This window comes from Hyperoodon ampullatus (assembly GCF_949752795.1).
Source record: "Hyperoodon ampullatus genome assembly, chromosome: 4".
Lineage (NCBI taxonomy): Eukaryota > Metazoa > Chordata > Mammalia > Artiodactyla > Ziphiidae > Hyperoodon > Hyperoodon ampullatus.
In genome coordinates this window covers 175,761,284-175,903,724 of record NC_136917.1, presented here as the reverse complement: position 1 = coordinate 175,903,724, position 142,441 = coordinate 175,761,284, and the positions used below count along the sequence as shown (strand labels likewise).

At 51.2% G+C, this 142,441-nt stretch overlaps 2 protein-coding genes across 2 annotated transcripts; one reads left to right on the top strand and one right to left on the bottom strand.

Annotated features, from left to right (window-relative positions):
- Positions 1 to 40,730: 40,730 nt before the first annotated feature.
- CEP72 (centrosomal protein 72) lies at positions 40,731 to 73,120 on the top strand (the record flags this gene model as incomplete). The annotated part of the gene is given in 20 exon segments (XM_079701630.1): positions 40,731 to 40,809; positions 45,291 to 45,418; positions 46,291 to 46,483; positions 49,161 to 49,269; positions 56,684 to 56,729; positions 56,732 to 56,864; positions 58,267 to 58,425; positions 59,108 to 59,196; positions 59,489 to 59,555; positions 59,653 to 59,807; positions 60,206 to 60,459; positions 60,676 to 60,826; positions 61,486 to 61,573; positions 62,160 to 62,260; positions 62,480 to 62,606; positions 63,762 to 63,823; positions 63,825 to 63,959; positions 70,398 to 70,524; positions 71,704 to 71,815; positions 72,967 to 73,120. Coding segments are annotated over 20 exon segments (2,469 nt in total).
- A 9,565-nt stretch (positions 73,121 to 82,685) lies between these two features.
- Positions 82,686 to 102,719, bottom strand: TPPP (tubulin polymerization promoting protein; the record flags this gene model as incomplete). The annotated part of the gene is made up of 4 exons (XM_079702256.1): positions 102,648 to 102,719; positions 89,455 to 89,775; positions 83,018 to 83,171; positions 82,686 to 82,880 (listed from the first exon to the last, which is right to left on the bottom strand). Exons 2-4 carry the CDS (start codon positions 89,769 to 89,771, stop codon positions 82,686 to 82,688), a joined length of 666 nt encoding a protein of 221 aa, XP_079558382.1. The 5' UTR covers positions 89,772 to 89,775; positions 102,648 to 102,719.
- Positions 102,720 to 142,441: the final 39,722 nt, after the last annotated feature.

The following is a 142,441-nucleotide window of genomic DNA, read 5'->3' as shown; positions in this document are numbered from 1 at the left end:
AGGGTGGTCGCAATTCGAGTTAGCGTCCTGACTCGGTGGTATAGGGGAATGAAGAGACATCTCGTTTGCAATTTACTCTCAAATGGTCAGGAAAAATTTCTACAAATAAAGTTTATATAAAAATACACATAGGGCTTCCCTGGTGGCGCAGTGGTTGAGAGTCCGCCTGCCGATGCAGGGGACACGGGTTCGTGCCCCGGTCTGGGAAGATCCCACATGCCGCAGAGCGGCTAGGCCCGTGAGCCATGGCCACTGAGCCTGTGCTCCGGAGCCTGTGCTCCGCAAGGGGAGAGGCCACAACAGTGAGAGGCCCGCCTACCGCAAAAATAAATAAATAAATAAATAAATAAAAATACACATTTATTGATAACTTCTGTTTCAGTTACAATGTAGAAAGTCACATGAGACTGTCTAGACTCACCTAACAATCATACAAGCTGGTTAAGCTATAAATTTATAGTTTTAAAAACCCATTAAAAGGCTGAGGATACAAGGAAACCTAAAAGAATTAAGCCCCAGGAAGTGGGGAGCCCCTCGTGGTAATGCAGGCGGGGAGGAGGCTTCCACTTTAGTCAGGGACAGTGGACTTACAGGACCCATATGCCGGTGGGAATGACAGAAAAATAGTCAAAAATCTAAAACTCTTGTAAATGGAACCCCAACCCGGGAGAGGAGAGGCAATGGGACAGAAGCAATACTTGAAAAGTTCGGCGCCAAAAATTTCCCCAAATTGATCAGCAACGTCAAGCCCACATTCACGAATCTCAGTGACACCCAAGCAGAACACATTCGTAAAGACCCACACAGCTCGGTACGTCACAGCCAGCTCCTGCAAACCAACGTCAAGAGAGCATCTAAAAGCAACCAAAGGAAAAAGACGTCACCCTCAGGGATCAGCAGTTAGCATGTTAGCTCTCATAGCAGTAGAAACAGTGCAGTCAGAAGACGGTGAAACACATCACCCCTGAGCTGAGCAAAAAAACCAAAACAAACAACCATAAGCAAAGGAATAATCCCTGCATGCCTGGGATTTCATGCAAAGCAAAAATATCCTTCAAACATGGAGGGTAAATAAAAATGTCAGGCCTTGGAATGAATTTGCTGTTAACAAAACTCATGTGATGAAATAATGAAGTTTTTCAGGCTGGGAGAAAAAGGCCCCAGATTGGAAACAGAGAAGAGCGAGGAGGAATAGCCATACGAGAAGGGTAATCATGCAGGTAAACACAGGTGTGATGCCCTCATGAAACATCTGTGTGACACCAAGACAAACGGTGAGGAGGCCAGATGGGCAGGAACGTCTGGTGCTCTTGACTTGTCCAGACACCACTTGCAGCAGTAACACAAAGGTTACAGTCTCCAGGAGGAGCCTTAAGGAGCCAGAGCTACAAAGGAACATGTGAACAAATGAAAAGGCATAGAGTTCTTGGACTGAAAGGTTTGATACCATGAAGAGGAAGATTGTAGGTGAGTAAATCCATAGACTTAATGTGAGCCCAATAAAAATATCGAAAGAATACTTTTAACTATACTGACTCTTTTTAAAGTGTAAATAAACAAAGTAAAGGATTTTCTTTTTTTTTAAATCCCTCCCCCTGCTTACCCTTTGGTAACCGTAAATTTGTTTTCTATGTAAGTCTGCTTCTGTTTTGTAAATAATTTCATTTGTATCATTTTTTTAGGTTCCATGTATAAGTGATATCATACCATATTTCTCTTTCTCTGACTTACTTCACTCAGTATGACAATCTCTAAGTCCATCCATGTTGCTGCAAATGGCATCGTTTCGTTCTTTTTTATGGCTGAGTAGTATTCCATTTTGTATATGTGCCACATCTTCTTTATCTGTTCCTCTGTGGATGGACATTTAGGTTGCTTCCATGTCCTGACTGTTGTAAATAATGCTGCTATCAACACTGGGGTGCATGTATCTTTTCTAATTATGGTTTTCTCTGGCTATATGCCCAGGAGTGGGATTGCAAGGTCATATGGTAGCTCTGTTTTCACTTTTTTTTTTTTTACAATCTAAACACTTTATCAACAGCGGGTCACCCTCATGGGCCAAGCGGTCACGAGATGTCCAGGACCCAGTCCCAAGTTCAGCACAGCCTCTGAGCCTCTTGCTGTGACTCCAGTGGGGCTGAGCACGTCGCCCTTGCACACGGGGCCTTTCGCGTCTCGGATGATGGAGGGCTCGTGTAGCCCATGAATTCTATGCGCACCTGCGTGCACTGTTCCTGTGAACCGGTCCCGCCCAGCACCTTGGTGACCCTGGCAAGCTTGATGGGCTGCACACGGCTTGTGCCTGTGATGGCAGCATGGCGGCGGTTGGGCGGAGAGCCTGTTTTTACTTATTAAAAGAACCTCCATGTTGTTCTCCACAGTGGCTGCACCCACTTCCATTCCCGCCAACAGTGTAGGAGGGTTCCCTTTTCTCCACACCCTCTCCAGCATTTATTGTTAGTAGACTTTTTTTTTAATGCTTTAAAAAATTTTTTAAATTTAATTTAATTTACTTTTTAATACAGTAGGTTCTTATTAGTTATCTATTTTATACATATTAGTGTGTATATATCAATCCTAATCTCCCAATTCATCCCACCACCACCAGCCACTTTCCCCCCTTGGTGTCCATATGTTTGTTCTATTTGTAGACTTTTTGATGATGGCCATTCTGACGAGTGTGAGGTGATACCTCATTGTAGTTTTGATTTGTATTTCTCTAATAATTAGTGATGTTGAGCATCTTTTCGTGTGCCTGTTGGCCATCTGTATATCTTCTTTGGAGAAATGTCTATTTAGGTCTTTGGCCCATTGTTCTATTGGGCTGTTTGTTTTTTTGTTGTCGAATTGTATGAACTGTTTGTATATTTGGAAATTAAGCCCTTGCCGGTCACATTGTTTGCAAATATTTTCTCCCATTCTGTAGTTTGTTTTTATGTTTTGTTTATGGTTTCCTTTGCTGTGCAAAAGCTTGTAAGTTTGATTAGGTCCCATTTGTTTATTTTTGCTTTTTTTTTTTTTTTTTTTTTTGCCTTGGGAGACTGATCTAAGAAAGTACTGGTGTGATTTATGTCAGAGAATGCTTTGTCTATGTTCTCTTCTAGGAGTTTTATGGTGTCATGTCTTATGTTTAAGTCTCTAAGCCATTTTAAGTTTATTTTTGTGTGTGGCGTGAGGATGTGTTCTAATTTCATTGATTTACATGCAGCTGTCCAACTTTCCCAACACCACTTGCTGAAGAGACTGTCTTTTTTCGTTGTAGATTCTTGCCTCTGTTGTCAAAGATTAATTGACCATAGGTGTGTGAGTTTATTTCTGGGTTCTCTATTTTGTTCCATTGATCCATATGTCTGTTTTTGAGCCAATACCACACTGTTTTGATTACTGTAGCTTTGTAGTAGTGTCTGAAGTCTGGTAGGGTTATGCCTCCTGCTTTGTTCTTTTTCCTCAAGATTGCTTTGGCAATTCTGAGTATTTTATGGTTCCTTATAAATTTTAGGATTTTTTGTTCTAGTTCTGTGAAAAATGTCATGTGTGATTTGATAAGGATCACATTAAATCTGTAGATTGATTGGATAGTGTGAATAAAGGATTTTCTGGCTAAATAGATAATAGCCAGGAAAATTCTGGGAAGGGAACAGCCATGAGGTGGAGCTAGCTCTATCATATTATGACGTGTTAAAAACCTTGGATAATCAAGACAAGTTCTAAGCCATGAATAGATCAATCTGTGGAGGAGTGAAAATCTGGCAGAAGATGCCCAAACGTGGAGAAAAAGAATGTTGCAGCATGGACAGCTCTGGAAGCATAGGGGCCAAGCCAGTGACCGATTGCTTCTGGGGTGAAAACTAGGTGTCTAGGGAACCCACTCGTCACATAAACCCCCCCTTTTTTTTTTTGCAGTACGCGGGCCGCTCACTGTTGTGGCCTCTCCCGTTGTGGAGCACAGGCTCCGGATGCACAGGCTCAGAGGCCATGGCTCACGGGCCTAGCCGCTCTGCGGCATGTGGGATCTTCCCAGACTGGGGCACAAACCAGTGTCCCCTGCATCGGCAGGCGGATTCTCAACCACTGCGCCACCAGGGAAGCCCACATAAACCCCTTTTGTCCCCTTTGAATTTCCTACCGTATACATGTGTTTTCTGTTTAAATAAATAAATAAAACATGATTTCAAAAATTAACGTAAGTGCCAGTTGCCCCTCTCTCTGTGTGTGAGCTGGCCTGAGAGGCATGGAGAGGGAGCTGGCCCAGCTCTCTGGGGTGCCACTGACCAGCAGAGCTGGCCAGGGGCTCCCCGTCCCTCACCCGATTCCACGACCCCCCCAGCCACACGTGTTAAGAGGAGACGGTTCACGGGACACAGTAGGTGCGTCCGGCTGGCTCTTCAGTGCGATCCTCCACAAATTTCATCACACTGCACTTTCCTCTGAACTGAGCAGGTTGCCCTAACAAACGTGAGTCACTATTTTGTTACATAACTTCTTTCTTTTTTTTTTTTTCTTTTTCTTTATTTTTGGCCACATCACGCGGCATGTGGGATCTTAGCTCCCTGACCAGGGATCGAACCAGCACCCTGCAGTGGAAGCGTGGAGTCCTAACCACTGGACTGCCAGGAGGTCCCAATTATTTTGTGACAAAATTTCTTTTCTGTTTGCTTTTTGTTTTTTGTAAAACAGCTTTACTGGGGTATAATTCACGTACCATGTAATTAATCTGTTTAGAGTATGTGTTTCAAAGGCTTGTGGTGTATTCCCGGTTGTGCATCCACCACCGAGATCAATTTTAGAACCTTCTTAATCCCCCAAAGACACCCTGCTCCTCTAGTCATCACCATGCAGCCCCCTCCCCCCAGCCCCTGGAACCACCCATCTACTTCCTGTCTCTATGGTTTTGCCCATTTGGGGCATTTCATGAAAAGAAATCATAGCTACGTGGCCTTGTGCCTGGTTCTCTCACCTAGCACAATGTCTCTGGGTTCACCCAAGCTGTAGTGGGGGTCAGTGCTTCATTTATTTTTATTGCCAAATAATATTCCATTGTGTGGATGGACACATTTTATGTATCCACTTACCAGTCTATGGTCATTTGGGTTGCTTCCATGCTTTGGCTATTGTAAGAAATATTGGCCTGAATATCCATGTACAAGTTTTTATGTGAATAGATGATTTCATTTTTCGTGGGTATATACTTAGGAGAGGGTATTACACTATCTGTTGGTTACCTCTATTCCTCCAAACTAGACTTATGCTCCTCAACCACTTTTTCTCTCAAATTTTTGATTGTGGTAAAATACATATAACATAAAATTTACCATTTTAACCAGTTTTAAGTGTACAGTTCACTGGTGTGAAGTACACCCTGTGTTGTGCCACCATCAGCACCATCCATCTCTGTAACTCTTCATCCTGTAAAACTGAAACTCTGTCTCCATAAACAACACTCCCCTCCCCCTCCCCCAGCCCCTCGTCCCACCACCCTACTTTCCGTCTCTATGATTTTGACCTCTCTCAGTATCTGGTATCGTGAAATCAAACAGCATTTGTCCTTCTGGGACTGGCTTACTTCACGGAGCACAGTGTCCTCAAGGTTGTCGTGTTGTAGCAGGTGTCAGAATGCCCTTCCTTTTTAAGGCTGTATAAGGTTCCATTGTGTGTTGTTTTGGTCTCAGCCTGCTGATAGTGACACCACATCTGGGAATGCCTGGGGTGCTCACCTGAACCGTACTACCTGCCTGGAGCCCCACAGACATTTCCCAGAGATGGTGTTGTGGCTGGACCGGCCCCTGGGGTTCTCAGTGTGACTGCAGTACGCCCTCCACGACAACCATCAGGGAAATTTGAAAAGACAGGTCTATTACTCACAGGTCCTGGAGGGGTGCTCTGGGTGCAGCGAGGTCACAGGTCATGGGGAGAGAGAGTGGAACACTTAATATGATCCTGAATTCAGTCTACTAGTGTTTTGTGGAGGATTTTGTATCAGTGTTCATAAGGGACATTGGTCTGTAGTTTTCTTATTGTCTAGGGTCTTTGTCTGGCTTTGTTATCAGGCAATGCTGGTCTTATAGCATAGTAAGGACATGTCCCCTCCTCTTCAGTTTTTTAGAAAAGTGTGAGAAGGATTGGCCTTAGTACTTTAAATATTTGGTAGAATTCACTGGGGTTGCAGTTGTGTCCAGGGCTTTTCTTTGTCAAGAGATTTTTGATTTATGGATTCAATCTCCTTCTTAGTATTAGTTCTATTCAGATTTTCTGTTTCTTTGTGGTTTAGGTTTTGTGTTTCTAGGAAACTGCACTTCTTCTGGGTTATCCAGTTTGCTGGTGTACAGTTGTTCATGGTACTCTTACAATCCTTTTTATTTCTGTAGAATTGGTAGTAATGTCCCCACTTTAATTTCTGATTTTAGTATTTGAGTCTTCTTTTTTTCCTTAGTTAATCTAGCTAATATTTGTCAATTATCTTTGCTTTTGTCGATTTTTGTTTTGTTTTTCTATTCGATAATCTGTTTACCTCTGTTCTAATCTTTATTATTTCCTTCCTCTGGTAGCTTTGGGTTTAACTTGCTTTTTTACTAGTCCCTTAAATTGTAAAGTTAGGTTGTTGATTTGAAACCTTTCTTCTTCTTCTTCTTCTTCTTCTTCTTTTTTTTTACCATGAGGCACAGCTTGGAGGATCTCAGTTCCCCAACCAGGGATCGAACCCATGCTCCCTGCAGTGGAAGTGCAGAGTCCTAACCATTGGACCGCCAGGGAAGTCCTTCTTTCTTCTTTTTTAACATAAGTGTTTATAGCTGTACTTCCCCCTTAGCACCGTGTCAACTAAAAAAAATATTCATAACTTAAAAGGTGAGAGTTATGTTTTACTGAGAGGACATACTGAAGCCCGGGATGCAGAATCTCAAGTAACCCTAAGAAAACTGCTCCAAGGAGGCAAAGCGGGGAGCCAGGATATATAGGAATTTTGCAAGGACAAAAATTGGACAGGTAGTAGGAACAAAAGATTACTGTTAATAAAAGAAGACTAGGGACTTCCCTGGTGGTCCAGTGGTTAAGGCTCCTCACTTCCACTGCAGGGGATGCAGGTTCGATCCCTGGTGGGGAACTAAGATCCCACATGCTGCACAATATCTTGAGTTAAGGAATTTAGCACTTTTCTGTGTATGGGAAGATGCAAGAGTCTGGGCTCACTGAGGTCATTCCTTTGATCTGCACCTCAGCTATCTGGGGCCAGTATCCTGTGTTTTCACAGGGCTTACCCTTGGGAGTGGCTGCAGTCTGATGGCTGCTAGGTGGCAGGCATTCTTTGTTTCCTTCCTGAGTTCCCTCAGGGCTCACCCGCTCATGTTGCATGGCTGCAGTCACTGATGACTGTGATATCCTTTGTTTACTGATATGGCAGGAAATATTCCATTTTTCAACCACTTTGCATCCTGTAAGTTCTGGTATGTTGTGTTTTCATTTTCACTCATCTCTAAGTATTTTCTAATTGCTCTTGAAATTTCTTCTTTAACCCTTTGATTAAGAGTGTGCTGCTTAATTTCCACAAATTAGTGATTTTTTCATCAGTTACAGATTTCTAACTTTATCCACTGTACTCAGAGAAGATACTTTTTATGATCTATTGAGATTTAATTCATGGCCTAACCTATAGTCTGTCCTGGAAAATGTCCCATGTGCACTTAAGAAGACTATGTGTGCTGTTGTGTTGGGTGAAGTGCTCTGTATATGTCTGTTAGATCTAGTTAGTTTGTTGTGAGATTCAAGTCCCATTTCCCTACTGATCTTCTGCCTGGTTGTTGTGTTCATTATTGTGAGTGGCATATTGAAGTCTCCAGCCATCATTGTAGAACCGTCTGTTTTTCCAGTTCTGTCAATTTTTGCTTCATATATTTTGATGGTCTGTCATTAGGTGTGTAAAAGTTTGTATTTGTATCTTCTAACTGGGTTGAACCTCTTATTAATATAAAATTCCTTCTCTGTCACTTATAACCTTTTTGATTTCAAGTCTGTTTTGTCTGTTGTTAGTACACCCACCCCTGCTCTCTTTTGGCTACGGTTTACATGGAATAACTTTTCCCCTCCTTTCACATTTAATCTATTTCTGTCTTTGGATCCAAAGTGAGTCTTTTGTAGGCAGAATATCATTGAATCATGAGTTTTTATCCATTCTGCTCATCTCTGCTTTTTGATTGGAGAGTTTAATCCATTTACATTTAAAGTAATTAGTGATAAGGAGGGACTTACTGTGTCATTATGCTATTTGTTTTCTATATGCCTTATAGACTTTAGTCCATCATTTCCTGTCTTCTTTTGTGTTTAGTTGATTTTTTGTAGTGTAACTTTTACATTTCTTTCTCATTTCCTTGTGTGTATATTCTATAGCTATGAAGGAGGGAAAGTACTGGCCCTTTAAATCCCCTGGAAGTCCCTCCAGTCAGAGAGAGGGGGGCTGCCACACTGGCACCCCCTCTGTCTGCAACCCTGTGATCAGGAACAGGAGGTGGCGATGAGCACAGGTCCCTGATGTCTGGGGTCAGGGTCCTTCTCCCACATGCTCTGCATGCAATGTGTGGCTTCTTCAGGAGGCTGGGGGACGGGCCAGTGAGATGTCGTCCAGGTGGGGGACAGAGTCCTGGGGTTTCCTCCTCCACCATCTCCAAGAATCCTCTCTCAACCATTAAAAGAAACATTTCCTCCTGCCACATCATTTCCTTCATCCTGGAGGCTTGTGGTATTAACCATTCCCAGGTGAGCAGTTGTCCCAGTTTGATTGGGACATGGTGACCAGAAATATTAGGTTGGCTGTACGTTAGATCTGGGTTTGGGGTCTTATGAACAGGTAGGCATGCCCCTAACAAATGGATCCCTTTGCATGCGGCATTGGACAAGGGACAGCAAAGCCTGGGGTCTGTGGGCTTGCAGGGCTGGGAACTGGGAGACCTCCATGACGTGGCCTTGTGGGTCCAGGGAGGCACTTCTCTCCTTGGCTCTGAGGCTCCTCCAATAGCACCCTCACCACATATACCTCAAGGGGAAACAAGAAGAGACCCACGGTTGAGTGTCCCAAATGAAGAAAGAGAGCTCTGTCACAAGGTTCCTAAGGAGGATGCTGAGAGTGGCCGGAGCACCTCCTCCTTCTGGGACAGACGCCCAGGTGTTCCCACCAAGCCTGGCTCCAGACCGTGGGACTCGTCTGTGCCGATCCCCAGCACCACCTCACTCAGGACCTTGACATCTCGCCTTTGGTAGTGTCAGGAGGATGGGCTCGACATCGTCTTGGAAGAAAGGAAGGGACCGTGAGAACTTTGTTGTCTCTCTCAGTGTCTTGTCTTACTGAAAGGACTCAAAAATAGATCTAATGTAAGTTGGAATGTCATCCGAAACTGTCATGTCCTAAAATGTGCGATCTGTGTATAAGTCTTAGAGTTTCCCAGAAATAAGCACCAAGTATACACTTCCTCAGGTAGGAGTGGGATGAAAAAAGAGAAGGGAAAGACATTGGTAAATCCTATTAGTAAATGTAAACAGTAGCAATTATTTTAGAAAGAAAACTTTGCAGTGAATAAAAACTATGTGGGGAGCTAAGCTTCGTAAATGGCAGGGTAGCTTGATCAGAGTAACTCTCCCACAGATAATAACTATGCACTCTGGAAAAAATATGAAACACTAGTCGAAGACACTGGAGGGCGACTTAGACACAGACAATCCTTGGAAAAAGGCACTGCAACAGGTGAGATTCACACGTGTACAGCTTTCGGCTAAGGACACACTTGGCCATGTGGTGTGGGGCTGCTGTAACCCAAGAGAAAGCTGCAGCCTTGCTGGATGGAAGAGCCAGATCCCGGAAAATGAAGGCTAAAATCACAAAAAGGAGGGAGCTCAAATCTGTGTGCAAATTCCTTCCAAATCCACAGCTGGCCCCTGACTGCTTTTGCGGGGAAGCTGCCAAGGGTCCCATGAAGAAAGGCAACAGCTGGAAGAACTGAGCAGGGGTGCTGCCACTCACGGAAGGGGGACAGAGCTGCTGTTTGAGTTCAGTCAGGCAAGTGACCCGCTAGGACAACAGTGAACACTCATCGGATGAAGATCACAGAATTCAGAGTTGTTACAACACACTGGCACAATGACAGGTGTACAACAGTTTACAACAAAAGTTACTAGACATGCAAAGAAATGGGAAATGTGAACTGTCACTACAAGAAGAAGCAGTCAATAGAAACCTACCTGGTAGGCAGGTAATGACAAATGGTGAGATTAGAAGATAAGAACTTTAATACGTTCAGGGAATTCAAGGAAAATATAATCATAATGAATAAACAGGGAGTCACAGCAGAGAAATGGAAGTGATTTTTTAAAAGAACCAAATGGAAATTCTGGAACTTAATAGTACTATAGATCATACGCTGGGTCATAAAATAAGTCTCAATTATTTCCAATATGTGAAATCTTAGAGAGTATATTCTCTGACCACAATGGAGTTAAATTAGAAATCAATAATGATTGTACACAAATATTTGTAAATTAAAGAACACACTTTAAAATAATTCATGGGTCAAAGAAATCACCAGGGAAATTAGAAAATATTTGAGACTGAGTGATAATGAGTATATAACATATCAAATCTGTAAAATGAGCGAAAGATGAGCTTAAAGAGAAAATTATAACTTTAAATGCTCACATTAGAGAAAAAAATTTTTTTCAAAGAAAGAGCTAAGAATTCACCTTAGGAAGTTCAAAAAAGATGAGTAAATTAAATCCAGATCAGGAATACAAGAGAGAATATCACTACAAATTCTACGGATTTTAATAGAACAATATCGGAACATTATGAACAATATTATACCGATACATTTGACAATTTATATAATACACAAATTCTGTTAAAAACACAACTTACCGAGATTGACAGCAAGTGAGACAAACAATCAGAACTGCCCTATTTCCTGGGCAAGAACTTTAATGAACTGAATACTATTACAGACAGCACCTTATTTATTCAAGAAATGGAATTTGTTATCAAAAACCTTTTCACAATGAAAACCCCTGGGCCGGATGGCTTCAAATGAATTCTATGAAATAGCTAATGAAGGTATAATGGCAGTATTCCATAGACTATTCCCAAACCAGGGAGATGAGGACGCTTCCCGACCTGACTCATGAGACTAGCTAAACTGTAATGTCCAGACCAGGTAAAGACAGTATAAGATATGACAGTTACAGATGAACAGCTTCATGAAAAGAGACGCTAAAAATGTAAACAAAATACTGGCCAATGAATCCAGCAATATATGAAAAAGATTACACATCATGACAAAGTAAGGTTTTTCCAGGAACAAATGTGAGACTAGGTTAGTATTTGAAAATCAAATCAATGGAATTCTTCATATTGAAAAAATAAAGGAGAAACCCATATAAACATCATAATAGGAGCAGAAAGGGCATTTACGAAAATTCAAAAACCATACAAGATAAAAGCTCTCAGCAAGCAAAGGCATCAGCGTAAAACCTACAACTAACATCGTACTTAGTGGCAAAATATTGAATGCTTCTCTGAGACCAGGGACAAGGAAAGGAAGCCTGCTCTAACCATGTCTATTTCACACTTTACTGCAGGTCTTAGAGCAGTAAAGCAAGAAAGAAATAGAAGGAATAAAGATTGGCGAGGAAAAAGTAAAACTACCTCTAACTATTCATTGATGATGCAACTATTAACATGGAAAATGTTAAGGAATCTTCACAACAATTACGAGAATTAATAAGAGTTTAGCTGTGTCTCAGAATTCAAGGTCAGTTATGTATCTATATAGTAGCCAATAACTTGAAAACAAAAATATTGACTTATTCAGTTTTTAATAACATCAAAACTCTAAAATACTTAGGACTAAATTTAACAAAAGGTATACAGGGCGTCTCGATCAGAGGCATGGGAAATCGCCTTCACAGATTGGAACATTCATTATTGATGAGCTGTCAGTTCTACCCAAGTTGACTGTAGGCTCCAGGCGATCCCAGCTGTAAGTGCAGAGGGTCTGACGAATCTCAGTTGGAGGAAGGGCAGAGATGGGCTGGGTGGGAGGGAACCTGATTCAAAAAGCAGCCCTTCGGTAGCAATGGCTCCGGTGCCCCTGGTGGCTCAGCCTTGGACGCAGGGAGCAGCTGCATCCTCACACTTAGGTAAGGAAACTGAGGCAGAGAGAGGCTGCTAGATCCGGCCAGAATCACACAGCTGGACAGAGGCTGAGCTGGGACTCAAGCTCTTATCCCTCGTGCTCAGCTGTCGTCCACCGTCACACTTTTATTTCCTTATCGCCATCTCGTTCCTCAGTGGAATTCAGGAGCCCTAAAATGTTATCAGCACTTGTAGACAACTGTCTGGGGATATCTGTCCGAATTCTCAGGGTCGAGAAAGACGGGCTGACCCTGGCCTGTGCCCTTGCCCTAAAGCACTGGGGTCGGGGGAGTTGGAGGGGGTATCTGAGAGGTGGGCTCCCTGAGGGCCAGGGTCTGGGGCACTCGTCGCCTCTCTCTGAGGACGTGGGTTTTGGGGACGTCCTGGTGCTGGCTGTGGTGAGGACGTGTGACCCGCGGCCTCTGAGGCTGTCCTCCCTCAGACTCCTCACTGGATGGCTGCGGTGTGTGCGCAGCCCAGCGGGAGCGTTCGCTTCCTTTCGCGGGATGAGGACCTTGGAGGAGGGCCCAGGGCCGCTGAGAGGGCCAGCCAGCCGGGGCTTCTCTGCCGGGCATGAGAGCAACACAGAGGTGATGGGGTACGTGGGCAAACACCGCATCCTTTGGTCCTAATCCTTAAATTTGTGGCAGATTCCTCCTCTGATAAGCTCTGCCTTGTTTTGAAGTTCGCCCGGTCTCTGTATATGTGTGTTTTAAAGATTTCTTTACATCTGCTTTGCCCTACTAGGGCGTTCACGTGACACCAAGCATAAGGTGTTCCCTTCTCTGCTCTTAATGCTTCAATTTCTGCTGATACTTAATATTTCCAATTCCTGAGCCTTCACATGGATATTATGCTCCTGTTGGCTACAGAATTAAAAGGCAGGAAGAGAATAAACAAAGCAGTGCCATTTTCATGGCAAGCTCCAGGGGCCCTCACACTCAGGGTTCCTGATGGGGTGGCTGCCCTGTGCCCCGGCCACCCGGGCAGGCGTGGAAGGTGTCACACCTGCAGGTCTTTTGAAACCACACTGAAGGAGCTGGGTGGAGGGTAGTTGGGTGGGGTCCGAGGAAAACCAAATGTGCACCATTTATAACTACTTTTAAAGCAGATTTACAACCTAAAGTCACGGTGTGAATTAGTGACGTGTGTTTCCTCTTGGAATGGCATGCCTGTTTTTAAGGTGGTTTCTCACGTTGTGGACAGAACTCATTTTGACCTTTTGTTGTTGAAGCCACAGATGGACTCGTAGGACAGAACTCTGCTGTCTTCACCTTGTACAGAAAGCAAGCTGCGCCACTCGTCAGCACATCTCCGGCAGATGCTCCAGAGAAGCTGTGATGACCTCCTGCTCCAACTCTGGGGCAGCCTCAGTTCCTTCAGGCATGGCTGGATCCAGGTGTTTAAGTGATAAGTTCGCAGATCTGCCCCAGTGCATCTCTTAGCCATTCTCCTCTCTGTTCTTGTGTTCTCACGATGCAGTGTTCTCACCGAGAGGTGTGCTCTCCCAAGTAGTGGCAAATCGATCCCAGCTGCAAAATGTGGTACAAACACTGCCTCTTTCCTAAGAGTCAGCAGGCCTTGATTCAGACTCTCACTCAGAAAGCTTGAGGTGGGCGCCCACCCTGGTGCCCTTGGAAACATGTGGACAGAGAGGGGCAGAGGCAGCTCCAGAGGAAAATCAAGGTTTGGACGTCAGAGAAGGGAAGCCGATGCTGCAGCGGCAGAGGGTGCATGTGTCCGGCGATGGGCGAGGCTGGGGTGAGGAGAGGTGTGCTCCAGTGTGGGACAGGGACAGGGCGGCGCCTTCCGAGGCAGGAAGGGGTGGGGCGGGTCCGCAGTATGAAGTGGGAGAGGAGGGGCGCCTGGCCGGGAGGGGCCGGGGCCTCCTCTGCGGGCAGGCGATGGGAACCCTTGCGGGCTTCACACAGGGTGTGGCCACCCTACATGTCAGGGAGGTCGCTCTGGCTGCGGGGTTTGTAACGCCAGGGCTGGTCCAGGGAGTGGCACCCATGAGCCCTTGATGGCTGGATGGTTAGACAGAAGGATGGGTGGGTGGTGGACAGACGAGGGGGTGGACAAGAGAAGTCCAGAGGCTCAAGGGCAAGGGTGTGGGCTTTGGGGACAAACAGCTTTGGGCTTGAATCCTGGCTCTGCCCCTATCTAGCTGTGAGCCCTCGGCAGGCCCGAACGCCGTCTCGGCTCCCTCATCTGTAAAATGGGGATAGTCGGGCCACACGGGGTCCCCACGCGGGGGGCGAGGGCGGGGGCACCGTGGTTCCGTGACTGAGCGGGACCCGCTGGGGCTGGCTCGCTCAGACGCCCCGGAACGGCGTCGACCAACTCCCAATTCAAATCCGTCCTGCAGAGCTCCGAGCGCTCTCCTCAGGAAAACAACAGGTGGGGAATAGCGGTCTGTGTACCATGCGGCCTTTTGCCTAAAGTGGGGGAGGGTGATGAATGACGTGCTGATACATTTGCTTACATTTGCATAAACTAACTTTGGAAGGACACACCGGAAAGTGACAGGCAGACTGCTTGCTGAACACCTGTTTAGCCTTCTGGGTGAGAGCCCAGGTCCGGCGCCTCGGCCTCCAGGGGACAGGATGGCTGCAAAGTGGGGCAGCGGTGTAGGCGTGGAGTCAGGCCCCGCGAGGGGCCCCGTAACACTGGCAGGGCTGCTTCTCTCCAGGGCCCACAGCCCGAGACGCTCCGTTTCACGTGCGCCTCCAAATGTCCTCCCTTGGTGCCTTTTCTGCCCTGGGGGCCCTGCTGGTGCCTGTGTCCCCTCAGCAGCTCTCAGGTGTCCCAGGGCCCTTCCAGTCCCCCCACCCCTGCCTCAGCCCATCCTCTCGCCAGGTGGAGAGCCCCGCCAGCTTCACACGACGGGCAGCTCACGCCTCATACGGGCGGACCTCGCTTTATTGCAATCCATTTCAGTGCACTTCACAGACACTGCGTTTTTTACAGATTGAAGGTTTGTGACAACCCTCTATGGAACAAGCCTATCAGCATCATTTTTCCAGTAGCATTTGCTCACTTACTGTCTCTGTTACTTTTTGGTAATTCTCAAAATATTTTAAATCCTTCACCAGCAAAAAGATTATGAGTCACTGAAGGCTCAGAAGATGGTTAGTATGTTTTAGCAACAAACTGCTTTTAGTTAAGGCATATACATTCTTTTTTTAGACATAAAGCTATTGCACACTTAACAGACTACAGTACGATGTGAACATAACTTTCACATGCACTTTCATATGAGAAACCAAAAAGTTTGTGTGACTTTCTTTATTGTGGAGCTGGCTTTAGTGTTTGGTCTGGAACCAAACCCACAGTACCTCCGAGGTTGCCTGTGTTATGAAAGAAGTGGAAGCGTTATCTCACAGCTGTCAGACTGCTTTTGACCTCACGTAACCCCCGCACTGTGGAAAGCGAGGTTAAACGTTATATGAATGTTATATGTTCAGGTAATTCGCCCAAATCAGGTTGGGTGTGCATCAAGTTCAAAGCTTGCTGTTAGGTGTTTCCCACTACCTTCTAATGCCTCCTAATTGTAACCATTGTTTTTGTCAACTTTGAGAAATTATTTCTTTCTTATAGAAGTAATAACCCAAACATTCTTCAGACATACCATCAAACAGAAAATCTGTCACAGATACCACACTGTATTTCCTAGGATGTGAAGATAAAGAGATAACAAAGACAGATTTTCCTGCACCTGCTTAATCATTGAGGTGGTGGACGTGTTTAAACCCCACCTGCATGTCCAGATGCAGGACATTCTGCATCAGTTGAGGGCTCCTGATTACAGATTCAAGGGCTTGAAAAAAAGCAGGATCACTGCATATGGCACAGGGGATGTGAGTTGGATCCAAGAAATAACTGAGCTGTTGAGATAGCAGTGTGCTTCAGGACAGGTTTTCAGTGCAGCAGGTGGCATTGGGATGAAAAAACATGGCATTTTATAATTTATTTTTGGATATTTTCTATTTTCTTAAATTCACTGAGACTTGTTTTCTGGCCTAGCATGTGATCTACACTGGAGAATGCTTCATGCGCAGTTGAAAAGAATGTGTATTCTGCTGCTTTTGGATGGACTGTTCTGTAAAAATCAGTTAGGTCTATCTGATCTAATGTGTCATTTAAGGTCAGTGTTTCCTTATTGATTTTCTGTCTGAGTGATATGTCCATTGATGTAAGTGGAGTGTTAAAGTTCCCTACTATTATTATGCTACTGTCAATTTCTCCCTTTATGTCTGCTAATGTTTGCTTTATGTATTTAGGTGGTCCTACATTGGGTGCATATACAATTACAATTGTTACATCTTCTTCTTAGATTGATCCCTTGATCATTATGTAGTGTCCTTCTTTGTCTCTGGTAACAGTCTTTGTTTTAAAGTCTATTTTGTCTGATATGAGAATTGCTACTCCAGCTTTCTTTTGATTTCCATTTGCATGGAATATCTTTTTTCTATCTCCTCACTTTCAGTCTGTGTGTGTCTTTAGCTCTGAAGTGAGTCTCTTGTAGACAGCATATATACGGGCCTTGTTTTTATATCCATTCAGCTACTCCATGTCTTTTGATTGGAGCATTTAGTCTATTGACATTTAAAATAATTATTGATAGGTATGTACTTATTGCCATTTTGTTCATTGTTTTGGGGGCTGTTTTTGTAGGTCTTTTTTGTTCCTTTCATTTTCTTTTTTTCTCTTCCTTTGTGATGGATGACTAGCTTTAGCGTTATGTTTGGATTCCTTTCTCTTTTTTCTGTATATATTATAGATTTTTGGTTTGTGGTTATCCTTAGGTTTTTATATAGCAATCTGTATATATACGTGATTATTTTAAGTTGATGATCTCTCAAGTTCAAATGCATTTTAACAACCCTACAATTTTCTGCCCCCTTCATGATTACTGTTTTGACATTGTATTTTGCATCTTTTTGTTTTGTGGTATCCCTTAACTACTTATTGTGGATATAGATGATTTTACTACTTTTGTCTTTTAACCTTCCTACTAGCTGTATATGTGGTTGATTTACTACCTTTACTGTATATTTGCCTTTACCAATGAGATTTTTCCTTTCATAATTTTCATGTTTCTAGTTGTGGCCTTTTCTTTTTCACTTAGAGATGTCTCTTTAACATTTCTTGTAAAGCTGGTTTGGTGGTGCTGAATTCTTTTAGCTTTTACTTATCTGTAAAACTTTTGATCTCTGCATCAAATCTGAATGAAAGACTTGCCAGGTAGAGTATTCTTAGTTGTAGGTTTTTCCCTTTCATCACTTTAAATACGTCATGTCACTCCTTTCTGGCCTGCAGAGTTTCTGCATATAATTTATTTCCTTGTATATACTTTGTTAATTTTCCCTTGCTGCTTTTAATAGTCTCTCTTTACCTTTAACTTTTGTCATTTTTATTACTATGTGTCTTGGTGTGTTCCTCTTTGGATTAATCCTGTATGGGGCTCTCTGCACAGGAATGGACTAGGATATCTGTTTCCGTTCCCAGATTGAGGAAGTTTTCAGTGATGATGTCTTCAGATATGTTCTCTGGCCCTTTCTCTCTTTCTTCTCCTTCCAGGACCTCTATAATGAGAATATTAGTGTGCTTAATGGTGTCCCAGGGGACTCTTAAAGTGTCCTCATTTCTTTTCATTCTTCTTTCTGTTCAACTTCAGTGATTTCCACTACTCTGTCTTCCAGTTCACTGATCTGTTCCTCTGTATTATTTAGTCTACTCTTGATTCCTTCTAGTGTATTTTTCATTTCAGTTATTGTATTCTACATCTCTGTTTGGTTGTTCTTTATATTTTCTAACTTTCTGTTAAAAACTTTTAACTTCTCACTCTGTGCATCCATTCTTCTCCCAAGTTATTTAATCACCTTTATGATCATTGCCTTGATCTATTTCTTGGATAGATTGCTTATCTCCCCTTCACTTAGTTCTTCTTCTGGGGTTCTATCTTGTTCCTTCCTTTGGAACATGTTCCTCTGTCACCTCATTTTGACTAATTTGCTGTTTTTGTTTCTATGTATCTGGTAGGTTGCTTATGTTTCCTGACTTTGGAGAAGTGGCCTTTTGTAGGAGATGTCCTAAGTGTCCCAGCAGTACACTCCCCTCTGGTCACCAGACCTATATCCTCTAGGGATGCCTCCAAGTGGCTGCATGGGTCCTGTTGTGATAGGATGACTATGTGGGTGGTTTGTAGGCTTGGTTAGCCCCCAGTCTGGTTGGTTGCCAGGCTCTGCCTTGTGCAGAGGCTGCTGGCCACTGATTGCCGGACCAGGTCACAAGGTGCAGGACTAGTGCTGCCCACTGGTGGGCAGAGCTGGATTCTGGGAGGGGTGGTTGCAGGCCCAGGGTTCCCAGATCTAGTGTCAGCCTAAGTTCTTGACATGGCTGGCTTCAGGGTCCAGGGTGTCCCAAAGCTGGTCCTGGCCCACTGGTGAGTGGGGCTGGATCCCAGGGTGGCTTGCTGTGAGGTCCAAGGTATCTCAGAGCTGGTGTTGGCCTGCTGGTGGGCGGAGCTGGGCCCTGGGTTCTCTAGCTGCAGGGCCCTGGGTGTCCTGGCATTGGTTTGTTGGCCCACTGGTGGACAGGGTTGGGGTCCCAGGGGTCTCAGGGCTGCTGTTGGGCTGCTAGTGGATGAGGCTGGTCCTGGAGCTAGTGCCAGTCCACTGATGAGCCTATCTGGGTCCCAGGGCCTCTGGCTGTATAGCCCAGGGGTCCCAGAGCATGTTGGCTCATTGGTGAGGGGGGACAGTTCCTGACACAGCTGGCTGCAGGGTCCAGGGTGTCCTGAAGCTTGTGTTAGCCTGCTGGTGGGCAGCGCTGGGGCCCAGTTGGTCCCAGGGTTGGTGCTGGCCTGCTGGTGGGTGGGCTGTGTCCTGCCATAGAAGGCTGCAGGGCTGCAGGTGTCCTGGGGCTGGGGCCTGTCCACTGGTGGGTGGAGCTGGGTCCTGGGGTCTCTGGCTGCAGGGCCTGGGTTTCCCAGGCCTAGTACCTGTGCACTGGTGTGTGGGCAGGTCCTGGGCCCTCTGGTGGGCAGGGCTGTGTCCAGCGGTGGCTGTAGGCTCAGGGGGTCTCAAGGCAGCCTGTCTGCTGGTGGGTGGGGCTCTGTCCACACCCAGTTAGTTGCTTGGCCTGAGGGATCCCAGTACTGGTGCCTACAGGCTGGTGGGCGGGGCGGGCTGGGTCCTGAGGCTAATGAGCTAGAGGATTCCACAATGGAGTTTGTCAGCAGCAGAGTCCATGTGGTAGAAGGAGCCCCCCAAATGGCTGCCTCCAGTGTCTGCATCCCCAGGGCAAGTGCCAGTGGCCTCCTGCCTATCCGGGAGGCTCTCCAAGTTCAGCAGGTGGGTCTGACCCAGGATCCTTTCAAATTCTGGCTTCTTCCCTGGGCCCTGTGAGATTTTGTGTGCTCTAAGAGTGAAGTCCCTATATCCCCCAGCCCTCTGGGTCTCCAGAAAGTTCTGGGGCTCATCTTCCCAGCGCAGAACACCCCGGCTGGGGAGCCCGAGGTGGGGCTCAGACCCCTTGCTCCTTTGGGAGAACCTCTGCCATGTAATTATTCTCCTGTTTGTGGGTCACCCACCTGGGGAGGGTGGCGTGCCTGTACCACATCCACACCCTTCCTACACATCCCCCATGGCTCCTCCTTTATACCTTTAGCTGTAGAAGATCTTTTCTGGTGGACTCTTGTCTTTCTTAACAACAGTTGCTCTGTAAATGGCGGGAATCTTGGCATGCTGGCTGGAGGCAAACGCACGGTCTTCCGGCCCCACCACCTTGACCCCACCTGGCTGTCTTCTATTTTAAAAGCTCACTTGCCCCCCCTCCCAACACACACGTGAGTGCAAGCACGCATCTGTGTGTATGAACACTCTTGTCCTGCTTATGAGTCTGTTCCCATCTGGGACAGACCTGCTCTGACACCTTTTTTTTGGTCACCCTCAGCTTGCTTTCTGGAGGTGACCTCAGGTTTCCCGGAGCTGCTTTGGCAAGTGCACAGGGAACAGGTGAGAAGGGGGTGACTTCCAAGGGGAGCCAGGGTGCCCGGCCTCAGCCACCCCCTTGGAGTGGGTGCCATCCCACAGGCATGAACTGGAGGTGTGCCCACCACCTTGCGTGGGGCTCACTAACCTTCATGGGACCCCGATTTTAGTATGTGTGCTTCAGTGTCGCTTTTGGAAAGAAGGTGCAAATTGAAGCAAAATGAGAAACACACGGAACAGCTCACACACACTTGCTGTGCCTGCGCTGACTCAGCTGCTCCCTGCAAAGCTCTACCGGTACAAACAGGCCACGCGAGACAGGCCACGCGAGACAGGCCACGCGAGACAGGCCACTGCGTGCGACACGGGGCGGCCGGGGCTACGTACTGCCATGACCAGATGCTGCCCTCCTGGCTGGTGCTGCCTGATCTGACCAGCCTGACCTCCCAGCCCCAAAGCCTTGAACCCTGCAACTCACCCTGGATGGCAACTGGGGGTTGGAACGTTCCCGGGGTAACCTGAGGTTCCAATGGCCTTGATGTCCTGTGACCGCCTGGAGTAAAGGCTGAAAGAAAAGGCCAGAGTTAAGATGCTGCAGAGCAGAGACTGTCTTCGTCCCATCAGGGCCTGTCCATCCTCCTCTGTCTTTATGTTTTTCCACCCAGGGAAACACTTCAAGTTTCTTTCTCTAATCTGGTTAACTAGGTGTCAGGAAAAAAATGGGCACAGAATCGTTTCTATGGCAACCATTCCATGCAGTGGTTATTCTGTTTTCCCCTGGAATGTGTGGTCTCAGGCCCTGGGGTGAGAACCCCGATCAGCGAGGTGGCCCTGAGAGAAGTTAGCAAGCTTCTCCGTCACAGGGCTTCTTGGATGTGCAACTTGCATCATCCCAGGAGGGACCCCATGCGCAGCCTCAGAGCCCTCCCCACCTGTCTCGGTGTCTTGAAGGTTCCCCATTGTCATCCCTGTCATTCTTGTGGACAAAGAGTGGGAAACATTACCACTGCTCTGTGACCTATTAACTTTAGAAATGCTATGAAACGTTTGTGGATATTAGATTCTTAAATAATGGTGAGGTTTTCCGTCTATATCCCTGGAATAAAAATGATTGAGACAGCATCCCGTGCCCATCCTCCTTGGGGGGAGGTGCCGGGGCTCATCTCTCGACAACACCCGTGGGAGCAGCTGCAGACCCAGAGCCCTTCCAGGTCGGAAGGCGGAGGCCTGCATTGTTCTGGGTCCACAAGTCAACACGCCACGGGTGTGGAGGCCACCTTGCTGTTCATGGCTTGGAAGGTTCTCACCTTCGGAGAGGTGTGCCACCTGGTCCTGCGCCTTCAGGAAGCATCTCCAGAACCAGGACTGAGCCCTGATCCAGGCACTTTGACAGCTACTCCTTAGGACACTGTGATCTATATTCTTGTTTTGCAGTCATGCCACTGCTTTGCTAAGTCATAAATAATGTGATTGGGAATACATTGTTTTTTCTCTGAAGAAAGACAACTCCCAAGTCACCACTCATACTTGAGGGGGAACACTGTCAAGAGTTCAAACCCCTGAGCTCCACGGCTCCACCCAAACCATCTGTGGAGAAGAGTGTCAGTTACCTGTCCCATAACTAATTGCCCCCAGACTTAAGCAGCTGGAAGCAACAAACACTGTGATCCCCCGGCTCCTGGGTGAGGACTTAGGCGTTGGCTGGCTGCCCTGCCTCGTGGGCTCTCAGCGGGGGCTTCGGCCTCACCTGGAGGCTCACTGGGGGGCTGGTGGATCGGCCCCCCAGCTCCCGCACACAGTTTGGCAGGAGGCTCCAGCTCTGCCCTGGAGGCTGTGGGGCACCACCCAGAGCCGAGACCCCAGGGGGGGCGTTCAGGTAGGAACATGGGCTTCCGCAGCCCGGCTCACAGTGACGCCCCTTCACACCTGCTGTTTCCTAGGCCACACGGCCCACCCGGTGTGTGAGGGAGGTGACTGCGCAAGGTGAGAAGCTTGGGCGGGGGAATCGCGGGCCGCCGAGGGGGCTGCCACAGCACAGCGAGCACATTTAAGTGCATTTCCTTTATTTTAAGTTAACTTTTATCGGCTGCCTGGTGTGTCTCTAATGTTGTGCTAAGTTTTAGAGCAAAAGATCATACATCTGGCAAGACCTTAACAGTTACACTGTTTAATTTTCGTCTTTTTCTGCAGAAGGAACCCACCTTGCAGAGAGAGGCAGAAACTTGCCCCAGATACAAAGACATAATTATCTGGTGATAGAAATAACTCCCATTTCTGTTTCACTCCACACAATTTCTAAGAAAAAAGCACAAACTTTGCTTTTAAGAAGAATCTAGAAAAATTTCTTGGGAAGATAAATGCTTTTTTAATGAGTGAATGAAGAATCATAGACCTAGTATTTTCCATAAACTATAGAGGAAGTTATTGGTCCACAGTGAAAGTAAGAGGAAAGCAGTGGGGATCTTAGCCCATGAGGGCAAAATTTGGAGCAATCAAGAAGGAGGCCGAGTCAGGGTATGAGAGGTGAATAAAGGAGAAAAGGTAGCCAGAGGATCGGAGGAAGGACCACCTCCCGTCAGAGTCTCTTGTCCCCAGAAGGAAAGTATTAGGTATAATTAGATGTGTTCCCTTCACATCCTGAAAGAATAATTTTCTTATTAAGAATATTCACTTTTAGTGATGGGTTATAATGAAATTTCACTTTATATTTGAAAACATACATTACCTTTTTAGTCAGTGATAACTAGTCACAAACCTCGTGTGTCAGTGAGTGAGGGCCCGGTCCAGAAACAGTGACCACAACAACATCTGAACGCAGAGAATTGAATATAAAGCATTGTTAACTGGGTATGAAGTTTACCAGGTAACTGAAAGGTATCTTGTAGAAAGAAGCTGCCAGAAGCAGCTACTATGTCCGTGGGTGAGGGAACAAAGGGAAAAGATTGGAATTGTTAAAATCTTAAAGCTCAGACTTTTGAGGAGGGGCACCTGCTGCCAGGGCTGGCATCTCGGGGCTCAGAGGAGAGGCCCTGTGTCAGGTAGGTTTTAGTGTTTTCCATGTAGACATGAAATTGATCCAGCACTATTTATTGAAAAGATCATGTTTTCCTGACTGCTTTGCAACACCTTTGTTGTTCTCCCAGGAGTTTTGTTTTCTTTTATCTTTAGTATAAAAATATTTTTATTTAACTTCATTCTTGAATAACTTTTTTACCGAATACAGTATTCTAGGTTGGGAGTTATTTTTTTCTTTCTTACAGCATTAAAGACATTATTTCATTGCCCTAGGCTTTCGTTCTTTTTGCCGAGAAGTTAGATGTCTATCAAAGAGCTGCTCCTTTTTTTTTTGCGGTACGGGGGCCTCTCACTGCTGTGGCCTCTCCCGTTGCGGAGCACAGGTTCCGGACACGCAGGCTCAGCGGCCATGGCTTACGGGCCCAGCCACTCCGCGGCATGCGGGATCCTCCCAGACCGGGGCACGAACCCACGTCCCCTGCATCGGCAGGCGGACTCTCAACCACTGTGCCACCAGGGAAGCCCCAAAGTGCTGCTCCTTTTAAAGTAAGCTTACTTTGTCCTCCAGCTGCTTTTATGATTTTCCTCTTTATTTTCTGCAGCTTTACTATAATGTGCCTAAGCTGTGGATTTTAAAAAAATGTTATTCATTAATTTATTTTAAAATTTCTTTTGGCCGTGCCATGTGGCTTGTGGGATCTTAGTTCCCTGACCAGGGATCGAACCTGGGCCCTCTGCAGTGGAAATGCGGAGTCCTAAATACTGGACCACCAGGGAATTCCTGGATTTGTTTTTAATTCATTTTGTTTGGAGTTCTTTGGAATTCCTGAATTTGTAGATTAGTGTCTTCACCTACTTTTGGAAATATCTCAGCTGTTATCTCTTTCCATGTTGATTCTGATCTGTTCCTTCCCTCTTTTCTTGTATAGCTCTAACTATACATATCTTAGACCGTCTCACTGTGACTTACCCTCTCTTCTTTGTATTCCCCCTCTTGGTCTCACCTGACTTCACTCTGGATTATTTCTTCTGAACTATCTTCCAAGTTACTGAATCTCTCTTTCATTGTTGCTAATCTTCTGTTAAACTTATTTTTTGTGTGCTCTTAATTTTTAGTTATTTTAGTAAAGTTCTAGAATTTCTATTTGGTTCTTATTCAAATCTGCTGTCATTTTTTGATAGTTTCCAGTTCTCTGTTGAAATTTTCAATCTTATATCTGTCTCCTTGAATATAGTAAGCACCACTATCTAAAGGCTTTGCATGATCATTCCAATACCTGGGACCTCTGTGGGGGGTTGATTTCTTACTGTGAGTTGTTTCTGCTTGTTTGTGCTCATTTCAGATGATCTCTTCATGTACTTGCTTAATGTTTATTGTGTGCAGGCACCTTGTCTGAAATTTGCAGAAGTTTTCTTGCTCTAGTGAAGATTTTTGTTTGCTCTTTCACAGAGCCTGGAGCCACCAACAATGCGGGATCACTTTGATTCAGTATCAAGGAGAGATTTCCTAGGCCACACAGATGACTCAGAGCTGGGCTGTTTTCTTCAGACCACCTTCCTCCTCAAGAGCTGCCATGCAGGTTCTTAATCCAAGCATAGCTTGTACACCAGAGCCTTCATTCCCTGGTGCCAACATTTGCTCCCTGGTCCCAGAGGGCTTTCAAAAGGATGGCTGTGACTATTAGCCACTCTTTCTGGACTTGGCATGGCCCCAGAAGTCATGCCCTCAAATTGCAGGATCACCTACCCAGATTTATTTTCTCTCAGCTATCAGCTTGTCACCTTTGCACTGTCACGTTAGCCTCCAATGCCTTCAGGCAAATAGGTTGTATTTTGTCTATCTTCTCCAGTTGTCCTTAGCAGCAGGGTTGGTTTAAGTTAACTAGTCTTCCACTCCTGGAAGTTGAATTCCCTTGGTTGATTTTTTCCAGGGCAATTTTTAAAGGACGTTGTGCATTTCCCAACTCTTCTGCCTGCACTGGGTATGTGGTCAAAGGTGCAGCTGGCCTGTTGCCATTGTATGTTCTTCCTTGTGAGGTGTCCTAGACCTGTTCCTTGTGACCTTAGGAACGTGGCTTTGCTGGGTTCCCGTGACAGAGAACACTGTCCTCATTAATGTACCGTCTATGTCACAGGGTCTGGCTGCATTCCTGCAGCCCCTCATCAGAGGCAGCAGACATCACGGGCAGAACACTCATCCATCCAATTCGGTCCAGTGCTCAGGAAACTCTCTGGCTCCTTGGAGGTGAGTGCCTGCTGACAGGAGAGCCACCCTCCCCAAGGCAGCAATGAGGCCCTGCCAAACAGCAACACAGCCCATACGGGAAACTTTCTCTTCGTTACCAAGCAGTGGGGCCCTGCATCTTTGGCCGGAGCAGACCTGGGGGACTTGAGGGAGGAGAGGCTGCACACACAGAAAAGATGCGTGTGAGTTTCCCAAGCCTGCCGTGACTTATCACCACAAACCCGGTGGCTCGAGCAACAGAAGTCTGTTTTCTCACAGGCTGGAGGCCAGAGTCTACCCCCAAGGCTCCGGGGGAGGACCCTTCCTGCCTCTTTCAGTCCCAGTGGTGCCAGCGTCCGTGGTGCTCCTGGGCTTGTGGCAGCATCACTCTGATCACGGCCTCTGTCTTCACCTGGTTGTCCTCCTTCTGTGCGTGTCTGGTCCAAGTTTCCCTTTTCTCATCAGGCTACCCTAATGCAGTAGGACCTCATCTTGACTAATTTACACCTGCAAAGACCCCACTTCCAGATAAGGTCACCTTCACGGAGCCAGGGCTCAGGATCTGAACACGTTTTTGTGGGACACGTCAACCCACAATAGTGCGCTTCCTCTTCTGCTTAAACCTGGGATGGTTCTCCTACCTGGACCTGGTGTCCTTGGACCTGACACTGTGCTTTCCTCAAATTTCCACAGGATGAATTGATGGCTCGTATTGATCAGAGTGGGCAACTGATGTTCAATCATCTGTTACACGTTTGCTGTACCCCTAGACCGGGAGCTCTGTCTCCCCCCCGCCCCGTGACAGGTGTTCCATGAAGTGTTTGCTGGGAAAATAGTGTTTATTTAAATTAATTAAGTTAGTGCTGGGAGGCACTCAGAGAGAAATGACACACTCCCCATAGGGGAACATTAATTCCAATGGTTGGCGTTTCTCATCAGACATCATGGAGACCAGAAGATGTTGAAGAACATGTTTAAAGTGCCAAACCCTAGACATAGAAAACAAACTTATGGTTACCAAAGGGGAAGGGGGGGATAAATTAGGAGTTTGGGATGAACAGATGCACACGACTACACATAAAATAGATAAACAACAAGGACCTACTGTAGAGCACAGGGAACTATACTCAATATCTTGTAATAATCTATAAGGGAAAATCATCTGAAAAAGAATATGTGTGTGTGTGTGGGTGTGTGTGGTGTGTGTGTCACTGAATCACTTTGCTGTACACCTGAAACTATCACAACATTGTAAATCAGCTATACGTCAAAAAAAAACTTTATTTACCAAAAAAAGCCAAACCTGAAAGGTCATCAAGTCAGAGTTGTGTGTCCCACAAAAGCATCATCAAAATGAGGGAAATGAAGACATTCTCTGGTGAAGGAGCACCAAGACAGCCTGTGGCCAGCACACCTGCTTTGACAGGCATACCAAGGAATCCTTCAGGCAGAGGGCATGTCCCCAGAGGGAAACTCGAGCTAAAGGAAGGAAAGATGGAAGGGAGGGAGAGCGGGCAGGCGAAGCGGCAGATCCTGGGCAAGCTCAGCAGTTGGTTTCTCCTCGTCACTCCTGTGGACGTTCCTAGCCCTGAAGTCAATTTGTCTAACGCTGATAGGGCCATTGGAGGATTTTTATTTAATCGATGTTTGTCTGATATACCTTCTTCCATTCCTGTATTTATAACCTACCTACACCATTATATTTTAAACTGTAGACAGCTTGTAGATGTGTCTTTAAAATATGTATTATGGTTGAAAGCAGCAATTATAACATGAAGTGGTAGAATTTCGGTTAGGGTTAGGGTTAGGGTTAGGGGTTAGGGGTTAGGGTTAGGGTTAGGGGTTAGGGGTTAGGGTTAGGGGCTAGGGGTCAGGGTTAGGGTTAAGGTTAGGGTTGGGGTTAGGGTTAGGATTAGGGGCTAGGGGTTAGGGTTAGGGTTAGGGTTAAGGTTAGGGTTAAGGATTAAGTGGATATGGGTATAATACACGTGACAACCACAACATAAATTGTAGAGAGGTGATAAGCTTTTCACACCCCACTTTAAATGGTAAAATGTTAATTCTGTTAGATTTATAAGTAGAGCAAGAAGTTAATGTGGATACAGTAACCCTTAGAGTTACCCCTGAAGAAACTACACAAATAGATTTAGTTAAACCAGCAGGTAAATTACAATGAAATATTAAAAATAATTCCAATAATCCAAAAGAAGACAGGAAACGGGGAAGAAGAAGAGGAGACAAATAGGGATCATGTAATAGAATGGTGACTCTAAATTCAAACGTGTCAACGATGAAAATAAAGGCAAATGTTCTAAGAATCCAATGAAGACAGAAACTGTCAGCCTGGATAAAAGCAACAAGACCTCTCTACACGCTGTCTATAGAAACCTGCTGCTGATATAAAGATACAGAGACTCTGAAAGTAAAAGAATAGAAAAAGACACCAAGCAAACACCAATTTTAAAAAATGAAGTTACAAAAAAACCTTAGAATAAAGAAATTACTGGAAATAAAGAGGAATATTATGTAATGACAGAACAATCAAGTCACCAAGACATAATAATCCTAAATGCATGTGCATCTGACAGCAGAGCTTCAAAATACAAGACCTTATAGCCTTGAAAGGGAATAGATGATCCCATCATTGTAGCTGGACACCCCACCCTCCCGTCTCAGCCAGCCTGCTGCTGTCATAGCGCCATGGCCTGAGAAGCTTGAACTACATTTATCTTCCCACACCCTGGAGGCCGGGGGTCCAGGATCAAGGTGCTGCAAGGGCTGGTTACAGTGAGAGTTCTCTCCTTGGCTTATAGACAGCCACCTTCTTGCTGTGTCCCCACATGACCTTCCTCTGTGCTTGTGTGGAGAGAGACAGAGAGACAGAGACAGAGAGACAGAGAGAGAGATACCTGCTGTCTTTCTCTTCTGTCCTGTGGGCTTAGGGCCCCATCTTTATGACCTCGTTTAACTTGAATTACTTCTTAGAGATCCTCTCTCCAAATACAGTCACGTTGGAGGTTAGGGCTTCAAAGTACAAATTTTGGGGAAATACAATTCAGTCTGTAACAACTCCTCTCTCAGTAATTGACAAAAAAGTTGGCAGAAAATTAGCAAGGATATAGAAGAACTGACCAAGACCATGAACCAACTGGATCTAATTGACATTTATAGACGACTACGTCAAACAACATCAAAATACACATTCTTTTTAAGCACCAATGGAACATTCACCAAGATAGACATATCTTGGGTCATAAAACACACCTTAATAAACTTAAAATGAAGAAAAAATCCACAATAGAATTAAACTAGAAATCAATAACAGAAAAACATCTGGAAAATTCCCCAAATATGTGGAAAGTAAAAAACACACTTCTGGATAATCCATGTGTCAAGGAGGATATCTTAGCAAAATTGGAAATTATTTGAACTGAGTGAAAATAAAGATGGAACGTATCAAAACTGAAGAGTGTTTAGAGGGAAATTCATAGAATTAACTGCTTATAGTAGAAGAATTTAACTAGAAAGAATAAAGAAATATTTAAAACAGAAAAAAATTAGAAATGAACAATGTAAGCTTCCACCTTAAGAAATTAGAAAATGAAGACCAAGTTAAACTGAAAGCAAGCAGAAGGAAAGAAATAATAAAGATAAGAGGAATCAATGAAATTAAAAACACAAAGACAATAAAGAAAAAAAAATCAATGAAACTAAAAGCTGGTTCTTTGAAAAGATCAATAAAACTGACAAACCTTTTACCAGACGGATGAGAGAGGGAGAGAGGAGACATAAATTAAGTGAAAGAGGAGGTGCCCTGTCGACTCCACAGACCTTAAAGGATCGTAGGGACCATCATGAACTGCTCCAGCACATACACTCGACAACTTAGATGCAGTGGACCAATTATTTGAAACACAAACTACCAAAACTCATCCAAGAAGAACTAAATAGCCCAAACAATCCTTTTTGTATTAAAGTAATTGAATTCATAGTGAAAAAACCAAAAATGAAAATTCCAGATACAGACAGTTCCTTTAGTGAATTTTATGAATATTTAAAGAAGAAATACAACCAACCCTATACAATCTCCTCCAGAAGATAGAAGAAAAAAAAAAAAACCACTTCCCATCTGATGTTCTGAGGCCAGCATCATCCTGATAGCAAAATCAAGTAAATGACAATAGAAAAGTAAAACTGCATGGAAATATACCTCATAAACCTAGATGCAAAAATACTCAACAATATATTAGCAAATCGAACTAAACAACATGTAAAAATGATAATGCATTGTGACCAAGTGGGATGTAAGATTGGATAAACACTTGAAATTCAACCAGTACGATCTACCATGTTAACAGACAAAGAAGAAAAACTACATGATCATTTCAAATTATGCAGAAGAAAAGACAAAATTTAAGATCCATCCATAACAAAAACTCTCAGCAAACTGGGACTAGAAGAGAGCTTCCTTAATGGACACCTAACATCACACTTGACGGCAAGAAAACTGAATACTTTCTCCCCAAAATGTGGATTAAGGAAAGGACGGCTTCTCTCACCACTCCTTTCAACATCATACTAGACTTCCTAGTGCAAAAGAAGATAAAGGCATAAAGACTTACAGATTGGAAAGGAAGGAATAAACCATATCTATTTGTAGGTGTTATAATTGTTTATATAAAAAATCAACGAATTTACAAAACAAAACACCTAGGGCTAACAAATTCGGCAATGTCACAGGATACAAGCTCAACACACAAAAATCAATCACATTTTTATACCCTAACAACAGACACATGGAGACCAAAATTTACACCTCAGTGCCATTCATAATTGTTCCAAAGAAAATAAAATACGCATACACTTAATAAAGCATGACAGGGTCCGTATGATGAAAATTACAATATGCTGATGAAAGAAATCAAAGAAGACATAATGTGTTCATGGACTGGAAGATTCAACATAGTAAAAAGGTAAGCTCTCCCCCAATTGATCTATGTGTTTAATGCAATTCCAATGGAAATATCAGCAAGATTTTTCTAGATAAAGAGAAGCATGTTCTAAAGTTTATATGGAAAGGCAAAGGACTAGATTAGCCAAATCAGTCTTGAAAAAGAAGAGCAAGGTTGGAGGATTTATGTTACCTGATTTAAGACTCACCGTAAAGGTGCTGTGACAAAGACAGTGTGGTACTGGCAAAAAGATAAACACGGATCAATGTGAAAAAACAGAGGGTCCAGAAATAGACCCACACAAATATGGTCAATTGATTTTTATAATGGATGCAAAGGTAATTCAACAGAGAAAGGGTTGTCTTTTCAACAAATGATGTTGAAACAATTGGGCATCCATATGCAAAAAAGTGAACATTTATATACACATCTATGTTGATCTATAAAAATTAACTCAAATGGATCATACATCTAAATGCAAAATGTAAAGCTATAAAACTTTTAGAAGGAAACATAGGAGAAAATGTTTTTGACTTCGGGTTAGAATATGAATTCATAGATCTAACACCAAAAGCACAAATTATAAAAGAGAAAAATGGATAAATTAGACTTCATGAAAACCAAAACCTTTGCTTTGCAAAATGCACTGTTAAGAGAATGAAAAGACAAGCTACAGACTAAAAGAAAATGTTTGTGAGGCACTTATCTGACAAAGCACTTGTATCTAGACTGTATAAAGAACTCTCAGACAAACCAGTTAATAAAGGCAAAAGATTTGAACAGACGTTTCACCGATGAACTGTAGATGGCAATGAAGAACATAAAAAGATGTTCAACATTGTTAGTCACGGGGGAAGTGCAAATTAAGACCACAGTGTGATACTATTCTGCATTTATTAGTACAGCACAAAAGGAAAGAGAGAAGAAAGGAAGAAAAACAAAACACATGACAGGATCAAGTGCTGGTGAGGATTCAGAGCAACTGGAACGTCCCTCCGTTGCCGGCGGGAGAGTATGTGGTATAGCCACTCCAGAAAATGGCATTTTAAAACGGTTTCTTTTAAAGTTCAACATTATTTTACCATATGGTTCAGCTCTCTATCCCTAGACATTTACCCTGGAGAAATGAAAACCTGTTTCATAGAAGAATCTATACCTGACTCTTTATAGTAGCTTTTTATCCGTAATCACCAAAAACTGGAAACAACTTCGTATCTCTCAGCAGGCGAATGGACATCCACGGATGGAATACCACTCAGCAATTAAAAGGAAAAAACTATTGATACATATGACAACTTGGGTGACTCCAAAGACATCCTGCTGGGTGAAGACACCAGTCTCAAGAGGTAAATTTATATGACCTTCTGCAAAAGACACAACTTTAGAGATGGGGAAACGGAAAGGAGTTTGGGGTAGAGGAGGGGTTTGACTACAAAAGGGAAGCCCAAAGGAAGTTTTTGGGGTGCTGGAGCTGTGTCGTGTCCTCATCAAGGTGCCATTATAGAAAAAAGTAGACTTTATGGTGTGCAAGTAAGTTAATTCATTAACCATATTAAAATGAAAAGGAAAGAGTATTAAGTTTCACAAGTTTAAGAAATACTGTGGGGACTTCCCTGGTGGCGCAGTGGTTAAGAATCCGCCTGCCAGTGCAGGGGGCACGGGTTCGAGCCCTGGTCCGGGAAGATCCCACATGCCTCAGAGCAACTAAGCCCGTGTGCCACAACTACTGAGCCTGCGCTCTAGAGCCTGCGAGCCACAACTACTGAATCCCGTGTGCCTAGAGCCTCTGTGCTCTGCAACAAGAGAAGCCACCACAATGAGAAGCCCACGCACCGCAACGAAGACCCAACGCAGCCAAAGAAAAATAAATAAAATAAATAAATTTATTTAAAAAAAGAAATACTGTCAATATTGGCACTAACTGTTCAGCCTACATTTCCAAATCCTTATTCTGGATCCTGCTTTTAATTCATTGGTTTAAGTTCTGCGTTCAGATTCTGGATTCCCAGTTCTGCGCCTAGAATCTTGAATCTAAAACCAGAATCCAAATTCTAAATCTTAATTCTGATTTGGATCACCAGCCTGATATGGGTACCCCCCACACCCCGGTCTTTTTGGTTGTCTGAGGCCAGTTCTCCAGTACAGAGACCAGCGAACCTACTCACGGGTGGCATCAAGCCCAGTGCCTATTTTTATGAGACCCCCAGTAAGAATGGGTTTTTAAAAAAAAATAATATATATTTTTTAAATCCCACATTTGTTTATTTATTTATTTTTGGCTGCGTTGGGTCTTCGCTTCTGTGCGAGGGCTTTCTCTAGTTGTGGCAAGTGGGGGCCACTCTTCATCGCCGTGCGTGGGCCTCTCACTATCGCGGCCTCTCCTGTTGCGGAGCACAGGCTCCAGACGCGCAGGCTCAGTAGTTGTGGCACACGGGCCCAGTTGCTCCGCGGCATGTGGGATCCTCCCAGACCAGGGCTTGAACCCGTGTCTCCTGCACTAGCAGGCAGACGCTCAACCACTGCGCCACCAGGGAAGCCCAAGAATGGTTTTTATATTTTAAATGGTCACGTAAGAACCCACACAATAGGCTCAATTTGCCTCTTGGTCCACAGAGTCCAAAATATTTACCATCTACCCCTGTAGGAGAAGGGTTGCTGACCACGGCTACAGCGGACTCCTCAGGATGGGTTCCTGACACAAACAGCGTCCCGAGGGCTGGGGGTCACGTTGCTAGTCTTCGGCCCTTCTGTTAACACTTGAGGTCAGTCTGGCTGGATTTAAGTCCCGGCCTCTATTCTCTTTCCTTGATTATCTGGCAGAAAGATGACACTGATTTTCTTTCCTTTACCAGTGACTTGGTCCTTTTGTCTTTATGACCAAGTAATTTCCCTTCTTCTGCAAAGTTCACTTCTGCAAAGTTCACTAGTTCTGTTGATGGGTGCCTCAGGGCTGGTCACTCTGGGCTGCTTTTCCGGTGCTCGACAAACTCTTTCAATACATGTTTTCAAGTGACTTTTCTTCTTCCTGGAAGTTTTCTTTGTGCTATTGGCTCTCGTCTGTGGCCTCAATTCCTTCCTCAGGGGTGTGTGTCCCTGGGTCTCTGCTCATTTTCTCTGCAGTTCCTTCCTCTTCAATCCTTTCCTCCTCTTCCTTCAGTTTTTAGTTTAAAAAACATTCTTCATTTCTTTCATTTCTCTTAAGGCAATATCCGTTGTGATTTTTCACAGTTGTGTTGCTTCTGGTTTAGTCTTCTTTAAATTTTAAAAATATTTTAAATTCTTTCCTGAGTTTGGTCATCTGTTTTCAAATATTCACTTTCTCCAATCACTTTACTTCTAAGTTGTCCTAATTCTAAATTATGTTGTTCTTTCATGGTTTCTATCACTTTGTTTCTTTCTTTTTAAAAAAAAAATTATTTATTTTTGGCTGCGTTGGGTCTTTGTTGCTGCATGCAGGCTTTCTCTAGTTGCCGCGAGCGAAGGCTACTCTTTGTTGCAGTGCGCGGGCTTCTCATTGCGGTGGCTTCTCTTGTTGTGGAGCATGGGCTCTAGGCATGTGGGCTTCAGTAGTTGTGGCTCGCGGGTTCTAGAGCGCAGGCTCAGTAGTTGTGGCGCACGGGCTTAGTTGCTCCGAGGCATGTGGGATCTTCCCGGACCAGGGCCCGAACCCATGTCCCCTGCATTGGCAGGCGGATTCTTAACTACTGTGCCACCAGAAAAGCCCTATCATTTTGCTTCTCTTTAGCTCCTTTTGAATGTTAGGTTATGGTCTTCATCTGCTTTCTACTATGTCCTTCTGATGTGTTAGCTGAATTTAATGACACACAACTTTTCGTGTGGGTTAGAAATTATCCCATAAACCAGTTCCATGTTCACTTCAAGAATTAGAAAATGAACCACTTAAAGAATCCAGTTAATATTCACCAAAAATAATAAATCAACTTATCAATGTGTAAACAACAAAATCGAAAACTACTAAAAATTGAAAGATATCTGTTTACATATTTCAACTATTTGTCTATTCTGCTTCTTTGGATTCCTACTCGCAATTTAATTATTTATTCTTCCAATACCTATAGATATTTCTACTCAAGGGTATGAAACCAACCCTTTGACTACTTAAATAACTGATCTGACGTTTATTTTAAAAAACTAAATGAAATACGTTTTTGCGTAACACCTGCCATTTGGCTTTGTACCCTGTGGGTCTGTCCAAACATGGATAAAGACCAAAGGCACCAGGAGGTTAAGTGGGGCAGTGGAGGGTCAATGAGGGTCAGCAGAAAAGTCACTCGGGCGAGGAGAAGCAAATGGTAGAAGGGGGAACAAGTACTGATTTGGCTTTTTGGCTTCGACAGGGGCTGGCGCCGGCGGTGCAGTGCAGCCCTGGGGCGGACGAGATTCCCCCGCCTGTGCCGGCCACGGCGACCTCGCCCGGCTCTTCTCTCCCCCACACCTTCCCGCGGGGCCCACGGTGTGGACAGCTAACCTCAGCTTGTCAGCTCTTGGCTCAAACGCCCACAGTGAACGTCGGGACCTGCCCAGCGCCGCATCCCGTCCTGCCCCCTCAGTGGTTTCCGGGGCACTTTTCATCCTTCTGGCGGTTTCTCTGCAGGGCGTGTCATGCTGTGCACCCCGCTTGGGGCTCCGAGCAGAGGGTGTGTCAGCAAAATAAAAGCCCATTTCTAACCCTCTGCGAAATTGGTGAGGATTCAGGTGTGTATCTGCGGGGTGTGGCTGGACCCCACTCGCGGGCCAGGCGGAGGTGCCTCCCAGGGACTTTAAAGGTCCGGGAGGACAGGGGCTGCAAACAGGTGAGTCAACCCCTTGTTTACTCCCTGAAAAATCAACTGGGTCCAGAGTAAAACTATTTATTTAATGAGCCAAAATATGTGGCGAATTGGTTTTTGAAAGGATATTGCTTCCTGCTTCTTTAGACGGAAAAGAGGCCTTTGAACGAAATCGGCAACAGAGGCTGAGTTCTGATAATGGTTATTTGAGGTTAAATAGTACAGAAAACAGCACATAATCCACAGGAGACAGTCAGCCTTTTACCTGGGGTCCCGAGGAAGGTGCACACTTCAGGTGATACGATTCCAGCAGGGGACCCAGCCCCAGGAAGTGTGCTCCTGTGCCCGTCTGCAGCAGGCCAGTGATAAAGTGACCTTCCCCTCCATTCCGGTGTTCCAGGGTCCAGGGTCTCTTGGGAGCTGGTCTCCCTCCGTGTGAGGAGCTGAGGTCGGGAAACAAGCACGTGGAAGCGATGCCCCTCACCCCGTGGTGGTCGCTGGCCCAGAAAACGCCCCATCAAGACTCCATGGCTGACAAAGCCCCCTCTCGCCGGCAGGCAGAGCGGGCACAGGGCCTGCCTCGGGCCTCCCGGTTCCTCCAGGAGCCCCTGAGATGTGAGAGGACTCAGGACCCTGTGGAGCCTCTTCTCAGCGGCTCACGTGCAGGCTCGCCATGACCACGCAGACAGGCACCTGTGTCACAGGGCCACTCTCCCTCCGCAGGGTCTTGGGGAGGGTCCTTCCTGCCTCTTCCAGGTGCTGGGGTTCCAGGTGTCCCTGGGCTCGTGGCCTCGTCATGCCAACCTCTGCCTCGTGGGATCCGGAGCATGTGTAGCGTCTGTGTCTTCTTTTCCGTCTCCTGTGATTGCATTAGGGCCCATCCAGATAATCCAGGATAAAATCCTCCCAAGATCCTTAACTTAATCTCATCTTTTGCCATATAAGGTAACAGTCAGAGGTCCCAAGGGTTTTGCATGGATTCTTTGGGTGAAGGGGGCATTTTTCAGTTTCACAACAATTTTCCCAAAATAGCCTTTTCAAGTACACACTATCCAGTAAACCGTAAGCTTCCTGAAGGCAAAGATTTCCTTCCACTTTTGTTTTTCTGATACTACCTGGGTTTAGTCTGCGCTCTGGGGGTCGCATCCCTGACTATTTATTTCAACTGTTGATCATTACAAATGACAAAGGGCAGGAGGGTGGCTTCAGATTTCTCACTCACTTTGTAGTTGGGAAACCAGTTAGTTAAGTTTCAAGTTTTGTTTGTACTTCGCCCTGATCTGCTCCATCATCTACACGAAGCACCTGGACCCCCACTCGGAGCCACACTTGGACCCCTGGGCAGAGGGAGTGATGGGTCCGCCCCGTCCGGCTCCTCCTCTCTGACTGAGCCTGGGGCCACGTGGGGGCCTCTCACTCCCCACTCTTCTGCTGGAAACACACGGCTCCACGCCCCCTCCCCTTCTTCCTCTGGGACCATGCCTTGTCTCCCCCGAGTGGAAAGGGAGTCTTCCTTTGGCACAGTCGCCTCTACACTTCTGCCTTATATCCCATGTCCTATGAATATTCTTGACTTGTCCAGTCTATGTCACACACTTTTCATCTGCTACCTCAGCAGACCCCAGGACCAGGTGGGAATGCATTCAGCTGCAGCAATGGTCACACTCACTAGTCTCTTCTCACTAAGCCAGGAGGCTGGAGGTTCAAGGACTGGCACTGGTTTGGAGCCCATGTTGGGCACCTCTGCGATGCCAGTTTCTTACCCCCTCATTGTCCCAAGATGGCTGCTGCAGCTCCAGCCATCACAACTGTGTCAAGGCAAGAAGAAGGGGGTCCTGGCATGTGTCACCTACACTTATCTCTTTTCCAAGAATATCAAAACTTTACCCCAAAATGCCACTGTAGCCTCACGCTTACTTCTTATCAGCCAGAAGTGGCCAACCGTAGCTGTAAGAGATGTAAGAGGTTCTCCATTGGAACTAGACAAGGTTGAAGAGGGCTGCGAACCACCCATCCCCTCGAAAGCCCTGTTAATCTTCTTCTAGAGATGAGAAGACTCGGTTCGGAGAGCAGCTTGCCCTGGACACAAGAGCCAGGGAGCCTGCCCACGGCCCCTCAGAGTGAGCACGGGTGGGCTGGCCCCCTCACGACAGGCCCCTCCTCCAGCTGCACTGTTGAACCTGAGCGCCTGGGTCTCAGCCCCACTTGCTGCCCTCCACGCTGCCCACCATAAAGCGGATGTAACCAATGACCCACAGAAGCATGGCAGAGCCTGGCCTCTTGCCGTGTGCTTGCCAGCCTCTGCCAGGTGAGGACTCTGAGTCCAACAGGAACCGGTGTAGCGGTAGCAGGCAGGGCGGTATTGGGATCTACAGGGTCAGTGCAGGCGAGCTCTCGGGAAGCAGTTAGGGTGGCTGAAATAGGCCGGCGGGGAAGGACCAGGGTGGGGAGCAGGCCTCCGAGGCCGGGTTACCCTGGCCATAATCTGCCTGGTCCAAAGGGCCCCTGAGCCCTGCACTCACTAGAGCCTCAGAGGTGGGGAGAAGGCCGCAGGTCCCCAGACCTGACGGAGGTGGCCTCGTCCTCAGGAGGGCTGGGGACCCTGGGATCATGGCTGAGGTGTGCCCCTCATCCCTGTATCTCCCCCTGTCGGTGAGCAGTTGTACGAGGGGCGGGGGCAGCGTGTGTGCACAGGGGCAGCTCCCATCTGGAAGGTGCTAGGTGCACCCAGCACCACCTGTGCTGCTTCTCCGGGGTAGGCGCCTGAGGGGCTGTCCAGGTGGAGCCGGGGCCTGCCTGTGAGTGGCTGCTGCTCGCCCCATGCTGCTGCAGCGCAGAAAGTCAGGCCCGGTTGTCCTGCCTCCCTACTTTCAGAATGAGTGGGAAGTTTCAATTTTCCTGAGAATTCTCAGGTTTCTAGGGTCAACAATTGCAGGGAGAGCTGGCCCCTCCTTCCTCCTCCTGGCTGAAGCCCCGCTGGGCATGGACGCGGCTCACGAGCTCTGGGGATGGCCCAGGCCAGCAGGACGGGAGACCTTTCGGGCTATGGGCTCTGCAGGCAGGGCATGGAAACAGGAGTCTTCGCTGGACGTAGCTGGGAAGGATCGTGCCTCTTGGGAAGTGAGCTGTGTGGCCGAGTGTCCAGGACAGAGGTTTGGCTGCCAGCCAGCCAGCCCACCTTGGGGACTCCAGCCGGGTGTCCTTACATCAGGTCCGCCCCAGCTGGGTTTTACTTGCATCTTAACTGATAGCTCAGCTAGATACAAGTGTTTACACTCGCAGGTGAACACAAACCCCGTCCTCTGTGTTCAGATGAGCTAGTCACGATGGTAGGATGCTTACATGAGCCCCCGCCCACTCTTGACCCTGTTTACCTTCCAACAGCCGCAGGAAGGTCCTCACACTCCGTCTCACGTCACACTTTGGATAGAGGTTAGTCGGTAAAATGATGCATTGACAAGTCGCACATGTCGGTACTGATCTTGTGTAGAAAAACAGCCGGGAAAAGGCTCTTTTGTTCAACATTTATGAACGAATAAGCATCAGAACCAGTGAGCAGCTGTCCTTGATCAGATGCTTCTCACTTGGTCCAGGGTGGAGGCTGAGGCCAAAGAGCACTGGCTTCTGGGCAGTGCCTTGCGTGTGACCAGGGTGGGTTCCTGCCATCTGGCCGGGGAATGGTCGTCCGAGTTGGAGCTCGATTGTCAGAGGTTTGTGAGGATGTGTGAGTGTAAGGGTGTGTGAGAGTGGGAACGGGGGTGTGTGTGAGTTCAGTGGTGTCTGGAGCCATGGTCGTGTGGGTCTGTCTTCAGGCTCCCAGAGGCTCCCTGCCTCCCGTTTGGAGGGCCTGGTGCAGAAGCAACCCAGGGCTGGGCTCGGGTCTGACACTGATTCTCAGTCCGGTCGCACCCAGCTGGCTGATGTTTCCTCGTGGGTGAAGTGACCGTGCTGGCATTCACCCCAGGGTGCAGAGGTGGTGACATGAGAGCTCACACAGTTCCTGGAGTGCGTGGCCAGCGCCACAGCTGCTCTGGTTCTGGGGCCTGGACAGCTCCACTCTCTGGGGGAAGGTGGGAGATTGCCCCTTCTCTTCCTGCCCCCGCCCCCTCCCAGCCGAGGCCAATCAGAGTAGGGAACGTCCAAGATGCTCTAGGCCGCCAGCTGCCCAGCTGTCCGCGGGACCGCCGTGGGCCTGTCCTTAGGTCTCCGTCTCTGTCACCAGCCTTCTCCCTGGGATGGACTGACCAACTCTGGCTCAAGGCTGAGGGGCCTGGAAGCCTCCCTGGAATGTTCTAGAAAGCTGTAGAGGCCTTGAGACTGGGCTGCCTGGCCTGAAGTGACCGCAGCAGGAGGAAGCAGCGGTGTTTGGCGTGTGGGCTGTGCCCTGGCTGACAAGCCGCTTTTCTCGTGGCGGGGGGGGGGCGGACAGCGACAGAAGCCTTTTGTTTGCTTCCGTTTACTTCTGAGAACCTGGATATTTGCTTAGTTTCTAGCCTCCTGGCTGCACCAGCTCCACTCAGGGGACACCTGGTCGGTGACCACATGCTGGCCCTCGGGTGCGCCCGAGTCCCTCCACGGTCTTGTAGGAAGTGAGATGATGGCAATATATCGCCTGGAACTGTGGGCAGTCACTTGGCAATCCAGACTCAAAATATCGCTGAGTGTTTGCCGGCCTCCGTAAATGGCACAGCCCCACAGGCCTGGTGCAGCAGGCTTGAAGCCCCGCCCCCCGCTCAGGAGAGACTCAGGCACCCTGATGCCCCCGCCCGCCAGCCCCTGCGCACACCCCGTACGTCTCCCCTACACCCTCTGCCATACTTCCCTTGTCTACACCACTGCCCCTCACCCCTGACCCTACAAGCCCACCTACACCCCCCTATGCCACCACCCAGGCTGTGACATGCCAGGGGATGTTGCCAACAGGCCAGTCAAATCTGGGGTGAGAGGCAGTAGGGGCACCCTCTGGGGTGACCCGGGAGGGAGGGGGCACCCCCAGGGTTCGAGCTGGCTGGGGCAGATCCAGACCGTAGGGAAGTCTTCCCTAAAGGTGCTCCACAAAGGGCCCAGGGAGCCGGACACGCCGTGAACCCCTCGGTCAGCTGATGAGTCTCAAGGCCAGACCCCAGACTTCATCACCTAGAAATTGAGGATGCGGGCAGAGCAGGACCCGCTGCCGCCGAGTCACCTGACCGTGGCGGGAGAGCACTGCGACCCCACGTGAGGAGCCCTCGCGCAGAACCTGGGGCGCCCGCAGCCCAGGACGCAGGCGAATCTGGGGGTGGGGAGGGTCCCCAGGTGGGGCAGGTGCCCAGGTGAGGCGAGGTCTCCAAGGGCGGCGAGTCCCCAGGTAAGCCCTGGGGCGGACACCGACTTCCCCTAACGCTTCCTCCCGGCAGCTTCGTCCACTTCCTCACACCCCGCACCCCGCACCCCGCAGAGGTCCTTGGCCCCTCCCCGCCCCCTCGGCCTCGATCCGCCCCCCCGACCCCCGCCCCCGCGGTCCCATCCTGGATCCTGGCCCCGCGCCTCGGCCGTCGGCAGCCACAGCGCGCAGGCGCGGACAGGTGCGCGCCGTTTGAAAGAATGGCGCCGGCGGGGCGGCTGGTTCTGTGTGAAGAGAAGATCCGGGGAAAGACCGGGCTGGCGCCTCACCGCGGCCTGGGTGCGCGGCGGGCGGCGGACGGGTGGGCGGCGCTGGCCGGGGGCGCGAGCCTCCCGCCGAGGTGTCGGCGGACCGGTCGGGCCAGAGGTGCCGAAACGCGACCGCGGTTCCCGAACGGTCGCAGGCCTGGCGGGGCGACGGTGAGGGGTGGGCTGCGGGGCAGGCCGGGAGCGGGTGGGGAGCCCGGAGCAGCGGTGGGGCGTGAGGGGGCAGGCCTGGGGGGGCCCGAAGTGGGGGAGGGTGGGGGAGGGGCTGGGGTTCCGAGCCGAGTCCCCGGAGAGGTGGGGGCCAAGCTCTTCTGAGCCGCGTTTGCTGAGCCCTTGCGCCAGTGCTTTTCGCCTTGACTGATAAGGTCACTTGGGCTTTCTTTCCCCGTTAATAAGGTGCGTTAGGCTGATTTTCTGAAAAAGCTTGGAGCGCCTTCGTGTCTGGAGGAGGAGCGTGCCCTCCTTTTGTAGGACTCCAGGGTGTCCCGGACCCTGCTCTTCCTGTGCTGGGCATCTGTGGGCCCATGTCCTGAGGGATACGGGTCGCTAGTTTTCCGTTTTCCTGTTTTTGTCTAGTTTTGTCATCCACGTAATGCCCAACTCATGAAATAGTTGGTAAATTGCCCCTTCTTTTGTTTTCCAGAAGAGATTGTGTGAAATTGGTGCCGATTCTTCTTTGTTTGATGGAGTTTTCCAGTGAAACCTTATGGGCCTGGAAATTTCTGTATTTGAAGCTTTTAAATGACAAATTCAGTTTCTCTAGTCATTAGAGAACTGTTTATATCATCACCTTCATCTTAGGTGAGTTATAGTTGTCTGGGGTTTTGCGAAACTGGTTCATTTCATGTAAGTTGTTAAATTTATGTGTGTAGAGTTTGTGGTATTTCCTTATTAGCCTATTAATGTCTCTGGGGTCTGTAGTGATACCCTTCTTCCGGTCCATGTTATTGGTCATCTCTGTCTTCTCTTTCTTGGTCTTTCTGGAGGTTTATGAATTTCGTTAATCTTTTCAGTGAGCCAACTTTTGTTTTTTCTCCATTGGTTTTCTGGTTTCAAATTTCATTGATTCTGTATTCTGTATAATTTTCTTCTTTCTGCTGCTTTGCATTTATTTTGCTCTTCTTTTTTTGATTCTTGAGATGAAGGTTTAGATTTCTGATTTGAGACCTTTTTTAGTATAATATAAACATTTTAGTGCTATAAGTTTCCCTCTAAGCACAAGTTTAGCTGAATCCACAAGTTTTGTTATGTTGTATTTTCATTTTCATTTAGTTCACTGTGTTTGTTTATTTCCCTTGACTTCCTCTTTGACCTATGGATTGTTCAGAAGTGTGTTCTTTTCATTTTTGTGTGATTGGAGGTTTTCCTAGTTTGTTTGGTATTTTTTTCTTTTTGTTATTGATTCTGGTGTGATTCCATTATGGTCAGAAAACATACTCTGTATGATCTTAATTGTTTTAAATTTGAAGTTTGTTTTATGGCCCAAGATCTGGTCTATAATGTTCCAAGTGCACTTGGAAAGAATGTGTACTCTGTCATTGACTGGAGTGTTATATAAATGTCAATTTGATCTTGTGGACTTGTGACGTTGTTCAATTCTTTTATATCCTTGATGATTTTCTGTCTAGTGATTCTCTTAATTACCAGAAGAGGGGTATTGAGACCCCTGACTCTAATTGTGGATGTGTCTATTTCTCTTTTCACTTAAAGATCCTAAATATGTATGCACCAAAGCTGTGCTATTTGGTGCATACATATTTAGAATTTTTATGTCTTCTTGTTGAGGTGACCCTTGTAGCATATGTAGTATTATTCCTTCTTATCCCTGATAATTTTCTACAGTGAGATATCCACTTTATCTGATATTAGTGTAGCCACTCCAGCTTTCTTTGGTTTGGTGTTTGCAGGGTATGTCTTTACCCATCTATGTGCTATTTCATCTTTAAACCTACCTATATCATAATATTTGAAATGAGTTTCTTGTAGACAGTGTATACTGTATATCATTTTTAATCTACAGTGCCAGTCTCTATCTTTTATAGTGTATTTAGACCATTTACATTTAATGTGTTAATACAGCAGAGCTTAAGTGAGCCATTTATTTTTTTTTGTTTGTTCCCTTTGTTTTTTCTTTTGTTTCCAGTTTCCTGCCTTCCTGTGGTTTACTTGAGTATTTTTTAGTATTCCATTTTGATTTATCTATTATATTTCTGAGCATATCTCTTTGTATAGCTTTTTTAGTGGTTGCTCTACAATTACAGTATACAGTATGTGACTTAACACAGTCTACTCGTGTGAACGGTTTACCACGTCAGGTGAATATAGAAATTTTACCACCATTTAGGTTTCATTATCTTCCCACTTTATCATTTAGTTGTCTAGACATTTCCCCTGCATACCTGAGAACCACAGTAATGATATGACTTTTTCTTTTTATAGTCATCCAACAGTTTAAATAGCTTAGGAGGAAACGTTGACCCGCATGTTCACCTGTTTCATTATTCTTTCTTCATTCCTGATGTCCCAGGTTTCCTTCTTTTATCTTTCCTTAATGTTTGAAGATCTTTCTTTAGCAGTTATCTTAGGGAGGTGTGCTGGTGACAGATTCTCTTAGTGTTTCTTCATTTGAGAATATCTATATTTCACCTTTAGTCCTGAAGGCTGTTTTTGGTGGATATAGATTTCTGAGTTTAAAGTTCTTTTCTTTCAGCAATGGAAAAATGTGAGAGCACTTCCTTTGTTTCAGCACCATGGTTTCTGAGGAGTAACCCCCTGCCATGGGAGTTGTTTCTCCTTCTGGGTAATGCCTCTCTCTCTGGTTGCTCTCAAGATTCTTTCATTGTCTTTAGTGTTCAGAAGTTTGATTCTGATGTGTCAGTTTTTGCCTTTATTCTGTTTGGGGTTTTCTCAACTTCTTGAACATGTAGGTTTATATGTTTTGCCAAATTTGGGAAGTTTTTTCAGCCATTATTTCTTTAACTTAAAATTTTTTATTTTTAGCCATACTGTTTTTCTTTTCTTCTTGAAACTCTGATTGGATCTCCACTGGGACCCCAATGACATGAATGTTAGATTGCTTTTTCTTCTTCCACAGGCCCCTGAGGCTCTGTTCAGTTTTTTAAAGTCTGTTTTCTTTCTGGTGGTCAGAAAGGACAATTTTGTTCAGTTTATCTTTGCATTTTCTCTCTTTGAATTTTTTCCTCTGTCATCTCCATTCTGTTATTGAGCTGCTCCCGTGGTTTTTTGTTTCTTTCAGTTATTGTATTTTTCATTTCTGAAATTTCTGTTTGTTTCTTCTTTACATCTTCTGTTTCTTTGCCAAGCATCCCTATTTTCTTATTTGTTTCAATCATGTTCATAATTGCTCATTGAAATATTTGTATGTCAGTTACTTTAAAATCCTTGTTAGATAATTCTAATTTCTGTCATCTCATTATTGGTATCTATTGATTGTTTTCTGTCATTCAGATTGAGATTTTCCTAGTTCTTGATCATTTTTGATTGGTCATTTTGATTGGGACTCTGCTTCCTATTTAAATCTCATTACTCAGTACTGGCACTGCCTGGGTGCTGCCTTGTTGCTGAGGTGGTAGCCAGGCCCCTGTCACACACATAGCATCTGCAGATGCCTCGTTACAGCCAGTCCAGGGAAGTCGTCATGTCCACTCACACTGTCCTGGTGCTGGCCACTGTGCGAGGCCAGGTGTACGAGGTACATTTTTTTTTTTTTTCTTGGCGTTGGGCTGGAGTGGGGCTGAGGTTGTCAGGAGTCTGTCCTGCAAGGCCACCCCTCCTGGTCCTTTGACCACGGACAGCAGGCTTACCCATATCTTTTGGTAGGTGTCCATGGGTGTTTCTGGGTGGCCAGCTTCTCTTGCACTCAGATTGGGATGTACAGGAGACAGAACAAAACCAACCCTCAGTGCTTGACCATTTTCTTCAGGTCCCTAGACAGTCCCCATGCTTCAGAGTCACCACGCCTCAGAGTTGCTTCCCATGTTCTTGTCCAGGGTTTTTAGGTCTAATAAAGGGGGAGGAATAGGGTGAAATGTGTCTCCTCTGTCTTGTCTGGAACTAGAAGCCCCAAAACCAGTTTCATATGTAATCAAGATGTGTTTTAAAACAAAAGTTCCTGGGAAGATACTGGTGCATCCAGACACAGTGTCTTTTTCATTACAGAAGCTTACTTTTGTAGTGATGTTTGTCTAACGGCTGCTTACTGGGTGTGCCACGTAGAGGTGTTCGGTGCACCTTGTGTGCAGCTGGCCCTCACCTGTAACAGCACGGGTGGTCAGGTCAGCCACCGAGTGGGTTTCAGATTGCGATCCCTGCACAGAGGCCCACAGGCAATGGGGCTGAGCAGTCAGGTGTGGAAGTGGGAACCCCCTTAGGAGGGTTTCCTGGTGAGAGGGTTTTGGAGAGAGAATAAATTATTGCAATAATTTATTTTCAATAAAATAATAAAGTTAAAATCTCTTAATTTTCTATTCTTAGCTGAACTTCGGTCATTATCTATTCCTGGAACTTACCAAGAAAAGATTACTCACCTAGGAAATTCTTTGATGAATTTAACAGGTCTAAAATCTCTAGATCTCTCACGAAACTCCTTGGTTAGTCTAGAGGTAAGTTTTAGGTTTGTTTCTTGAAAGAAAATTTATTGCTGTCAATAGCAGTGGGTAGTACATTTATGGTAAAAAAGGCAGTCTGTTTTATGACTATGCTTATAATACTTGTAAGCCATACACTTAACGGTGATTGTAAGTCTTGTGCTGATTTTCTTCTGTTTGCTGTGAGCTGGATTTCTTATGCATCACATTATGTCTTCGAACTACTTTAATAAGAAGTCATAGCTCTCTGATGAAGATGGTTGTATCTGTAAAGGAAATAAGGCCCGAAAGACGAATGTGTGCATGCCGGTCACCCTTCATCCTTTGTCAGCTGTCGTTTTCTTCATCCACACTGAGCTTCACATCTGTTTAAGTCTGACTCTTGGCGGCCTCGGGCCCTCGCATGGCTTGCGCGCCTGACACGGCAGGCGCTGGGCGGGCGCTGGTCCTCGTGAGGGAGTAGGAAGTCACCCAGGCGGTGGCGGGTGGGACCGCCCTGCGGACACTGCGGGGCTTCGTGCGGGGAGAAAGGCCGGCCGTCAGTGCCCCTGACCGCGGGGAGGAGCCGCTCAGAGTCCGTGCGGGTGCCGGTCGGTCCGGGCTGCACCAGCGCTGGCTCATCCCTCAGCCCCATCCTCTCGGCTGTGAAACGGGAGCAGCGGCTCTTCCGCGGACAGGGCTGCGTGCGGAGGGCGCGAAGCGTGTGCGGGGGGCTCAGCTCGGCGGTGCTCTCCCCGCGGTCGGCCCGCGCGGCCGCCTCACCGTGGGTGCGCAGCACGCCTTCCCCCCTTGCTCTCCCGGTGATGGCGCGTGTGCGTTTCGAGCGCGTCTCTGAGGTTGGGGGCTGGTTCGTGCTAATGGCTGTCTTGCCGTGTTTGTCCTGGCAGGGCATCGAGTACCTGGCGGCGCTGGAGCGTCTCAGCGTCGACCACAACCGCATCTCCTCGCTGGCGGAGGTCTTCCGGCTCCACTGCTTAACGGAGCGCGCGGAAGTGGACTTCCGGCTGAACCCCGTGGTGGAGAGCAGGTCGGACTACCGCCTCTTCGTGGTGCGCATGCTCCCGCGGCTCCGGCAGCTGGGTAGGCCGGCCGCGCTCCTGGCCTCGCGTGGTGCTGCCCGAGGGGTGTCTCGTGTTCTTGGGGTGATGGCGCTGTTGACCCTTCTGGAAAGGGAAGCTGATTTCCTCCTCTCACAGGAGAGCTGCCTGGAAGGTGGCAGGGAGCCCCTTCCTTGCGGCCACAGGTGGCTGCTGGGCCCCGGGCACAAGCATGGGCTGGCTCTGCTTTCTAGCTGTTCCTGGTGCCCTGTTTCCTGGCATGGTCTCCTGGGCATCGTCTCAGGCTCAGCTGGACAGCTGGGTTCAACCTGGTTTTACGTCCACCTGGGAGGACACGGGCGAGAAGCTCATTGTGCCACGCCCTCCCCAGGTGACAGACACGAGAGAGTGTGAGGTCCTGTTGGCAGGTGCAGTCACCACCTTGGCTCAGTGGCCTGTAGCCTTAAAAGAACCGGATCTCTCAGGCTCGCAGGCCGAGCGACCGGGGTGCCCACCAGCAATGCCCAGTCAGGAGGGTTGTGCTTGGGGAAGCCGCAGCATCTTCCCACCCACTGTCTCGGCTCTCAGGAGCCACTGTGCTGTGAGCAGTGTGGCCAGGGCACTGCTAATGCCACCCCCACCCGCCCCCATGTCGCACTTCCCGGGGAGAGAGCTGGCGCTTGAGCCCGAGGGCATGCCAGCTGTGGAAGCCCCGGGGAAGGAGGGGCTTAGATCTTGGGCCTGGGTGCTCCTGTGTGAAGTACTGATTAGTGGTGCAGCGGTGTTTGACTGGAGGAGGGTGGTCCTTCCATGCCCCCAGTGATCATGGCGTGTTCTCCGTCCTGAGGGCCCTTGACTGCCTGGGGAGGCTGGGGGGCTTTCAGGGTGTCTCCACCTCCCAGGCACTGAGTTATCCAAACCAAAATGAGACCCACATCATGGCAGCATCTGTCAGGTAAATGCTTGGCTCCCTGGTGGGCAGACCATGGCTCTTATCCTTTCAGGGTCTACCAGAGCCTGTAGACACCCCACCGGCGGCACCTCTCAGCTGCACAAAGCTTGTCTCATGAACACCCCAGCTGCGCGCGTGCGTTGGCTTACCTCCTGGACCCCGGTCCTGGCGGGCCGTGAGCTCTGGGGAGCCTGGCCACACCCTTAGGCTGTGCCTGCCTGGGCCTAGGGGCACCAACCCCCAGAGGCACGCTGTTTAGTTTCAAACCTACTTAGAATTTCAACATTTAATGTTAATTTTTAGATATTTGGGAGGATTAAGTGCTTGTGTTCTAACTTTTATTTGACTGTTAAGTATCCTATAAACAATTGAATTGGACTCTTTTTCAGAAGCATGACAATCCTTACGGAAAGTTTTTGCAGTCTTCAGTCTTAAATCATTTGTTTCCGTTTGTGATGAAAGTTGTAAATTCAGTCTTAGACTGCTCCTATAGAGAAGGGGTTGTGAGAGCCTTCCCACACGTGAAAGGTGCTTTCAAACGTGAGGCGGGAGCATAACTGGAGTCAGTCAGTGCGGGAGTGGGGGACCCTTGGAAGGCCCTGTCTCCCAGCAGGGTGCCGCCAGAGTGATCTGGGGGCGCCCTGGGCCGGGGTCTGGGAGAGGGCTGCAGTGAGGAGAGCATGTGGTCTGGGGGAGAAGGTGGGTTTGCATCTGATTTTAGTCATATTGAGTTTGAATTTAGAGTGGAACCGTCCAGAGAAGGATGCTCAGAGTAAGGGATGTGGAACTGACGCAGAAGCAAAGTTCAGGCTGGGCAAGTAGAGTCATGTGTTGTCGGCACGAAGGCAGCGTCCAGGCCGTGAGACGGGAGGCCCCAGGCTGGTGTGTGGTGGATGGCGTCCCTGAGAGGACAGAGGGGCTGCTGGGGGCGTCCCACGTGCGGGGCGGGGCTGCTGTGCGGTGGCCACACCTGTGGAAGTGGGTACTGGGCACCTCCTCGTTCCCTCGTTTCTCACTGAGCTGGTGCACCTCCCGGGGTGCCGTGGGCTCTGTGCTCCCTAGGAGCTCTGTGGCAGCCATCCCGAGGGCCGAGCTCCGGCGTTGGGGAGGGGAGCCCCCCTCAGGTGCTTCTGAGGAGGTGCGGTTGTGGACGAGTGGGGTCTTCTTGGGCCCAGGGCACTCGCGGGGACACTTTAAACATGGCTCTGTCTCCTGTTCTGGTCCCGAGGACCTGAGGATGTAAACCCTGGGCGCCAGCACATGGCCAGGGCGTCTTCTCTCCAGTGTGTTCAGGCTCCTCACCCATGGGCACTTGCTGGGGGTGCTCAGTGTGGTTTGGGAGCCTCGCCCAGCGCCCAGGATGTGCGTTAAGAGGAGATGAGAAGGTAGAGCCCGCGTGAGAACTTGCGTGTGTGTTTCCTTTCCTGCCTCCGGGGCATCTGAGGTGCAAGCCTGGTGCGAGCGGCCGGCCCTCTGGGAGTCAGTGCTCAGCATCGCTGGGAAACCAGATGTAGCCCCCGGAGCCCAGCCTTGCTTTCCTGGGTCTGCCCAGTGATCTGGGGTGTGCCGTGGTGGGGTCAGCCCTAAGGGGAGGGAAGGTCCCCAGAACAAGGGATGGCAGTCCTGATCTCACGCCATGTGTGGCTGGCTGGGCGAGGAGGCACCTTTAGCCCTGAGGGGAGGCCGGCAGGCACACCGCGGGGTGTGGTGTTGGGCCCTGCCACCTGCCTCGTGCTCTGCTAGTTCCCCTGCGGCACCTCCTCCCTAGATGACCGCCCTGTGAGGGAGAGTGAGCGGAAAGCATCCCGGCTGCATTTTGCTTCGGAGGAATCGCTGGACTCAAAGCAGAGCTTCCCAGCTGTTTTCAGAGTCGAAAGGTATGAACAGGGGTGGTATTAACTAAAGTGCTGATTGCCACCTAGAGGACAGACATCCAGGGGAGCGTGGGGAGAAGCGCTGGTTACCAGCTGGGGATCGAGGAGACTGTGGGACAGCCTCTCTTCCTGCCGTCCACATTTTCTATATGGTATTTTTAAAAATATTTAAAATGTGTATTAAAGTAATGGATGTAAACTACGTGGCACAGAAGGCCTGCGGTGAGAAGCAGCAGTCCTTTCTCTCTACTCCTGGCCCGCTCCTCAGAGGCAGCCTCTTTACCTTCTGTAATTGTTTCTGCTTCCAGGTTCTGTTTCAGTTGCTTTCTGATCTCTACACAGTGCAGACTCTGCTATTTCTGGATGTGAGCACTTGGAGCAGATCTGGCGGCTGCCGGAGCCTCCTCGTCCCCACCCTGGCGGTGCTAGTGCTTGGGCTCTGCTCGTTTCCGCCCGTGTTCTCTTTCAGTGCCCTGTGCCAGGGCTCCCGCTCTGCTTTGGCTGGGCTGTGGGAGCCTGTGCCCGGCTTCTCACCACCTCCCAGCTCCTGCCATCTGCATCTTTATGTCTAACTTTAGATTGTCGGAGTGGGTAGTGTTTAAATGTGTTCTGAAAGCATATGGTCTTCATGTGTGTGGTTGATTCTAAAGGGTAGAAGTCAGTCAGTGGTGTTTACCTTGCTTGTGATGTACGAGGATTATATACTCCTCCTTGTACACCATTTTGATTTGTTTGAGGCTTATAACAGTTTTCTTTCTCTTGCACTGTATGCCTTAGCTCATCTGTAAATTTCTCTAATGTAGAGGTCGGCCGACTTTTTTTTGTAAAGGGCTGGAGAGAATATTTTCAGCTCTGTGGACCATATGATCTGTGCTTCAGTTTCTAAACCCTGCCTTTGTAGTATGAAAGCAGCTATAGGCGATACATAAACTAATGATTGTGTTCCAATAAAACTTTATTTACAAACACAGGCAGTGGGTCAGATTTGACCTGTGGGCCATACTTTGCCAACTTCTGTTCTAAGATCAGTTTCAAATCTCTAGAAGCTCCTCTTCCCTCAGATGCCTCGCGTGGAGCTCCCCTCCCCTCACTTCCCTATTTCAAGTCAGACTGATTGCTGGGTAGACAGCTGCACGTGGTACCCTGCGGAATGGTCTGTGCATTGTGTACCCCAGATTCATATGCTGAAATCCTAACCCCCAGCATGATGGGTTTGGGAGATGGGGCCCACGAGAGGTGATGAGGTCCTGAAGGTGGAGCGCTCATGAATGGAATTGGTGTTCTCTTATGAAAGAGACCCCACAGAGCTTTCTGGCCCCTCCCACATTTGTGTGAGTTTTGTGAGTCACGTGGTGTCAGTCCTCTGACTTAGTCCTCCTTTAATATTGAGTTGCCAATTCTGGGTCTTTTTCTTTCCGTATAAATTTTAGAATTAGTTTGTCGATATCCACAAACTACCTTGCTGGGATTTTGATTGGGATTGCATTGAATTACAGATTGAGTTGGGAAGAAACTGACATCTTGACACTATTGAGTCTTCATATCCATGAACATGGAATATCTCTCCATTTATTCAGTTCTTTGATTTCACTTATCAGAGGTTGGTGATTTTCCTGATATAGATGTTGTACCTATTTTGTTAGATTTATACCTTAGCATGTTGTTCTTTTGAGGCTAATTTAGGTTTTTAAATTTCAAATTCCAGTTGTTCATTGCTGGTATTTGACTTGTGTACAGCTGATGGTGACAAAGTACCACAAACAGGGTGGCTTAAAATAACAGAAACTTACTGTCTTACAGTTCTTGGGCTACAAGTCTGAAATCAAGTTGTTGGCAGGGTTGCTTCCTTCTGGAGGCTTCTGAGAGAGAATCCATTCTATGACTCCAGCTCCTGGTACTTTGCTGGCAATCTTCGGTGTTCCCTGGCTTGTAGATGCCTCCCTCCAATCCTTTTCTTCATATGGCTGTCTTCTCTCTGTGTCTTTTCACAGAGCTCCGCATTGTGCATGCCTGTCCTGTGTCCAGATTTCCCCTTTTTATAAAGACACCAGTCGTATTGGTTAGGGCTCCCCATAATTTCCTCATTTTAACTCGATTACCTCTGTAAAGACCCTATTTCCAAATAAGGTCGCATTCTGAAGTATGGGGTGTTGGGACTTTGGCATCTCTTTTTTAGGGGACACAATGTGACCCATACATCTTGAATTTTACAATCTTGCTGTAGTCACTTATTAGTTCCTGGAGTTTTTGTTTGTCTTTTGGTCGATTCTTTGAGATTTTCTACATAGATGGTTGGTATGCCATCTGTGAACAAAGATAGTTTTATATCTTCCTTCCCAACCTGTATACCTTTTATTTCCTTTTCTTGTCTTATTGTGTTAGCTTGGACTTCCAGTACAATGTTAAAAAGCAGTGGGTAGGGCCTCCCTGGTGGCGCAGTGGTTGAGAGTCCGCCTGCCGATGCAGGGGATACGGGTTCGTGCCCCGGTCTGGGAGGATCCCATATGCCGCGGAGCGGCTGGGCCCGTGAGCCATGGCTGCTGAGCCTGCGCATCCGGAGCCTGTGCTCCGCAACGGGAGAGGCCACAACAGTGAGAGGCCCGCATACCACAAAAAAAAAAAAAAAAAAAAGCAGTGGGTAGAGGGGACATCCTTGCCTTGTTCCTGATCTCAGCAGGATAGCAGCTGGTTTCTCACTACCAGGTGTGATGTTAGCTGTGGGCTTTCATAGGTGTTCTTTATCAAGTCGAGGAGGTTCCCTTTGATTCCTAGTTTACTGACCACTTTTATCATGAATGGGTATTGGATTTTGTCAAATGCTTTTTCTGCGTCTAGTGGTATGGTCATATGACTTTTCTTCTTGAGCCTGTTGATGCGATGGATTACATTGATTTTTTTCAAATATTGAACCAGCTATGCATACCTGGAATAAATCCCACTTGGCTGTGGTGTAGACTTCTTTTTATACATTGTTGGACTCAATTTGCTGATACTTTGTTGGGGATTTTTGCATCCGTGTTCATGGGAGATAACTGGTCTGTAGTTTCCTTGTATTGTCTTTGCTGGTTCTGGTATTAAGATAATGCTGTCCTCATAGAATGAGTTAGGGTGTATTCCCTCTGTTTCTGCTTCTGTCTTATGGAAAAGATTGTAGAGAATTGGTATAATTTCTTCCTTAAATTCACCAATGAACCCATCTGGACCTGGTGTTTTAGGAGGCTATCAATTATTGATTCAAGTCTGTAATAAATACCAGTCTGTTCAGATTATCCATTTTTCCTGGTGTCGGTTTTGGTAGATTGTGTCTTTCCAGGAACCATTCCATTTCATCTAGGTTATCACATTTGCGGGCATAGAGTGTCATAGTGTTCCTCTGTTATCTTCTTGTAAGTCCACGGAACAGTTCCTGCTGTGCTCCTTCTTTTAATTCTGATATTAGTAATTTGCATCTTTTTTTCCTTAGGTAACCTGGTGGCATAGAGGTTTTTCCATTTTGTTGATCTTTTTAAAGAATTAGCTTTTGGATTGGTTGATTTTTTTTTTTCCCATTTTCAGTTTCATTGATTTTTGCTCTAATTTTTATTATTTCTTTTCTTCCTCCTGCTTTGGATTTAATTTGCTATTTTCTTAGTTTCCTAAGCTAGAAGCTTAGATTATTGATTTCGGAGCTTACTGCGTTCTAATATATACATTCAGCGTTACAAATTTCCTTCTACGCATTGCTTTCACTGCATCCCACAAATTTTGATAAGATGTATTTTCTTTTTAACTTAGTTCAAAATATTTTTATTTTGAAATATTTTAGTTCAAAATACTTCTGAGATTTCTTTGACTCGTGTTATTTGGAAATACGTTGTTTAATCTCCAAGTTTTTTGAGATTTCCCAGTTATATTTCTGTTATTTATTTTATTACTAGTTTAATTCCACTGTGTCCTAAGAACAAATATCCTATGATTTGTTTTCTTTTAAATATGTAAAAGTGTGTTTTATGGCCCAGAATGACTCTATCTTGGTGAATGTTCCATGTGAGCTTGGGGGGAATGTGTATCCTGTTGTTTGGATGAGGTAGATGTCACTACGTCCAGGTGACGGGTGGTGCTGAGTTCAGCTGTGTCCTTAGTGACTTTCTGACTGCTGGATGTACCCCTTTCCGAAGGAGAGGTGTTGAAGTGGATCCATCCATTTCTCCTTGAGTTCTATCAGTTTTTGCACCATGTAGTCTGATGCTGTCTTATTAGGTGCAGACACGTCAGAGGCTGTTATGTCTTCTTGGAGAACTGGCCAGTTGTCCTCACGTCATGCCCCTCTTTATCCCAGATCACTCTCCCTGCTCTGAAGTCAGATCTGTCGGAAAGTAATGTAGCTACTTCTGCTTTCTTTGATTGGTGTCAGCATGGTCTATTTTTCTCTATCCATTTACTTTTAATCTATGTGTCGTTATACTTAAAGTGGGTTTCTTTAGGTAACATGTAGTTGGGCCTTTTATTTTGATCCACGCTGACAGTCTCTGCCTTCCACTTGGTACATTTAGACCATTGATGTTTAAAGTGGTCATTGATACAGTTGGATTAACAGACGCCGTGTTCGCTGTTTCTACTTGGTGCCCTTGTTCTCTGTTCCTATTTTTGTCTTCTGATCTATTCCTTCCTTTTGTGATTTTAAGTGATCATTTTATGATTCCATTTTCTTTCCTTAGCATCTCAGTTATACTTTTATTTTCACTTTTAGTGGTTGCTCTGGAGTACACAGGACAGGCAGACCTCGTTTTTTTGTGCTTTGCTTTATTGTGATTTGCAGATATTGTGTTTTTACAGGTTGCAGCTTTGTGGCAACCCTGCGTCAAGCAAATCTGTTGGAGCTGTTCTTCCAGTGGTATTTGCTCACTTCATGTCTCTGTCACATTTTGGTAATTCTTGCAATATTTCACACTTTTTCATCTTTTTATGTTGTGGTGATCTGTGATCTCTGATGTTGCTAGTATGACTTGCTGAAGGCTCAGATGATGGTTAGCATTTTTTAGCAATAAAACATTTTTAAATTAAGGTATGTACATTGTTTTTTAACATAATGCTATTGCTCACTTAATAGACTACAGTACAGTGTAAACATAACTTTTAGATGCACTGGGAAACCAAGAAAATGGTGTGACTTGCTTTACTGCAATATTTGCTTTATTGTGGTCGTCTAGAACTGAACCCTCAATATCTTCAAGGTCTGCCTATGTACATTTACAAGTAATCCAAGACCACTTTCAGACACTATACCACTTCACAGATCATGCAAGTACCTTATAATAACAAAATATTCCTAATTACTCCCTCCTGTCCCTTGTATCATTGCTGTCATTCATTTCATTTATACCCAAACTATAACCCTGCCTGTAATACATGAACATAATGTATTGAGTACATTGTTGCTATTATTTCAAACAAACTGTTGCCTGTTAGATTGTAAGAAAAATAGAAGTTTTAATTCTGCCTTCACTTATTCCTTCTCTGATTTGAGTTTCTGACCTGTGTCATTCTCTTTCTCTCTAAAGAACTTCTTTTAATGTTTCTTACCAGGCAGGTCTACTGGCAACAAATTCCCTCAGTTTTTGTTTGTCTGAGAAAGTCTTTATTCCTCCTTCACTTTTGAAGGATAATTTTGCAGGGTACACAATTCTAGGTTGGTAGTTGTTTTGTCTCCATACTGAGTATTTCACTCTACTCTGTGTTTGCTTGCATGGTTTTCCCCTCTGGCCTATTTCAAGATTTTTTTCTTTGTCTTAGGTTTTCTCCAGTAGAGTATATTCCTCGCTGTCATTTTTTTGGCATTTACTCTGCCACTGTTCTCTGAGCTTCCTGGTTCTGTGATTTGGTGTCTGACATTAATTTAAGGAAATTTTAAGTCATCTTCAAATATTTTTTTGGTTCCCCCCTCTCTTTTCCTTCTGGTATTCTCAAATGTGTATGTTACACCTTTTGTAGTTGTCCCATGATTCTTGGGTATTCTATTCTGGTTTTTTCCAGTCTTCTTTAATCTTCGCTTTTCAGTTCTGGAGGTTTCTATTGATATATTCTCAAGTTGCGAGATCCTTTCCTCAGCCATGCCCAGTCTAGAGCTCATCAGAGGTGTTCTTTTCTGTTACAGTGTTTTTGACTCTAACGCTTCTGTTTACTTCTTTCTTAGAATTTCCATCTCTCTGTTTACATTCCCATCTGTTCTTTCATGTTGTCTCTTTTTTCCATTAGATCTTTTAGCATTATTACTCATAGTTGTTTTAAATCGGAGTCTGATTTCATCCAGCATTTCTGCCATATCTGAGTCTAGCTCTAATGCTTGCTCTTTTTCAATGTTGTTTTGGCTATTTGGAGTCCCTTGAGATTCCAGATGCATTTTAGGATGGGTTTTTCTGTTTCTGCAAAAAATGTCATTGGGATTTTGATAGGATTGCACTGATTCCGTAGATTGCTTTGGGTAGTATTGACATTTTAACAGCGTTGAGTCTTCCAATCAGTGAACGTGGGACGTGTTTCCATTTATTTATCTCGTCTTTAATTTCTTTCAGCAGTGTTTTGCAGTTTACCTGTCCTTGATTATCTGAAGACTAAGTTTCCACAGAGTTTAGGTGATCTGGTGCAGTGTCCTATTATCCAGAGGTGGCAGTGGGTACCCAGAGAGGCTGCATGTGTCCACTGTCAGGTTTCTGTGGTCAGACCCCGAAGGAGAACCAAGTCCCCTTCCTTCTGCAGGGATCTGGAACACTTTCAATATGAGAAAATAAGGAATATCATTCACTGATCTCTCAAAGTATGATAAGGTGTCATAAAATCAATATTCATAGTATGTGATTGAGTTCTATTTTGAAGAGTGATTTCTTAAGCTGCCTTTGTTGGAAATGAGGTATGTACCTCTGTATGGAGGGACATCCTATTCTAAAACCTCACATTTCAGTTGGTAGGGAAGTGTTTTCACTTAATGTGAACATAGAAATTCAGAACGCCACATCCTTGAACTTGCTTTTTTGTTTGTTTGTTTTTTGGCCGCGCTACGTGGCATGGGGGAATCTAGTTCCCTGACCAGGGATTGAACCCTCGCCCCCTGCAGTGCATTGGGAGCACGGAGTCTTCGCCACTCATCCCCAGGGAAGTCCTCCTTGGACTTTCTTGATCGCACGTATGGCACAGTGGACGTGCTAGGAGATCCTAGCACAGGGGAGCTTCTTGGGACTTCTGTGCTTGAATGAATCCTGGTGTGGTGACCAGCCGTCCTGGCCGAGTCCGCTCCAACTTCACTGTGGTAGAGACACCAGCTCCTCCTCCTCGGAGACCTTGTGGCCGTGCTCACGGTGTAGGCATCTCCCTCCCGGGGTCTGTACGGGCTGGAGTGCTCTGTGGGCTGCAGCACCAGCACTGGGTTTGCTTTTCTTTGCAGACCGCGTCACTCCAGAGCCAAGTGTACTGACCCCTCGGCCAAGAAGGGCTTTTGGTCATGGACGCGGATGATGAGGTGGTCCTGAACCTCATTGCCGAGTGTGAGTGGGGCTTGAGCAGCCCTCCTGGGAGCGTGAGTTCCAGCCAGCGGGAGCAAGAGGCCAGCTTCCAGAGCTCCCCAGGTAGGCTGCTGCTCCACAGAGAGGGCCAGCGTGTGCAGCCTTTCTGGGAGGTTGATGCCTGCTGGCTTCAGAGTCCACGGTGGCCTTCCTTAGAGAACTTGCCTTTAAATGTAGAATCTTCATGAAATCTTGTGCACTTGTAAAAGTCAGTAATTTAGATCATGGAATTACAGAAGGAGAAGTCAGTGTATTTGAGGTGGACGTAGTCATGTTGCAGGGCTGTTTATATCAGGTCCCTCCTCAGCTCAGTTACAGGGATAGGGAAGAAGTGAGACGTCTAAGCAGACAAGGAGGAAGCGTCCTCTGCTGGAGGGAGGGAGGCCCCGCCGGCCACGAGGGGACTCCCGGCTCCAGCTGCGCGTTGGTGAGGACGTGAGACTTGATGAGGCCGTGCACGTGAACTTCATGCCCTTTGCTGGGGCTCTTCCGCCACGACTTGTGTGTGAGCTTCAGCTCCATTGCTGCTGCTTCTGAGTTGTGGGTTCCTGAGAGCTTTCCATGAAGACGCAGCAGGCTGGGGCTTCCCTGCTGCAGGACCACCTCTGCCTTGGCGTCCCCGCCAGCTCCTGGGACTGTCAGTCTCTCTAACGCTGGCTCCCGTCCTGGGTGTGTGGTGGTATCTCTTGTTGGTTTTAATTAGCATTTCCTGAAAACAAGTCACAACAGCCTCTTCATGGGCTCACATCTTCTTCTGTGGCCTTTCTGTTCCTGTCTGTTCCCCTCCCCTTTTCTCTTCTTGGTGTTGAGGCATAAGACTTCTTCATGGTGTTTGAACACAAGCCCTTTCTCAGATATAGTACTGCAAGTTTCTGCCCACCCTGTGGCTTGCCTTTTGTTTTCTAAACAGTGCTTCCAAGAGCAGTGTTATTTCAGTGAAATCCAGTTCATCATGTTGTCCTTCATGGCCGTGCTTTTCCGTGTGCTGCCCCTGCTCGTGGAGGTTCCTCCCACGGACTGGCCCATGTGCTGGGGGCCAGTGCTTAGGTCTGAGAGCTGCTCTTTTGAGTGAGTTTCTGGCTGTGGTATGAGGTAGTGGGTCAGGTTGCCCGCCTGTCCCCCACGTATGTCCAGTTGTGCCGTGCCATTTGCTGAGAAGACTGTCTTTTTCTTCATTCAGTAACCTTGGCGCCCTTGTTAATTCAGTGCGCTGGAGTCTCTGGGTTCTGTTGACCGTCGTGTCTGTCTTGATTCCTCGGCTGAACAGTTTCTCCTGAGTGCGGCTGGGTCACCCTCCCCTGGGGCGCTGTGGGCGGTGACCACTGCAGGTTCCCACCAGGGTGGGCTGGTGTGTGTTGTCCGCTCAGCCTTCTTTTCCCATTTACCCCACGAAGGAGTATACTTGACAGATACGGTACACTGTTGGAAGCCTGAAATAAAGCTTTTAAAATGCTTTTTAATGCAGCAGAGTCGCGGCATCTATCGAGTCCTGAGTCAGCACAGCACCAGTGCGGGGACTCCCAGAGGAAGGGCCCCGAGAAGCGGAGGAGCAGCTCCAGCGGGGGCCGGGTGGGGCCGAGGATGCAGGACCAGCGCCCCCCGCAGCACGTTGCCCCTCGTCCAGGTGACCCCAGCCTCACTGTTTGCTCCCGCTCCTCTTCCCTTCATCGTGTGTGTGTGCGTAACTCTCTGAGGTGTCTTAGGAAAGAATCTTCTTCATAAATGGAAGTTGACCTTTGTAGAACATCTGTGGTTTAGGTTCCTGCTCTGTGAGTACACACTCTCATTCACACAGTTTCTTCTGGATACATACATGGGCCCAGGTTATGACAGTGGCTACTGTTACAGTTTAAAAAATGAAAGACGAGGGAAATTAAATAAGTTAATTGAGAGTGTTGTTTGCACGAATATGGAAAAGGCGTCAGAAACCTCCCAGTGTGAGCGAACCTAGCCCCTGCCTGAGGCTTGTGCAGGTGAGCGCGTGGGGACTTTGGCGGGTCATGGTGGTGGCTGCCCAGTGCCCCGTGGCCACTGCAGAGCAGGCCATGGCATTGAGACACCAGCCGCATTTACTCCGTGTCCTGAGACCTCACGCGTGTGTCCCTACACACACATCTACACGTGTATGTGTGCGTGGGGATGCGTGGATGCGTCTTCGGGTCCCGGATCCTGTCCGGTGCACGTGGTGTATCTTAGCGTCGTGTCTCAGACGCCTGTGAGCTGGAAGTATTTCTGGGTCCTCCCGTCGTCTGTGTCCTGGAGGGTTTTGAAGCATTCAGATTGTGCTTCTGTGGGCCGGCCCCCAGTCCCAGTGTGGCTTGTTCTGCTGGCCCCTGGTGGCCAGGTTCAGCTGTGCTGTGTGGGTGTGGGCTCGTGTGGAGGCCCTGGGCTGGAGGTGGGGGACGGAAGAGCACAGGTTGCAGGTCAAGGTGAGGGAGCACGGTGCCACGTGGGTGGGTGGGGGGCAGGTCCCCGGGCTGGGGGCAGGGGACGGCATGGAGTGGCCAGTGGGCATTTGAGTTGTGGGGGGAGGGCAGTGGGTCCGTCTGAGTGGACATAGCAGACCAGTCCCGGCAAGGGGCAGAGGTGTCCTGCTGGTGCTGGTTGGGTGAACTTGGTGATGTATGGTCATGGACAGGGAACTGGCGGGGAGGGCTGTCCGGGTGGTCTCTGGCTTGGGCCGCCAGATGGCAGTGGTGTCCGTCCGCTCAGGTCACGAGCACTCGTGGCCTGAGTTTGCCGGGGATGCCCTGGGTGTGGCTCTGTTCACGGAGCCCTGAGAGGAGGCCTGGCCATAGGGCAGCCTTGTGGGGCAGATTTGAGCCCAGGTGCCTGCAGAGTCCACGTGCAGGAGGGTCCAGGGCTCAGGCTGAGGGGCCTCAAGAGGAGAGCCTGCCCTGGGAGGAGGGCCCTGGGCTGTGGGGTGCCGGGCCCCGAGGTGCCCGGGAAGTGGCTCAGCGGCTGGGGAGGGAGGGTCTTAGATCCGACATGTCGACAGTGTCTCCGGTAGGGACAAGTTGTTAAATCCACTGTAACTTCCAGATCTTAAGTTGTTACCCACTTGACTCATCTTTGTTATATATAGTTTGGGTGAGAGGACATACAGTAATCAGTCGATTCATTTGTTAAAGTTACTACTTCAGTTTTGTTACTCTTTGGTGGATTTTCCATACTTGCATGTGCACGTGCATCCGTACACAGGCACACGCATGCCTGCACAGATGCTCACGCGCACACACACGCATGCATGTGCACACAGCTGTGTAAACTGCAGTGCCGGTCCCTGAGCCCAGGGCGCCTTCTCTGTTGCAGACCCCAAGGCCATGGAGGACTTAGGCCCTTCTTCTCAGAAGACAAGTTTATTGACGCAAAAGGGGTGAAGTCCCTTGCCTGCTCCGGAAAAGCACAGGAAGCGAAGGGTGCGTGGCGGGAGGCTCCAGGCACCTGCGGACCAGGAGTGTCTGAGCTGCCTGGAGGAGGGCCTGAGCAGGAGGGGCAGCTCGGAGGGCCGGAGCCAGGAGCCCTGTTCCCGCTCGGCGGCCTGGGAGCCCGAGCAGCAGAGGCCGCCCAGCGTGCGTGAGGTGAGACAGGTGTGCAGGCCGTGGGCCGCCGACCTGTCAGGCCGGTCTTCCATCCTCAGCGCTAACACGGCCCCGAGGTGAGCGCAGCTCTTAGGTGAACTGCTCCACAGCACTGTCACCGCCCCGTTCTGTGAGAAGCGCGCTCCGGGCTCCACGCCTCTCCCCGTGGTGCGAGGGCCTTGAGGTGGAAGTGTCATCCCGGGGGCGCTGGCTTACACAGCCTCCTCGTCCCGCCGGCTGGAGCCACCCTCGGGAGCGGGGGTCCCGGGCGTGCGTCCCTTGGTTCTCCAAAGGACACGTCCTCGTTCGGGAGTGCACGTTCTCGAGACCCCAGGGTCACCCAGAGCGGTTGTGGACGATGCTTTGTCGCCCTTGTCACTGGCCCAGTTGGAGATGGAGACATTCTCAAAGTTTGGGACACGAGTGAAGACCATCCAGCAGACAGTGGGTGGCTTGCCCTCCGAGCTCGCGGGGCAGGGGGCTGGCCCTGCCACGTCACTCCCAGGAGGGCGGGGCGGGGAGAGCATCCCAGCAGAGAAGGGGTGCAGGTGCCCTGACGGGGGCTGCAGCCCGGGGAGGCCGGGGGGTGGGGCTGGAAGGGGGCGTCCCACGAGGTTGGTGAGGGGTGCGCCTGGCCCCCTGTGGTTGGTCCTGACGCTGGGCTCATCGTAGGTGGTGGGTGGCTTCCAGCCGCAGGCCGCGGGGCCGAGCTCTGCTTTCAGAGCTGGTCTGGCCCCTGTCTGTTTGCCTCTTCAGTCTCTCACTGGATTGAGTGAAGGAGGGAAAATGAGGATTTGCTTGAGTTGGGAATGTGCTTGGGCCTTCCCTGTCCCCAGATGGATGTCACCCCGGGCGGAGCCTCGCCTGACGGACTGGCACTTGCTGTGGGGTTGGGACTTTGCAGGAGGGGTGCTGCCTGCGGTGTCCCCTCCTCTGAGTACTCTGACCCTGTGGTGATCGTCCTCTTGGAGAGGGCACGACCCTTCTGCCGGGTGGAAGGCAGAAAGCCTGACCACACCGGGGACTTCGGCTCCATCACCCACGCCTGAGGCTGAGGGTCCGGGTGCAGCTTCTGACGGAGGTACTTGTGCTGATGCTCACAGGTGCTCTCAGCCTCAGCCCTTCGGGGCCAGCAGCTGGCGTCAGTGTTCCCACGCCGACTGGTCCCCGGAGACGGCTGCCCCGCCCTTGGTGTGACCTCTGGCAGAGCAGTGTCCCCTCTGCAGGCATGTGTTTCCCGGTGCTCCTGGGGCTCCCGTGGGTGGGCAGTGATGCCAAGAGTGCGGGGCTGTCCCGGCTCAAGTGGCCCAGGTCGCTCCCACACTCCCTTCAGGGTCTTGCTGGCTGTTCCAGACGGTCTTAAGGAGAAAAGCCCTTTATTTGTGTAACAGTGGGGAGCGCTGGGCCGTGAAGGGCGCGGGGCCTTGTCCCCAGCTCTGGCACTGCTGGCATTTACTCCCGAAATCCCCGGACCCAGGAATTGTTCCCTAGACACTCAGAAAGTGGGCAGGAGCCGTCCCCCTTTCTGCAGTAATCCCTTAAAATTGGTAAAAACAATTTCTGAACGGAAGAAAAGAGAGCGTTGCCGTGAATGCCAGTGACTCTGCGGTCCTGGCGTGGTTGGGCCCGGGGTGGAGCCATGGTGGTTCTGCTCGGCAGCCTTGTGCCTGCGCCGTCCCGGCCAGCCCTCCCTCTAGTCCTGTGTGGGCTGCGCTGCACTTAGGGCCTCCTGGGCTCCAGTGGCCGTTCAGGCCGAGACTAGTCTCCTCCCTCCCAGAATCGCTGGGGCTGGTTCAGGAGGGCCCAGGACAGCTGTCCCTGGGAACCGACTGGTCTCCTGACTGTTACACTAAGGTGACAGTTTCGCCGTTCCTCCCGGTGTGAGATGTTGTCCCCGCCCCACAGATGTGGACACACGTGCAGGGGGCGGGGAGGTGAATCCCATATGCCCCCCTGCAGGTTTGTGGTATGTGAACCGCTCATCGTGCTTGTTGGTGGTGGGATGAGGCATTAGTGTGACGCTCACGCCTAGTGCTGCATCATACCCACTGGTTTCAGACACGGAAAAAGCCATGGTCGTGGTTTGTTTCCGTGCAGGTGTGTCCCAAATTGCACTTGGCCATGCCGCCCGGGAAGAAGGCCACCCTGGAGGTGGCGCTCCTCGACCTGGTGGACAGGCACTGGAGTGGCTGCAGGCCCCTGCACAGCAATGAGGTGTTCCTCGGTGAGCTGGCGCAGGGCTCTGCGGGCAGGTGCTTGTGCCCCACTGCTGGGCGCTGGTCCCCGTGTCTCGCTGGACCGCCTCACCGGTGTCACTGCCTCACTGCGCTGTGGGGACTGATGGTCCTGTTCACAGCATCTGTGTTCTCGGGAGGTGGCAGACATGGAGGACTCCACGCGGCCTGTGGCTGTCGTTTCCCACCTGCTGGCGCTCCAGGCTTCCTGGAGGTGTGTCATCAGCCAGTGGTGTTGGCATCGCTCTTCCTGGGTGTTTGCTTCTCCTTGCTCTGTTTTTATGTGGGGATTTGGAGAAACTAAAATGCTGCTGCTGTCTTCTCTGAATCCTCTGAGCATTTGACTGAATGCAGGGCCCCGGATTTGCTGACCTTTCGGTGGAAATGACTTGAGGCCCAGGAAGATGGCCCCTCCCCAGAGAGGACTTGGGTTTTCTTCTGCCTGGTGCCTGGGTATAGGGGCACACAGGGGACCCCACATCCAGAGTCGGGGTGTGAGATGGGGAGATGCTGTGTCCCCAGGGTCACCTTCTCTTTCCCCGCAGCCTGATTGCAGCCTCATGTGCCCCAGGGGGAGCAGGGGCCTGCCAGCTGTCTCCTTCCAGCAGACCCCGAGCTCTGCCTGGATCTCCCAGCTTAGCTGCACCAGAGGCTCCTGAGCCTTCCACTCAGTGTCTGGGCCCCTCAGCTTCTCCTTCTGGAATCAGGGCGCCCTGAGAAGCTGGCGCCCCTGGATCCTGACCGCATAAACCTGCACCCTCTCAGGGCTAGCAGCAGGACTGTCTGCCTTCCCAGTCGTGGAGCCACCAGACTGTTCGCACTGCAGGGCCAGGCCTGGAGCAGCAGCAGTCGGTGTTGTGTAAGAGCGTTCAGGCAGACCTTCCTAATGGTGGCCTTTCCCTGAGGGCCCTTTTCTCTAGGTCTCTAAAATTGTTGCTCTTTGCCTGTTGGTCCTCATCCACGGCTGGGGATAAAGAGGCCTGATGAAGTCATTTCAATGGTGTACGTGTCCCTTTTCCAGTCTCCATGCCGGTCAGTGTTTTTGAGCCATGTAGCCTGTGTTATTCAAAATGCATTGAACATGTTTTGTTTACACTCATCCTTTCAACATAAATGTTGTAATAATGTTTGTTTCTTACTTCTAGCTCAGACAAGACACATTTTGTCATCTGTCCAAGAGTTTACAGCCACTCAGGACAGTTCAACAATGCGTGAGCGAAGAAATTATCTCCCTGACTATGGAAAATAAGTCTTTGCGGAGCCGCCTTGCTGAGCTACAGCAGCAGTACAGCATGAAGATGAGTGAGGTGGTGTCGGAACTCAGCGACACTCGGAAGGAGATGGTGAGTGAGTTCCGTTTGTTCACAGGTGGAGCAAAATGTAGTTTTGACATCACAGAATGAGGGTAGCTTCTCAACGCTGCTTCCCCTTGCAGCTGTCGGGACAACACCGGGGCCCCTTCCTGCCCTTGCAGGAGGCGAACCCCCTCCCCCACCAGGCCCTCCTCACCCCCAGGGACTCCAGCTGCCCTTCAGGGACGCAGCGTGGCTCTGTCACTCCAGGACCCCTCGTGACAGTGGTCGCAGACGGCAGCACTGCCACTTGTCCCAGCACTGCCTCTCCTGGGCGGCCATGTTCTGTTCTGAGAGGGGCCGAGTGGGAGAGAAAAAGAGAGAGTGAGGCTGGGCTGGAGGTGGAGTTTCTGCGGCCCCAGCGTTCCCTGGCCCAGGCTCCCCAGAACACTGGTGAGAGAGGTTCCAGTTACCTGGGTGACCTGGGGTCCCTGCTGCTGTCCTGTCTGCACCAGCCAGCTATGAGACCAAGGTGTCCTGTTGGACCTGTGGGAACTCCGCCACCAGGTGGCACTGAAGGGCAGCCAGAGCCAGCACAGTGTGGACCTGGCAGGGGAGCCCACCTCCTGGCTGAGGCCGCCCTCGTCCTTTGTAACCTCACCATGAGACCATCACTCATAAATGCCTACACTAAAAAGGAAAAAAGATCTCAAAATCTCAAATAATAACCTAACTTTACAGCTAGAGGAACTAGGAAGAAGAACAGACTGAATCCAAAGTAAGCAGAAGGAAGGAAATAATAAAGATCATAGCAGAAATAAATAAGAGAGTAGAAAAACAACAGGAAAACAATTAACAAAACTGAGCTGGGTTTTGAAAGTATACAAAACCAATAAACTCTTAGCTAGACTAAGAAAGAGAGGAGATTTAAAATCAGAAATGAAAGAGGAGGCATTACAACGGATGCCTGAGAAACAAAAAGTCAAAGAATGGTTATATACAAGCACATTGGAGAACCTAGGAGAAATGGATAAATTCCTAGAAACATACAACCTACCAAGACTGTATCAAGAAGAAATAAAACCTAAGAGACCAATAACAAATGAGATGGAACAATAATCAACCTCTTAATAAAGGAAAGTCCAGGACCAGATGGCTTCATGGCTGAATTCTATCAAACATTCAAAGAAGAATTAATACTTACCCTTCTTAAACTTTTCCAAAAAAAATAGAAGCAGAGGGAATACTTTAAAACTAATTACATAAAGCCAGCATTGCCCAGATACCAAAGCCAAAGACACCGCAAGAAAAGAAAACTACAGGCTAGTATCTGATGCACATAGATGTAAAACTCCTCAACAGAAGACTGGTATACCAAATTCAGCAACACATCACCACCAAGAGGGAGCATCCCCTGGAATGCAAGGTTGGTTTAACATACACAAATTAATACGCTACATTAACTCATGGAGAGATAAAGACCACACAGTCATCCCAAGTGATGGAGATAGAGCATCTGACAAAGTTCAATATCCATTCATGATTAAAAAACCCAACAAAATAGGTGTAAAAGAAAATTTCCTCAACACAATAAAGGCCATCTGTGAGAAGCCCTTGGCTCACCTCACGATCAGTGGGGGAGACTGAATGCTTTTCCTCTGAGACCCAGTATGAGACCAGGGTGTCCACTCTGCAGCTTCTCTTCCACTGGAAGTACAGCTGACCCTTGAACACGTGGGTTTGAACTACATGGGTTCATTTATATGTGGATTTTTTAAATAGTAAATACTATAGTACTACACAATTGGAAGTTGGTTGAATCCATGGACACAGAACTGCAGATTTGGAGGGCTGACTATAAATTATATGCAGATTTTCAGCTGCAAGGAGAGTCGGCACCCCAGCCCCCCGACCCCCCGTTGTTCAGGGATCAACTGTACTAGCAAGAGCAAGCAGGTGAGAAAAAGAAACAAAAGGCATCCAGATTGGAAAGGAAGGAGTAAAGTTACCTCTATTTGTAGATGATGTGATCATTCATGTAGAAAACATTAAAGACTTCACAAAAGAAAATTAGAACAAATAAATTCAGTGAAGTTGCAGGATACAAAGTCAGCATAACAAAAATCATTCTTATTTCTTTACACCAATGATTGTTCCCAAACAATTCCATTTATAGCATCAAAAAGAATAAAATACTTAGGAATAAATTTAACCAAGAAGGTTAAAGAGCTTAACACTGAAAACTATAAAACATTGATAAAAGAAGTTGAAGAAGACAAATGAGCAGAAGGATATCCCATGTTCATGGGTGGAAGGTTGTTAGTGTTAAAATGTCCATACTGCCCAAAGACATCTACAGTTGCAGTGTAAGCCCTATAAAAATTCCAATGGCATTTTTCACAGAAATAGAAAAAACAATTCTAAAATTTGTATAATTATTTTTCTTTTAATTTGTATTCTTCTTTTTGTAGTTCCACAAAAGACCCCAAATCACCAAAGTGATCTTGAGAAAGAATAGAGTTTCAGGCATCACAATTCATGATTTAAAATTATATTACAAAGCTATAGTAATCATAACAGTATGGTGCTGGCACAAAAACAGACATAGATTACTGGAACAGAATAGAGAACCCAAAAATAAACCCACGCATATATGGTCAACTAATTTTTGACAAGGGCATTGAGAATACACCATGGTGAAAGGATAATCTCTTCAGTAAATGGTGTTGGGAAAACTGGATGTTCACAGGCAAAAGAATGAACTTGGACCCTTACAGCACACACAAAATTCAACTCAGGGTGGATTAAAAATTTAAATATAAGACTTGAAACTAAAACTCCTAGAAGGGGCTTCCCTGGTGGTCCAGTGGTTAGGACTCCATGCTTCCACTGCAGGGGGTGTGGGTTTGATCCCTGGTAGGGGAACTAAGATCCCGCATGCCACGTAGTGCGGCCAAAAAAAAAAACCTAGAAGAAAACGGGAAAAAGCTCCTCGACATGGCCTTGGCAGTGATTTTTTTGGATGTAACACCAAAAGCAAAGGCAACAAAAGCAAAAATAAACTAGTGGGACTACCTCAAACTAAAAGTTTCTGCAGAGCAAAGGAAACCATCACCAAAATGAAAAGGTAGCCTATGGATTGGGAGAAAATATTTGCAAAGCATTTATCTGATGAGGGGTTAATATCCAGAATATATAAAGAACTCATACAACTCAATAGAAAAAAAAAGAAACCCAATTAAAAAATGGGCAGAGGACCTAAAAAGAAGACATACAGATGGTCAACAGACATGTGAAAAGGATGCTCAGTATTACTAATCATCAGGGAAATGCAAATCAAAACCAGAGTGAGCTATCACTTCACACCTGCAGAATGGCTGTCATCAAAAAGACAAGAGGTAACAACTGGAGGATGTGGAGAGAAGGGAACCCTCGTGCACTGTTGGCGGGAATGTACGTTGGTGCAGCCACTGTGGAGAACAGTATGGAGGGTCCTCAAAAAATCCACAGTAGAACTAGCATATGATCCAGCAATCCCAGTCCTGTGTATTTATCCAAAGGAAGTGAAATCAGGATCTGGAAGAGATACATGTACTGCCACGTTCACTGCAGTATTAGTCACAGTAACCAAGATGTGGAAGCAACCTAAGTGTCCTTCAGTGGATGAATGGGTAAAGAAGACGTGGTGTGTGTGTACAGCGGGACGTTATTCAGCTGTAGAAAGAAGGGAGTCCTGCCATAGACCTCGAGGGCGTTATGCTAAGTGAAATAAGTCCGACGTGGGAAGAAAACAGACTCCATGATCTCATATATGGAACCTAAGAGCTGAGTTCATAGCAGAGAGTAGAACGGTGGCCACGGCGGTGGGGGGGTGGGGGGAGGGGAGATGGTGGCCCAGGGCACGGCGTGGCAGCGCTGTAGGTGACTCGGTCTAGGGCTCTAAAGCGTGCCTGATGGTCGCAGTTGATAAGACCGCGTGGAATCTGGAAATCTGCTGAGAGAACAGATTTCCGGTGTTCTCATCACCAAGAAAATGGTTACTCTGTAAAGAGAAGGTGTGTCTATTACCTTGACTGTGGTCATCACTGTGAACACGCACATCAAACCATCGAAGGGGCACCTTAGACATGTATAATTTTTACTTAAAGACCATCGTGCATTCAGCGTGTTGAGGTTTTTCCCTCACTGATCATTATGGTTCAGTTTAATTGTATGGAAACTATTTACGGTGTTCTTTCGTTTTATTTTTATTTATTTATTTATTTTATAGCCAAAATAAGTAAATTTGACCCATATAGTATAATTGTTCTTTTTGGTCGAGCTCGTATGTCGTCAGGGTTGAGTGTGCGGGCCATGGAGTTAGGCTGCCCGGTGTGAATCTGGTCACCCCTGTGCCATGTGATAGGCCCACGCCTGTGCCCCGGTCTCTCGGGGGCTGCTGAGGTGACACCTGTGTGCTCAGTGGTGTCGGCGTTTCCAGTGAGTGGTCCTCCCGGTGTCGCTGTCCCGTGTTGGTGCGCCTCCTGGCCTGTTCTCTGCCTTTCCCTCCACGCACTGCCGTCACCTGACACCCTGCCTGTCATTAACCCCTGTTAGTGCCCTGAATGTGTGATGCTTCCTCTCATGCTTTTCCCCTTTGTACCTGCTCTTTCTCTCTCTTATTCTGCTTTGACTGACATGAGCATAGCCACCAGCAGCTTTCTTCCATTAGTGTTGCTATAGTGTATCTTTTTCTGTCCTTTTAATTTATTGGTGTGCTTATATTTAAAGTGGGTTCCTTGTAGGCAGCGTACACTTGGGTCTTGCGTTTTTTATCTAATTAACAACCTCTCCCTTTTATTTGTAGTAGAGTTTTTTAAAAAATTCAATTGATTTAAACTAAAAAGCAGTAATGGTTCACCCACTTCTCCCACCCCCAACCTCTGCTTCTGGCAGGCACCAAGTTCTCTGTATCTGTGAGCTTCACTTTGTTTGTTTGTTTGTTTTAGATTCCACATATGACTGGGATCATGTGGTATTTGTCTTTCTCATTATATACATATAGCGCATCTTCTTTATCCATTCATCTATCGATGGGCACTTAGGTTGCTCCATATCTTGGCTGTTGTAAGTAATGCTGCTATGAACATGGGAGGTGCACGTATCTTTTCAAATTAGTGTTTTTGTTTTCTTCAGATACCCCTAAGTGGAATTGCTGGATCTGGTAGCTCTGTTTTTAATTTTTTGAGGAACCTCCATCCTGTTCTCCCTAGTGGCTGCACCAGTTCACATTCCTACCAGCAGCGCATGAGGGTTCCCTTCTCTCCACACCCTTGGCAACACTTGTTACCGCGTGTCCTTTTGATGAAGCCATCTGGCAGGTGTGGTGACGCCTCGCTGTGGTTTGATCTGCATTTCTCTGATGACTAGCAATGTTGAGCATCTATTTATGCCCCTGTTGTCATCTGGATGTCTCCTTTGAAAAAATGTCTGTTCAGGTCCTCTGCCCATGTTTAAATCAGATTGTTTTTTCACTGTTGTGTGAATTCTTTATATATTTTGGATATTAACCCCTTATCAGACAAATGGTTTGCAAATATTTTCTCCCAATCCGTAGGCTGCCTTTTCATTTTGTTGATGGTTTCCTTTGCTGTGTAGAAGATTTCTGGCTTCTGTCCTGTGGTTAAGAGGGTGGGCTGTAGGGACGGCAGCAGGTACCGAACCCCCTGTGTTAGGTTGTCTATTGCTGTGTAACAAGTTACCCCCAGTCACACCGCAAACAGCACACGCTTACCCTGTGTGGTCTCTGTGGTCAGAGCCCAGGGCAGCTGAGCCGTGTGTCTTAGGGCCTCCTGAAGTTGCTGTCAGGCTGTCACTCGGGGCTGTGGTCTCCTCTGAAGGCTTAGCAGGGTGCAGGTCCTCCATGCCCATTCCAGGCAGCCCCGCAAGTCCTCACGATGCGGCAGCTGGTGAGGAGGGTGCCACGTGGTGGCTTCTGTGTGTTGTATGTGGTGGGGATGGGTCTCCTCCCTGGGCGTGAGCACCCTCTGTGCTCAGTCCCCCCGTTTGTAAAGTGGGAGTGAAAGTAGCCACAGGGTTGCTGGGAGACAAGTGTCTGAAGTGTCTGGTGCTTATCATCTTATCAAGACAGAGATCCTACACAAAGCTTCATTTTTAGAGGCATAAGTGAAAAGTAGTGAAGTGGTAGCGGCATCCTCTGGGTGTCTGCACACAAATGGCTCTTGCATCCAGGAAGGGCTGCAGCCCCAGCCTGCATGGTCACCGGGCAGTGCGCCATCCCCATGGGCATAGCAGGCCTGTCAACCTAGAAACAGAGGACCGTGGATTTGGGGGTTTGGGCAGATGAGTAGTGGCACCCTTTCTCCTTACACTGTGCAGTTTGGGACCATTTGGTTCCAGACAGACAGGCCGCAGGTGCCATCTTTGTAGCGATGCAGTCTGCACAGAGTTTGACTCGTCTGTTTGGCATGTGTTGCTCTGTGCCTGCAGGATCACCTGAGGCAGCATCTGGACCGAGCTCTGGAGGGAAGCAGTAGCTTGAAGTCTCTTCTGTTCAGCGTGAAAACAGAAGTGAGAAACGCCGACGCTCCATCCACACTGAGCTTGCAGATCACTGGTGAGTTCACGGTTTACTTGTACGTGTAAGAGTCAGGATTTCATAGGATTCAGACTCAGCAAGTGCAGTGCAGCGGGGTCGGAGCCCCCAGCCCTGCCAGGGCAGGTGTGCGTGCCCGGGACCGTCGCTCTGAGCTGCTGAAAGGCCACGGGGCCCTCCCCAGGGCGTTCTTCTCCTTGGTTACAGCTCCTTCCAGACCCAGGTCATTTTTGTTTCCCTCTTCACTGTCTTGGATTCTATTTTGCCAGTTTTGCAAAAGTGCCCTTGGGATTTCAAGGTGGGGTGCAGCCTGCTCTGGGGTAATGTGAGGTGACGTGGGGTCCCACAGGGGCTTCAGCCTGAGTGTCTGCTCCAGTCTGACCTCTTGGGGACCTGAAACTTCTTCCTAAAGGACCAGGTGGTAAGCATCTCAGGGCGTGAGCACAGTCACAGCCGAGACCCTCCGGGGCCCGCCGCCCGGTAGCCGTCCCCACAGCCCTTCACCCCAGTCCTGTCAGCTGCCAGGGTCTTCTTCCTGAAGGCCCAGCTGTCCAGCAGCAGATCCAGCCTAGGACTTCCGGCTGGCGCCAGGCCCACCTCCACCTGTCTCTGCTCCACGCTGCACGCACCCCTCAGGGGTGCCCAAAAGGCAGAGTCCCGGGGCTTCATCCCCAACAGCAGGGGCCGGTGCTGGGCCCTGGGTTGGGATGATTGCAGGTGGAGAGGGGGCTGCTTTGTTCACCCTGATGACCTTTTCCCGTGTTTCCCAGGTGCGCTTTAAACTCTAGAATCATTTTAGTTTCCAGAATGTGGGAGTGTTGGGACTTCCCTGGTGGTGCAGTGGTTAAGAATCCACCTGCCAGTGCAGGGGACACGGGTTCGAGCCCTGGTTCGGGAAGATCCCACATGCCGCGGAGCAACTAAGCCCGTGAGCCACAACTACTGAGCCTGTGCTCTAGAGCCCACGAGCCACAGCTACTGAGCCCTTGTGCCTAGAGCCCGTGCTCCGCAACAAGAGAAGGCACCACAGTGAGAAGCCCGTGCGCCGCAACGAAGAGTAGCCCCCGCTCGCCGCAACTAGAGAAGCCCGCGCGCAGCAACAAAGACCAAACGCAGCCAAAACTAAATAAATAAATAAATAAATAAATTTAAAATGTGGGAGCGCATTTCACTGAATATCGCTACTTCTTTTCCCATCAGGACTTCAGACAAGTGTCAAGAGGCTCTCTGGTGAGACTGTGGAACTAAAGCAGCATCTGGAGCACTACGACAGGACCCAGGAGCTCACCCAGATGCTGCAGAAGAGCCGTAGGTGCCCGCCCGGTGCAGTGGGCCGGTGCTCCTGAGCCCACGTGTGTCGCCGGGTTGACTCGGAGCTTCTGTGAGCTTCTCCGTCTTACTGAGCAGCGAGGTCCTTCCTGCTGCAGCTTCCTGGGAGGTGTTAAGGGGGGACGAGGGGCGAGGGAGAGGTGGTGCCGTGCCCTGGAGGCCTGCGCGTGCCCCCTCGGTGTGATGGTTCTCGGCTGTTCTCGTAGAAACGTGAAGAGATTCCACCTTTGCCCCCGGCTCAGATTTTGTGAAGAGACCTGCGTGCTGGCCAGCGGGTTGGGCTGCGGAGGGGAAGCCGCGGCAGTGGGGGGCAGGCCTGAAGGCAGCACTCCCGCCCCACCCTCCCTTTTCCTCTGCTCTCCCCCGGCCCCCTTCTCACTGTCGGGCGAGGTCACCACACCGGCCCTGCCACAGCCGGAGCCAAGCCGGCTATGACCTTGTGGCGATTGGAGGCCACAGGCCCCTGGGCCCATCCCAGCACAAGCCCCGGGGGGAGGGCAGGCAGGCCACAGGCGGGTGGGCTCCGTGGGCTGGGTGTGGGCAAGGCAGGGCCGCAGCGCCTCTCGGAGCAGCAGACGGGTCGGTGCTGAGCCTCCGCCTGGCCTGTGGCTCTCCCAGTGTCCCGCAAATGGGGTTTGTCGCTGGCGTGGCCAGCTTTGTGGAGAGCGCGGCCCCGTGCTATCTGTGGCTCGCGGCGCCACGGAGGTCCCTCCGTCAGTGCCAACAGGGTGAGCTGGCAGCTTGGAGACGGGGTCGGCAGCGTGCAGCCCCGCTTCCCTGCTGAGATTCCTCCAGAGTTAAAAACGGTCCCAGTATTAAAAAACCCAGGACTTTCCCATTGTGCCGTGTCCATGTCAGGAGTGCAATTGACTGCGAATTAGAAATGTTTCCATCCTTGGACCTTTTCTAGAACTGGAACATTGTTTTCTCGCCGTGAAGATGGAGTGTTCTTGTCAGAGCGTCGGGGGGCCTCCCCTCCCGCCCCTTCAGCTCCCGCGCCAGCGGGGCGCCTGCTGGGCCAGGGCTGGGGAGACGCAGCCCCGCCAGAAGAGGGGCAGCGGCAGGGCCAGAGGGAGGGCCCCCGGGGCGGGGACGGGGCCCAGGGCTGAGCGCCGTCCCCTGCCTCGTCTCCAGGTCCCTGGTCAGCACCAACGAGCACCTCCTTCTGGAGCTGGGCCGGGTGCGGGCGCGGCACCAGGCCGAGGTGGAGCAGCCGCACTGGAGCTGCAGGGAGCTCGAGAAGACCGCGGCCCTGTTCCCCAGCCTCCCGCCCGCGTCTGCGCCCTGAGCGCTCCTCTCCGTGGGTGTCCGTCTTCAGGGCCTGCGGTGCGGGGGGCAGGGGGGGGTCTGAAGTGTCCTAAAAAGACAGGTTCATCCAAGCCCTTTACATGTCTTGAGACAAACAGGTCAGCAGTTTTTCATCAAATATCTTGAGACAAAGAAAATGCTGTATTTTTCTGCCTAACGTGCAAGAAAGCAGCTCTGAAGGACGGTTAAAGAAAATAATTTATTGTATAACAAGCAACCCTTATTTAATAAACTAATACGTTGTTCTAAAAAGTGATTCTTTAATTATAACTGAGTTTCGCGTTGAGTTCTTTTATGAAATAAGCTGTGCACCACAGTTGATGAGCAGGAACTGCAAGATCTGAGACTAAATGCAAATAACACCTAGAGCTGTGGAGAATAATGTTTGTGGCCTTAACATTCCACAGGAGAAATACCGCCCAAGCCCCGCTCTCCTTGGTTTGTAGTTCATTTCTGAAAATTATGTCCTAACAGGGCATAAAATTAGATTTTTAGATTGGAAACGTTATAGCTTAGGTAATACTTGCTTTCTTTAGTGAAGCGAAGTGACTGTTGAGAGTGCCGTGCGGTGGACTTAGCAGAGCTGCAGGTCGAGAGCAGGGGCTGGCGTGGGCCCTGGGGCTCAGGAGGAGACCCTCGCCTTCAGGTCGTGTTGCGTTTTTGTAACTTCACAGGGAAGTCGGTGGGGGGGTGTGTGTTTCATCATCAGATTTTTTTTTTTATTATTTAAAGATTTTCGCATGAATCCATTTTCAGCTTGTAGAAGATTGTCGCCATGCTGTTACTTTATGTTTCTCGTTTGGGTTACGTTGAGCTTCTTGGACCTGAGTTTGTATTTTTCATCAAATGTGAGAAGTTTGGGCCACGATCTCCTGTTACTTCTCTCTCGAGCGGACCCGCCTCTCCAATCCCCTCCCCCCGGCACTCCAGTGACGCCACGTCAGCCCCTGGGTCTGGGCCCCCTTCCCCTAACCTTGGGTCTTTTCCTCCTTAGTGTTCTAGGAGCTTCGGCTGGATGGTCTCTCTTGTCCCGTCACAGAGTTTACTGCTGTTTCCTCCATGCGCCTGATCTGCTGTTGGGCTTATAGACTGAATTTTTAATTTTAGAAATTGTATATTTCTTCGTTCTAAAATTCCATTTGGTCCTTTTTTTTTTTTTTTTTTTTTTTGGTACGCGGGCCTCTCACTGTTGTGGCCTCTCCCGTTGCGGACCACAGGCTCCGGACGCGCAGGCTCAGCGGCCATGGCTCACGGGCCCAGCCGCTCCGCGGCATGTGGACTCCTCCCAGACCGGGGCACGAACCCATGTCCCCTGCATCGGCAGGCGGACTCTCAACCACTGCACCACCAGGGAAGCCCCATTTGGTCCTTTTTTATAAAAAGGAAAGAAGGCCTTTTTAATAAAGGTTTTATTTCCCATCATGTTCATGTTTCATTTAACTCCTTCACCGTATTCTGAGTAGCGTTACTACAGATTATCTGGAACTGTTTGCAAAGCGGTGACACCAGCTAACGCTGCCGCTGGCAGGTATGCCCTCGCACCCCACACTTTCAGTCAGGCTTCTAGAAGTCCACCTCCTAGAGAGTCCTGCACCTCCTGTGCCGTCACCTGCCGCCCCGTCGGCCAGGGTGAGCACCTGCCTTTCCAAGGTGCCTGGTCAAGGATTTTCCCTAGTTTCCTACTGGATATTCTGTCTCTTAACTTGTAGAAGTTATTTGTAGTTCTGGATACTAGTACTTTGTGGATTATGTTTGCAAATAGCTTTTTCTTGTCTTTCCACATTTTAATGGTGTGTTTTGATGAAGAGAAAATTTAAACTTTAAAGTTTTTTTTTGTTGTCGTTTTTGATGTGGACCATTTTTAACATCTTTATTGAATTTGTTACAGTATTGCTTCTGGTTTTTTGGCCGCGAGGCATGTGGGATCTTAGCTCCCCGACCAGGGATCAAACCCGCAACCCCTGCGTTGGAAGGCAAAGTCTTAACCGCTGGACTGCCAGGGAAGTCCCAATTTAAACTTTAATAGGATGCAATTTATCAGTCTTTTTCATGATGATTTTTCTGTTTGTGGTCATAAAATATTCCATGTGTCTTCTAAAAGAGTGTATACTTTTGTCTGTTTTGAGTATTAGATACATATTCTACCTGGAGTTGACTTCTGTGCATGTGGTGAGGGTTAAGGACCCAGTTCCGGGGTTTTCACATGTCGGTCCAGTTGCCCAGCATCATCCATTCACAAGACTTGTTGGTCATAAATGATTCCTGTGTCTGTTCCCCCCACTGATGTCCAGTCCGTCCCTGTGCAGCACCACATTCTGTACGTCAAGACCTCCCACCCCGTGTCAGGATGTTTGGGCTACTTTTGACCCTTTGAATTGCATGAGCTTTAGAATTAGCTGGTTAAGTTGGGATTTTGTTTGGGATTGCATTGGTTGGTTTGGGAAGAGTTGACATAGGTAATATTGGGTCTTAGAAGCCATGACTGTAGTATCTGTGTCCACTTATTAGATCTCCTTTAATGTACGTTAATTATAGTTCTATAATTTTCTCCATGGAGGTCTTATGCATCTTTTGTTATGTTTATTCCTAGGTTTTCCTTATTTTGTGATGCCATATCTAAAAGATGTGTTTTTGAAATGTGTTTGTTTGTATTATATGGAAATAGAATTGATTTTTTGTACATTAATTTTACACCCAGCGATCTTGTTAAACTCGTAATAATTTGCCTGTAGCTGTGCTAGACTTTCTAGCACAGTCATGCCCTCTGTGAGTAATGGCTTTTCTTCTCTCCGTTCCATTCCTTTACTCTGGGCTTTTACTTTATGTTTTCTTTTCGGTTTTGTTTTGAGCTTTGCTCTTCTGTGCTGGCTGGCACGTCTAATATAATTGTGGATTATACGTGGTAGTAGAGTGGGCATCTGTCTTGTTCTGGGTATTAAATCAAAGGCGAGCTTTCACTACTTCACCACTAAATTCGGTGTTTTGGTAGGTGGCTCCTTGCTCCTTCTGTTGTTAATTTGCTAAGAATTTGTCATCATCAATGGATGAATAAAACACTTTTCTGCCACTACTGAGATGACCATATGATTTTTCTCCCTTGTTCTGTTAATATGGTTAACTGCAGTAAATTTCTGGAATAAGCACAACTTAGTGATGATAGGCTTTCCTTACATACATGTTGTGGTTTGTGATTTGTGGATGTTTTGTGTAGGACTTTGTGTTCCAGGTGTGCCACTTAATGTCCCCCTGGGCAGTTAGATTCTCTGGGCCTCAATGTCCTGGTTTGCAGTGCCTGCCTCGCAGGCTATCGTGAGGGTTGAGTGACTTGTGAGTACAGTCCCAGACAGGTCCCACCCACAGCCGGCACAGCGTGAGTGTGGCTCTGAGAAGAATGTGGTACGTCCGTCTCCAGGGTGACATTTGCCTTTGCGATGCTGTTCTTGTTGGGATTTGCATCATCACGATCCTCTATTCCCAGGAGAATTTGTATAAGATTGTAACTGTTTCTTCCCTGAATGTTTGAAAAATTTTTATTTTTTATTTAGTTGATTTACAATGTTATGTTAGTTTTTGCTGTACAGCAAAGTGGTTCAGATATATATAGATAGATAGATAGATAGAGATATAGGTATCTATAGATAGATATAGATATATCTATATCTATATCTATATATACTTTTTCATATTCTTTTCCATTATGGTTTATCACAGGATATTGAGTAGAGTTCCCTGTGCTACACAATAGGACCGTGTTGTTTATTTTATATATAGGTAATGTTTATCTGTTAATCCCAAACTCCAAATTTATCCCTCCTCTCTACCATTCCCCTTTGGTAACCATAAGTTTGTTTTCGGTGTCTGTGAGTCTGTTTCTGTTTTGCAAAAAGGTTCATTTGTATCGCTTTTTTAAATTCCACGTATAAGTGATATTGTATTTGTCTTTCTCTGACTTACTTCACTTAGTATGACAATCTCTAGGTCCATCCATGTTGCTGCAAATGGCATTATTTCAATCTCTTTTTATGGCTGAGTATTCCATTGTGTATATGTACCACATCTTCTTTATCCATCTCTCTGTTGATGGATATTTAGGTTGCTTCCACGACCTGGCTATTGTAAATAGAGCTGCATTGAACATTGTGGTACATGACTCTTTTTGAATTATAGTTTTCTTAGCGTATATACCCAGTAGTGGGATTGCTGGGTCATATGGTAGGTAGTTCTATTTTTAGTTTTTTAAGGAACCTCCATACTATTCTCCATAGTGGCTGTACCAGTTCACATCTTGTGGGGAGATTTTTGACTTGATTCAGTTGAATCATGGTTCGGCGATGCAGCAGAGCGGGTTCTCAGGGGCCGTCCATGTGCCTCCCCTATAGCTGGTTTGGGGCCATGTGACCAACTCGGCATGTGAAGGAGGCATGTCTTCAGGGCCCAGCAGAGAAGAGCTGGTGGTGGCCCGAGTGGCACCCCTCCCCCCGGGCCCCAGCTGGGCTCCGTGTGAGTGAGATGCACACCTCGCTGCCCAGTCCCTGGACTTTGGGCTTCTCCATCGCTGTTGGTACTCACCTGGCCAGGACTGTGCAGGCTTCCCAGTTCTTCTTGAGTTAGTTTTCATAAGTTACGTTATCCCTAGGAATTTGTTCTTATGGCCTAATTTTCAGGTTTTTTGGCATGACACTCAGTCTTTTAAGGACATTTCAATAGTTTCAGCATTTGAAGTTGTGTCCCTGTGGCAGAGACGTAGGGGCAGGTGTGTCCCTTCATGCAAGACCTCGATGTTCAGGGGACGGGATGCAGCTCCTGAGCTCAGGACCCTTGTCCAGGCAGCCCCAGTCAGTGACCAAGTGACCCCAGCAGGGCCTGGGGATGCCTCCGCTCCTGCGTCCTCCTGTGTGCCTCGGGGGTGGCGCCCACCGTGGACTGCTGACCGCCTGTGCTGCTGCCCAGCCCCACTCATTCTCCTTGGTCATTCCTCATCCTGGCGGTTGAGCTGTTACCAATTCTGTGTTTCTCTTGCTTTATCACCTAATGTAATTGATACATTTTAGTTTAAATCTGCCATCTCATTTTGTGCTATTTGTTCTACTTGTATGATTTTTTTTCCTGTCTAGTGTTGCCGTTTTTAGATAATTTTCTGTCATTCACATTTTCACCTCTACAAGTTTAGAGGCTGTGTGCCCTGTTCCTGGTGTGGTATCACAGCACATGTTTGTGTTTGTTTGATCAGCACTCCTGACATCATACATGAGCCATGAGCACGTGACTCCCTGTGCACCCCTTCTGGCTTACATGTCATGGTTTTCAGGTGCCTTAATGAAATATTTTGTTTAAATGAAATACAGTCACTATTTACCTGTAGTTATTTATTGTTTGCCCACTTCTCTCTCACATCTCAGACTCGCCGTCTCTAATCACTCTCTGCGTTTACAATTTCCTTTCTCACCTACTGGCACGAGTCTCCCCATCATGGTCTAAAATCGTCCTTATTTTATGTCAGTTTTGATGGCGTCATCCCCGTTTTCAGGGCTGCTGGGGGCGTCCGTGATGTGGTTTGTGTCCAGACCCCACTCCAGGCCTCGCACCTGGAAGGCGCTGGCGCGCCCGTAAGCTGCAGCCCCTCCTGGGCGTGTCCATGTTACCGTAGTGCCCACGTGACTGCCCGTGCACACAGCGCACTTTTGAGGACCACAGACCCACAATTCAACACCTTTATTTGTCACTTTACCAATCTGACACAGTGTTAACAACAGGGAACACATGAGGAGGTTTGCAGACAGACAGGGGCTGTTTCACCACAGCTTTGCAAGCCAGGCCTCGGACCGCGACTGACAGGTGACACCACGCCTCGGCCCTACAGACGCCCCCAGAGTTCCTGGTGGGTGTGGCTCTGAGTCAGAGCACCCGTGCCGTCCGCACTGCTCGTCCCGTCACACTGCAAAGTGCTGCCCTCGTCACCCCCTAATGGTAAGAAAACAGTGCAAAAATAGATCGCCTCTATATATACATTTATTTCCCTTTCCTGAAAAAACTTAGTACAAACTAGTAGCATATGATCCCTTTCAAGTTTGAGTTATGTGCATCTCCTTTGTTGTTTGGCTTGGTTTGGGGAAGAGAGAAAGTTAACTAAAGCATCTCAAAGTGCAGGGCGACCACCGCCCAGGAGTGCCCGGGCCACCACTGGCCACACTCTCCACTCCCACAGACAGAGGCCACACCCGAGCCACGGGATTTCACAGAGCGCTCAGTAGTCAGTCAGCGGAGGGAAGCTACTCAGGGTCAGAGTTTGAAGGACATTCTAGCCTCGTGGTGACTTCACAGTACAGCTGAATTGTCAACCTGAGTGGACGGAACAGGTGACAGTGCTGTCCCCACCTACGTGCACTGTGGGGCGGGGTGTGCCAGCTCGTGTGGGAACACTCCAGAGGAGGGGCCTGCTGGGTCCTCGGGCGGGGGCAGCACCAGCAGCCTCCCCTGAAGGTCCAGGCGGTGGCTGTCGTAGGGCTCGTGGGCCATGGCGTCTGTGACTGATCTTCTGCCACCGGCGCAGCCACAGAAGCAGCCACGGGCGGTGTGCGGTGCGGTGCGGTCGTGCGCCGTTAAAAGCTTGACTCACGGCAGCCGGTGGCTGAGCAGGCCCAGGCTTCGGGCGTGTGAGCCTCTGTCCGCTGGTGCTTCAGAGAGATGCCTCGGCCTGCCCTGAGCTCTCGGCCACTGGGGCATGGACGTAGCGCAGCTTAGACAGGAGGCTACGCCGCTGGAGCTCCCCGTGCCTCTTCCTGACTGTAATTTTCATCGGCCTCAAACCTTAAGACTGAGGATACTCGAGGTGTAAAAATACTCCAGTATAAATATAGATCTCTTCCTATAATATTTTAAACTTACGTAATTTGAGCTTCAATTTTGGTGAACTGACCACCGCCTAGTTGCTTATCCTAGAGCATTAAATATAAATAAATAAGTACTGTGGTGCGATCAGTGTTCTCAAATGCTTGCTCTGCTGTCCCGGCACTCGGCGCCATCAGCATGGTGCACCCTGACCACGGGTCCCTGCTTCCTGGTGGGCTTGCTGTGCAGTTTCCTTCATTCACAGAGAGAGAGACATGTAGTTTCTAGTTAACCGCAGTTAGTAGAAGCAAATGGGTGTTGCATAGAACATGCAGCGAAGACGCACACCTGCCTGTTTGTCCACAGCATCCAGACCCTGAGGGAGGCACATGTGTCTGTGTAGAGCTTGGAGCCCGAGCGACGTGCCGTGTTTGGGCTACACACAGATGCCGTGATGGAGCCGACGGGGAGGGGCCACTGCTTCCTCCTGCCCTGAGCGGGGAGATGTGTTTCCAGAGCTACCCTTTGGGAAGGAAGCCTCAGGCGGGCTGGGGACACCTGAGACCCACCCAGACGCCTCAGCCTCCACAGCTCGGGAGCCCGCGAGCGCGGGGCCAGCCACGGGGGCAGCTGTGTGTGCTAGACTTTCCTTAACCCAAGGAGGAGGTGTTGCTGTAACCATCGGGAAGATGGGTTTCCTGTGGCGGGTGGTGTCGGCCCCACAGGCCAGCCCCGGGGTTGGGGGCAGCGTGAGGAAGCGTCCCAGGACGCCACTGGCGTGGTTTCTTCTGCTCAGACTGCCTCCCGTGTGCTCCTGGGCAGGCCAGCCCGACTGGCTGGGAGGGCTGGACTCCAGTGTCCTGCCACGGGATGGCCGTGCCGGGCGCTGGGATGTCGGGCAGGCGGAGACCCACAGCGGCTGGGCAGAGGATGGGTCTGGGGAGGAGTCCTGTCCCGAGTCCACGGAGAGGAACCAGCCGGCGCCGGAACACGGGCTTCACCATCTGTGATCAGCTTAGTGCCCAGAAACACTGCATGTTCAGTTGTCTGCAGACGCGATTCCCCAGGTGACTCTTGCCTCTGGAGGGAGAGGAGCCCAGGGCAGGGCCGGCCTCCTGCCTGCCTTCCCCCAGCCCTCAGGCCTGTTTCCTGGTGGCGGATGGGGGCCTGGCCGGGCAGCTTCGGATCCCCAAGTTTTAGAAACTTTCTAGATGGCAGCGATTCATATCTTCGCAGTGAGCCCTGGATGCCTGTGCTCCGTCACTTCCTGGGTGATCGTGCGGTGAGGTGCCAGGCCTCAAGACGAAGCTGCCCGCTGAGGCCACCACCATCCCAGGGGGGGCCCCCTGTGCGAGGGGCCGTGTCGGCTGGGAGCGCTGGCCTGAGTCCCTCTGTGTGGGTGGGCAGGGTGTCCCAGGTCCAGCCGTGACCAACGTGCCTGCCGTGGCAGTGCTGGCCTTTCTCACGGCCACCTCTGCCGTGGGCCAGGCCGTGTGTCCGTAGAGGGGTGCCCCTAACCAGCCTGCTGCGCTGGACACAGGACAGATAGCGGCAGGGAAGTTGGGTTCCCGGGAAGCATTCCCCGGGGGCTGCCATGGGCTTTCCCCGGGACCAAAACCAGGACCACAGGGTCCAGAGGGTTACACGCCGGGCTGTGGCCATGTCCATGGAAAGGGACACACTACCAAGGGCCCACTGTGACAGCAGGAGGCCCCCCCCACTCTGGCGTCTCAGAGGAACCAAACCCCACAGATGCTACCGGCCTCGGGCCCTCCCCTGACCTGGTCCTGCCCTGCGGTTTCTGCGCTCCTGAGCGGGGAGGACAGGGGAGGCCGCTCACGGAGGCCCCAGAGAGGCCAGAGGGGCAAGGAGAGAGCCGTCGCGCTGCCCGCAGCCTCTAGCCCAGGGCCCTCGGGGTCTTCCCGGCTCGGGGCGGGGACACGGGCCGCTGGGAGGGAGTCACGGAGATGGAATATTCTAAGTCTTCCCTGAGCCGTTCTGAGAATAAACATGCATCACTGTTTCCTATTTCTTCTCAGAGAAGCGAAGTGAACTGCCCTTAGTTTCCATTTTAAAATCTCACGATGTCACACTTCGAGTCACTTTGGTCGACAGAGGAGGCTTCTTCCTTTGCACGGCAGCCCTCAGCTCGGTGCCCGCCCTCAACGCAGACCTGGCAGTCGGTGTGTGCGTCTGAGCGCATGTGTGCGTGGTGTGTGCACGGTGCGTGTGCATGCATGCGTGGGTGCATCTGTGTGTGCCTGGGTGTGCAAGCGTGCACTGTGAGCCCCGCCTCCCACACCTCCGTGCTGCTCGCCAGGCCCTGCGGCGCCCTGTCCGGGGCTCCCTCCGCTTTATTGGTGCTGCTGGTTGGTGCCTTGGTGCTTGTGGGTCAACACTGCCCCGTTAGGGTCTGCCCGCCAGCTCCTTTACAACGCCCCCTTTGCTGCAAACCAGTGGCCGGTGTGGTCTGGCCTCGGGAGACACTTTGGAAAGGGCCATCTGCCCACTTCCTGGCGGGCACGAGGCAGGTGTGTTAGGAAAGGTGAGTCGGGGCCAAAGCTGGGGTGGCGGGGGGTGCGGGCCCGGGCGGGAGGGAGGCGGGCCTGGAGCCTCCGCGGCCGCCCCGCCCCGGGTCCGAGTTCCGCCTGCAAGCACAGGAATGTAACGAAGTGTGAGGCGGCGGGGGACCGGGCGACAGGAGGAGGCCCCGCCGGCTACTTGCCCCCCTGCACCTTCTGGTCGTAGGTGCCGGCGTGCTTGTAGCCCGGCACGTAGCCCGACTCGTCCACCAGGTCCACGCGGCCCGCCCTGCCCTTGCCCCTGCCCGACGGGTCGAAGCGCTCCTTGTGGGAGCCCGTGAACTTGGTGGTGTCCGTGAGCCGCGACACGGTGGGCGAGGAGATGGCTTTCTGCAAGAGAGCGGGGAACGAGGTCAGGGAAGCCGCCAGGGCGGGTCCAGCCCAGGGGCCCAGGCCGTGGACGGGGGGCGCCGGCGCCCGGGAGCCACGCTTCTGCCTCCTGCCCGAGACCCGCGCGCCGAACTCACCGTCACCCCCGAGATGATGGGGGCCTTGCCCTCGATGAGCCTGTGCACCTCCCGGACGGCCTCTTCTCCGCTCTTGTCTTTGAATCTCTTCTTGGCCAGCTCCTCCAGTGCGTCCTTGAACTGCTCGAATGAGATGGTCCTGCAGGACTTGCCCCTGCAGGGGGAGGGGGCTCAGGGGGCGCCCACCGGGCCCAGGCACCCCCACGGGGAGGAGGCGCTGAGCAGTCACTGGGCTGGGACCCGCACCCCACCCAGGGCCTCGGTGACCTCGCGGGACCCCTCACCCCACCTCTTTCCCACAGCCCAGAGCGAGTCTTCCATTAAAACACAGAACGTGCCCTGCCCCGCCCTGCTCTGCGGCGTTACACCCAATAGTCGGCTGCCGTCGGCAATGGCAGCAAATACAAATCGTCCTGGAGCGAAGTTGACAGGAAGCACGTCCTTCACGAACGACTGGACACCAACACATCCTGGTCTGGTGCTACAGCGGGCGAGCGTGTCGCCTTCATCAGAGGGAAAGTCGGGGTGAAAAGCACGTCAGATCCCATGGCACAAGGCAGCTGCAGTCCTGGCTGGGGCCACCGGCCTGCGTGGGGTCACCAGGGGGTGGGGGGCACAGTCCCCACTCGGGGACAGGATTGGGGGCCGCCTCCCCATGGCCGGGGCCTGACCAGCACTGGGCGCGCTGGGGCACAGCCGGGACCCAGGAGCAGCTCCTCATCCGGAGGCATCCCACGGCCGCCCGGGACCTGGTAGGTCATTCTCGCAATTTCTTTCTCCTCCCTCCCTCCCTCCCTCTTTGGCTGCGTTGCTTCGCGTGGGCTTTCTCTAGTTGCGGTGGCGAGCAGGGACTACTCTTGGTTGAGGTGCGTGGGCTTCTCACTGCAGTGGCCTCCCCCATTGTGGAGCACGGGCTCCAGGCGCGCAGGCTCAGTAGTTGTGGCGCACAGGCTCAGCCGCTCCGCGGCATGTGGGATCCTCCCGGACCAGGGCTCGAACCCATGTCCCCTGCATCGGCAGGCGGATTCCCAACCACTGTGCCACCAGGGAAGTCCATTCTCGCAATTTCAAAATGGCTCTAGACTGGCTCTTGGTCTCTACGAATTTTAACTGAAAAGCACTTATGCCACCTTGGATCTTCCCCAGCGAATCCATCCGGTGAGGTTCTCAATGTTCTACAGTAAGAGGAGTGGGGGGAGGTGCCCCGGGGACCAACAGAAAGGCTGCCTGCAGAAGCCAAGGGCTCGAGACAGCGCAGCTAACGGCACCCAGGGGACCGGCTGGAGAGGGGAGGGCAGAGTGGGAGGGGGCTGCCCCCACGTCAGCACCGGCCGCAAAGCCACAGGCACGGCCGCAGAGCGGCCGCAGGACAGTCAGAAACAGGCCACATGTAAGGGTTTTTGACAAGGTTGCAAAAGCCAGTGAATGGAGGTGGAATCGTCCTTTTAGCGGCCGGAGGCTGCGCACAGAGGAGAGGGCCTGGCCTGTGCCCCACGCCGTCTACAAGTTTAACTCAACTGGACCACAGTCCTGCATTTATCACAGACCCCAAACCATCCAGCTTCTGGATAAGCATCCAAATGAAACTCTTCGTGACCTTGGCTTAGGCAAAGATTTTCTCAGGAATGACCCCCCAAAAACAGTCCATAAAAGAAAAACAATGAATTGGACTTGACCAAAAATTTTAAAACCATGCTCTTCAAGAGATACTGTTAAGAGAAGTAAAAGACAAGCCACAGATGGAGAAAATCTGATAAAGGACTTGTATCTGAAACACACAAAGAACTCTTATACCTCAACAACAAGAAAAAACCCAATGTAAAAAGTTGGGCAGGGTTTCCCTGGTGGCGCAGTGGTTGAGAGTCCGCCTGCCGATGCAGGGGACACGGGTTCGTGCCCCGGTCCAGGAAGATCCCACATGCCGCGGAGCGGCTGGGCCCGTAAGCCATGGTCGCTGGGCCTGCGCGTCCGGAGCCCGTGCTCCGCAACAGGAGAGGCCACAACAGTGAGAGGCCCGTGTACCGCAAGAAAGAAAAAAAAAAAAAAGTTGGGCAAATATTTGAACCGGACACTTTGTCAAAGATCTACAAGTGCAAACCAGCCCGTGAAGGACGCTCCACGTCACTGGGCACCAGGGAAATCAGGTTAAACCGGGATGTGGCCCTGCCACACACCCACTGGGAGAGCGGAAGTAAGTAAACCAGATAAAAGGACACCACGGTGTGGAAGGGTGCAGGCGGCAGCATCCCCCAGAAGGTGGGCTGGCAGCCCATGCACAGCCCCTGACCCCTCCTGGGTCTCACTCGCACGTAAACCTGTGTGTATCACTCTCCTATTCGTGGTTCTGTTCAGTCACCAGAACTCCAACAGCCCAGCGGTAAGCGATAAACATGCCTCAGGACGTCCCCTGCGCATGCCGGGACTCACAGGCACTTGACACGTGAGTCTGAGGACACGGGACGTGCTGACCGGCCACCCCGGGGTCGGGGAGACAGCGGAGGGAGGACACAGCCGCAGGGGCCACGGGGAGGACGACCAAGTCGTGCCGCCAGCGAGGCCACGTGGGCGGGTGGGGAGCGGAGCCCGAGAGGCCTGGACGGCTGTCGGGAGGGGCACCTGGACCGCAGGCCTCATCAGAGCCCCCGTGTCCGGCGGTGGGTTCCACCCCTCAAAGCCTGGCTGCGACACCACAGCGGCTCTGAGGTCCGTGGGCCGGGCTGGGGGGATCCCTTGGCCCAGCTGTCCCGGGCAGCGTGGTCCTGGCCTTGTTGGGGCGGGGAACCTGCCATCCCTGCTGGTCGCTGACCCACGACGGTCGTGGGGCCCCACTTGTTTGTCCTGGGTTGTCCAAGGCGCTCCTGTCTCTATTCACGGACGCCAGGCCTGCCTGCCAGCCTGGTGACCGGCCGCTGGGGCACCAGGCACCACCAGTGTGAGTCACTCGGGCTGGGGGCGGGGCATGGCCGACGGGGCCTCCGTCAGAGGCCGCATTCAGATCGAGTGGACGTGCGGGCCCAGGGCGCTGACCTGCCTGCTCCACCTGGCGGGGCCGGGTGTCCCCACGTGTCCCCACCGTGACCGCCAGACAGGGTCTCAGAGCCTGGTCTGGGCTGGCAGGGAGCTTTCCCCAGGGGGCCCCGCGGCCCCCGCTGGGAGCAGTCCCTGGGGAGTTCTCGAATGACACTGCCAGCCTCTTCCCTGGAGACACGTGATCACTTTACACGGCTCCGCACACACAGGGAGCCTGTTCTCCCGAGTGCACAGAACCGGAGAGGGTCCCCCCACCAAACCCCCTCCTCCCGGCTCAGCACTGGGGCCAACCAGTGCCCTGCTCAGAAGGCCGTTGTTCTGCTGGAAAGCTGGTCCAGCAGTAATGGGGTCACTGGTCACACACGAGGCCCCATGGGTTGTGCTTCCCAGGCCCCGTGTCCCCAGACCTCCAGGCCCAACGCAGGGCAGGCAGAGGGCTGAGCCCGGCCACTCCCGAAGGTCAGCAGGGACACTCGGTGGCCAGGGATCTGGGCGGGGCGGGGCAGCACAGCCCTCCGAGGACAGAGGTCTGTGTCTCCAGGGCCAGCGTCATGAAGGCCGCTGGACTTTGGCTAACATGTCCTAGGACGGAGCAAGGGGCCCCCTCTGGACCACAGATAACATGCCACTTGGGGGCTGGAGAAAGCCGACTCCCAGGCTCCCCTGAGCAGCAGAAGCTGGGACCTGGGTGACCCGTCCAGAGAGCAGGAAGTGGGGTCTGGAGGGGGAGGCTAAGGCACCAACGAGGGCCAGAGGAGGGAGCCCCCGGGATATTCCCATCAGACCCTGGGCCAGCGGGGCTGTGCGGGTGGCCACGGGAGCGCTGTCTGGAGGACCTGGATGCAGGGTGAGGATGCAGTGTGATGTGGCAGCTGCCCACACGTCTGGTACCAGGCCTTGGGAGCGGGCAGACACCAGCCCCCTGCTCCTGGGCCCCAGGGACCACGCTGCTGGCAACCTGGAAGGAGGCTGCTCACACCCAGGTCTGGCGGCCTCCAGGCCGGCCGCCTGAAGGGCACCTGTGACCCCGACAGTCAGCTGCCCCCCAAGCAGGGAAGAGCGTCCTAAGTTCCTCCCGACCTCGCGAGGGCCTAACGCAGGCTGGAGGCTCAGGGACGGGTTCTGGGGACAGATGCACCTGAGGTCGTTGAAACCACTTCTGGATGTTTGGGGAAGGTCATCAAAAGGCCTGTGTGCCCTGGCGTCCAACACCAATATCAGCGGTTTGAGGAGCCAGCATGGACGGACTTGCCCGATTCCTGCCCCCCCAAGCCTTGGCCCTCTGTAGACACGCCAGGCAGGCCCCAAGGAGGCCAGGGCAGAAGCTGCTGGATGCCCTGCACAGCCTCGGGTGGCCAGGAGAGGCCCCCGCGGAGGACACTGTGAGACCCCCAACGCCACAGCTGGAAGCACGTGCTGGGATCAGGGCCCCGAATGCCGCAGCCTCACCCGCCAGCCTGCAGGGAGGGGCAGGGCAGGGCAGGCCCGGGCGCCAGGCACCGATCAGGCGCTGGGCCCCGCTGGCGTGTCTGGGACTGCACAGCGCACCCGGCTCTGCCCTGCCCACCGCTCCCGCAGGCATCCCGCGTGGCCTGGGTCTCTGCACCGATGTGCCAAGCTCTGCGCTTCAGATGGTTCCCTCCGCAGCCCGTGCAGCAAGAATGGGCCGCGTCCCCCGCCCCGGCGTGCGTCCTCCTAACCTGCAGCCCAGACAGGGCTCCAGGGTCACGGGAAACGCCACCATTGGCCAGAAAGCCGGCGAGTGGGGGCCAGGAAGGGCCAGCAGAGCCGCCATCCGCCTCCCCGGCCTTCCCACCTGGGCACACAGGCAGGGGACCCTGCGGCCCACGGGCCCCCGGCGGGACTGCTGGGGTGACACTCGTGCTTATGGGAACGGGGTCCTGAGTTAATTCCTTCCGCCCTGGGGGGCGGGCACGGGGCCGGGGGAAGCCCTGGTCCTGGAGACAGCAGTCTTCAGTCAAGGCCTGGGGAAGAGCTGCAAGAACCTTGTTTAAAACTTAACACATAGTAACATCCAAACAAACAAGCGCTGCCATGACGACGGGCCTAAACAGAGGCTGCAGATACCGGGCTGGCGGCAGGGCTGCAGAGTCATGGCAACCGCCCCAAACAGAAACAGCCATCGGCAGTCAGCGACCCGTGTGGTTCCGCGCCCACGGCTCCCGCGAGCTGAGGCGCTTCTGCCACGGCTGCCACCTGGAGCGGCCGCGGTCCCACGACCCGCACGCCGGGACGCGCATGTCCCCACCGCGCCCCACACTCCTCAGACCTGGTCCCCCAGGTGTGGCTCCCAGCCTGTCCTGCAGGACCCCACGACCCGACTCAGGGCATCACCACCCCAGGACCCCCCAGGGAGCACTGTCTCCCTCTCCGTTCCCAAGGGCAAGGTCCCCCGCTGCACAGCTGGGAGGTCTGGGGGACCCTCCCCCAGAACAGGCTCTCCCAAGTGGGACACAGGTCACAGGGACCCCACAGGGAGTTCAGGTCCAGGAGGGCAGAGGGGGAGTAGCCACAGACTGGTCTTGACTGTCTTGACCACGACCCCTCGCCGGACCGGGGCTGCAGCCGCCCACTTCCCACGACGAGCCGAGGCAGAGACCCTGGGGCCCAGAGCAGCCGGGCTCTGAGGTGGGGCCCCCGCAGTGCCTGGGCACCAGGGGCCAAGCCTCCTCCCTGAGTGTCTGAGCAGTGTCCTGCCCTCCAGAGTGGGACGGGGACCAGATGGGGCTCCCTTTCCCGGGGGGCACAAGGGCCCGTGTGCCTCCACTGCCCGTGCCTCCTGCACACGGGGTCTCCAAGGCCTGTCCAGGGCATCTGTCCTCCGGGTGAGCCGTGACCAGCAGAGTGGAGACCTGAGTTCTACACGTGTGGGCATGCACTTGCGCGTGTGTGCGTGTCTGTGTGATGCCTCGGGGGTGCTGTTGCTGTCCTCAAGGTGTGGTCCCGGGGTGTGAAGGGCGGGAGAAGAGGGAGGGGGCGTATCGACGCCGGGACCACACGCCCGAGCCCGTGTGCACACGCGTGCAGACACACACACGGACAAGCACACGGTGCCCACCGTTCGTCATCCCCGCTCTTCTTCACACGCGAACGTCCCCCAGAGCTGAGGGGAGCGGCGCCACAGACGCCCACCTCCCGGACTCGTGCCCCCTGCCCCCAGCAGCCCCCCACGGGCCGGGCTCTGCCACTTGAGACCCCTCAGGCTGCGGCAGGCGGCTGCGGCAGCGTCCCTGACCTGGGCTCCCGGCCCCACTGGGGCCTGTTCTGGTTCAAACTCCCGGGCATCTTCTTCCGGGCAGGGAGAGCGTCCCGAGGCGTCGCCTCCTGGCCGCCCGAGAGAACGCAGAGCCCCGCTCCCACCCCCCTGGTCCCAGGCGCACACGTACTTGATCTTGCTGAAGACGATGTCCACATCGGTGACGGTCACGTTCCTGCCGTCGATCACCTGGCAGTCCCTGCACAGCTTGGACCAGTTCTTGCCATGCATCTCCTTCCCGGTGGCCCTGGTGTCCCCGTGCACCGCAAACCTCCGGAAGGCCTCCTCCAGGGCGCTGAGCTCCGGGCCCACGGCGGCCGCGCCCTCGCTGGCGCCCTCCGACTCCAGTGACAGCCTCTTGGCTGTCCTGTCCTTCGCGGGGTCCCCTGGGGACTTGGGGGGCGTCTTGTTGGCGGGCTTGGGGGGCTTGGGCCTGCTGTCAGCCATGCTACTGGGAGGAAGCAACAAGAGGTCACCTGCTTTTGCGGGCAGCTGCCCAAGGCCCCTGCTGCCCGCGGACAGGGGCTGTGGCCCACCAGCAACTGTGCGACCCCGGGACAAAGTGTCCATCTGCTGCAGAACACGGCGAGGCCCCTCCAGCCCTGGCGCCCTGGCCGCCAAGTCCCCGACAGTCAAAGCCTCCAGCACGGTGGGGCATGAGCCAGCCTCCTGGGGGACTCAGGACCCTCCTGCTCTGGGGGCTCCCTGAGTGACACCTTCCCGGGCATCAGTGGGGTGACACCATCCTCGGGGAAGGGATCCAGAACCGGTCACGCTGCCGCGCCCACCTCAGGGCCCAGTCTGCTGACTAGGGTCCAGCGGGCCGAACAGACTGCTAGTAGGAGAGGGAAGCCCCAGGCGAGAGCAGGGGTCTGTGAAGACTCCGAGGGCCGAGCGGGGCTGCGGCCCGCGCCCAGGGTAGGGGGGGCTCACGTTGGGGGGTGGCTGATGGCGTCAGGAGCCCAGTGAATGCCCAAAGCTGGGCCCGGGTCCCCACGGGGCTGAGAAGACACCTCCACCTCCAGCAGCTCTGGGGAGCCGGGAGCTGAGCACCGATGCCCACCCCCAGAGTCACGGCTAGTGGTCAGCGGGGGGCAGTAGGCAACCCGGCATTGTGGGGGTCCCGAGCAGGGCCCTGCTGAACTCAGGACCTACAAGTTCCCCAAACAGAAAAGGCAGTGCAGCTCAAGAAGGCACAGTGGCTGGTGAGGATGGTCCAGGACACCAGGGGCTCAGGGCAGGGTGGACATGACTGGGGATGTGGTGATGAGCCCCAGGACCCAGCTCTCCGTCCTGGGCTCCACGTTTGTAGCTTAATAAAGTAACTTGAAAATTACTTTAACAAAACTAACAGGGGTGAGACCCTACATGCAGATGGGAAGCTCTCCAAGGTGACTTCCTGCTGTGGGGAGAAGCAGGACGGTGCGGGGAGCAGAAACGACACAGCCGGTGTTGGAGCCATTGAGGACGACCGGCATCCACGTGGGGGCTGCGCCCCGTGGCCAGGCGTCGCTGTGGCCGGCCGTGGACGTGGCAAACAGGAGGCCCGGCTCCCTCCGCGTGAGGCTTGTCAGCCGCTGGTCCACGGGGTGGGGCCCGGGCCAGGGGTAGGAGGAACAGGGGTGTGGGCAGGTGAGGTGGAGAGAACACTGTGTGAGTGTCCCCTGGCCGGGCCCTGCTGAGGCACGGCCGACCCCACGGGCTCCGGAGTTGGGAGCTGATGAGGGTTCACGGTGGGTGTGGGGATGGACGGCATGACCGGATTTGCATTTTCAAATGAGGGTGTGGAGAGGGCAGGGCAGCTGCCAGGTGGACTCACAGACCAGAGTGGAAGGAGATGCAGGACGAGCGGACCTGGGGAAGCCAGCCCCAGAGTGTCCACCAGGCTCCAGGGACCACCCACCACGGGGGCCCAGCTGTCTTCAGACACCACGTGACCCCCTGGCCCACCAGCCCCTCACAGGCTGTCCGCGCCCCAAAAAGGTGCCACAAGGCCTGTGTCTCCAGAATGATTCTCCCGGGCAACGCCCTTAAGACGTGACTATCTGAAGCAAAACCTGTAGAAAAGGTGACCCAGGATAGACCCTTATCTGCCACAGTCACAGCTTCTGCGTGACATCAGCACACAGTGCCCCCAGCCAGGAGGGCTGGGAATCCATGTTAGCAATGTGCCTGCAACAGGACCAGGTGTGCCTGTGAGATGGGCCAGGTGTGCCTGTGAGCTGAGCCAGGTGTGCCTGTGAGCTGGGCCAGGTGTGCCTGTGAGCAGGGCCAGGTGTGCCTGTGAGCTGAGCCAGCTGTGCATGTGAGCTGAGCCAGGTGTGCATGTGAGCTGGGCCAGGTGTGCCTGTGAGCTGGGCCAGGTGTGCCTGTGAGCTGTGCCAGGTGTGCCTGTGGGCTGGGCCAGGTGTGTCTTTGAGATGGGCCACGTGTGCCTGTGAGATGGGCCAGGTGTGTCTGTGAGCTGAGCCAGATGTGCATGTGAGCAGGGCCAGGTGTGCATGTGAGCTGAGCCACGTGTAAATGTGAACTGGGCCAGGTGTGCCTGTGAGATGGGCCAGCTGTGCATGTGAGCTGAGCCAGGTGTGCCTGTGAGCTGGGCCAGGTGTGCATGTGAGCTGGGCCAGGTGTGCCTGTGAGCTGAGCCAGGTGTGCATGTGAGCTGAGCCAGGTGTGCCTGTGAGCTGTGCCAGGTGTGCCTGTGGGCTGGGCCAGGTGTGCATGTGAGATGGGCCAGGTGTGTCTGTGAGCTGAGCCAGGTGTGCATGTGAGCTGAGCCAGGTGTGCATGTGAGCTGAGCCACGTGTAAATGTGAGCTGAGCCACGTGTAAATGTGAGCTGGGCCAGGTGTGCCTGTGAGCTGAGCCACGTGTAAATGTGAGCTGAGCCATGTGTAAATGTGAGCTGGGCCAGGTGTGCCTGTGAGCTGAGCCACGTGTAAATGTGAGCTGGGCCAGGTGTGCACGTGAGCTGAGCCACGTGTAAATGTGAGCTGGGCCAGGTGTGCATGTGAGCTGAGCCACGTGTAAATGTGAGCTGGACCAGGTGTGCCTGTGAGCTGAGCCACGTGTAAATGTGAGCTGGGCCACGTGTGCATGTGAGCTGAGCCACGTGTAAATGTGAGCTGGGCCACGTGTACATGTGAGCCGGGCCACGTGTAAATGTGAGCCGGGCCATGTGTACATGTGAGCCGGGCCACGTGTAAATGTGAGCCGGGCCACGTGTACATGTGAGCCGGGCCAGGTGTACATGTGAGCCGGGCCACGTGTAAATGTGAGCTGGGCCACGTGTACATGTGAGCTGGGCCACGTGTAAATGTGAGCTGGGCCACGTGTAAATGTGAGCTGGGCCACGTGTTGTTTTAAAGGCAACAGCAGCTTTGCCTCTCCTGGCTCCCCCTCCTCGAGCAGAACACAGGTGTGCACTGAGCCCACAGGTGGAGTGTGTGCTCCTGCTCCAGCAGGTGTGAACGCACCTCCACCCCCGGACCCCCCAGACCAACTCTCAGCCCCTCGTTCCCAATGCCCCTCCTCACACTGCCCATATGTACACCCTACCTGCAGGCACTTCCTGCATCGGACCAGGCCGCAGGCATCTTGCCCCTTGGGATCCAGGTGCCTTCCAGCCCCTGGGGCCCATTCCACCTCCCTGGTCCTCTGGGCCCGAAGCCCCAGGCGGGTGTTGAGTGCACCAGGATGGCCAAGGCTCACTGGAGGGCGGCCTGGGAAAGCTGCCGGCCCTGGGGTGGGGGGTCGGCGGGGGCGTGCTTCTGGGGGCAGGATGCGGGCCAGGGGATGCGCATGTCTGGGGGCTGGGACCCGCACAGGGGACTCCCCGCCTCCCAGGCCCTGCGGGGGCGCTGCTCAGGCCTCAGGCCCCGTCCCGCCGGCCTCCTTGACGCCAAACCTCCCGGAACTCGGAACCCGGCTCCACCTCACGCTGAGCGAGCTGGGCCGGCGGCACGGGGGAAACGCGGGTCACGGCGCCCGGACCCCACCACGGGCTCTGCCGGGTCACCGGGCATCGCACCCCAAGTCCGGAACCTCCCCGCAACACAGCAGCCCCACTGGCAAGCCCCCTACTTGAAGGGTCGGAGAGCCGGGGGATCCAGAGGCCTCAGCGCTCTGTGGCCGCCGGGGTGCCCTGGGGGTGTCGCTGACGACGCGCTAGAGCTCGACTGGGGTTCTTGTCCCCGACCTCGTCCTAGAGGCTGCTCGGGACCGGGAGACCGGCCCGCAGGTGGGAAAGGGCTCCCGGGACAGCGGACGCCAGAAGGAACCTTCTGGAGCCACGAGCCGCGGTGGGAGCCCTGGGCTCTCGAGCTCCTGGTCCTCGGCCCCGTCGGCCCACCCCACGTGCCACCCTCCTGCGTTCTCAGGGGCGGCGTGGTGCCAGCGCCCTCCAGATGTCTACAGCAAGCCGGGCCCAGGGGCGGCACCCTCCACCAGGGCCGAGAGCCCAAGTCCCTGGGCCGTGGCTGCGCCCGCTGATGTGCCCCCGAGGCCCGGGGTCCAGCTGAGACCCTGCTTCTGCGCAAGAACCGCACGGGCCCTGGAAATGCCAGGTTCCCGAGCATCTGACAAACTAGCCCTCCTTGGACCTCGACGGAGCTCCTGACGCCCACCGGGCTGACAGTCTGCTGAGCGCACCTGACCTCGGCCGTGCAGGGGCCTGGGCACAGAACGCCCCTCGCCGGATGCCGCTGGACGCGCAGAGGCAACCCAGAGGCTCTGTGCCAAGTGCGGGAAGGAGAGGAGGAGAGAGTGCAGGGGAAGCAGGCGCCTCCCAGGGCAGCCCAGCCCCTTTGGACGGCTCAGCCCACCGGGCCCGGTCCCAGGACTGATGCGCACGGAGGGGGCGAGGGAATAACAGCAGCAGCCCCCAAATAAGTCCCAAGTTGCTCCGGGGCCGCACAGGAGGCCAGGGCGCCTGGTCGGCTAGTCCCGGGGAGAACCTCCTTGACCCCTGCCGGGTGGGCGCGCTGTACCCGCGCAGCCAAGATGAGGTGGGCGGGTGAGGGTTAGGACAGAAAATGCAAAAGACCAAGCGGCCAGAGGCCGGGGGATGGATGCCGTCGCCTCCCCCTCCTCCCCTCCGTCCACCAGGGCTCAGGCCCCCAGGGTCGGGGTCCAGCTTCGCCCTCGGTGCAGCCCTGGAAGAGGCACAGCCTCCGAGGGAACAGCCCGAGGGGAACAGAGGCGTCGGGGCTGCACACCGTCTGGGCCGCCGGCCCACAGCTCCGGCTCTTTCTTTCAGAGTCCACTGGAACACGACACAGCCCTTTGGCAACTGTCCACATTTTAGTCATAATACGGCCACCACAGCTCGGCTGCCCGACACTCGATGTGAATGACCACTCGTCCCAGGCAGCGGGGCCTCCCAGGCGGGCACAAAGCGGCCTCTGAGTGCCTGCCCCGCAGAGCAGACGGTCCCGGAGCCTCAGGCGTGGACGCAGCCCTGCCGGCTCGGCGCTGCCTTCCACGGTCCCTGCAGGGGCCCCGACAGGATGGGGCGAGTGGCCGCACCATCCAAGCAGGATGCCACTCAGGTCCCGGGTCACATGCTTCAGGCCGTAGGCCCGGAAAAGCCCGTGGGGTTGGGACCTCCTGCACTGAGGCTAGGCCATCCCTCGGGGCAGCCTGGGAACCACAGTCACAGCCACACTGTCCCCTGCGCCCAAGTCAAACGCGGTTTCTCTGGGACGAGAGGGAAGAAGGTGGGTGGCTGAGCGGGCGCCTTCCTGGGGGCCGTGGCCATCTTGCGGGAGCCGCACCCGCGGGCCTGGGGGCTCCTGCTGGCCGGGCTGGCGGGGGAGGGGGCGGGGGAGCGGGGAGGAAGGGGCCAGGACAGGTTTGCCACCCCTGCCCCTCAGAAGAACTGATGCGGACAGCAGGAGCTTCTCTGGGTCACCATGAAGCTGGGGCTCTTCGGGGACTCACTCCGTTGGGACCCCTTGGCCTCCCAGGAACCATGTCCTGGGCCTCAGTCCCCCGGTCCCAGAGCCGGTCTCTACTGTTTGTCAGCATGTTTCTTACAAAATCCAAGAACACGGCACCTGCAGCCAACCTGCGGTCGGGCGGACCCTGTGCAGGGCACGTGTAGTGGGTGAATGGTGTTCCCGAGCCAGGTGTGTCCACGTCCTCGCAAGGTGGAGGAGCCTCGTTTGGAAGAAGGGTCTCTGCAGACGTCATCAAGCTAAGGATCTAGAGATGGGTCCACTCTGGACCAGGGTGGCCCTAAGTCCATTGACAGGTGTCCTTACAAGGGACGGAAGAGGAGACACACAGACAGAGAAGCCACGTGAAGACGGAGGCCAAGACGGGAGGGACGTCGCCCCAAGCCCAGGGATGCCCGGAGCCCAGGGAGCTGGAAGAGGCAGGAGGGACCCTCCCTGGTGCCTCTGGAGGGAGCACGTCCCTGCGACACCTCAATCTCAGACTGGGAGTCTGGCCTCAGAACTGGGAGAGGACATATTTCTGTAGTTTTCAGTCAAAAGTCTGTGGTCCTTTGTCACAGCGGCCCCAGGACCCGGACACAGCAGGGACACCAGAAGGGGGTCCCTGTCCCGGAGAAAAGCGCCTGCAAAGGTCCAGAGGAGTGAAGGCTGGGCGGCGGCACAGAACCCAGGGGCGATAGCGGGCAGAGTCCCCTCCCCGCAGACGGGGTCCGGCCTCGAGTTGGCGTGCACGTGAGACCCTCAACAGGAAGTCTGTTAGCTCCAGGAATGTGGAGCTGCCCGCGGATGGCCTGGCCTCTCCCCGACGGCAGGCGCCCTGCGGTCACCACGTGCCCGCATGGCAGGTCCTGGGGCCAGGCCTCTCAGGCCGCCCGAGACCCCACGGAGCCCACAGCGTGGGGGGCAGGCCGGGGCCCGGGGAAGCCAACCGCAGGGCCAGGAAGAGCAGAGGGGCCTGCGGGGAAGGGCCGCTGCCTGGGTCTGACGGCTGGCAGGTGGGGAGCAGTGTCGCCTGCAGGCCGCAAAGCCTCTCCTGGCCCCAAGCAGCCGAAGAGGAGATCAGCCGGCGCAGGTGTGAAGCGTAAAGCCGGAGGCAGCCCGAGGGTCTCCGCAGTGGTCTGCAGCCCAGCCCTCACTCCCCACCCGCCCCCCGCCAGACAGCTGGGAGGCTTCCCACCAACCACGGGGACTGAAAAGCCCCAGGCCCCCCACCCGGGAGGGCGGGGCACCCTGAACAGACCAGCCCTGCCCTGGGGGTGGGCGGACGGGCGCCCGGGAGTCAGGGGCGGTCAGGCCGGCTCCCCTCTGCCCCCAGCGTGGACGCGGGGATCTGGAGCGCTGGCGCCCCAAACAGCGGCAGGACACACACAAGCACTCCTGAGGAGGAGACGACCATTGGAGACGGAAAAACACAATATCCACATATGATGATAAAAAAAATAACCAGGCCCAAGAGGGGGAACAAGTGCCAAGAACTTGCAGAAACAACAGGAAGCAGAAACGACGAGAGGCTCCAGTTACTGGAGCTGGAGCAGACATTGAGTTTAAAGTAACTACGTGCACCGTGTGCAGAGAAGAAATGGGCAGTGCGCGCCGTGTGCAAAGAAGAAAAAGAACAAGGTGAGGAATTCCAGCAAAGAATGGGAGCTGTAAGAACGCAGGTAGCAGATCTGAAAAAAGAACACCTTAGAAATTCTAACCCTAAAACGCACAATAACTAAAATTCAGAACTCAGTGGATGGGATTCACAGCAGAGCAGGTTAAAGAACTCGTGGATCAGAAATACCCAAAAGAAAACAGCTAGACATGGTGGAAACGTGTGTGTGTGCACACATGTACATACACATGTGCATGTGTATGGTGTACACACATAGGAAAATCGTATGTGGGTACACCATCATATGTGAGGTAAGCTGCCATCCAGGAAGTTAGGAAAAAAACCTCAGCAAATTAAGGACAAAGGTGTTAGAAACAATGAAGATAAAAGTAAAAATTAATAAATTAGAAAACAAATCTATAATACAGAGGACCAACGACATCAAAACTTAATGCCTTGAAAACACTGATAAAATTGATAAATACTGGGGACGCTAATCAAGTAAAAAAAAGAGAAGGTCAAAATATCCCATATCAGATGGAAAATGAGGACATCCCTACAAGCTCGACAGATATTAAGGGATTAAAATATAATAAGAGAATATTATAAACAATTTTGGACCAACATGTTTGATAATTTAAATGAAACAGACAAATTCCTAAAAACAAAACAAAAGCCATTTTACCAAACAGTAACAAGAAGAAATATATTCTTATCATTGCTCTTGTATTTATTATTAATTCTTATAATTATTGAGGATTTGAATTCTTATTTAAAATCTTCTCACAAAGAAAACCCCAGGCCTGGATGACTTTACCAGCAGATTCTTCCTTATACTGAAAGAAGAAATAATGTCAGTCTTACACAAATTCTTCCAGAGAAGAGTAAAAGATGAAACACCCCACCCGACTCATTCTGGCTAAAATAATCCTGCTACCAAAACCTGATAAGGGCGTTACAAGAAAAGAAAAATGGATGCCAATCTCACTTACAAACACAGATACAAAAACCCTAAACAAAATATTAACAAACTGAATCCAGTAATAGATAAAAAGGATCAATACCTTACAATCAAGCTTGGTTTATGCCAGGAGTGCAAGGTTCATTTAACATTAACTTAATATAATTCACCACATAACACAACACAGAACCAAAATCATATTATCATCTTAATAAATGCAGCCAAAGCACTTGATGGATTTCAGCATTTATTCACCGTAAAAATTCTTAGCAAATTAGAAAAGGAAATAAATTCCTTAATTTGATAATGGGTACCTACAAAAAGCTACAAAATCATCACACTTTGAATATTGAAAATTTTTCCTTTCAAACTGGAGTAAGAGAAAGACGCTTGCCTATCACCACTTCTACTCACTGTGTCAGTGTGGTAAGATACGGAAAGGAAATAAATATATAAACGTAGAAAGGAAGAAATAAAACTGGCATTATTTGCAGTTTCTATGACTGTGTACACACAAAATCCAAAGGGATCCCAGGAAAACTATTAGAATCAACGTGAGTTTAGCAAGGTTTCTGGATACATGGTCAACATACAAAAATCTATTTCCATGTAGCAGCAAAACCAGACAATAAAAGGTATTTAGAAATATACCATTTAAAAAAAAGTGAGGAAATATGAATTACCTAGGAATACATTTAACAAAAGATGTGTAAGACCGTCGACACAGAGACTATGAAGCATTATTGAAAGAACAGTGATATTATGAACATGGGTTAAGTCTGAAATACAAAGAGGTCAATTGTCCCTAAATTCATCCACAGTTTTAATTTAATCTAAATAAAAATTCTAACACTTTTTATGTCTGCGTAGTGAGACAAGCTGACTGTAAAATAGACACAAAAAGGCAAAAAACCATGAATTAACCAGCGATCTTGAAGGAAGAACAGGTGGAGGGTTTGCCCAGCGGTTTCGAGACTTGATGGAAAGTTCTGGAAATGAAGCCAGTGTGGTGCGTGGTCTTGGTACAAGGACAGAAAATAAACCACTGGGCAGAAGAGAGCCTCCAATCCACCCGCACAGGTGCAGAGACAGTGTGGACAACAAAGGAAAAGCGGGGAAGAAAACTTTTTCAACAAAAGGAGGTGGGCTGACTGAACAGACACATGGAGAAAAATGGAAATTAATTCAGGTACAGATTGAAGCAGGAAAGGCAAAATCATTAAGCCTCAGGAAGGGGATGTTTGAGAGTATCTGATGTCCTGGGTGGGAAAGACTCTACACAGGACACAAAAACCACTAACCCTAAAGGAAAAGATTCTTAAATGGCACCAGATTAAAACTCAGAACTTCCATTCATCAGAAGATATCACTAAGGATTGAAAAGACAGCTGTGGGCAGAGAAGGTGTCTCTTACATGCAACACACACTGCTGTCTCCATAATCTAGAAAGAACCCTGTGGATCAACCAGAAAAAGACAGCTCTAGAGAAACGGGCAAGGGACTCAAGGAGGCCCAGCACATCCAGACACCCAGTCACTGGCGGGGACGCCTGGCTTCGTTACCTTAGCCTGAAACGCAGGCTCTGGCACGCACCCTCCAGAAGGCCACCCGCCAAGAGGCCACTGCGCCCTGCCCACTGCCGGCGGCTGTGGAGCGCGGCCGTCAAGGGGCTTCAACTCCGGGGAGCCGCCGGTACCATCGGCTAAGACGGGGCGCCGAGGGCCCAGCAGAAACATTCGCACGTGTTCTCCGAGGAACACGCAGGGGGGCTCCAGGCAGCCACGCCAGAGAATGGAAATAACCCCAAGGCCCGTGGCCCACACAAGGGATCAGCGGACGGTGAGGGGCTCACGGAACGCAGCAAGCACCGGCTCCACGCGGTACTGCCCGAAACGCGCCAGCATCGCAGAGCACGTGCTCTGAGGCAGGAAGGTTAAACACTAAACCGGAGGGGGTGGGGGGAAACAGGCTCAGGTAGCAAAACCACAGCAAAAGCAGAGCCCCTCCCCAGGAAGGGGCTGGGGGGGCAGCCACAACCCCTGGCAGGAGGAAGAAGGGGCGGCCCCGGGACCTCTCTCTGGAGGCCTGGGGGCGGAGCAGCCAGCAGGGCCAGGGCGGGGCAGACGAGGCCCAGATGAGCTGCGGGAACCGCCTTCCCAGGAAGGCAGCTTGGTGCTGGCGGCTCCTCCCAGGCTCCGAGGCCCATGGCCCCCCGCACCCAGAGGCAGTGGGAGTGTGAGGCCTGAACGAGGCCCCCGGAGGATGCTGGCTTTTGTGACATTCCCGCTGGAGCGAGAGCTTCCCGGGGCTGACCTGGCCGGGCTCACCTGGCACCTGATGTCTGTTGAACAAATGGGTGCAACAGGGTTACAGGATGAGACCTTGGGAATGTGGCCCAAAGAGGGGAGATTGTGCTGGGACAACTGGACATGGGACATGCTGGGGACACAGGGGGACACACGGGGACACTGTTCTGTGGGACACAAGGCGATGGGCAGGAAAGGGCTCCAGGTGTTCTTAACTTTTAGGCTTGAAAAAAGGTAAGGGCCAGTCCTTCCTTTTCACAAATCTAATTAAGAAAAGGAAAAGTGGCCATGAATGTGCTCTCCCGAGGGTAAGCTCACACCCCCCCCCAGCTAATGGGGGGTCGCAGAAGACACTTGGGTTTGGTACCAAAGTCAGAACACCATCATTTCCTCACACCCTGTGAAAGACTTGTTACATTTCTTCACCAAGGAAGGTCCTACATTTGGACATTTAGACATTAAATTACAATTGAGCTTCACTGCACGTCACTGCACATCCCGTACAGTTAAAGGGGAAATCTGCAAGCTCAAAACAGTCTTGCTTCCCTGTCAGCAAACGAGATTTGGAGACAGCATGCCACGTCACGTCCCTGTGGGGAGCGGCCCTTCCCCCATATGCCCTTCTTGGGGGCTGCAGATCACAGAACCCGCACCCTCCCCTGTCACCCCAGCAGGGCCCATCAAAGCCATTTCCAGGAACTGCCATGTGGATGCCGCTGAGGACGTTCCCCCTCTGAAGAGGCTCTGCTGAGCTGGGACTCGTGGCGGGGATGCTGTGGACTGGGGGTGCCAAGCTTGGGGGTTCCATGGGTTGTGACACCATGGTTACCTCCCCACCCCAAGAGGGGGCTGGTCTCCCCAGGAGGGGGTGAAGAGCGGGGCGCCGGAGACCACGTCTGAGCCCCAGATGCCGCTGGGCACCCCCCAGGCAGCTCCCCACCTTCCTTCCCAGGAAACACCTGCTGCTCAAGCAGCAGGAGTTGGGCGTGTGTCGATTCTCCTGCCTAATCCCAGCATCCGCCTGGTCCAGGGTTTGGGGCTCAGGTGGCCTCTGCACAGTGCCCGGCACCCTCGGTCTGGGGTGGTTTCCAGATGGTGCCAGGCTGGGCCCAGGGCACAGACCTCCCGACCCAGGGAGGCCCTGATACTTCAAGGTGCAGTGGGGGCTGTGCCTCGTGGCCCCAGTGGCCCTGGATGGCGGCTCCTGTACGTGCTCCTCTGGCCTCACAGCAACATCACCAGCTATAAATAGCCCTGGCGCTAAGCCAGCAAGCCTCTCCCTGAGGAAGCTTCTAATTCTCAGCCTCTTCTGCAGGGAGCGGCTCCACTGCCCACCAGGGAGGGAAGCCACGAGGACGCAGCCCCAGAGGACAGTTTGGCTGCTCAAAGATTTCTCTTAATCCTCAATCAGTGACGAGTGATTTTAATTTTCTTCACGAAACTCTCCTGTGATTTGCACATTTCCCACAATGAGCATCTATAACCTTGTATACAGTTAAAACAGCTTATTTATTGCAACTTCAAAGGGTTCACGAAGATCAGCCAAACAACACCGAGGAGATAAGAATTCGGCCAACACAGCTTCCACTAATCTCCATCACTTCGTCATTCCAAAAAGATGGAGAAGAATTTTTTAATGTAGTACATAAATTAGGGTACCTTTCTGAGTCACAGATCCTTCTGGAAATCACGAAGGCCCTTTCCCCAGGAAAACACACATACCCTTGTGTGGCACGCATTCTGCAGATGCCCCCAGGCAATTCACCAGCACCCCCTTCCCCCATCACTCATCACTGAGCCCTGGGATTCCAACCGCGAGGTGGGAACAGGGGCTGGTACCAGAGGAGGGGTCATGGAGTCCAGTTTAAGGCACTCGCAAGGCGCCTGTCCCATGGCCCCCGCCCCTCCCCCCACTTCCTGCCGGCTCCAAGCTCTCCCTCCCCAGGCCCATTGCTCCATCCCCGGATGTGGTCCTAGGGCACTTGGAGTTCAGGTCAGGGTTTACTGATCACCTCCTAGGCGGCAGGGGCTGGCCCAGGCCCTGGGGAGCACCCCCCCAGCGCACCCTCCCTGAGAGATTGGCCACGGGGAGTCCTGGGAGGTGGTGGCGGGGGGGCCGTGGGAGCTAGGTCTTTTATCGTTTATAAACGTCAGATGAATTAGCCAGTAAACACACAGACGGATGACAGCATAGCCAGCTTAGCCTAAAAGGTGTCCCATCATCAGAGCACAAAGCGCCTATCAAAACAGCAGTCACAGGGAGGGTTTTCTTCCCACCTCATTTCAAGGCTCCATTTACATAACTGAAACCGCAGAATAAAGGGTTTCTCTGGATCCTCCTTCAAGGGCGGGGCACTGGTCCCCAGGGGCGTGTAGAAAAAATACACTGGCAGCCAACCTCTTTATCTTGATTGCCGGGTTATGTGCCCACATGCGATAAGAAAACAGAACACCCCTCCGGGGATGCTTCTGGATTTGCAAAGTGTAGGCCTGACCCTCTCACCTGCACCGATATGGCGACGTTAATGCCGGACCGAGAGGGGCGGCCGAGTTCTCGCCAAAGGATCACGTACATTCTCGGCCCCTGGACACAAACGGCCCTGTCTGTGGCCCTGGGGCTCCTTAAATTCGTGCTGTATGACAGTGGCTTCATTTCAAACCCTCTAAGCCCTAATGTCCCGCCGTCTCGCTGGCAGCCGCCACCCCAGGCCTGGGCATGTGAACGGTGTTTATGTAGCAGGACACGGAGAGGGAAGGGGCTGCGAGGGGCGTCCTCTATCGCGTTACGCACCGACGCGAAGAAAGGCCGAAGAGCCTCATTTAGGGCCCAATTATAAACCTGTCCTTTGCACCGCCGGTCGCTCCAGCCCGCGCCCCCGCGTCCCCAAACCCGCGCCCGGACGCAGCCACGGGGGCCCGAGCGCCGCGCGGATAGCCGGCAGCTCCGGGGCGCGGGGCGCACGGACGCACTGGGCCTCGGGGAAGGGGCGCGGGCGGGCGCCGGGAATGGGTGGCGCGCCCCGGCCCGCAGGCGCAGGTGGCCCTGAGCGCCGCGCCCCGGGACGGAGCCCCGCTGCCCCTTACCTCGGAGATGCGGCGACTGCAGCGGCGGCGCCTCCGCGACTCGCGCGCGAGCGACCCGGTACCCGGCCTGCGCTCGCGCCGCAGCTCCCAGCCCGCCGGCTCCGCCCCCGGCCTCAGGCCCGCCCCCAGACCCGCCGGCGCGCCCCCTGGCCCCCAGTTTCCGCGCCCGGTCCGCCCCACGCTCTGCCCTCCCCGCGCTCCTATTGGAGGACCCGTCCCAGGACCCGCCCCCCAGCCCCCACTGGCCCCCTCTCGGACCCGCCCCCCAGGCCCTCCCCGCACTCTCTTGGCGGCTCCGCCCCGCCCCCTCCCTCCCGGGCTGCCAGGCGCACTGAGGCCGGCCGAGCGCGGACCCTGCCTTACAAGGCGGGTCGGCGCTGGCCCCAGGGCCACACGGCTCCGCGGGGCGGGGTGTCGCCCGTGCGGTCCCACCTGGCCCTCCGGGACCCCGGACGCGGGTCGACGGATGAGCGCGAGGACGGGCCTCCCGGCTGGGTCGGCTGGACGCTGGCCTCTCTGCGGAGACGCTCGGGCCAACGCTGGGGTCCGGGGTGACCGGGCTCGGGCCCCAAGGAGGGGAGCAGGGTGGGGCGGGGAGTGGGGCCGCCCCGCGAGAGTTTGGGGGACAGTGGGAGGGTGAGGCGAGCGCCTGGCTGGGGTGGGCCAGAGGCGGGGAGGCGGCTCCGTGCCGGGCCCTGGGCGCGGTGCGCAGCTGGGACGCCTTCCCGGGGGCGAGCGGCGGCGCCCCAACCCGGGCTCCGACTCCAGCTGGAGGCGGGCCATCTTCCTGCGTCCGACCGGGGCCTCCGCGGGTTACCTGGGTGAAAGCTGCAGACCTCAGAGCCTCTTCCAGGGTCTCTTCGTCTCTCTTCTCGGGACACCTGCTGCTTCCTCTCCACCAGGCCGGCTCTGCGCCAGGAGGGGTGGGTTCGGAGACAGGGCGCGTCCCCGCCTTCACCAGGAGTTTGCTCAGCCGAAGGTTCTGGGGCCGGGGTGACAGGGAGGTTCTAGTACTGAGACTTGGGGTGCAGGGGTCTCCCTCTGTATCCTCCAGGACCCCCTCCAGTGGAGCAAGCCGCCCCAAACTGTCCAGATGCCCGGGCCCCAGGGGGAAGTGTGGCCTTTAGTTTCACTGCCGTGGTACCTGGCGCTGGCCAAGGAGCCCACCGCAGGCCCTGTCCTCCCCTCTTGGCTGCAAAGCCCCCCACCCTGAGCCTTACACATACACACCTCCATGGCCCATCTGGCCGCAGACTTCACTCCCCCCCCACCCCCACCCAGTCTCTGTGCTCCGTCCTGGCTGCAGAGACCCCACACCTGACCCCAGGCTCTGCCCAGCTCTCAGGTCTCGTCTGAATCGGAATTGCGGGCAGCAGCTTCCGACGTCACCTGGGATTCCGGCCGGGCCAGGCAGCAGGGGAAGCCGGGGTGCTGAGCCAGAGAAGGGGTCACAGGTGCTGCTGTCCAACAGACCACCCGCCCCCGGGAGAGAGGATGCGGTTTTCTCGACCCTTTGGGAACCAGGGACAGGCAGGCTGAGCCCGCCCATCCCCACCGTGGTCCTGGGGTGAAGTGCCTTTCTCTCAACCCCTCTGGTTTCTGCTCCTGCTCAAAACTGGCCGAAGATGGGCTTCTATTTCTCATTTCCCTGAAAAGTTTCACGCTCTGGACACCAGGCAAGTCCAGAATCTTAGAGTCGCAAGAACAGGGAAAGCAGGAGGTCCCCCTGAGGCCCGCTCCTCGTGACCTGCGGTCCTGACTCTTTAGGTTGAAGCTGGGCTGCACCTTCTCTGTCCCACACAGCCCCGAGCACCGCTGAAGTTACTATTAACGATGCAAACGAAAGAACGAAAAACACTACTCATTATTATGTTCCCAGTATCGTATTAGCCAAAAGGCGAGCATTCGGCCCACTTTTCAAAACCTGTGCAAGTGCTGTGGCATAAATGTGTGGGTTTGCCGATGGCAGAACTGCTCTGGGAGGTGAGTGCCAGACTCCGGGGGCAGAAATGTGTGAGGGACAGAATCATCGCAGAGGCAGGGCCTGGGGGACGGGGCGGGCTCCCAGCACTCCCACCCCCACGATGGGGTGGCTAGAGCTACAGCCCACGGAGCCACGCCCCACGGCGCAGGCGCCAGAAGCCAGCCAGCGGGGTTGCCGGCTGTACCATTCCTGGAGGCTACCACTGGTCGTCTGTGAATGAGATTGTGCTTTGAGTTCACAGCATAGAGTCAGTCCTGGCCACACTCAAAAAACCGCCTGAAATAGTGACATCGGCTCTTACCAAGCTGGGAGAGTCCCCTTCGGGATAGGATGGGATGGCAGGTTCCATCCTGGTGTGGGAGTCGGAGGACCCTTCTTCTGGCTCTGGCTGCTGCACCAGCGCACCCTTTGTGGGGGATGACACTGCCCCCTGGCCCTTGGTCCACTGACGAGACTGGGACGGCCTCCATCTACACCCCAGTTATCAAAACCCAACTCGAGTTGGCACACGCACGTCTGCACGGTGGCCACACGGAGGCCGCCCGTGAGCGGAATCATCTGTACTTGTAAGACACTGTGCTGGTTTTTCAGGGCCACGGGGCAAAGGACTGCATGCTGGCGGCTTAAACAACAGAAGCCCTCACAGTCCAAAGTCAAGGTGTCGGCAGCCGTGCTCCCTGCAGGGGTCTGGGGACCCTTCCTGCCTCTCCAGCTTCGGGGGCCTCCAGGCATCCCTGGGCTTGTGGCCCCATCACCCTGACCTCGGGCTGTGTCTTCACGTGGCCTCCTCCCCCGTGTCTGTTTCCTCCCTTTGTCTCCTAAGGACACTCTCGTGGATTTAGGGCCCACGAGGGTAATCCGAGGTGCCCTCCTGTAGAGGCCCCTACTTACATCTACAGAGACCACCTCTGTGCTCCCCCCAGGACGGTGCTCAGCTCATTGGCCTGGCTTCTTGGCACGTTCTGTTTCCCATGCCTTGTCCACCCTAGCTCCCACTGGCTACCTCAGGCTCTGGACCCTGGGCGCCCCCCACCGAGGACCACCCAGACGGGAGGCAGAGGGCGTCTGTGGGCGGGAAATGGCTGGAGCCTCAGGCTATACCTAACTCCACATACTAGGCATGAGAGTGTTCCTTATTTTAAAACCTGAAGTCCGTCCTCTTGGTTGAAATGCATTCCTGACCACATGCTCGGAGGCCCGGGCAGCTTCCATCCTCGGCCACGCGGTGTTCCCCCACGTGGGAAGCTGCTCGTGGACCGCGGGCACGTGCAGGCTCTCACCCAGGCGGCAGGGGGACACCGGTGGGCACAAGGCGGCCCACCCATCTCGCCAGGGGGACAGAGCTTTGGCGACTCCCGCTTGGTGCTGCTCAACCAGGGAAGAGTTGCCCTTCATCGAAGCCTAGACCCAATGGAGCCAAAATAACCCCGGGCAGCCAAGGAAGGAGGGACGACCTCCAGCCAGCTCTGAGCCCCTTGGGGAGCTGCTGCCCAGGGTGCGGTGCCTTAGCCAGCTGGGGACCGCTCTGTCTGCTCGCTGCTGGTCGGTGCCCAGCAGGGCCCCCTCCTCGGGGTGAGGTGCACGGGATGGACAGACAGATGGCTCCTGGGGAGGAATGTCCTCACCACAGCCCAGCACAGTGACCGTGGACGCCCAGTGCCCGCTCTGTGGCCCACGCTGGCCCTGCCCTGCTGCACATCCCGCCTGGAGTGGATGTCCGATCGGGGCCGCCGACGTCAGGTGCGGGATCCAGTCAAAATGAAACCTTGGGGCCCTCGTTCCAGATTGTGAAGAATCTCATGATGGTGGCGGCCGAGCCCTGGGCCAGCACGGGATCCTCCTGGGGGTCCTAGGCGTGCGCAGCGCTGATCGCTGCCCCGATTTTCAGGCAGTGCCCCTGGGACTCAGAGAAGCTGAATAGCTGACCCAGGACACACAGCAGGCTTGGGGCAGGGCTGGCGCCCACCACCAGCACGTGCTTGGTACTCACCTTGGAAACCTGCTTTTGTGGCTCATAGAATTATCCTTGCAGTCATAAACCTGGGCATAAAGTCTTATTTAAGAAAGCCATATACATTTCTGATGGTTTAAGATGATTCCCTAATTTTTATTCTAATAAGACTTTCAGGACCTGGGGTCTGTTGTTAACTTTGCTTCTAAGACAGTCTCAAGGGGCATCAGCTCACCAACTCGGGGTGGAGGCCTGGTGTGTCCCCTTGGCTTTGGGGACCCCTCCTGCCCACGCATCCTTCTGCACCTCTGGTCATGCCAAACCTGCGGTGCTAACCCTGGCAACATGGTGCGTGGGCTCTGAGCACAGTGACAGACTCTGAGTTCTTCCCCGGGGCTGTTGGTCTTCGTTGCTGTGATCATAGTGGCCGAGGTGGTGCCCCTGTGTCCATCCGAGGCAGCCTACCTTGGCTTTTCCTTTTTCCCAACGTTGCATGAGGCTGAGAGCGTATGGTGCCAGCACAGGCATGCACACGGTTTCCTGAATGTGCCATCAAGTTCCTTTAACGCCTGCGCACTCCGGGCGTGAGGGCCAGAGGACAGTAGGACAGTCGGACACCCCGAAGTCGCGGCGGACGGCGTTATAAACTGCAGGGCTTGAGGTGGGTGTGTGAACAGGGCGGCTTTCTGTGGTCCCTTCAAGAGGACGTGGATGTGCATCCACGTCATAGAGGTTATAAAAATCGAAACAGTTTAACAGACATCAAAGCCATTTCGATAAGCTTGTTCTTCCAGCGTCTGTGAAAATCCATCAGAAGACGTCCACTGCAGGGGAGTCACTGGCTCTGCCTGACACCGTGTCTCGTCGTCTGGAAGGGATCCCGGGACAGGGGCACCATGCCTCCCCGGAAACCACGCCGGGGTCAGCTGCCCCGTGGGAGCGGAGTCCGCCCTTCAGCCCAGTCCTAGCCTTTCCCACTTCGTTAAACTAAGAATCTGTTCTTCTGTGCTGCCTTCTCAGCACACGGAGGTCTCAGCACGATTCCTAGTCTGTTAAGGTAGTAGCTACTGGGTCAGCTACCCTCCCCCTGCGTTCTCTGAACACACGCTCTTGAGAGGCGCCGCCCCCATTTCCTGCTGTTCGGGGGCGCGTCCCTGCTGGGGGTTGGGGTCTGCGACCCCTCGGCCCTGGCACGTCTTCACCGGTGACAGCAGCAGCTGCCTGAGCCTCTGTGGGTTCAGTGGGCTCCGCTCCCGTGATTGCATTTCCTGAGTTTGCAAAGGAAAATGGGTGTGTGTGCAGCAATAGCCAATATGCCTCAAATTATCACTGAACAGACTTCCACTTCCAGGCAAGATGGAGTAACCACAGGAACTAGATGTACCTTCTCACGTGAAACAACCCCAAACTGGATGAAATCTATGAAGCAATGGTTTGCAAGGCACTGGACAGCAGGTGACAAAGGACAGCGACCCTGAGTGACGGGAGCCCCAGCTGGCGTCCTAGATAGCGTCCAGGTGCAGGGAGAGGACCCGGGCGGATCCGGCAGCCTCCCCAGGTGAGGGGACAAAGCGGAGAGACTGGGGGGTCCAAAGTGGACAGAGTAGCACAGAGAGAGCTGCACAGCCCCCTAGAGTGTGCAGCCGAGTGCTGATCCCCACACATAGGTGAGGACACCAGCAAGGCTGGGAGTGGACCACTGCAAATGTCAGAGGGGGCAGAGCCTGACACACACAAGGTCATGAGCGAGGCGTGTACCAGCCAACAAGAAGACTTCACAATTCTCGGGCGTTGGGGTGCCTGGAAAGAAAGGGATTGCTCTGGAGAGGGGATGGGAGACCGCAGTCCGAGCTCTGCCCTGGTCTTGCCTACAAATCTTAGCAGCAAGGCAGAGGGACCAAACTGCATCTCAGACCAAACTTCAAGAAAATTTACTGTATAAGAATACAGAAATATCTAGCACCCAAAAGGTACACTTAACAATCACTGGCATTCAATGAGAACTATTAGGTGTGCAAAGAAGCAAAAAAAAAAAAAAAATAAGACCCATAATGAGAAGATAGATGAATCAATTGAAATGGACCTAGAACTGACACAGGGCAATAAAACAGTATTATAACTTATTCCACGTGTTCTAACACTATAGCAACACTACTGATTAAATTCATGGAGGTAAAAACTACGATGCATGGGATAAAATACACAAGGGGTTACTGGCAGGTTAGACCATGGAGAAGTGTAGCAATGCCAACTATCCAAAATGAAACAGAGATAAAAGAGAATTAAAAAAAAAATCATCACAGGGACTTCCCTGGCGGTCTACTAGTTAGGACTCTGTGCTTCCATTGCAGGGGGCACGGGTTTGATCCCTGGTTGGGGAGTTAAGATCCCACATGCTGTGTGGCACCACCAAAAAAAAAAAATCATCAGTGACCTGTGGGACATCTTGAAGCAGCCTAATGTATGTTTAGTTGAAGCTCTTGAAGAAGGGGAGAAAATATTGGGGTTGGAGTGCAGAAAAGATGTTAGAAAAAAAATGAATGCCAAAATGTTTCCAAATGTGATGTAAACTAAACCCAAAGGTGCAAAAAGCTCGATGAAGCCCAAACATGAAGACCCAGGGGAGGCTCAGCGTGTACAGCAGTCCCACTGCTCAACTCCGTGGTCACGGGGAGCCCTTAAGGCAGCAGGAGACGGCACCCCACAGGGCGGAGGTGGGGACAGAGGTGAGGTCCCTCACCCACCCGCCCCCGTGACCAGAGGGTTGCTCGGGCTTTGTTTTGGGAAATAATCCCTGTGTGCCTGAGCAGAACCCACATGTTCCAGAAAACGAGTCCAGGGTCCTGATGATGCCCCCTAAATCGGGCTTGTTCGTCGTGTTGTCCCATCTGTATTTTTACTTCCTTTCCAATGTGGTGGCCTGACACAGCCGAGAGGGGTGTGTTGGAAGCACTTCTCCATTTTTCCCGTGGCTTCTGCCAATGTTTGCATTACACGTTTTCCTTTGATGGTGGTGAACTCAGCTTTTATTTATCTAAGAATGTGTTTCGGCTCTTTGTCCTAAGTGTGCACTGTTGGGTACACGCCTCTGGGTTGACACCCATTTCTGTCACACTTGGTGGACATCACTTCCCTCCTTTCGTTGTTACTGTCCAGAAGTCTGCTGTTCTCTGTAGGTGATCCGTTCTCTTTCTGGTTGTTTTCAAGGTCAGATGGTCTGGTGCCCTGCCTTTCTCTCCAAGGTGTCTAGGTGTGGGTTACTTTTTTATTTATGCAGCTTGTTATACATTATGCCTCCTGTACCTGTACTTTCATGTCCTTTGTTAGTTCAGGGGAGCCCTAATTCCTTATAACACTTCCCTCCCTGTGTTCTTGTCTTCCTGTCCTCTAGCATCTGAGACGCCATCTTTCCTCTGTCTCTGCCAACCTTCCCTTTTTTCTGTCCATCTCTCATCCTCTCTGCTGTGTCTGCATTCTGAGTAATTTCTTCAGATGATTTTCCTGTTTAATAACTCTTTCTTCAACTATGTTTAATCTGATGTTTTGTTTACCTGTTACGTTTATTTTAACAAGTATATTTATTTCTAAAAAGTCTATTTGCAGGGCTTCCCTGGTGGCGCAGTGGTTGAGAGTCCGCCTGCCAATGCAGGGGAAGCGGGTTCGTGCCCCAGTCTGGGCGGATCCCACATGCCGTGGAGTGGCTGGGCCCGAGAGCCATGGCTGCTGAGCCTGTGCGTCCGGGGCCTGTGCTCTGCAACGGGAGAGGCCACAACAGTGAGAGGCCCGCGAACCGCAAAAAAAAAAAAAAAAAAAAAAAAAAAGTCTATTTGCATCTTTTACATATCTTCCTGATCCTGAAGAAAATCTTCTTTTTGCTTATTTCTGTGATTTTCGTATATTTAAATATTTCATGCACCCTATTGAATATTCCATCTTTCTAATTCCAAATCTCAAGTTTCTGGGGCCTAAATCCACTTTTACTGTTTCTGTTGACTTCCACTCACAATGGTGTGTTTTCTCTGATCTTTGATTGTGAGCTTATTTTGATTGATCTTAAACCCTGAAATCTAGAAATCTAAGAAATCTAGGATCTCAACTTCGGCCGCCTTATTTCAGTTTATTTCTGCTGGAGTCCCTGATTTAGTCCTGGAATCTTGCACCCAGCCCTGCTCTTGGTTCAAGGCCTAGTTGCAAAGAAGCCCCCCCTTCTGTGTGCTCACTACTTGTCTCCCAGCTCACTTTCTCTAGTTTCTTGAGAGTCTCCTCACTTTCTTCAATGCAGGACACAATAAAAATGCGTTTTAAAGCAAGTGCTTATTGTTCTGCAGTAAAAACGTCACCATACAGCCTGGGAGCCCTTTCTTCATATCTCGTGTCCTAGGTCCTCAGTCCATATTCATGACTCAGAGGGCCATAGCCCTAACGCCTATCATGTAGTCCCTGCATGCTTTTTGTCAGTACTTTCTAGCCACCCAGCTTCTGAACCTGTTCTCTATTTGGGGGATCTTCTGGATCTTCTTTGTGAGCTTGGGTGGGAGGCAGAGACCACCTCCCCTCTGGAAGCCAGAGGCTCATCTTTTCTTAAGGTTGAGGTCAGATGAGCGGCTGGGTTCCCTCAGTCCCATGAGCCCACGTGGACTTGGAGGTCCCCATGCCATGGGGCCAGGGGAGCTGCCACCTGGTGCCATAATCCAATTTCAAGTAATTGGGGTGACAGCAGTTCCACTAGCAGGTCCTGTGGGGACCAGGTCTCTGCAGACTTGGGGGCCTGGGGGCAGGAGCCAGAGTGCTGCTGGCAGCCCAGAGGGACACCCAAACCCTGTGGAGGAGGGCAGAGAGGGCTGGAGGTGGCAGGAAAACAGGGACAGGGAGGGGCCGCTCCAGGTTTCCCGCAGGTGAGAGGGCGCAGCAGTCTTCAGCTTGGAGGCAGGGCCCCCTGACTGTGTTGATGGGAATGAGAAGTGTGTGCGGTGGGGGAGGTGGGCTGTAGGAGGGCACCCCCACCCTGGAGAGGCCCAAGGGCATGTGGGGGTCTTCTAGGTGGTCCCCAAGGGAGAACACGTTCCATCAGGAGGAAGGCGCTGGAAACGGACTCTGCGACTGAAGAACATGGTCATGAGCAGGTGAGGCCAAGGGGCTCCTTGTGTCACGTACGACACATGCGTGTGCTCTCCCGATGAGGGACCACACAGGCGGCCTGGAGGCTGACCCTCTAGGAGTGGACGTCATCAGCGTGCGGCTCACTGGAGGAAATGGGAGCTCGGTAGCCTGCCCAGGGCCTCGGACCGTGTTGGTGGGGATGACCACGGCCGTGCGGGTGAGGCAGGCTGTGCCCTGGATGGTCACCGCCTGCAGGGGGCCCGATTCAGGGGAGTGACCGGGACAAGGCTGGGGTGGCTGCCCCCAGGAATGGGCTTGGGAGCCAGTTCTGGAGGCCCAAACCAGGCCTGGTTCACACTGGACTTCAGAGCCCAGCACTAGTGTGGTGGGCAGGCCAGGGAGCAGCGGCCAGCCCTTCACAGAAGCAGCCACTTGAAACCCGGGGACTTAAAATTTACCAAGACTGATTTCAAGGTTATTGCCATTAAAATTAATTTTTATTTTTTCTTATAAAACTTACTAAGGAATTCTGAAGAATTTTCTTAAAAGCTACTTAAATTCATACAGTTAAAAACATTAATAGTCAACAGAGTAAAAACATGGCACCCACTCCATCTTGAATCCTCTTTCTTTCTGGAATAACACTTAGACGTGTTTAGAAAAATATGAAAGTCTTTAAAATATGGCTTCTAGAGTGAGTGAAATGCAGAGATCATAAAACTCTTCCCACGTAGCCAGAAGCAGAGGGGCTCATGCTCCCTCTTCCCTCCTGACTCTCACAGAGGGTGTGGGGTCTGAAGGTGGACCGCGGGGTCTGACCGTGGACGGCAGGGCCCAGGTCTCCTCCTAGAATTGGAAATGAGGCCAGGCTGTGTGAGCAGCTCTGGAGGAAGGGGTGTCCTGGGGCCCTGGGGGACACGCTTGCTCTATTGAGGCTGAGCAGCCCGGTCCTCGAGCTCTGGGACCTCATTCACTACGATCATGGTGACCTTGGTGGGGATGCCGGGCTCAGTGGCCTCCTTGGGGCTGCAGTCCTTCTGCACACTGATGACAGGGGTCACCTTCATCCCATACTCTTCTTCCTCGATGACGGGCAGGCTCTTGACCGTTGCCCACTCATGAGGCTCCTCCTGGCACCTCCCGGGGAGGTCGAAGACCGTGGCCTCCAAGCTCCAGGGCTTCTGGCTGCTGGGGAGGACGTCACAGTGCCTCTGGGACCATGTGTCTTTCCTGTGGCCACGCAGAGGGGACAGGAGAGGGTGCATTTCCGGGACCGACTTCACAGGCAGCACACTGGCGGAGAAGGAGCCCTGGAAGGGGCTCTCAGTCGGCGCAGGTCCCTGGGCTCCTGCAGAAAAAGGAGACATTCCCGTGAGCACCTCGGAGGGGTGTGTGCAGGGGTGGGGGGCTCCGAGCCCAGGTACACGGCCCCGCACACAGCACACGGCGCCCCACCCGGCACAGAGCGGCCGTTGCAGCAAAGACCAGGCTCAGCTCTATGCACCTCTTGTCCTGCCCTTTTGCATTTCTGTAAGTTTTAGTTCATCCTTCCTCAAATGTGTTTGGTAATTAAAGAATAGTTTTCTGTTCTCTCCAGATATTTTGAACTTTGCCTTTTATTTCTCTAAACAAAATAAATCCTCATAGTTACTTGGTGTTTTCATCTGATGAGTCCCGAGGCCTCTGTGTCTGTTTCTGCTACAGTTTCTGTGGATTCTCACGCCGGTGCTTTGTCCCCATGTGAAGTCGGTCATTTTACTGAGAGCTGCTCACTTTCTGTGCAGTTCTCTTTGTGATGTCATCGATGAAGGAGCAGCAAGCAACGAAGGGCGAGTCTCGGAGGGTCTCCGCCTGGCACCCAGGATGACCCTAACCCTCTCTGTCACTTCTCAGCTTGAGGGCTCAGGGGATCAGCCCCCTTTCACAAAGTTAGGGACAGCCTGGTGTTCCGAATAGTCAGCAATGAGTTTTCTCTTTTCCTCACATCCCCAAGGTTTGAGGCTGATTATTCCTATGTCCTTTGGGGCTAGAGAATTGGGGTCCTCTGGCTCACCTCCACATTTTGGGGTTCCAGTTTTATGGGACAACTTAACCCATAAAGTTAAGTTGGCTCTGAACTTGGCCTTCTGTTTCTACCTCCTGTACGTCGGTGAAGATCAAGGTCACCAGGGTTGGCAGGTGCCCTGGGCTTCTCTCTAGGGGTCTCCCTGCCTCAGTCCCAGCCTGAGAACCCCTCAGCGCCTGGCTGGTTCATCATCACCTTTAGGAGGACCTCCACACGTGGGCGCACCCTCACACACCTATGGTGCTCGCTTGTCGGGAGCATCCTCTGTCCTCAGAATCAACCTGCACACTTGGGCTCATGGAACAGCCTCTCTCTTCTCCCCTCCCTGCTTCATTGATGCCATGTTTGTGTTTGTGAGCCTTCAAATCCAGCTTACGTGGAATAACGTAACATCAGTTAACCCTTCCAGCCTCCATCTCCCTTCCAGGAGTCAGAGTCTCCGAGTCCTACATCGAGCATGCTGAAGAGTTAACAGCTCAAGGAGGTGCCCTGTGGGCTCTACCGGGATGCACACTCATGAGACGATATCGTCATGAACGTTAGTTGGTGAAAGGCTGAGTGGTGAATATTTTTTTAAACTCTGGAAGGATGAAGACTCACAAACAATGAAGACACTGCGTGAAATCACTCGAGACCCCGGCAGGTGGGATATGGTGGAGCCAAGTTGGAGTGTCCATGGAGCACATTGGACCTTCTGTTCCAGTCACCATCCAGACTCTCTGGTGGGACCTTGCCCCCTGTGGCCACCATGAGGTTGGCCACCATCACTGGTTGGGGTCCACAGCTTGGATTGGTGGCCACAGAAGGATGCCCAGAGCCAGCCCTCAGTCAGGGGCAGACGTTCGCTGCTGGTGCTTCGGCCAGTGTCCAACTCCACCTCTTGGACTGCTTTTTGGCACAGAGTGGGGAAGGCAAACACATGGGACGTCAGGGGCTGTCTGCGGACACATCACAGAGACAACTGTCCCAGCCCTGAGTTTCCATGCTGATTTCTCTCTCCTTTTTTTTTTTTTTCTTTAGAAAATATTTAACTCTGTAGAAAATCACACTTGGGTAGATCTCAACATGACCCAAATTGCCAAATAGCTAACCTGAAGCTGAGCCTTGGTTTTCAGCCATGTCTCCTTCCATTTGCAGCTTTATTTCTTGTTGATTCTTTGCATTCTACAGAAAGAGAAGTAATATGGAATCCATGATGCAGTATTTGTTAAACTGCCAAAGGCGACAAAATGTAGTGACAGGAGGATGTTTTTAGAGACAGACAAGCCTGCCTCTCCCCTGGATGAGCTCTGAGATGTGGGCAGTCGGTCACCTCTAGAGCCTCAGAGCATTCATCTCTATGTGTGGCTAGAACCACCACTGCTTCTGGTGGAGAATGTTGGCTTTTTCTCCAGCATGTACATCAGGATAAAGACAAGTGTGCTTTGCCTAATGCGTGTGAGGGTCTCATGGAAGCCAAGGAGACCTGTGTGGGTTCCCAGCACGAGAAATGGGGGGTGCCTGGGGCACACACAAGTCATCGCAAACCTGGCAACTTCTCCATATAACTCGCTACTCTGTGGTGCTGGGGTCTGGCTACCAGGGAGCCCCTAGTGTTTTACACTCACATCTGAATACAGGCATTTTTTTCCTTGCCCTGGTGCTAACCTGGCCCAGCAGACTGAAGACTTTATTGTCCCATGTCTGCCAGCTAGCCAACAGGAAGGATGACCACAGCTCTTGCCAGATTTGCCAAAGGGTCAGGGATGATGATCATTTCAACTTTCAGTGCTGAATGTGGCAGGAACCAGAGACTGCGACTATGCAAAATTGTTCTTTGAAAATTTGGAAAGACTTACAAGTAAACATGTCACTAGGAGACTTCTAAATCAAAACAGCATGTCTAAAATATGCTATAGTCTCCCTTCCCTGATCCAATGCTTTAAAATTATAGCCAATAGATAAATAGATACATAAAGGGGTAAAGATATAACCTCAGGGGAAAACAAGAAGGGAAACCCTTGCTGGGCCAGAAAAGACAACTCCCAAAGAGGAGGAAGCAAATGGGCACAGAAGGACATGGTCAGAGGAGTGTGCTGTGGAAGGTGGGAGAGACCCTCATGGAATCCACCGTGAGGGGGGCAGGGTGCTGCTGTGGTTGTGGGGGGGGTACCCCCAATGGATAACTTGCTGGGACCACTGCAGGCCGAGCAGCCAGGCAAACGATCGCTGCTACAAACCTTCCTGAGTCCACAGGCAACAATGGGGTGTCTGCCCCCAGATGAAAGCACTGGAGCAGTAATCTTGGTAGAGACAGGGCAGTGTGAGAAAAAATACACAGAGGAAGTGATGCCCAGGAGGCAAAGGTGAGGTGAGGTGTTGCCAAACCATTTAAAAATTACTGGAACTAAGGGGAAACAAAATATTACTTTGGAATGAAAATAAAAACCAGACAAAGCAGGTAGGTGAAACAGTGGAGGACTGTGGAATGGAGATTTGTGGGGAAGGATGTGGCTGATGACTGTGTTGAAGAAGGTTGTGTATCAAAAGTGCAGCAATGGTTTGCTAGGGAAAAGGGGTGCAGTCGCAAGCTTTAGACGTTTGTCCTCCACTGAGGTAACCCTCATGCTGTAAGGAGCTGTCAGTCGCCCATCTCACACATGGAGACTGATCAGATACTGTAACATCTTGGGGGGAGGGAGAGGCCGCCACCCTCTGTTCTTTAGTCCTGCTGCGGCTTCGGGCAGAAGAACCTTCATTCCCAGAGCAGCTGGCTGATGCACTCCACAAGTTTGGGGTTGTGTGTTTTGCTTGGTCTGGCCTTGCCCTGAGGGGCAGGCACAGGTGCCTGCCTTGGTTTTGGCCCCCTTGGCAGCAAGAGCTTCCGTCAGTGCCACCTTCTGGAAGATTTAAAGGGACAGAATCTTTCCCCTCCATTTGCAGCCAGACATTTAAGGAAGTCTTTGTCAGGTCACTAGCTGACCACAGAGATAACGGAAGAGAAATTTCAGTGACGAGAAATACACACTTGGCAAAAATAGTTTGGAAAAGTCACAAGCACATAGTTCCAACCTTCAACAGGCAAAAATCTATAATCCCTGAGGAGCGAATCTGACTTCCAGAGTTACCACATTATAATACTCAGAATATCCAGTTCTCAACAACAAATTATAAAACATACAAAGAAACAGGAAGCCCAGACTTTCAAATTAATAGTCAAGGATATTAAATCGGCTGTCTCAAAAATGCTCAGTGAGGCAGAGGACATCATGGACAAAGAATTAAAGGAGATCAGGAAAATGGGGTACGAACAGATAAGAATATCAATAAAGAGGTAGAAAGTAGAAAAAGAAACTAAACGAATTCTGGAGCTGAAAAACACGAAAACCGAAATAAAAAATTCACTGGAGGAGATCGGCATATTTGAGCAGGCAGGAAAAAGGATCAGAAAACTTGATGAAACTGAAATTATCCAGTCTGAAGACCGTAAAGAAAAAAGAATGAAGGAAAGTGGACAGAGGCTGATGGACCTGTGGGACACCATCGAAGGTATCAACATATGCGTTTGGGAGTCCCAGGAGGAGGGGAGGGGGAAGAGAACAGAAAAATACCTGAAGAAATAATGACTGAAAGCTTCCCAAAGATGAAAAACATGCATCTACAAATCCAAGAAGCTTAACCAACTTCAAGCAAGATAAACTAAAACAATCCACACTGAGGTAGTACAGCCAAATTCTCAGAACCTAAAGAGAGAATTTTGAAAGCAGCAAGAGAGAAGCAACTGATCACAAACAAGGGATCCTCAGTGTGATAAACAGTGATTTCTCATCAGATTCCATGGAGGCCAGGAGTCATTGAGGTGACATAATGTCACGAAGGGCAAAAAAAACCCCTGCCAACCAAGAATTCTATACAAAACAAAAGTATCTTTTAAGAATGATGGAGAAATTAAGACATCTTCAGGTAAATAAATGCTGAGGGAATCTATCACCAATAGACTTAACACAGTTTACACAGCCCCTCCAAATTCTTCAGGCTAAAATGAAAAGATACTAGACAGTCTTTCAAGGCTGCTTGTGGACATCAGGACTCCCACAAGGGCTGCTGGTGGTGCCTCCGTTTTGGGGTCCGTCTGCTTCTATCACACACACACCATCCCGCGGCCAAGAACAGCCTTCGTCCCCCTTTCTCTGCTTCTCTGCACTCAGCTGGGCTGCCCTGAGCAGCACTCCTGGGTCACAGGCAAACCAGTCATCCTAACCTCAGTCTGGGGAGCCTGACTTCTACACAGAGCCTCACTCTGCACTTGGGGCTCAGAGGTCGGTCCCCCGGGCTCACCTGGAGTTTCAGGGAGCTCTCTGGGCCCATGGTCCTGAGGGGGGTCACACTTGAGCGCCTGGACAGTGGCAGCAGGAACTCCTTCCACTTCACTCTGCTGCAGCTGTGGGAAACAGAATCAGCAGGGAGGCGGGGGTTGGTATGTGGGGGACACGGAAGGAGACTACATGCAGTGTCTGAGGGCTGGAGAGGTGCATGAGCATGTGCGTGCGTGTGTGTGTGTGTGTGGTGTGTGAGATTCAAGTAAATGACTTGTTCCTTTTAATTTTTATTTTAAATTGTATTAAATGACACCAGATGAGGGCCTCCCTGGTGGCGCAGTGGTTGAGAGTCCGCCTGCCGATGCAGGGGATACGGGTTTGTGCCCCGGTCTGGGAGGATCCCATATGCCGCGGAGCGGCTGGGCCCGTGAGCCATGGCTGCTGAGCCTGTGCATCCGGAGCCTGTGCTCCGCAACGGGAGAGGCCACAACAGTGAGAGGCCCGCGTACCACAAAAAAAAGAAAAAAAAAAAAAATGACACCAGATGAAAGTGATTGAGCTTGGAGGGTAAGGGTGCAATCTCCAAATGCTTACAACATAGGAAATGTTTTATAAAAGTAGCTTTTTATTTAACACTCTCCCTGTTGCTGAGTAAGTGAATAAAGAGTAATGTACTTACTGTCAAGTTGTGAGTGTGTCCATTGTTACACGCTATTCTAAGATATAAGGCTCTCGTGGCCACACCCAGTTTTGCCAGGGGACAGAGCATACGCTTTAACACGTGTGCTTGAAACGGGGTCAGGGCCTTTGTAAAGGGCCACTTCCTACCCTTGAGGCAGGAAGGTGGGCAGTGGGCTGGCCCGTGTTCCTGGAAGGCGAACAGACTCAGCGCCCACCGGACTCAGGCCTGCGTCAGGAGGACACTATTGGAAACCATCGGAAGGGCGTCCTACATGTTCACAGAGAGAGAAATCAAACAAGCATGACTCATATGTGTCCATTAGCTCAGGTGTAAGTTGTAAAGAAGGTGACAGAGAGAACTCAGGACTTTCCAGGCTGGGGGACAGCCGTGGGTGACAGTGTCAGAGAGTTACCTGAATAATTGTATTTTCTATTATGTCTTCCTTCAAATACCCCATCACAGATGAACCACTCTCCTCAGGAATCTGCGTTAAGAGGAGTATACAGCCCATTGTCAGGTAGAAAAGCTCACAGACTTACCCCACTGTGGATGAACTCAGGTTGGCATCCAGTTCCTGTGGGGGGAAAGGAGTAAATGATGATTCATCAAGTTAAAAAAGAAGCCCTCGACATGGAGCTTATCTTACACAAAATCAAGTCCATCATCAGTGGACTTTGAGTAAGGGTACCTCAGGGGCTCCCAGGTCCAGGGAAGGATCTCTGGTGGGTGGTACCCTACCCCCAGTCCTCAGGTTCTGGCCTGAATTGCATCCCCTCCATTTCTATGTTGAAGTCCTAGCCCCTCGTGACTTTGTGACTGCATTTGGAAATAGGGCCTTTAGAGCAGCAATTAATGTGGAATGAGGTCATTAGGGTGCATCCTAGTCCACTGTGCCTGGTTTCCTCACATGAGGAGGAGATTAGGATGAAGGCCGTGTGATGGCCAAGGAGAGATGCTCCAACCTTGACCATGTCCTGACTGCAGACTTCTAGCCTCCGGAATTGTAAGAAAATAAACGTGTAGTTTGGGCTGCCTGGCCTCTGCAGCCCAAGCAGAGAAATACACTGCCACACGTGCACGTGTTTTCACTCCTGTTTGGTGAGGACGGGAGTGGGGCGGCTGGGTCACATGCAAGCATGTATTTGGCTCCAGGTGCTGCTGGCCTGGCCTGTCATCCACATCTCACCCGCAGGGCACAGGCCTCCACCTCCTGCCTCTTCACTACACTTGGTATCGGTGAACTTTTCGCTTACAGCCACGCTGGTGGGTGTGTGGTGATACCTTATTGCAGTTCTGATTTGTATTTCCTCGGTGTCTAGTGACACTGAGCCTCTTCTCAGGTGCTCATTCGCTGTCCATTGATCCCTTTTGGTAAAGAGTTTGTTCGAATCTAACCCTAACCCTAACCCTAAGCTTTGATGATGTCCAATGTATCACTTTTTTTTCTTCCTTTTTTAACCTAAAAAATTAAATATTTCATGTATTTTTACTCAAAAATCATGCAACCACAGATAACACTTTGGAAAATAGAAAAAGAAAACTAAAAGTTACCCAGAGTTCAATCATCCTAATGCATTTTCATGCATTTTCTGTCAATCTTTTTTTCCCTATTTATAGGATTTGGTTTTTGTTTTATACAGTTGCAAACATGCCATATATGTAATTTTATATACTGCTTTTCCCCACCTATTACATCAGAAGCATTCAACTTTATTATTTCATCTTCAAAGCCAGAATTTTCAATTGGGCCATCATCTGTCAGGACTGGATATTCATCCCATTTTACTTAATCATTCACCTGAATTTGGATTTTTAGATTATTTCAGATTTTTCATTATTATAAACAATGTTATGGTGAACATCTTTGCAATAGAGCTTTGTCCACATTTATGATTGGATCTTCAAGTTAATGGTAAGAAACAGTTGCGTGCTCCCAAGTGTTGGGTGCTGTGCTAGTGGAACATCTCTGCAATCATCATCAATAAACTTAGAGGTCTGCACAGGAGTAGACATGCACAGGGCTCCCCGTCCAGGTAACCGGCAGAACTGGGTTGAACCCGGGAAGCCTTAGAGTCTATTTTCACTCTCAGGAGTGCAATTCCTGGGACCAAAAGTTTATTAATAGGTTTACCCAAAGGAAGACCTTCTAAAATAAACCTTATGATCTAACGTGCATCCTGGTGACTGTCCTTGGAATTTGCTGAGACTAGATCTCAAGGTTCTGTCTCTCACACACAAGGTGACGACGTGAGATGCGATCATCTCACCAGGTAGACGCATGCCACTGTTCTCTTTCATAGACAGTGCTTTTGGCATCGTATAAAAGAAAACTTTGCCTAACACAAGATCTAGATGCCCGTCTGGATGTAAGAATGGACGTAGGAACATTCCGTTAGAGTAGCAGCCCCAGAAACACTATAAATGTTTAAAACAAGCGAGTCAAACAGGCAACTCCTGCGCTGTGCGGTCCTCCCCCGGGTCCCTGAGTCTGGTCCCTGGCCCCGCGCCGCGCTTACCTGCAGCCCCGAGGAGCTCTCGCCTAGGTTGCTGATGGTGGAGTCCAGTTCTGTGAGCTTCATGCTGGTGGGACATACAGAAGGAAGAAAGGACACATATCAGCAAATGTGGACTTTTGGGGGCTCAGAATGGGCTGTGAGAGGCTGCGCGACCATACAAGGCTCAGAGAGAGAGCAGCTCTGCTGAGCCCTGGGGTCGGGCCTCTGACGCTGAGAGAGAACAAATGCCTCCTCTTTCAAGCCCCTTAGTTTGTGAGGATTCGTTGCACTAGACCTAAAACGAACACAAAAGCATCGTGTTGAATTAGCCACGTGGGCCCAGTGTAATCATCTGAGCCTCTGAAAACAGAGAACCCAGGAAGAATAATTCAGAGAGATTTGAACGTAAGAAGGACTTAAACTGCCATTGCTGACTTGCGATTCAGGGGGATGAGAAAAGGTGAGAAGTGAATTCTGTCACTGTCCCCAGTGGGCTTGGAAGTGGATTCTCCCCCAGAACCTCCAGGGATGAACGAAACCTGGGGACACACGGTTGCTGTCTGTGGGGTGCAGAGAAGAGACCCAGTTTCATTCGACCAGGTTTCTGCCCCAAGGAAACCATGAGACAGCAAGTGTTGATGTGTGTCTTCACATATAAGATCTTATTCCTTGTTCACATTCTCATCCCATCCATGTAACATTCCATAACAGATAAACAGTCCAGAAGAAATACTCTTTAGAAATTGGTACGACAACCACTGCTAGAGCAAGAGACACTTTGTAAAGTCCTCCGTGAGGTTTTCCGTTGCAACTTGCCCACAGAACACCGTCACATCCACGGGCATGTATGGGGCGCATTTCTTCCCCTGGCAGGTGTCACATGACTTACATATTTCCCCTGGTCTCTGTGAACCGAGATCCGACCTGCTCTAACAGGGTCAGCCGCAGGGGTGAGGCTGGGAATGGCCATCAAAAGTGCAGATTTCCTCAACTGGATCCAAACTACTATGTTACCCTAGCAACATTTTCTGCCACAAAAAAGACTACTGGTAATTTATTTCCCATCTCATCTCAACTTATTGTACATAAGTTACAATGTAACTTACATTGTACTTGTATCACATGTTACCCATCATTAACCCTTTCATTAAACAATGCTAACTCCTTTTCCAGTTGGAGGAGGAGAGGCTGGATTGGAAAAGAAAAAGAATAAAGATGGTCAAGATGAATACGATACATGCCCAAGGTAGAAGAAAAAGGCTTGAGTTTTTTCTTTTAACAGAATGAACTTCACAATACATGAGGCTCCTAAGGAATTGTATATGATCATTATTTTATAAAATAAAACATTATGTATACAATGCACAGAAAAATTATTAGAAGGGAAGACTTAAAAGATACAAATCAAAATTCCAGCAGTAGTTATTGGCGGGTGGGGGACGCTGAGTGTCTTTTGTTTTTATACTGGGAATTTGGTATTTCCAAATTTCCTATAATAAATATGCATTGATTTGGAAATCTGAAAACAATTGTTTTGAGGTGAAAGTTTACCATCCTGGTTCCAGTTAAGTTTCTATCATTCTTACCAGAAAAGGATAAAAGAGAAACGTTCTCAGATTTTACTTAAAGGGTCATGGTTAGATGATGCTGTGAAGTGAAATTCATAATGACTTGGATTTACATGATAGTCTTGCCAGTCAGATTTCTCAGGAAGTCAATTAAGAAGAAAACTTCTTGGGTTGTTTGAAAGAGAATGAATGATCTTTTTACACTAAATTGTATTTACTGGCTGATTGTTAGACTGAGCAAACATCTAAGTAACTCTCAGCTTCTGAGAAACTGCCTAGTGGTGCATTTCTTCTAAGCTCCCCTTTCCTGGTCCAGGGAACCTCTCAGCTCTGCTGGAGGCAGGATGGAGAGAGAGTGACCCACAGGGGCACAGCCCGAGCACTCCCCGTCCCCAGCTCCCAGCACGTCCCTCCAGAAGGGTGGGGGCTGCACTTCTGGCCCCTTTTCCACTGAGGAGAGAGGAATCGAGGCTTCCCTGTGCTTCCACATGGAGCAGTGGTGCTGGGAAGAAGCACTGGTCCCTCCCAAATGAAGCCATATTGAAGGCAACACCAACCCCAAACCCAGGTGTCTTGGAACTGGACAAAACCATTTCAAAGTTTATCTGGAAAAATAAATGTGTAAGAATTGTCAAAAATTTTGAAAAATGAAGACATCTTGATAGGAATTTGTCTAACAGGGAATAGAGGGATGCTGCTGCAGCAGAAAGAGGTAAATGAGGCAGAAGCAGGCGTCCAGGATGAGTGCAGATGGGTCCGGACACTAAAGAGAGAGCTTCTCACTTCCACGGGGAAGGTGGGCTACTTAATAAATGAGGTGGCAACCAACAGTTGTATCGTTGGGATAAAATGACTTTGTTACCTGTCTCACTGTTTCCAAAAGTCAAGATGGCCTGAGAATCAAAATGTAAAGAAAGCAAATAAAAACTATGAAAATATTAGAAAGACTATTGGAGGATATTTGTAGAAACTGAGAGTAAGGAAGGCTTTTAAAAGCAAGACAAAAGAAAATTTTGACAAATTCAGCTTCAGAAAAATTTGTGACCTCTACATTGCAAAAGACACAATACAGAATTTTTTTTTTTTTTTTCGGTACGCGGGCCTCTCGCTGTTGTGGCCTCTCCCATTGCAGAGCACAGGCTCCGGATGCGCAGGCTCAGCGGCCATGGCTCACGGGCCCAGCCGCTCCGTGGCATGTGAGATCCTCCCAGACCGGGGCACGAACTGGTGTCCCCTGCATCGGCAGGCAGACTCTCAACCACTGTGCCACCAGGGAAGCCCCGAAATTTTTTTAAAATGACAGACTGGATGAAATATATTTGAAACGCATAGAACAAAGAATTAATATCTTCAGTAGGCAAAGAGCTCTTAAACTTGCTAAGAAATATACAAATAGCCCAGTATAAAAATGGGGGAAATATGTGGAAACCTAATGCAATGCACACAAGAGGATGTGTGTGCACATGCACACAATATAATGGTCAAAACAGATGAAATGATGTACATTCCCACTGGTATTAAGAGGAATGCACATAGAAACAATTACTTGTTTTATTTGGATAAAACTAAATATACTGTTAGTATCTTGTATTGAAAACTTTGAGGAAATTGATGGAAGTGTGAATTACTCTAACTTTGGGGAAAGTAATCGTGAAGATCTATGAAGATTTAAAGTGCACAGCCAAGCCCTTTGCCCTATGGATGTCCTACAGAAATAAAACCAACTGTACCTAACAATATTGGCCTAAAGACGCTTCCAGTAAACTGTCTGAAAGAGCCAAAGCTGGACATAACCTCAGGGTGTGCCGGGGGATAGCTGACGAACTCACGGTCTCTCCATGGAAGAGGATGACTTTCCTGATGAGAAGGAATCACGTCTTTGTGCAGTGTCACAAAAGCCATCCACAATATACCATTGTGGGTATAAAATAGGGAGCTTCAGACTGACAGGTATGGCGTGATTTGATCTTTTTCCTGTAAGCTTTTGTGTATGGATAGAAAGCAAAGGTGGCGGCTGCTCAGATATCAGCCTTGAGGTGGTGTTGGGGGTTTTCCCTGGTCTCTGTATTGACATAAGAGCATGTGTTACAGATATAATAATGAAGAAGCAGAGAGGTGTTAATCTCAACCGACTCTCAACTTTAAATGGATAACAAGCCCAGCTTCCTGGCATGGAGCAGGGTGTGGTGGGCCGTCACCTGGTAGGCCTGGCGATAGCACAGGTGACCAAGCCAAAGGGGACTTTTCTCAACACTTGAAATCTAAGGAATTTTCCTTGCTGGGTTTCAGATTTGCTCGGGACTGGTGACCCTTTATTCCTTCCGATTTCTTCCTTCTGGAATGGGTATGTATAGCTTATGCCTGTCCCGTCAATGTATTTTGGAAGCAAATAACTTGTCTGGTTTCACAGGTTCACAGATGGAGTGGAATTTTGTCCAGGATGAATCAATCATACCCTGAGTCTCAGCCACCACTGATTTGGATGATTTAGGTGGTGAGATTTGGGACTTAGAGCTGATGCTCGAACTGGGGGAAGTTGTGATGTGGCGACAGAAGAGCATGGATTTTGGAGGGCCAGAAGGCAGACTGTTGTGGGTTAAGTTGTGTCCCTTCAAAAAAGATGAACAGTTGACCCTTGAACGACATGGCTTTGAACAGTACGGGTTCACTTATACGTGCGTTTTTTCCAATATACAGTTGGCCCTCTGGATTTATGGGTCTCACATCCGAGAATTCACCCAAACTTGGACTGAAATTTCTATCTGTGGTTTGTTGAATCCTCGGATCCAGAACCCACAGATATGGATGGCTACTTATGGGACTTGAGCATCCATGGATTTTGGTAAACGCAGGGGCTCCTGGAACAAATCCCCCACGGATACTGAGGGACGACTGCATTGGAGCCATAATTCCCAGGACGTCAGAATGTGACCTTATTTGGAGACAGGGTGTTTCAGAAGTCATCAACTTAAAGTGAGGTCATGGGGGCTTCCCTGGTGGCACCGTGGTTAAGAATCCGCCTGCCAGTGCAAGGGATATGGGTTCGAGCCCTGGTCCGGGAAGATCCCACCTGCTGCAGAGCAACTAAGCCCGTGTGCCGCAACTACTGAGCCTGTGCTCTAGATTCTGTGAGCCACAAGTACTGAAGCCCAAGTGCCACAACTACTGAAGCCCACATGCCTAGAGCCCATGCTCCACAACAAGAGAAGCCACCACAATGAGAAGCCCATGCACAGCAATGAAGAGTAGCCCCTGCTCACTGCAACTAGAGAAAGCCAGTGCGCAGCAACGAAGACCCAATGCAGCCAAAAATAAATAAATAAAAGAAAATAAAAAATTTTGGATTAGGGTGGGTACTAAATCCAATACCCGTGGTGGCCTTGTAAAAAGGGGAAATGTGTGCACAGAGACAGGCATAGAGGGAAGATGATGTGAAGAGACACCGGGAGAAGATCACCGTCTACAAGCCAAGGAGCCAGGCCTGGAACAGATCCCCCCACCCTCAGATCCCAACCCACCCTGCCCACACTTGATTTCAGACTTCCAGCCTCCAGAACAGTGAGACCTGTTTCTAATTTTTAACCTGCTTGTTTTGTGGTACTTTGCTGTGGCAGCCCTAGTAAATGAAAACACCCACCATAACATTGCAAGTAAATTCCCTGTTTCTCCACCTTCTGTGAGAAGATGACTTTTCATGACTGCATACAATTTCATCACGGAGACAGCGTGTACTCTTAAAATGTGCTCTTACCCTGGATGATGACCTTTATAATGGGCCATGGTCTGCTTTTGTGATTCTGAAGGTGAAGAGGTCATGTGCGTGTGTGCAGTGCTCCTGGGGCAGAGTGTCACTTACCTTAGCATCTAACTGACTCAACAGCGACTCAACATGAGTCAGCCTGACTGTTGGGGGCTTAATTGAACCCTAACGTTAGTAGAGGCCGTCAAAGGGACATTCAGACTCAGCGGAGCCCATGTTCTCCCACTGGCATGGAAAGTAAAGAGCCTTGTCTTGTTTTTGTGTATTAGTTCAGAGAGTAGTTGTAAAGAAGGGCGAGAAGAATTATTGTAGTTTTTGCAAGTAAGATAAGTAAAAATGAGATACATGAATGGCTATAATTGTTAGTAATCTTAGGTGAAACAATTTTAGTTTCCATTGTGTTACACATTATTTAAAAATATTCCATCACAGATGAATTATTTTTCAAAGTAATTTGAGTTAAGAAGAGAATATAGCTATTTTTCAGATAGATACAACAACTCTAGTAAGCATCTAACCTACCTCTGTACAGGTGAACTCAGGCTGGCAACTGGTTGCTGTGAGAATAAATAAAAATCAATAAAATTGTAAAGGAAGAAATTGTCGATGTTGAGGTTATTTGTTCAGAAAATTCAAGTCTGTTATAGTTGATTTCAAGCAATGGTGTCTCAGGGGCTTCTGAGGCCTGGGAAAGGATCTCACTGGTGGGATAGTATCTTTCCTCCCAACCCATGTTACATGTACAGAGGTGGCTTCATTTCTCCTAGTCAGGAATGGGATTGCTGGGTCAAATGATAAGAATATATTTAAGTTTTAAAGAAACTGCCAAACTACTTTCCAAAGTGGTGTCACTTTAAATTCTCATTTTCCTTTCCATGTATTAAGACATCCAACTCCTCTACAGGTTCACCAGCACTTGGTATTGTTAGCCTTTTTAATTTTAGCCATTCTGATTCATGTGTAGTGGGGTCTTATTTTAGTTTTAATTTTCATTCCCCTAATGCCTAATGATGTTGACCATCTTTTCGTGTGCATATTTGCCACCCATATATCCTTTTTGGGGCAGTTTGTTCAAGTCTTTTGCCCATTTAAAAAACTGGGTCACTTTTCTTATAATTGAGTTTTGAAAATTCTTTATATTCTGGATACAAGTATATGGTTTGGAAGTATTTATTCCAGTCTGTGACTTACATCTTTATTTTTGTAGTGGTGACTTTTGAAGGGCAAATATTTTAAATTTGGATGAAGTCCAATTTTTCATATTTTTCTTTAATAGTGCTTTGGTGTCATATTAAAGAAAACTTTGCCTAACTCAAGATCACAAAGATTTTATTCTGTTTTCTTCCTAAAGTGTTGTAGTTTAGCCCTGAAATTTAGGTCCAAGATTGATTTTGAGTTATTTTTTTGTATGCTGTGAAGTAGGACATTAAGTTCATTTTTTTTTTTTCCTTGTGGGTATCCAATTGTTCCAGTATCATTTACTGAAAATACATTTCTCCCCATTGAATTGCCTTGGCACATTTGTTTAAAATTCCATTTACCATAAATGTAAAGGTTTTATTTCTGGAGTTTCTATTCTGTTTCATTGATCTCTATGTCTGTCCTTATGCTGGCAACCATACAGTAGCTTTGTAGTGAAATTTGAAGTCAGATTGTTTAAATCCTCCAATTTGGTTCTTCTTTTTCTAAATGATTTTGGCCACTCTAAGTCCTCCGAATTTCCACATACAGCTTGCTATTTCCTTAAAGAAAAAATCTTGCTGGGAATTCAATGGGGATCATGTAAGTTTGTAGATCAATTTGGGGGAAATTTTCTATCGTGACAATATTGAGTGTTCCAATCCATAAATATTGTAAATCTTTCCATTTATTTGGATTGTGTCTAATTTCTCTCAGCAATAGTTTGTAGCTTCACATATAAAGATTTTTGGGCTTGTTTTGTTATTTTATTATTTTTGGATTCTACTGTGAATGGAATAGTTTTCTTAATACCATTTTCAGAATTTTCACTGCTAGTATACGGAAATGTAATTCAGTTTTTAACATTGATTTTATATCCTACCACCTTGCTAAGCTATCTTATTATTTCTACTAGCTTTTCTGCAGATTTGTTAGATCATGTTTCCTGCAAATAAACACCGTTTATTTGCCTTTAACTTATATTTCTTGCTTTACTGCACTGGCTGGAACTTTAGTAAAATGTCAAATAGAAGTTTGGAATGGATATTCTTGTCTTGGTCCCAATCTTAAGGGGAAAGCCTTCAGTATGAATTAAGTATGAATTAGTTGTAAGTTTCACCAGTGTTCTTTATCAGATTTAGGGTGTTTTCCCCCCTAGGTTGTGAAATTGTTTTATCATAACTAGATGTGTTACTAGCAAATGTTTTTTCTGATTGATTGATGTACTTGTATGTTTATTGTATTTTATTTTATTAATATGTTTACTACATTAATACGTTTTCAGATGTTAAACCAACCTTGCATTTCTGGAATAAAGCTCACTTAGTCACAGTGTATAGTTCTGTATATATGTGACTGCATTTGGTTTGCTAATATTTTGTTAATGATATTTGCCTCTGTATTCATGAGTGATATTGGCTTATGATACTCTTTTTTTAATGATACTCTTTTTTGATGACATTATCTGGCTTTAGTATTATGTACTAGCCTCACAGAAATGAGTTGGGAAGTATTTCTTCCTCCTCTATTTTCTGGAAGTTTGTGCATAATTGATTTGGGTTTTTTTCCCCTTAAAATAACAGTTAGAATTCACCAATGAGGCCATTAGGGCCTAGGATTTTCTTTGTGGAGAATTTAAAATTACTAGTTCAGTGTCTTTACTTGTTATATGACCACTTGAATGTTCCATTTCTTCTTGAATTGGTTTTGGTAATTTGTACCAACTAAGTAGAATGGTAAATCCCTTTCTTAAGTAATAAAGCAATATTTCAACCTTAGAACACTTACAATTAAGTATAGAAAAGTTTAAGAGACCCAAACCCATAATGTTATATTTTTGCATTAGAAAGTCACCTGTGCATTGGTAATTTGGAATTTCATGTTCTTAAATGCCAAAGATAATGTGTTCTCCAGTGCAGGAGAGAGAAAGGTTTCAAATCTCAGAGTCTTAGAAGATCTGCCTGCTCTTAGGAGTTGAGCTCGGCCTCCTTCTCTCCTGTTGGCCACCAAATGGATATAATAATGTGTCTAGGAGAGTCTTAGTGAGATTTAACATAATGATCAATGACAAGTGTCCATCAGAGTGGTGACCACATGGTCAGGACTGGCAGCAGGTGTCAAATGGGACTGTCTCAGGCAAACTGGAACATAGGGTCACCCTGGCTTTAACGACAGCAAAGAAAAACCCATGGACGCCTGCTCCGGGCTTGCAGTGAAGGTCACCTTTGGTGGTTGAGTCTGGGGTGGGTGGGCAGGATGATAGTTTCCACGAAATTGCTTCCGAGCTTCTAGTAGAAGTTGCTAGCGCAAGTGCAAGCAAGGAAGAAGACTGCTGACAACTTCACTGCTGCTAAAGGTGGGTGCTGACCCTCTTGCTATTTCTAAATTATTACAAGGATCCCCCTTCTCTGATGCCCTCCAGGCTTTGTGGTGAGATGAAGCTCCTCCACAGAGAAAATAAAGTCACCAGCAACCTTCAGAAATTGGCATGGTAGCAACGCCTGCTCACAAGTAGCCTACCAGAAACCCCTGGAGCATCTGACCTCTGGGAGGGCCTACAATGAGTCAGCCCTGCAGGCTTGATCCTGTGAAGTTATGGAAATGATATAGCACACTCACATCTCACACACACATCACACACACACATCACACATGCATCACACACACACACACATCACAAACACATCACACACACTTCACACACATCACACACAGAACACACATGTGTCACACACACACACTCACACACACACACAACACAAGCCTCACAGTTAAGAGTACCTCTGCCCCTCCCTTTCTCTTCTGTTCCCCGCCTACCTTTGTTCCCACGTAAGGGGCATCCCTGGGAACCACATAAATGCTTCAGTTCATCAAACAAGCAATTCCAAATACTGCTCTGCCCTCATTCTTGGAGGGCCTGAGACCCACCTTCGGCTCTGACCCCCGTGGTGAGTCTCACGCTGGTGGCCGTGGGCTTACCTTTGATGACGAGGTGTCCTCTGGCTTTACGGTGGTGGAGCACAGACTCAGGTGCATGGAAGTTGGCAGGAAAGCCTTGGGCTTCTTTCTGCTAGGATGGGGCAGGCGGAGGGAACACTGAGGTCAGCGAGGAGGGAGCTGGCTGGGGGCAGGAGCGCACGCGGGGCGGGTAAGGCTGCAAAGCCTCACGCCAGCGTCAATGCTGCCATTTCCTCCTTAGAGCAGCAGCCCTGGGAGGCCGTGTGAACGCTCGATGTAAAACAGCCTGCAGGGGCTGTGCATGTAAAGGACCATGGCTGCTTGCCAGTGGGATGCCAGGAAGACGGGCTTCGCCCCACTGAGCCCCCCCAGGACAACTGCACATGCCAGTTTGTGAGCAGCAGCGGTGCAGGGGCTCTTTACAAGTGCACAGTGACGTGCCTCGGGGCCACAACATTGCCACTTTGTGGCACTTTCCCGCAGGGGCTCCAGGAAATGAATACGGGAGGCTTGTCTTTGATGCCCAGGTAGGTCAGTGTCATTACAAGGACCTCCACAAACCGAGGAACATGGAAGGGGGAAGCTGGGGAGGTTTGAAGCATGAGGAGGACTCGGCCCCCTGCTACAGACTTAGAGATGGAGCGTGAGGACGGGACCGGCTCCGTCAACATTCCAGACCCACCTTCTGCAGAGGACACTGCCCCAGGAGCCCTGGCGGCTCTGTGTGAAGTGCCAAGCAGAGACTGATGCGCCCGCAGACGTGTGACTGCGGGAACCGAGCGTTCACACGTCGTCTTTGCCACTAAGTCTGTGGGGATTTGCTGTGTAGCAATGGGAACTGGCACAGGCCACGCCTCTAAAATCAGACGGGAAGTGTCTGCCTGTGTGTGGTCCTCTCCCCACTTTATTTTCATCCTAGCTGGTCAATTTCTATCAATATAATCTATTCTATTTACTGTTCCACGGCAGGCAAACAGTCCAGAACAGAAGAAACACTCCCAGTAAACTGGTCTGATAACTGCTACTAGAGACACACTTTACGAAGTCCCACAGTGTTTTCCACCAAAACACGCCTGTGAGACACTTCAGTGTCTTGTGATTTAAACATATTCCCAGGTTTCTAGGACCTACTCCAGCAAACTTTCCCCCAAATCGGGCTGTGTCTACTCGTCAACTGTTAGGCTGACTCCCAGGTCACCCCAGGAACATTTCTGCAGCAAAAAAAGGTCATTGGTGTTTTATTGCCCATTGGGTCTGGAGGGCTTGTAAACTTGTATTTCGTTGCATCACACTTCTCCCACAATCAACCCTTTCAATAAAGGGATGCAAAAGTAAAGACTAGATTGAAAATAAAGAATAGTATTCCAAAAATGAGGAATACGGTACATTCCAAAGTTGGCATGATTTATATTCATAAAAATCATTATTTTTTCTGTTAACAATGTTCACAATATATGGAGTTTTTAAAAAAGACTTCTAAAGAGTTCTACAGCATGATTATAATTTTAGAAAAAAACCCATCATGTATACAATGCACACAAAAAATATTTAAAAGGAAGACCTAAAAGATACTAATCAAAATGCCAGCAGTGGCACTTGGTGGAGGGGGGCAAGAAGGGATGTTCGTATTTACACTGGGAAGTTGTGCAGTTTCCAAATTTTCTATAATGCATATGCATTGATTAGGCAATCTGAAAAAACCTAGGTTTTTGTCTTGTTTCGGTTTGGTTTTCGAGCTCAGCTCACCACGCTGATTCCAGGTACGCTTCAATCCTTCTTGCCAGAAAGCAATAAAAGAAAAAATATTCTTAGATTTTATTTAAAGGACCATAGACACTTGAAAGTGAAATTCAAAATGACTTAGATTGTCACAATACTAGTGCCAATCAGGTTTCTAATAAATTTAGAAAAAAAAATAGGGCTATTTGAAAAGGAATGTTCTTTCACACTAAACTATATGCCCTGATTATTAAACTAAGCAAAAATCTGCAGCAATTCTCAGCTTTTGGGGAATTGACTAATGGTGCACTTCTCCTTTTCTGAGTCTCTCTGCCAGGTGAGCTGTGGCAAGGGAGACGTGAGGCCCCCCAGGACCCCTGGGCCAATCTTCCCTGCCAGGAACACTGGAGCTTCCCCTGCAGGTTTCCGGGAAGAAGGAGCCTTACTACGGCGTGCCCGGCACTTCCAGCCCCTCGATTCCCCACCTCCCCACCCGCAGACTGGCTTCCTGGTCTGCTCCCCACACAGACGCTGAGCTGTGAAGGTGGGGAGGCAGGCGTTGTGCCTCCCACGTAAAGTGCACACCTAACGTAACTCCAGTTCACACTCCAGGTTTCTTGGAACTGCACAAAATGATCTTCAAGTTTATATGGAAAAATAAATACAGGAAAGAATTGTCAAAAGTAATGAAAAGCAAAAATCTTAAGAGGGGCATTCACCTACTAGATGTTAAAAGGTAGCTAAATGAAGTCCTATTGTGAAAAGAGCACAGCGTCCTTAGTAGCCTCAGCAGAGGGACAGACTGGTGTCCAGAAGCAGACAAGCCCAGCGTCTGCGGACGCTCGGGGTATCAGGAAAACGGCCTTTCGATTGGATGAGGAAAAGTGGACCATTTAATTAATGAGGTGGCAACCAACAGTTATGCTGTAATAAAATAACTTCAGTAAATACAAAAATAAATAGAAGATGGTTTAAAAACCAAATGTAAAGAAAGCAAGTAAAAATTACGAAAATATTAGGAAAGAATATGGAGGATGTTCCTTGGGCTAAGAAAGACTTTTTTTTTTTTTTTTTTGCAGTACGCAGGCCTCTCACTGTTGTGGCCTCTCCCGTTGCGGAGCACAGGCTCCGGACGCACAGGCTCGGCGGCCATGGCTCGTGGGCCCAGCCGCTCCGTGGCATGTGGGATCCCCGCGGACCGGGGCACGAACCCGTGTCCCCTGCATCGGCAGGCGAACTCTCAACCACTGCGCCACCAGGGAAGCCCGTAAGAAAGACTTTTTAAAGCAAGCCAGTTAAGAGGAGAATATAGCTGCTCTAGGCAGATGACGACTTACCCCTGCACAGATGATCTCAGGTTGTTATCCAGCTGCTGTGGGAGATAAAGGAAAGTCATAAAATGAAAGCACGTTGTTGACACTTCCAGTTGATTTGCAGCAGTGGTACCTAAGAGTCCCCTGGGTCCTGGGAAGGGACCTCACAGGAGGGGAGGGGGGCACCCTCCCCCGCACCCTTACACATGTGTGCACATTTCCACTTCTCTTTGGCAAGAGGCAGGGAGTGGGGTGACTGGGTCACTGAGACATATATATTTCACTTTTTAAGAAAATGCCGAACCTCCTTGCAAAGTGATGTGGTTCCGCATCCCCACCGCCATCTACAGCCTCACTGACACTCGGGGCTGGTCTCTTTGATTATGGCCACTCTAATGGGCATGTGTGATGTCTCACTGTGGTTTTTTTTTTTTTTTGTGGTATGCGGGCCTCTCACTGCTGTGGCCTCTCCCGCTGCGGAGCACAGGCTCCGGACGCGCACGCTCAGCGGGCCCAGCCGCTCCGCGGCATGTGGGATCTTCCCGGACCGGGGCACGAACCCGTGCCCCCTGCATCGGCAGGCGGACCCTCAACCACTGCGCCACCAGGGAAGCCCCTCACTGTGGTTTTAATTTGTGTTTCCTTAACGATGAATTATGTTGACCATCTTTTCATGTGCTTATCTGCCACCCATAGATCCCCTTTGGTGCAGTGTGTTCAAATCTTTTGCCCATTTAAAAAGCTGGGTCGATTTTCTTATAATTGAGTTTTGAAATTTCTACACATTTTCTGGGTACAAGTATATGATCTGCAAATAATCACTTGTGTCTGTGGCTTTTATTTTCATTTTCTTAATGGTGGCCTTTGAAGAGTGGATGTTAACTTTGATGAGCAGCTGCAGAAATGGGCGGCCTGAACGGAGTCGGCCCTGCTGGCTCAACCTTGGGGAGAGTGAGTTCGGAAATGACACAACACACACATGCACACTACATGCCAAACTCACGCACATGCACATACAGCCACACACACACACCCCAACACAGAAGCGAAGGACTGTGGCTAAGTGGTCCTAGCTGCAAGGTGACCTTGGGTCTTGCCCCAGCCCTGCATGAACCTGGGTGGTGAAGCAGAGAGGCGTCCAGTACCTGTGACAACTCTTTTCCTTGTGGGGTCACACCTCTCTGCACTGCCGGGGGCTTCGAGCCCTGCTCTTCCTCGTCTTGCTTTAGGTAATCATATGTGCTCAACTTCTTGGCCCCTAGAAAGGAGGACGGAGGCAAGGGGCAGAGTCACCCTCCATGAGCTGCGCAGCGGCCCCACCCTCTGTGGTCCGGGGCGGTGGGGGCTGGTTCCCAGGCCACCCCAAGCCCGGCTGGCCTTGGGCCGCGGCCAGCAGCGGCCCACCAGCCCCGTCCCAGGCAGGGGAGCCATGGCCCTGCGTCCCTCACAGGCCCGTAAAGCCAAGGTGGACGGGGGAGTGCTGAGTCCAGCTCCGTTTTAATTAAAGTGAGATACCAGCTCTCACACGTGGCGGAAGGACCCCAGGTTGTTAGAAGAAACTCTCAAACATGTTTGCCAATAGAAAAGCACTATTAACGAAAGCATGCTCTGTGCCCGTTTCACTCGTGTGCCTTCGCGGAGGGGCCAAACTTTCCCTGAAAACTAACAAACGTGAGAACAGAGGGTTGACCATCATTTCTGAAAAGCGAAAAGGGCCACCCACAGAAGCCTATTTGCCGCTTGAGGAGCAGACGGAGGGCCGCCTGCCCTCACAAGTCCTCACAAGGCCTCACAAGACCCACTCAGCTGCAACCCCGCGGGGGCCCGAGGCTCAGAACCCCTTCCCCGTCCGCTTCCCTGAGGGTTCCTACAAGGGCTTTTGCTTCGTTTGCCTTATCTTTCTTGATTAACTGCACACATTCCCTCAGAACCTGTGTCACACTTTGAGGATGTAAACTTGACCCTGTTTGTATTCTCATGAAAATATTCATTCTTCTGTGTGGGTTTGCACAAACACCACCAAATCCAGACTGAGACACCCCTGCGGGCCTCCGGAGCTCACCCTCTTCTGAGCGCACTTCGCGTGAGGTGTGGCGATCGGACTGCAGTGATCAAGCAGAGGAGGGGACACGGACGCAGAGCCTCACACACCGCGCGGCCTGGGAGCTGTGGCTGGAGCCCAGCCTCACTGAGGAAGGGCCACCTGTGTCCACCCGCCTTGCAGGGCCCGCCCGCCAGCTCGGGCCGCTGGAGGACCCTCTTCTTCCTCAGCATCTTCCATGGCGCTTTCTCTCCCACTTGCAGTGCCCGGCTCTCCCTTGAGCCTCCGGCCCGAGGGTTTCACTCCGATTGCACGCTGAGCACGCTGAGCACTCGCCACTGCGCTGAGCCTGGACTGAATTTCGACTCGCCACTGCGCTGAGTCTGACCCCGCAGAGACTGAGGGGTCACGAGGATGTTAAGTAGATACATTCCAGGGTACTTTTACTGTAACTAACAATAGCTAAATCCCAATGTTTTCCTGGAAATCCATTCTTGGAGGTTCAAAGACCCTGAAATAAACCCACTCGGTCCTGAGTCCCGCACGTCTCCCCCTGTACAGGCCTCCTGTGTGTCCTCATGCTCGGTGATGGTGGCACCACTAGCCCCTGGACACTCCTGTCCTTACATGTCCAGCCAGCCACCGAGTCCTGTGGGCTTGACTTCTCCAGGCCCCTCCTCACTCCTGCGGACTCACCGCGTCCCCATCAGCTGCAGAAGTGCAGAGAGCAGCGCTTGGGCGTGCTCCGCCTGGACAGAGGCAGCGGCCCCCGACACGCACCCCAGCCCCGAGCCCAGGGCCCTGCTGGCCCCACCGTGCACGCAGGAGTCTGGGGCTTCCAGGGCGGGTTCTGCCCTCGTCTCTGGCTCAGCAGGGCATGGTGGGCGCCGGAGCACCCGGCACGGCCACCACAGGCGCCTTGCCTTCCCTTTGGGGCCGCAGAGGTTGGTGACGGTTGTGACTTCCAAACAAAGGCTTCACAGGGTGCGGGACAGGCCTCCTCCCCTCATTTTAAAGGCAGATGGAGCCTGCCCCGGGCAGCTGCCGTGCGGACACGAGAAAACCACCGGTTCTCCCTCAAGCGAGTTTGGTTAGTGGAGACGCCATCGCTGAGTTCAGTGCTCTTCATTGTTAGGGTTTCTGGTTGTTGCTCTTCTAAACCTCCCTGCTCTTTTCCACAGCGTCCTGTTCCTGCCTCATGGATTCTGTTCCTTTTTCCGTCTCTGAACACCGTCCTGACCACTTCCTGAACCTCCTTTATGTTTCCCGCAGGTCTTGGAACAGAACTCAGCCCTTCTGCCCCTCGTGGGGTGTTTCTTCTCTTCCTGTGACTTGTCCTTTGTGCTCTGAGCTTGTTTCTGGCGGAGGCTGCCTGCCCGGGGACCCATGTGAACATAGGGGCGAAGGCTGGCCAACACGGGGCAGCCCAGGGGGCACGTACTCAAGTAGAGGTGGAACAAGAGCAGCTGACCAACCAGCAGGAGGCTGATGAGCTCAAGCAGCAGCACCAGCACCACGATGCCCAGGAAGACCGGGGTGCCCGTCCTCACAGGGAAAAGCGGAAGGAGCAGTAGCCACGTGTTCTGGTCGGAGACACCTGTGCAGGGGGGGAGAGACACGAATCCAGCTCCTGCTGACAAGGTCGCACCTCTCGTCAGGTGAGTACCTGGGGACAGAGCTTGGCAGTGGGGGAGGGAACACCAGCCCGAGGGAGTGACTCCCTGCCCAGGTGAGCCCCTCCCTGCCCAGGTGAGCCCCTCCCTGCCCAGGTGAGCCCTTCCTCCTCGCCCAGGTGTGCCCTGCCTGACCTAAGTACCCTTGCAGCCCCTGCTGACTGCGGTGGGTATATCACGATCCACTTTCTGGATCTGGAAGGTAAGGCTGGGAGAGGGTAACTAGGTGCCCAGGTCACAGAGCCTGACCCCGGCGTCCACTGCGCTGCCCCGCTGGGCCCTCCCCACTCTAACTAGAGCTGGAAGGTCAGAGCCACCACCTGGGGCATTTCCAGGATACAGTCCTCTGTGACCCAAGGGGACCTGACACCACAGCCACGCGGCTTCCAACAATTAAGTGAAGAAAAACAGAGAAGGGTCATGTGCTGGCCATTGAAGACCGAATTCCAGCTCAAGCGTCTTCACCCCACAACTCAGCCTGGACAGGTGCTCGACCCCGGGCTGCCCTACGTGGCCCCCCAGAAGGAAGGTGGCGGGAGGGGAGGCCCGGGCCCGGGGCAGTGCATACTCCCGTAGTGTGGGTCGGTGCGCAGCCTGGCGGGGTTGATGAAGTACTGGGTGAAGATGTACAGCAGCATGGTGACCACGCACAGCAGTCCGGCCGACGCTGAGGCCACTGAGGCGAAGAAGTACCTGTGGGACGAGAGCCTGCTCGGGCGGCTGCACAGCCCAGGCCCTGGGAGCCAGTGGCACGCGCGCCGGGGCCCAGGGCAGTGTGCGCGACCCGGGGTCGCCCCTGCTGAGGGTGTGCCCCGGCCGCCGTCCCGCAGCCCGTCCCCCTCTGGCTCCCGACCTTTGGGCTTCTCTCTCCTGCTCTCGGGGTGACCGCACAGACCCACGGCCCCGGGGCCTCCCCTGCAGTTTCTGTTGCTCCACAACATGCACCTGAGATCTCACTCGGTCCTACAGGAGGGCCCTAACCCTAACACTAAGCACCCCAGCTCACAAGAGGGAGACGGAGGCTCAGACACGGGGCACGACTGGTCCAAGCTGGCCCCTCCCGGGTCCCCTTCTCCTGCTGGTTCAGACCCGGCTCCCTCCCAGCCACCACCAAGGGCACGGCCGGCCGGGGTGCTGATGCCAGCTCCAAGGAGCGGGGCCACACTGCCTTCGAAAAGCACACCCGTCAGGGCTGCGTGCTTCGGTTTTAGACCCAAATCACTGCTGCGCTCTGCGCATAAAAGACACCGAGAATGGTCTCCCCGTCCGAACAAATAAACCCTGGGTGGCAATTCCTGGAATACGGTTCCACTAAAAGGCCTTCCTTTAGTCTTTCTGCTGTAATACCTTTAACATTTTCAGTGTTAAACAGTGTCTGTGGTTCACCTGAAGTCGCCGTACACCTGCCCTGAGGTCCTCCCCCAATGCCCCAGATAACCCTGCACAGGCCAACCCTGTTGCGTGCCAGGCCCCCCCACCCCGCCGTCCTGCCGACCCTGCCCAGTGGACGTGGGGAGGCGCCCGCCAGGAGAGCCCTCTCAGCCAGCTCTGTGCTTGGAGCCGCCGTCGGGACCTCCTGGCCCCCTCGGTGCTCTTCACGGCAGGGCCACACCCCTCACCCGTCCCCACGGCAGGTGGACCTTGAGGTGCTTGGCCAGTTAGGAGGCCCCTTAAGGAGGCTCGTCCCGGAGGAGGGGGAGCGAGCCGCGTGAGGGGTGAGTGCCGCCCCAGGCCCCACGTCCCAGGCGGGGAGACCCCTCACCAGTAATTCCTGCTCCCCACGCAGTTGTTAAGCCATTTGCAGTGATGGTCGAAGCCTGAGACACACTTGTTGCAGGCGATACAATGCTTGGATTTCACATTCCTGGAAGGAAGGTTGGGAGGGGCAGCCTGTCAGAGCCCCTTTCTGCCTGCAGGGCCAACCTCACGCGGTGGGCGCCTGCCCGGGCAGGCGCGGCCGTCACAAGGCACCAGGGCCTGAGGCCCGGAGGCTGAGTCAGATCCCTCCCGGCCCCTACTGACACCCCTGGGGCCCTGAGCAGCCCCGGGCTGGGATCCGGTCGGCGGCAGAGGCTTGTGTGAGACCCAAGGCCACAGCGCTCCTGCCCCGGCCTGGCGGGGGGCTGTGTGTCGGGGCCCCTGCTTCTGTGCAAAAGGGGCGGCGCCCGTCGGCTGCTGGGGACCAGGTGCTCCCGAGCCCAGCCCACCCCCGCGGGACGGCGCGGGGGTCCCCTCGCACGGCTGGGTACTCACACAGTGACCTTGCACAGGTTACAATACTGCCTCTCGATGACATGTGCGTGTTTGGACCGGTCGAAGGTCGGCACAGACTGTGAGTAGTTCTTGAGGCGGACACTGGCTTCGGCCGGGTCGATGGAAACCACCACCAGGTGGGCCAAGACGTAGAAGAGCCAAACCCCGCCGGTCACCTGGGGGGTGTCAAGGACAGCTCGGCCTGGGCGGCACGCGTGAGGGGCCCGCTCCGGGTGGCCAGGTGGCCAGGCCCCAGGCAGCCACGGGAGCCTGTGCCTGGCCGGGAATGGGAGCAGCCCCTCTGGCACCTGCATGCCCAGCAGAACCCACCCGAGTCCTTTGTCCTTGAGGGACACAGCAGGGCCCGCCGGAGGCCATGGCCCTGCAACCCCAGCGGAGCTTCACCGGGACAGCGGGAGAGGCCTGTGTGCGTCCGCGGGCACCAGGCCTGGCGCCGAAGCCAGGGTGTGGAGGTCCTTGGGGCAGGGAGGCCACACTGAGCGCATGTGCCATCAGGAGAAGGAGGGAGGGAGGGAGGGAGGGTTCCAGCACCCCCAGTGGGCCTCTGTGGTGAGTGGGCCGGGGCTGTCTGTCTGTCTGTCTCTGTCTCTCGCTGTCTCCCCCAAGCCCAGGACCCCCCAGGCCCACTCCAGCTCCCACGCCCTCCAGGGCTCCCAGGGTAAAATCAGTTCCTCAGATCCCACCCTCTCCACCTCCTCTTCAGGAACTGACACACGGTCCCCATGGAAACCAAACAGAAGGGGAGGAAGTGTCGGCCTGGCCTCCCCATCAGCCCTGCCCTGCTTCCCAGGACGGGTCTGAGCTGGGAGGGTTCGGGTTCACAGGTCCAGCTCCTGCGAGGGCGGCCTGGGCGTGGTGGGGAGACGCCTCTCTCCGCCCGCCCACAGGGTCTCGTGGCAAAGCCGCATGTGCACAGGGTCTACGGTGCCTGTACAGAGGCCCACCGGCAGTGCAGACTCTGAGCAAAGAGGCCCCTCTTCTGGGGTCCTTCTCAGGCTGCACCGCGTTGGGGTCCAGGGCCTGCTGGCCCTGCCTGTAATGCTCAGCCTCAGTAGAGCCGCGCTGGGGCTCTGGGGCTCGTGCTCACAGGCGCGGTCCTGCCTGGACCAAGCATCCCTGCTGCACGGTGAGCCTCAGTGGGGAGCTGGTCTGGCCAAAGCTGCTTGGCCTCCCTTGTCCTCCAGCCTCCAGTGCAGACCCAGGGCCCTGGGTGCCAGGCGTGGGGCACCAGAGGCCCGGCCCAGCCAGGGGGCACAGAGACCACGGTGAGGGCGAGAGAGCCGAGGACCAGCCAGGCCAGGGGACCTACACAGGGAACGGGACTGACCAGATCCTGCAGTGCCACATAGGACACCCTTCCTGTGGCCTGGACCTCCCTGCCCCTGCTGTCCAGCAGACGGAGCCACGCTCCTGTGCAGGGTGTGGGGCAGTGGGCAGGTGGTCAGCGGCCAGCCTGCACTGTCCCATCTGGAGATGCCAGCAAGGTCCGGGCACGCTGGTGCCCCTACGCCCGCTTCCCAAGGCCTGAGGCACAGCTGATGCAGCACTGTTTGTGTGGTTGCTGTGGCAACGGGAGCGTGTCCTGAGCACAGGACACAGGCGGGGGCACAGCCCGGGACAGGAGATGTGGCAGGAAGTCGCACTGCGGCCCAGGTGCGGCCCTGCTCTGCGGAGCTAGAGTAGGCCGGTCCCCATCAGACGGCGGGGGGCGGGGCCAGGAGGGCGGACAGGAGGGCAGCTGGGAGGCTGGAGCCCAGTGTGGCCCAAGGGTTCTGTCCACACGTCCACACTCGGCTCCACACGAGACCGCCGCCAGGGAGGGCGGGGGGACAGCAGCCCACGCTCAGACCCTCGGCCTCACGGGGGAGGTGCCCGGGGGCCCAACCCAAGCCTGACAGGCAGCCCTGCAGAGCCCCTAAACCTGCAGGTGCCCGGGGGTTCCCGAGACCCCGATGCGGTGGGCCAAGCTGCCACGGCCCCTCAGACGTCACGCGTCTGCCACAGGTACACGCGTGGGCCCACCTGCCTGCCCGCGTCTGCGTTTGCCAGAGACGACCCGGCCACTCCCGCTGTCGGTCACACACTCAGTGGCCGTCACCGAGCCCCCAGAATAGAAGGTGCCACAGGCGGGGTGTCGCGCCCTCAAGCTGCCA